The following is a 144,179-nucleotide window of genomic DNA, read 5'->3' as shown; positions in this document are numbered from 1 at the left end:
GAACAGACATATGATTTCTTTTTTGATAAATTATTTATTTCATTGCCACTTTTGGATGCACTAAAAGAAAAGGGCTGCACTGGAACAGGAGCAATTTGCTCAAACAGAACAGGGGGTGCTCCTGTGCAAACCCTTCATAAACTGAAAAAAGCTACAAGAGGAACATATAACCAAGTAACTGATAATGAATTTGGATTGACTCTGATTCGCTACCATGACAACAGCATTGTTACCATTGCCTCAAACAGAAGTGGAGGTCAACCGACTGGACAATCCAAACGATACAGTAGGGGTGAGAAAAAGTTTATTGATATAATTACTCCTGCTGCAGTTGTTAGCTACAACACTTGCATGGGGCGAGTGGACAGACATGATGAAAATATTGGAAAATACAGGTTTAATTGCAGAATGAGGAAATGGTACCACCAACGTCTTGTATCAATAAAGAATGCTTGGTTGCTGTATAGGCAGACAATACAGTATAAGGGCAATCCACTCGATCTTCTTGGCTTCACAAGGTATTAGGTCAGCTGATACTTCCAAAAGTACAGCTCACGACAGTCACCTGCCCATCCAGTGAGAAAGCCAAATTCTTAAATAAAAGGGTGCTCAATGATGTGCTCTCCGGTCGACAAGATCATCTGATTGTACCATTAGGCAAACAACTAAGATGTGGCCAGTGCAAGATGAGCAGAACAAAACAATGCAAGAAATGTAAAATTCTTTTGCATGCAAATTGTTTTGAGCAGTTCCATACAAACTAAAGTTGAAACAGAACTCACTAAAACGCAGTGTAATCTTGTTTATTTCTTATTTGGTTATATATTCCCTTTTGTATAATCTGTAAATGAGCTGTATAAAATATGTAGTGAGAAAAATAAACATAAACATGAAAAATTTACATTAATTTCTCACAGTATTTCGCACGGCACCTGTAGCCTCCCGTTCCCACTGTTCCGTTTTTGGGGCGTCCATTTTCTGTACTAAATATGTTGTTACAATACACTCCACACATTAGATTTAAACAGGAATTCGTAAAAGATTTGAGTGGCAAATATCCTTGGGATAAAACGGATTAAAAGTATCAACAGTCATAGTGTGTAACGTACTATGTTGGTGCGCGGAAACAGCGTGCTGCAGTCCAAATCTGGAACAGCCCACCCTTCATAATGACGGTGGCAGACCACACTGGAGGGCTGCGACAAGTACAACAACCCGACACCACGCTTGGAGTGCAATTGATCATCCCCCGTACCCGACCTGGCCCCATCCGATTTTCATATGTTTCCGCAACGTAAAGAAAGTCAGAGAGAAGTTTACTTTGATAGTGAAGCGGTTTCGCAGGTAGAGGGGAGATTGTGGCTCTGTCAGTAAAGGCAAACATGTCACAGTGATGGTATCAAGAAACTGGTCTCTCGTTGGGAGGAATGTGTTCATCGCCAGGGTGAGTATGTCGAGAAAAAAATGTGTAGACATGAAGAATAAAGATGTGTAATATTAATAAAGTTTGTTTCATCTAAAGAGTTTTAGGAGTTTTCAAATAAAATATTCGGAGGCACTGCTTTTCAACATGGCCTCGTAGACAGTTGATCTATAGAGTTTGATGAATGAGTCTGCGAGTATAAAAGTAATTGACACAAATGGTATACATTTTGATTGAACTGATTTGGAAGCTTAATTTTTTATATCACCAGGAGACCTTAGACTTTCGTATATGTCATAAGTTTTAACTTTATACTTCTATCTGTTTATGAGAAGAAGAGGTCTTAACAGTCAGACTGACAGACTGACAAGAAAGTGATTCTATAACGGCTCCGTTTCTGACGACTAAGACACAGTACCCTAAGAGATTATACACTGAAGAGTCAAAAAAATGGTACATCTAACATGGTGTAGGGCTCCCGCAAGCATGCAGGAGCACAGCAATAAGACATGGCATGGATTCGACTAATGTCTGATGTGCTTGCCATTGTGGCAAGGAAAGCGTTTCTGAAGAAGAGAAATTTGTTGACATAAAGTATAGATTTATGTGCCGCGAAGTCTTTTCTGAAAAATTTGTGCGGAGTGTAGCTATGTATGGGAGTGACATATGAACGATTAATAGTTTAGACAAGAAGAGAATAGAAGGTTTCGAAATGTCGTGCTAGAGAAGGGCCATGAAGATTAGATGGTTAGATCACATAACTAATGAGCAGGTACTCAACAGAATTGGAGAGGAGAGGAAATTGTGGCAGATCCTGGCTAAAAGGAGGGACCAGTCGGTAGGACACGTTCTCAGGCATCAAGGGATTACCATTTTAGTACTGGAGGGAATCATGGAGTGTAAAAATCGTAGAGGTAGACCAAGAGGTGAATAAGCTAAGCAGATGCAGAAGGATGTAGGTTGCAGTAGTTACTTGGAGATGAAGAAGCTTGCACAGGATAGAGTAGCATGGAGAGCAGCGACAAGCCAGTGTCTGGACTGAAGACCACGACAACAACAACAACATACATCCACATCTACATCATAGTTCACAAGCCACCTATTGGTGCGTGACTGAAGGCATTTCTGGTACAACTAAAATATACCCCCTACCTTCTTCCATTCGCGAATGGATTTGTTTCGTCATGGTCATTACGCGAGGTATAAGTAGGAGAAAGCTGTATGTTGTCCGACTTTTCTTGGAAAGTACTCTCTCAAAATTAAAAACAACAAACATTCCAGTGATGCACAACGTCTATTTTGTAATGTCTGCACCTGTTGGACCTTAACTTATCCGGCGAATCGAATGCTCAAATAACTTACCCGGGTTTGCTGCCGGGTGACGTCGTCAAACACCGACAGGAGCACACCCTGCTATTCTCAAGGCACAGATGCAAGGAAGAAGAAATGTGCAAGGAAATTTAATACCTAGGTTCACAGAGGGGAAACAAGGAAGACACCACACACAGAACAAGTGTCAACACAAACAAAGGTGGAAAAGGATGGATGCCTTCCTTTCTAATCTCTCTTCTCTCTGTTCTCTCTGTGTTGCTGCAGCCTTCTCTCGTTCCGGCCTGTGCCGGTGACCGTACTAACCATCGCTTCGTGTCCCACTGTGTATTTTAGCAGCCTGTCAATTCCACTACTTACCACTCCCAGCAAATACCTTTAGAGGAAGCTATGGCTTTTAATTTGTCACACACAACATAGTTCTCTTGTTCAGAAAACCTTATCTTGTTCTTGCCTGTCAGAATGTCTATCCTCTGAACTTCGCCTATGATTAGTCATTTTGTTGACCAAATAGCAAAACGCGTCTAATATTTTTAGTGTCCCACAGCATTGCCTGTTTAAGTCGACAGTACTCCATTATACTTGTCTTATTCGCATTCATCTTACAACCTCTTTTCAGGGTACACCAATTTCGTTAAACTGATCCTCTAAGTTCTTTTCCGGCTGTGACAAAATGAAAAATATCATTGGCATACGTTACAGTTCTTATCCTTTCTCTCTGAACGTTAATTTCATTTCCAAGTTACTCCGTACTTTCGTTAACTGTTGCTCAGTCTATACTTGAATTACCATAGGTTATCGGCTGCAACACTGTCTCCTCTCTTTTCTCACAGAACTTCATTGTGAGTTCTTTTTAATATGTAGATAACCTTTCAATTAATTTATTTTATTGCGTATGACTTCAGAATTACGGAACGTGTACTACGGTCAACATTGTCCAAACCTCTCTCCTAATTTAGAAGTGCTGTAAACATAGGTTTGCCTTTTTTTTCAACCTACGTCGCTATAGGCCGTAGGGTCAGTACGCTCCCGTGTTCCACTTCTCCTGTGCCAAAATTGGTCTTTTCCAAGGCCGGTTCCTGCGGCTACGCTTTACAGCAGTAAAAAGCGAAAAATTTAACATGTAGATAGCGGTTTTTCCTTGCAGACATGTGTTTTACCTTTTCCCATGGTTGTTGTAAAAGTTAGACTTGTGAATAGAAGTGTAAAAATGATTTTTCGTTTTAAACAATTTCGTGTTCTATTAAACTATTGACACATCCTGTATCCTATTGTAACATCTGCGAAAAATTGCAGTCACGTGGAACGGAGTGCGTATCCTCCAAAGTCATTCAATACTAGAATGTTGTTGTGAATGGAAAATCATAAGGAAAGAACTAATAACGAAGACAATAGTCGCAATAAATATCAAACTGTTCTAGGGACCAGAGATGCCATGTAATAGTTTCCTACAACCGTAAGCATAGGAGAAGCCATAATAAAGATTCCTTTTCCTTAATCGTACGTTGATGGTTTCTATTTCCATGGATACACTGGTTGTCCTTGACTGAAACTGTGTATTCTGCTCTGGAGTGGAGTGAGAACGCTGGAGTCATCATTTGCCCTCGCGTGAACAAGGTTAAGGTTTAATGTCCCGTCCACAACGGAGGCCTTAGAGCCAGCTCTCTAGAAAAAAGTTAAGCTTCTGACAAGATAGCTCTCAAAGACGGACGTACACCCACGTACTTGCCAGCATGATTTCTGACGCAATGTGAACTGTGTATTTCAAGTATTCGCCCTGGTTGTCTGATGTAACAAAACTTAGCCGCTTCCGAGTAAACCCGTCACCAAATGCTTCCTTGTAACTACAAAACACGGTGACGATATGACGTTATGACTTGTCAGCACACCTGCTGTGACAGTACTCTAAATAGACACTGTTGGATGACGATTTTTCAGATGACGATATCTTTGGCTTTCGGAAAGGGAAAGGAACCAGAGAGTTTTGTGACTGACAATAGTAGCAAAACATAAGAGGAATCGAGACACCATCATATGATTTGTCTCTTGAAAAAGACGTTTGACAGTGTCAAATGGTGCAAGATGTTCGAAATTCTGAGACAAATTTGAGTAAGCTACAGGGAAAGACGAATAATAAACAATTTGTACTAGGCTGAAGAGCGAATAATATGGATGAAGGACCAAACCCAAGTACTCGCATTAAAAAGGATATAAGACTGGGCTGTAGTCTTTCAATTTCCACCGTTAGATCTAACCTTCGAAGAAGCAAGAATGGGATCAAAACTCAGGCAGAAGGGATACCGACGATAATATTCCCTGATGGCATTACTAACGAGGGGAGGCAACGAATTGGGACGATAGATTTGTTTCTGACTGTGTACACTTTTAGTAGGCCATTGAAACAAGATAGTGTGTAAGCAGTAAGGTGCTGATAATTCTGAGAACATCTGATGTGTCTGTGTGTCCGTGCCAGGCGTTGAGTTCGTGGTGGTCAGGTCGTTGGCGTCCGAGCTGCGTAAGACGGACTTTTATGAGGCAATGCTTTGACTCCCGCTTAAACTTAATTATTTAGTCTATACTTTTTTCATTACTGGTCATGTTATTTAATTTATATGACATTTGAGAGGAAATAAAATTTAAAAAGACACGTGTATTTGCGTGAAATTTTGTGAGAACCTTGTTATTTGATTACTTACAATTTTAATTAAACTTAATTATTGGAACATGCAGTCTGGTAAGGTACCCGGAACTACTTTGCACCTCGACACTTCCAGCTGCAAACACAGAGGCAGACTACATTTGGCAGTTAAGCTGCGTAACGGTGAGACGTTGATAACGTGGCAAGAACGAATAATGTAGGCGCAAATTGTTTAAATATCGCAAAATTTACACTCGTACTACAAAAATAATGTTTGAGGGGAGTCGAACCGTCGCCTCGTACACGTTCGTCATTCTGTGTTCGAACATTGACCCTTTTATTGTACGTGTATTATTGTATATGTATATATTAAACGATTGACTCATCCTGCTGTGCGGCTCCTCCCGCCGGAGGTTCGAGTCCTCCCTCGGGCATGGTGTCTCATGCCAGACAAGTAGACATTGCTCTCAATGAAACCTGCAGGTTGATCAAAGGTTGCTTAAATCCTACCCCAACTGATAAGCTCTGCTGCCTGGCTGGAATAGCGCCACCATGGTTACGCAGAACAGTGGCTGTCAACGAGGAGAGACTCAAAGTGGAACAGGACAGTGCCCATCCACTGCACGGACATAATCCACCACAGCAACGGCTGAGATCGCGAATGAGCTCCCTGAGAACATCCGAGAAGCTCACCATTTCACCAGAGAAGGCAAGGCTGGAGTTATGGAAGAACCGGGGCCTCACCTGCAGACGCCAGAAGCTGAAGAACTACCACCTGGACACAACGAGAGCTGGGTGGTGTGGAAATCTTTAAACAGATTACGATCAGGAGTTGGACGATCCAGAGACAACCTGAAGAGATGGGGCTTCATAACAGAAGATGCGTCCTGTGGTTGTGGACAAGAACAAACCACAAGCCACGTGCTTCCGTGCCTTTTGTGCCCTACATCCTGCACGAAGATTGATCTCCTGCAAGCCACTCCAAGCGCCTTCGAGGTGGCAAACTACTGGGCACATATAATATAAATACAGTTTGTGTATATATTTATTGATGTGTATGGCTACTGTAAATTTGTATGTTTCTGATTCGAGAAAAATAATAATTGAAGTACATATAAAGAATTCTAGCGACCTGCCTAGCTTCACATGGATACCAGTAAGTATCTACAGCCGTAAGAATTGTTTATAATATGCAGTGATATGTTGTTGTTGTTGTTGTTGTTTTGGTCTTCAGCACAGAGACTGGTTTGATGCAGCTCTCCATGCTACTCTATCCTGTGCAAGCTTTTTCATCTCCCAGTATGTACTGCAACCTACATCCTTCTGAATCTGTTTGGTGTATTCATCTCTTTGTCTCCCTCTACGATTTTTACTCTCCACGCTGCCCTCCAATACTAAATTGGTGATCCCTTGATGCCTCAGAATATGCCCTACCAACTGATCACTTCTTCTAGTCTAGCTGTGCCACAAACTTCTATTCTCTCCAATTCTATTCAGTACCTCCTCATTAGTTACGTGATCTACGCATCTAATCTTCAGCATTCTTCTGTAGCACCACATTTCAAAATCTTCTATTCTCTTCTTGTTTAAACTATTTATCGTCCACGTTTCACTTCCATCCATGGCTACAGTCTGTACAAATACTTTCAGAAAAGACTTCCTGACACTTAAATCTGTACTCGATGTTAACAAATTTCTCTTCTTGGGAAAGGTTTTCCTTGTCATTGCCAGTCTACATTATATATACTCGCTACTTCGACCATCATCTGTTATTTCGCTCCCCAGATAGCAAAACTCATCTACTACATTAAGCGTCTAATTTCTTAATTCGACTACATTCCATTATACTTGTTTTGCTTTAGTTGATGTTCATCTTGAATCCTCCTTTCAAGAAACTGTCCATTCCGTTCAGCTGCTCTTCCAGGCCCTCTGCTGTCTCTGACAGTATTACAATGTCATCGGCGTACCTCAAACTTTATATTTCTTCTCCATGGATTTTAATTCCTATTCCGAATTTTTATTTTGTTTCCCTTAGTGCTTGCTCAATATACAGATTGAATAACATCGGGGATAGGCTACAACCCTGTCTCACTCCCTTCCGAACCACTGCTTCCCTCTCATGCCCTCGACTCTTATGACTGCCATCTGGTTTCTGTACAAATTGTAAATAGCCTTTCACTCCCTCTATTTTACCCCTGCCACCTTCAGAATTTGAAAGAGAGTATTCCAGTCAACACTGTCGAAAGCTTTCTCTAAGTCTACAAATGCTAGAAACGTAGGTGTGCCTTTTCTTAGTCTATTTTCTAAGATAAGTGATAAACACAAACCTAATCCGCGAATCAGTCTATTAGTGAAAACTGCATAAAAAGATTAGCCTAGCTAAACAGACAGAAAAACGTAGTGGGGTCTTTAATTTATAACATGTATAGATATGTATAGCTTCTAGTCAAGCTTCACTGCTGTTGATTTACAGAATGTCTTACTTCAGTGTTTTTCCAACCAGATATTCCCATCACTGACGCGATACATCGCTCTAAACGACAGCTATATATGGAGCAGACCGCAATGCATACAGGGTGAGTCCACTGCTCCTCCCTTTGGGTCTTACGCTACCTGCAAGGCCTTCAAAAACCATGCACGAGATTTTCATTTTCTGTTGCTCACTACATGCAAGCTATTGCTCTCACGGAAGAAATGAACAGTACTTTTCTGTAGTAAATGTAATGTAGTTAAATTCTGCCACGGTTTTCTAGTTATTAAAAAAACGCATTTTTGAAAATCACCTTTGCGCCTTTTGCTTGATTAATTCCACGGGCTCTAGCGAAAATGACTCTCAATAGAAAATTTAGCTACATTATATTTCCTAAAAAAGGGTCTTGCTTTTCTAGGTTTTTTTTGTGACCAATTGTTTGCGCATAGATAACAAGAGAATATGAAAATTTGGGCATGTTATTTGAAGGAGTTGCGGGTTGCATAAAACCCATTTGTAGGGCCATCTGAATCACCGTATATGTTGCACGTAAATCATTACTTATAGGTAATAAAATAGACTGGTTGTCCCAGGAAGAATGTTCAGTATTCAAGGATATGACAGGAACGCTCATTTGAAGTAAAAAATCTGTCAAACATGGGCTCCAAAACTTACAGTTACATATTCGTACTTGTGTCCGTTCAAGAACTATTATTTTGCTGCTGTACGCAATTTTAATAATAATAAATAAAAAGTTTGTGCTTCTTCACAGCGTTCTCACCTAATGGAAGCATATTATACATTTATTATCTTTCTCAGTACCCAAGTGGATCTTTGGGTACTTCGGCGATTGTCTATCTGTAACATTACTTTTCCTTTGGAATTTATGCTATGTGTGCATTGGATGTCACTAGCGCAAATGACATCCATCTGATGACAGAAACATTGTATTCCCCTAGTCTACTTCACGGCCAAAGCAACAAGAGTATTCAAATTGTTTAAATTGAATGTTGGATGGGGCAAAAAGCGATGGACAGGGATGGAACTAATGATGTCAGGTACATCAGGACTTCATGAGGAATCAGCGGCGACGAGAGAAAATGTGTGCCAAATCAGGACTCATACCTGGGATCTGCTGCGTTCTTGGCAGTTGCATTGACAGCGGCGCCGCTCAGATACAGCGTTCGTCGTAAATGCGTGGAGTGCGTGGGTACGCTCCCAAGCCGACCCACCACCGCCTACCTACCTGCAAACCCGCCCATGTCCTCCTTGCTTGCTAATTTTAGACTCCCGCTGGACGTCGAACGTAAACGTGCATCTGCACTGAATATTCATTGCCTATCGAGGTGAACTGATTTTACGAATGTGTGGTGTCTGTTCTTTTGGATATGTCTGAAAGGACAGAAACCTCATGTAAATTGAAGGTGGAAGGGGAAGAAAGGAGAAAGGAACTAATGATATCAGCTTCATCCATACTTTGTACGGAACCAGAGGCGACGAGCGAAAACATGTTTCAGGCTGGAAGTCGAACCCGGGCTCACCTACTTGCTACGACGTTACATTAACCAGTGCGTCACCTGGACAAAGTGTTTATCACCAATGCGCAGACTATCTGTGCATGCTTCCCAGATGACTCAGGTTCCCACCTAGCACCACCTACCCACAGTCCCAATCATGTCCTCCATATTCACTAATTTTAGATCTGCCCAGGAGTTCCAACGTAAACTGCATGTGCATTGAACCCACAACCTTCAGTGCAGACGCACGTCTACATTCCGCTTCCGCCAGGAATGTCCGAAAGAACGGACACCATGCATTCATAAAATTGAGACTCCTCAATGAGCGATGCATCCACAACTTTCAGTGTGGACGCAAATTTTTGTTCGACCTCCAGCGTGAATCTAAAATTAGCGAGCGTGGAAGAGACGGCCAGGGACTGCAGGTGGCTGGCCTGGGAGCGTGCCGAGGCAGTCCTCGCGCCTGCGGTGAACACTGAGTCCGGGAGGCTGGGTTCGAGGACTAGTCCCACACACATTTCCTCTCCTCGCTGCTGACACCACTAGTTCCTTCCCTTTCCTTTCCTTTCTCTCCCTCCACCTTCAGTTTGCATACTACGTGTCAGAGTTGCGGACTTCGCGTGGTATCTGCTCCAGCAGACATGTCCGAAAGTAAAGACACCGAGCGTTCATATAAGTGTACACAAGGCAGCAAACGAAATCTTTTTGTACAAGTGTCGACGTGTAAAATGTGGCAACTTCCTTTCATACTTCCCTGACAACCAGACAACCAACAGAACACTAGCCAACATTAGTCAACGCGAACCGACCACGACGGAATGGTGTTTGTTCGTGCTCCCCTGGGGCTTACACCAGAGAAAGTTTCTCATTCACAAATGGTCCTCCGGTATAAACGAGGCTTCATTTGTCTCGCACGACGCGCATCGCCAGAATCTGGTCAGGGCCGCAATGATTCATGGTGCGACGCCAAGGATGCTGCGAGGCAGGGACGCAAGGAACGCTCCCCGACTAACGTGGAACACTGCAACATGACGGTAGGCTTAGGTCGCGCAAGGTACGGTGGCCGATGTGCAGTGGCCAGATATTGTCAGTTATTGTCCAGCTTGAGTGAGTTCATTCGTTTGTTCAGAAGGAAAGACCAACAAGCGTTTGCACCCTTTCGGCCGATCGGCGATGAAAGAATCGACGCGCACGCCCTACAGTATTTCTCAAACGATTTTACACAAACTATTCGATAAAAAATTTCAATTATGCTTTAGTTGTAGCTTTATATGTCAGGCTCGTTAAGATGTGCCCATAATTTCGTTAACGCTCATAGTTATTGGGATATTTACATGGAAGTAAGACACTCCCCGAGATTCGGAAAAGTATGCAATGAAAATAACTGGTCGCTATGATTTTGCATCTAGTGCCTATTTCATTATATGTTACTGCATATGAAATTTAGTTAACATATTGAATTTTAAAATCAGAAGGAAGGTCATCATTGGCCGTAATTTTGATGATTTATTAACAGCAAAATAGATTTTCGATCAAATAATGGTCATCTTCAGTGCTAGAAGTTAAACATTCCACATAGCGATCAGTGAAATAGAAACAAAAGACCACAAGTACACCTGAGCATAAACCAACTGCTGATAAGAATATACCTTTAGCATACAAATTAAAGCTCGTAGGCACTGGTTTCCAGTTATTAGCAGTCACAGAACGTTTGAAACGATCACAATAACTGAAGCCGCTGTTCACATTCACCTATACAGCAGATCTTGGTATGACAGGGACTTGGATCAACCTCTATGTGACATATGTCACGTGAAGACTTAACATTACTTTATTTGGCAAGAGATTACCATAAAATACAAAATGCACACTTGCAAATCATTAACTGAATATTTTAGATTTGAAATTCCACATTAAAAACGCACAGGAAAAAAGGAAGGGAATGCACATCCCGCCAACATAAAATGGCGTGTTATTTTCAAAAAAACTTAAAGAAACTTTTAAAAAAACATGCAAGAATAAAAATCAAAAGGTAAGTTACAAGATGTCGGATTACAGGGCTAGCAAAAAAGAAAAAGAAAAAAATTGCGTATAATCTGGTTCTAAATTGTCTGCAGTACGATGTACATTTTGGGAATATTTGTACTGTTACCTTTCCTAAGTTATGACTTTTTTTCTGTACGTACGATGTATATTACTACTTACCCACACCTTGCATTTTAGATTAATTTTTATGGCCTACTTTGGATATATGGGTATTTTCGTATTGAAAACCGTCTGCTTGACAGTTTTCATTTCTGTTGTATCAACTGTAAATTTATGTATCATGTGTTCTGACCCAGTGCTTCTGCAAAAGTGTATAACCAGAGTGCGATGTATTTTTTGGGGCAAAGCTTTTAATTTTTAAAGAGAACACTGTTACCTTATACCCAAGTTCTGTCTGTATCATATGAAGAAATTTGTTCTATAAATAATAGGTGTGATAGTGGACGTTTCTACTAGGCTAGCGTATTTCGTACACTTGTGTCTCTATCCAACATATCACTAATTCTTTGTAATTTGTAACCGTAGTGCTTACTGATGAGTGCGCTAATCGATCTCTAGATCCACAATGTGCTTTTATATCGTTCTTCTTTTCGTAATTACTACGATTTTTTGTAATTAAGCCTCAGGAACAGTTATAATGAGTTAACATGTCGAAACTGGGCAAATGAGATGTGTGTATCGTCATGTCGTTAAATACGATAAAAAATTGCTAGTCTGCACCCTAAATTTTTTTTTTATAGAGAATATTGTGTTTTATGACATTTTGACCTGTTAAGTCGTGGCATTTATTGTACAATCACTACTATTTATGCATTTGACTTCTTGCTTTCAACGTAATATTTTACGTAAATTAAGAACTTTACACCTCTGACTTCCCACGCCAGATGGCAATTACTTTGCTATACTAACTTCTGTTACATTCGATGTCATGTTATTTCTATAGTTATCTTTTTTACAAGTCGTGTAATCGGACACCTTATAATTTATCTGTTGATTTTTATTCTTGCATGTTGTATTAAGTTTTTTTAAATTGTTTTGAAAATAACACGCCAGTGTATGTTAGCAAGATGTGCATTACCCCCTTTCCTTATGCTATGCGTTTTTAATGTAGAATTTTAAATCTGGAATATTCAATTAATGATTTGCAAGTGTACATTTGGTATTTTATGGTAATCTCTTGCTAAATAAAGTAATGTTAAGTCTTCACGTGACACATGTCAGACAGAGGGCGATCCAAGCCCCTGTCACACCAAGATCTGCTGTATAGGTGAATGTGAACAGCGGCTTCAGTTGTTGTGATCGTTTCATAAGGTCAGTGACTGCTAATAACTAGACCGCTATAAAGCCAGAGTGAAATATCCACAACATTCCTAAAATTATACAAACAATTTGAGAAATCGGAATGGAATTTTCTCAAATGATATTTTTCCGTATTGTTATCATGCAAAATCTCATTATCTACCGTGTTATTCCAATAACTAAAGACTTTTCCCATGCAGAATGTAATTTTTAATTATTTTGTACCAAGATATGTCTTTCCACAAGGTATTGGCCTTACTTTTCCTCAATTCCTCACTTAATAAAATTAATAAACCATCTTTTTAGAATTTTTTCGCAACTGCATCTGCACAGCATGTTAGTGAGGTGAGACTGTGTAAACTCCACCAAGTTTTGGCAGAATAAGGAAATTTTAGCAACAAGAGAAGTGTGTAGGTTTTACTCAAAATTTCCCATTCATTACGTTCTCTAAAAAAAATGCAAATCACGTAAAGAGTGCTGGAAGCGAAAACCAGAAAGTTTGTGTTTTAAGAGGTCAAGCAGAGAAGCGTGGAACATCTTGAGAAAACTGGGAGGAAGTCGACCACCCACCCTAAAAGATTCTGAAGTAACACGACACCACATTGCGAACAGAAAAGTTCTCTCTCCAAAGTACACTCACATAAGCCACACACAAGAATAGCTAAGAAAAAGCTTAGAAACCTGAAGCAGAAGGCACCCAACAAATCAGAGTACTCCAGAGACTTCACTGTAGATGAGATCGCTGTAACAATCAAAGAAATGAAAAAAGGCAAAGCTCTAGGATTTCATGGGATACACACTGAATTCCTCATCAATTGTGGAACCAGGACTCGTAGATGGCTTGCCAGTTTCTTATGCTATCAGGGAACATTCCAAAAGCCGTCGAAAAAACAAAAATCATAGCAATACTGAATCCGGGTAAACCAGCGAACAAAACTGCTAGCTATCTCCCAATCGCCCTCCTGGCTGCTGCTACAAGTTTTTGGAAAGAGTCATCCTAAGCCGAATAGGTCCAAAGACCCATGAAGTTATTCCCATCGAACAGGCAGGATTCAGACCAAACAAAAGCTGCACAGACCAAGTGCTCAGCTTAACTACACAAATAGAAGCTGGATTCCAACGTTGCATTAAAACATCAGTGGCTTTTATTGATCTTACAGACGCCTATGGTACAGTATGGAGATAAGGACTCTTGTACAAGCTTGCTGGTGTAATACACTGCCAAAACAAAATCAGGCTATCTGAGAGATACTACCAAGTAGTCCTTGGCAACCAACTAAACAGACAGAAGAAACTTAATAATGGTCTTCCTCAAGGCTCAGTTTTGGCGCCAATCTTGTTCAACTTGTATACATCTGACCTCCCTGAAACAGTGTCAAGGAAGTCCATTTATGCAGACGATCGGGCTTTGGCAATCCAGCAGAGAACTCTTGAAGCTCGTGACGAGATCCTATCTGCAGATCTAAGCACAATAGTTTAATACTTCAAAAAGTGGAGACTGATACCAAATCCAACGAAAACTGAAGTCAGCTGCTTTCACCTTAACAACAGAATGGCCAATGCGAAGTTGAATGTCACCTTTAATGGTCAGGTCCTTCACCACCAAGGTTCTCCAAAATATCTCTTTCATAGAAAACACAGCAGCAAAGCTGAGATCACGCAATAACATCATACAGAAGGTGAGTGATACCCCATGGAGCGCAAGAGGTACGACACTGCGATATGCTGCCTTATGGCTGGTCTATTCTTTTGCTGAATACTGTGCCTTAGTGTGGCTCGATAGTACACATGTGAGAAAAATTGACGTGGAGGTAAATTCAGCAATGAGGACAATAACAAGCTACATCAAATCTACCTTTCTATACTGGTTACAACCTCTAAGCAACATTGCGCCACCAGACCTCCGAAGACAGAATGTCGTCCTCAAGGAATACCAAAAATTACTTAAAATCCCCACCCTTCCAATGCACTCTGACGTTCCTGCACTCCAAATGAACCGATTAAAATCTAGGCAGCCATCTGTCCTACTGGAAGAATCGTTACAGGCAGCTACTTTCAGTATCAACAAAAAGTGGACGTAAATGTGGAACACTATTGCCCATGAGGAGCATCAGACCCTCCAAAGACCTGACACAAGACTAGCCGGTATGGAACTAACGCGACGTGCCTGGGAAACAATTAATCCGATCTGCACAGGCCATGGCATCTGTGCTGAAAACGTCTACCGATGGGGAAGGGCTTCATTTTCTCAGTGGAGACTGTGGAAATGAACACCATACAATCCATCACAGTGTAACAAGCTGTTGCAGGAGAGCCTACAATGGGAACTTGGAAGATTTCTTTGAAGTGACAGAGGCAAATTAGGATGGATTGACAAATTAGATATTAATTTATAGACTTATTTTTTAAATTATAAATTATGAAATTAATCTATTTTGTAAAATATTGTAAAACTATTTAGTTCACAATTACTAGTCGCTGTTCATATGTAATGCCATACGCTAAATAAATAAATAATTACTCTTCTCTGAAAGTTACAAACGGTTAATAAATCAGACGAAAATAAATCGCTATGGAATTATTTTTATACACTAACCAAAAAAGAGATGACAGATCTTTTTAAATGGTCACAATGCAAAAGTGCATGTCGAGGGACCCCACTTAATATTTACCAAAAATGTGAGTGTAGGCTTCAGTTTAGAGCGGCACTTCCCCTCCAGCACTCAGCATCTCCCATACAGCGCTCTGAGCGACCCCGCACCACTATCACTTCATCATGCTACTCCAGGCTACTGGCCATGGCATTTTCCATGCACTGTAACTGGGATTCTGTCAGTGGATCTTATACACTTCCAGACCACAAGCTGCATGTATATCTTTGCTGCTGTCGTGAGTCACATGGGGCGTATGTTCTTTGCTTACTCAAAATGATAGTTACAGCAGTTGAAAAACATTCTCACAGTCGGATTAGTTGTGATTTGTATTCAACACGATCTGTAGGAGGATCGTCACTGTACCACTGGCCTACTTACAAGAACCTGCTCTACGTTCTTACACGAGATGCAACTTGTGAAATCGAGAAATAAACTCTACAACGACAGCTATAATCTGTAAATTAGTCTGAAGTCCGTGGTAGAGAGTGCTTCTCATTGTGGCAGTTATTAGGGCTCCTTCCTGCTCCCTTTGTGTATGTCAAAGAGGCGATTGATTGTTATATTGCATCTGTGCAAACTGTAACTAATTTGGTCTTGTCTTCGTGATCGTTACAGGAGTCATATGGAAGGGTTAGTAGTATACACCTATATTCATAATTTTATCCTAGTAATACCAATGCAATGCCATAATGTATACTTCTAAGGGGGAGGGGTAATTATGACCACAACAAAAAAATTAAAAAGTCATTACTTTTTGTTGAGTTATATTAATAACATAACTTTTAAGTACGCACAGTTGTGTAAGAAGGGTCCAGAATACCAATGCATTTTCCATAATGTTTATTACCGAGAGGGGAGGTGGTGAGTGAATTACTACCACCACAAAAAGTTAAATAATATATATTTCGTAAACTGAGACTGACTTTTATCGAGAATATACTTTTTAATGATAAACTAATGTGTATGCAGTGTTCTGTATCTGAAAATATGAATGTGACTTTTGTTGTGGAGAGTCACATCTACAAACAAGATACAAATTTCTAAGCTAAATTTCACAGAAAATTTTGAAACAACTATGGAATGTGGTAGGAGAATTCAGAAAAGAACCTTTTTTCAAAATTTTGGGATAGAGCACATAATGAGATCACAAACGAGGAGGTGACATGCAAAGACCAAATATCCACTGAATGCAGTATTTCATCATTAAAATAAAACTTTTTTTCAGGTATCAATATGATTGAAAACAACACAGCAATGCAAGCGTCTTTCGTTTTGCCCCCAAAACAGTTAATATCTATAAACCAAGTCTAAAATGACTATATTTGTTTAGAGTTTAGATTTAAATAGGGACATGTTTTCATTTTTATGAACCATTTGAATGATTTTCGAAAGCAAATATCTTGTTTTTCGAAACTAACGTACATCTTATTATACAATGTTTGCTATACCATATATAACGTATTTGTTGCAATTCAGTATGTAATATCATGTGAAAAAAATTGCTTCAGAATTGTTTAAAATACTTCAAGTCACCATAACAGATTACAATGATGTAACAATGGCATTACATATTATTAGAACGGTTCATGTAAGTTAACTGTTGCACTTAGTCATATAAACCAGTAGCATCTTCTAAACAATCAAAAGCATTTCCTCTATCTCTGTGTTGAACAATATGGGTTTATCGTCAGTGATGGATGTACATCGACGAAAATACTTTATATTCTTGACAGTTTTCTGAAAAAAATTTTATAGTAAACCATCAATATCTTTCTTCTTATCATCTGAGATTGGACAGGTGACAAGTACTTAAGATCGTGGTTAAGAAAAGAATTTCGTAATGGTCCATCCAAGTTTCTGAAGAAGCTTCCGCTCTCGTACATCTTACTTGGACATCTAGAATGCAGTTGCTGCCGTATTAGTATGAGTGTTTCCCATAGCTTCGTACTTGCATATGAAAATTCGTTTCTTTTCACCGACGTGATCTAAATTTTGTAGGTCTTTAGATAGACGGTTCGTCTCTATTACTCTCTAGTATTCACCAATATTCACTCACTGACTGGTAGACCTCACTATATCCCTCTTCGGTTAAAACTTCTGGCCTTCTTCGAACAAGTTTCTATATTCTATCGAAAATGTGGTCAGAAGGTAAGTAACTGTGACCTCGTAATAATTCTAATTAATACTGGTTTTATGCGATATTGTGAGGGAACACAAATGAACAAAACTAATGCTAACAGCCGGTCTGTGCGGGAACACCTGACCGTGACTAGAATAGAAATCGTATTACTTGAATTAGCACCTCCAGTTGGCCGTAATGGACCACTTCTTCCATGCACAAAGTGTATATGCGGACAGGTTCGTGTTTGCTCTGAACCATGAATTTTTAAAGGCTTGTCTCATGGAACGTGTTCAGTTTCATTTAAATTGTGTGATATATTTAGATTCTACATATCCTAGATCCACCACTCCACTCCGTATCTTTTTTTTAAATCTCTGCTTGCCACTTCCGGAAATATTTTGAGAAGTTCACTAAAAAGTATCCCACCTCTCCTCCCGTCCCGGCCCCCTTGTTATTGCGAAGGTTCAAACTCGTTCTTGCAGATTTGTAAGTAGGCTTTCGCAAGACAGTTTGCGTCTATCTTCAAACGTCAGCCAGTTCACGTTTTTGAACAACACTGTGGCACTTCGCCTCGGGTCCAAAAACCTGTCACAATTCATGCTGACTCTTTCTGTATACATTCAATAGCCCTTGTTAGTTCTATGTAGTATGGGTCATACATACTTGAGCAATAGACTAACATGTGATCGTTTCATCCCATATCATTAGAAAATGTTACACGCGAGTATTAGTATGACTGACAAATTTCAGTGGTAACCCATTCTTATTGTTGTCGTAGGATAACATACATTTACCGTTTGTGAAGTGCACAGTTTTACATCTCTGAAAATTTAAGATAAATTGCCAACACTGCATCGCTTTGACATCTAATAAGATCTAACTGAATAATTATGCAGCTTCTTTCAGATTACTGCAACATCTGCAAAAATTCTGAGCTTATTATAAATATTGTCACTATTTATGTTCATATACAACGTCCAGAGCAACGATTCCGACACACATCCCTGGGGCACACTTGAATCTGCATATTTCATGACCGAGCGAGGTGGCGCAGTGGTTAGACACTGGACTCGCATTCGGCAGGACGACGGTTCAATCCCGCGTCCGGCCATCCTGATTTAGGTTTTCAGTGATTTCCCTAAATCGTTCCAGGCAAATGCCGGAATGGTTCCTTTGAAAGGGCACGGCCGACTTCCTTCCTCGTCCTTCCCTAATCCAATGAGAACGATGACCTCGCTGTCTGGTCTCCTTCCCAAAACAACCCAACCCCATCTTTCATGGCTGTCCATCAGTATAAGACGCTGCATCCTCCATACCAAGAAATCCTTGAAAGTCACTAATTGAGATTGATTTTCCGTATTGAAAGCTTCCTCTTCTTTGCCAGCTTCATTTTACCCAATATACTCTTGCTTTTCATAAATCGTGACATAATATTTACAATGTTTTGTGTGGTTCTGCCGTGCTCAGTACAAATATTCAGTTAGTTCTTCATTACTTTTCAAAATGATGGTAGGATTGGCAGTTTATCTTAAATTTTCCGAAATGTAAAACAATGCGCTTCACAAAAGAAAAAGTATGTTATCATACGACTACAATGTTGTCCTTGATGGTGAGTGTTCATCAGAAACAAGTGTATCGTCACGAGTGCCCCAGGTAAGTGTGGTATCACCATTATTGTTTACTACACTACTGACCGTTAAAATTGCTACACCACGAAGATGGCGTGCTACAGACGCGAAATTTAACCGACGGGAAGAAGATGCTGTGATATGCAAATGATTAGCTTTTCAGAGCATTCACACTAGGTTGGCGCTGGTGCCGACACCTACAACGTGCTGACATGAGCAAAGTTTCCAACCAATTTCTCATACGCAAACATCAGTTGACCGGCGTTGCCTGGTGAAATGCTGTTTTGATGCCTCATGTAAAGAGGAGAAATGCGTAACATCACGTTTCCGACTTTGATAAAAGTCGGACTGTAGCCTATCGCGATTGCGGTTTATCGTATCGCATCACTGCTGCTCGCGTTGGTCGAGATCCAATGACTGTTAGCAGAATATGGAATCGGTGGGATCAGGAAGGTAATACGGAACGCTGGATCCCACCGGCCTCGTATCACTAGCAGTTGAGATGACAGGCATCTTATCCGTATGGCTGTAACGGATCGTGCAGCCACGTCTCGATCCCTGAGTCAACAGATGGGGACGTGTGCAAGACAACAACCATCTGCACCAACAGTTCGATGTCGTTTGCAGCAGTGTGGACTATCAGTTCGGAGAACGTGGCTGTGGGTACACTTGATGCTGCATCACAGGCAGGAGCGCCTGCGATGGTGTACTCGTCGATGAACCTGGGTGCACGAATGGCAAAACGTCATTTTTTCGGATGAATCCAGGTTCTGTTTACAGCGTCACATTCGTTTTTGGCGACATCGCGGTGAACATTGGAAGCGTGTATTCTTCATCGCCATACTGGCGTATCTCCCGGCGTGAGGTATGGGGCACTTTGAACATTTCAGATGTGTTACGACCCGTGGCTCTACCCTTTATTCGATCCCTACAAAACCTTACATTTGAGCAGGATAATGCACGACCACATGTTGCAGGTCCTGTATGGGCCTTTCTGGGTACAGAAAGTGTTCCACTACTGCCCTGGTCAGCACATTCTCCAGATCTCTCAAGAATTGAAAACGTCTGGTCAATGGTGACCGAGCAACTGGCTCGACACAATACGCCATTCACTACTCTTGATGAACTGTGGTATCGTGTTGAAGCTGTATTAGCAGCTGTACCTGTACACGCCATCCAAGCTCTGTTTGACTCAATGCCCAGGCGTATCAGGGCCGTTATTACGGCCAAAGGTGGTTGTTCTGGGTACTGATTTCTCAGGATCTATGCACCCAAATTGCGTGAAAATGTAATCACATGTCAGTTCTAGTATAATATATTTGTCCAATGAATACCCGTTGACCATCTGCTTTTCTTCTTGGTGTAGCAATTTTAATGGCCAGTAGTGTACGTACGTAAATGTCAAGGCGGACAGGGTGGGCAGCAATCTGCGGTTGTTTGCTGATGACGCTGTGGTGTGCCGGAAAGTTGAGTAACTGTTCGAGGATACAAAACAGTCAAAATTCCTAGTTGGTGTCATGAATGGCAGAATGTAGAAAAGTGTAAGTTAATGCGAATGAATAGGAAAAACGAACCCAGAATGTTCGGATACAGCAATAGTAGTGTCCTATTTGACTCATTCACGTAGATTAAATATCTGGGCGTAACGTTGCAAAGCGATATGAAATGGAACGAGCATGTGAGGATTGTGGTATGGAAGGCGAATGGGCTACTCCAGTTAATTGGGAGAACTTTGTGAAAGCATGGTTTATCTGTAAAGGAGACCGCATGTAGGACGCTAGTGCGACCCATTCTTGAGTACTATTCGAATGTTTGGGCTCCGTACCGGGTGGGATTAAAGGAAGACATCAAAACAAATCAGTTTGGAGATGCTAGATTTATAACCGAAAGGTTCGAACAACACGCAAGTGTTATGGAGATGCTTCGGGAACTCAAATGGGGATCCCTGGAGGGAAGACGCAGTTCTTTTCGAGGAAATTTGTCGAGGAAATTTAGAGAGCCAGCTTTTGTAGGCGACTGCAGAACGTACAACGTACATTTCCGGTAAGGACCACGACGACGAGGACGAATCAGGGCTCATACCGAGGCATACAGGCAGTCGTTCTCCTCCCGTTCTGTTTGCGACCGGAAGAGGAGGCGCAATGAGTAGTAGCAATAACAGTACCCTCCACCACGCACTGTACTGCTGCTTGCAGAGTATGTATGTAGATGTAGATGTAGATGTAGGCTGACCAAACAGAAGCTCTTGAGCGACCTCTGTGTCTGGCTGCGGAGATATCTTGGCATCGTCGCTATCCGCCAATGAGAAGCTTTCGTGGCTTACCCATGTGAGCTTCAGCATTCTTCTGCAGTATCGCAGTTCAAAAGAATCTATTCTTCCAGTCTGAACTGTTTATCGTTCAAGTTCCGCTTCTGTATAAGCACCTTATCAACACAAGGCTAATACTGTCAAAAGTAAAAATGTTACAGATTTAAATCTGCGAGGTATCTTTAATAAGTAATGCAAAACATTTTTCTCTCGGGAAATTTTGGTTGGAAGAAACGTGGTGTTTGTTGTGGCACATCGTGAAATGTTCTCACTTCAACTTCTATAATTTCATGGAGCTCCGATACGTGTTGGCGCGATACGTAGCCTTCATAATGGCAGCTCTAACGTAGGTGTGTTTCAAGTAGAGAGCTGTCACTGAGTTTCTTTCGGCGGAGAACGAGAGCATAACAGATATTAATAGGTGCCTGCAGAATGTTTTCAGAGATCTGGCAGCGAACAAAGGAACGGTGAGCCGTTGAGCGAGACGTCTGTCATAGGGACAAATTGGCTCACAAATCCATCTCCCGCGGCCGGCCGGCCGCACGCAGCTGTGCCTTGTGCTCTGCTGAAACGTGTGTGCGGACACCCGTTTGAGGTGACTGACTGAACGAAATCAATCACCTCGCTGTACCGCTGGGCAGCTCTGTTGGTGGCGCTAACACACTCCTCCACCGTTGGCGTACTTAGAGGTATTCCTCGCCGCCTAACAGAAGACCATAAGGAGCGACCATCTGTGCGGAACTGCTTGTACGCTAAGAGGCCGATCGTGACAACTTTTTGTAGGACGTTGTCGCAGGCGATAAAAAATGAGTCCATCACTTCGAACAGAAAACAAAACGGCAATGCATGGAGTGGCGTTACACGACGTCTCCTACGAAGAAGTTCAGAGGCACACCCTCAGCCGCACTTTACACACACGGCTTCCTGGGACTCTGAAGAGATTATTCTTTTTGATGTCCTCCTTCATGGTGGAACGATCAAGTGTATTAAGCTATCCTCAGCGAACTGAAGAAACAACTTGAGAGTGTATGACGTCACACAAATGTAAACGAATTTCTCCTTCTTTTCGATAACGTAACGTTTCACGCAAGTACATCCGACCAACAGCGCAGATCTCGCATCGTCCGACTGCTATCTGTTCGACCCAGTGGAGGATGCACTCTGCACGAAGCAGTACGTGGATAGCGGAATGGTTACTGATGCAGCCAGATGTTGACTCCGCCGCTGAGCAAGAATGATACCATACGAGCATAGATGCCTTGCAAGGTGGAATGAGATCGTAGAAATGAACAGTGATTACGTTGAAAAATAGGGTCCGTAGCCAGATGTGACGGTGATCATATGGAGTATTGGGGGTTAACATGGAGTACTGGAACCCAGGATAAAACCAACTTCATTTTAGAAAAAAAAAAAAAATCTGTCGCGTTACTATTAAACGTCCCTCGTGTATTTAGCGCTAACAAATGCTTTACTTTCTATTGCCACTGTGCATTTTATATCCTCACCATTGCGGTCATCGAAACTAAGGAAATAATTAAGAATAAATAATTAACAAAATAAAACCCATTTATTAATCCTACTACTCGTGTGTTTGCCAATAACGAATCTTTTCTGAAAGTGATGAAATAGTGCATCTTATCGCAGACAGTCCTAGGGAAACACCATGCCTGCACATAGCGTCCGCGGAATCACCTTTGGAGCTGGAGCATAGACACATGCCGCAGCTCCGGACTCCGGTACGGAGAAACTGCCGCTCGTAAGATGCAACTGCGTCAACCCTTTCACGAGGTTAACCCCCTAGCGCACCTCGTGCTGACGATTCCGCTCGTCGTGCACGCAGTTCTCTCCCAGGAATCGCGAGTCTAGTAGCCTTAAATGTTGCTACGGTTCGCCGAGATCGCGTGCAGGCAGTCCCAGCGTTTTTCCACTGCCGCTGTGACGTCACGAGCCCGGCCGTGATTGGCTAAGCGAGCACGCGCGCTGGGGGCAAGGCGGCCAGCGTCTGACGCGAGTGGGCGCAGACGGCCTTGGCTAGCGAGGAGAGGGGCAGAGCGGGCACTGTGACCTCACTACGACGTCATCGTCTCGCGTCCGAGGAAACGGCAGCAGTGCGACCGGTTTTTGGGCTCGCGCGAGGCCTCCCAGCGCCGACGAAATTGCGGATCCCTTAACGATACGTGAAGGGAGAACGTAGGTTTTCGAGGCGGTCTTGCAGAATAAATGCTTCACGGATTTCCAGCCACATCAGATTTGTGAGTGAGCACAAACTTTCGACGACTTTCTCTGTCATTATCGTCAGGAGTCGTCTGTAGATCGAGTGGTACTTCATTTATTTGGCCGAATTATGTCACAGAGACTTCACTCACAGCACATTTTAACACACAGATTCATTCAATAAAATTCTTGTAGGTATGTGACCGCATTGTCAGTGGGTGAAATTCTCCGTTTCGATCACTGTCGCAAATCTCCTTACCAGGATGTTTCTGGTAACTGCTCAATGACAGAAGTTTTCGTTCTCATATACTGGTGGAAGAGGCTGTTATCGTAACCTGACAGGGTACTGAGCATGAAGTTATTAATGTTTGTATTATTTCCTTTCATCGATGGAAACAGACGTTCTCGTTTGCAGTTCGCTTGGTTACTTGCCACTGGTGGAAACAGCCGAATGACAAACGTGCGGCAGTGGTGAGGTGGCTGTCTACTGCCGGCTGAAGCGTGCCAATACTCTGCGTACCTGTGGCTGCTGTGTGTGTGTGTGTGTGTTGCTTCTCCTGAGCTGTCGTTCCGTAGCGCTGTTACCGTACTGCTAGCAGACAAGGCGTTGGAAGTCTGTACCCGTTCTCTATACTCATGCTGGCAGGTCGCTTGGCTATTTCTACCACCTCTCTTATCTTTATCCTGAAGGTACGAGGCTGCGCCGTCAATGCGTACACTTCTCGAAATCCTGTTTGTCGCACTTATCCTGGTGTTCTGCCACCGCTGAATTGGTGTGTTTTCTTAGTCGGATATATCTTTCATGTTCCGATATCCGTGTACTGTTCGGTCGTCCCGTTTCGCCTACAGACACTACTTCACACTCACACTAGATTTCGTAAACTCCAGCACTATGTCCCTTGTCAAACGCGTTTCGTTGGGCCAAGAACATCTTTTATTCTGTTGCTGCTTCGAAACACCGGATTGTGACTTGCTGGGCGGATAATTTTACCCATACTTTCAGTGACCTCGGGAACATAAGCTAGTAGGGCGATGTTTTGTGCTTCTTCATCGTTTCTCGCCATAGTGCTACCTTCTATCTTCGGCCCATAGCAGTCAATTCCAAAAATGAACCTGAGGTTTCGTAGTTCATCCTTCACATGTTCTTCATCGGTAAACTTGTGGGCCTTCTTCGTTAAAGTGCGCAGGGCGAATTTGTTCCGTGTATGGCGATAGTGGAAGGAAGCTTGACCATGTTGGTGGGCTTTCTATACACCCTTTGGCGAAGTTTACCATCAGTCTTTGAGGAAACTTCCACGCCTAGGAAAGACAGCACCCTATTCTTTTCTGTGTCCATAGTGAGTTTGATTTTGGTGACTGAGGTGTTGGTGGAAGTTCTATTGCTATTCTATAAAGAAGGTTTTAGCGACATGGACCGTGGACCATGCCTTAGGTGGGGCCTGCGTGCCTCAGGCAAACAGACGGCCGTACCTTAGGTGCAACCACAGAGGAGGGGTATCTGTTGAGAGGCCAGACAAACGTGTGGTTCCTGAAGAGGGGCAGCAGCCTTTTCAGTGCTTGCAGGGCCAGCAGTCTGGATGATTGACTGATCTGGCCTTGTAACACTAACCAAAAGAGCCTTGATGTACTGAAAGCAAGGGGAAACTAAAGCCGTAATTTTCCCCGAGGGCATGCAGCTTTACTGTATGGTTAAATGATGATGACTTCATCTTGGGTAAAATACTCCGTAGGTAATATAGTCCCCCATTCGGATCTCTAGGCAGGGACTGCTCAGGAGGACTTCGTTATCAGGAGAAAGAAAACTGGCGTTCTACGGATCGGAGCGTGGAATGTCAGATCCCTTAATGTGGCAGGTAGGTTAGAAAATTTAAAAAGGGAAATGTATATGTTAAACTTAGATATAGTGGGAACTAATGAAGTTCTGTGGCAGGAGGAACAAGACTTCTGGTTAGGTGAATACAGGGTTATAAATACAAATTCAAATAGGGATAATGCAAGAGTAGGTTCCATGATGAATAAAAAAATAGAAGCGCCGGTAAGCTACTACAGACAGCATGGGAACGCTTTGTTGTAGCCAAGATAGACACGAAGCCCACGCCTACCACGGTAGTACAAGTTTATATGACAATTACCTCGCCAGATGTTGAAGAGACTGAAGAAATGTATGATGCGATAAGAGAAGTTATTCAGATAGTGAAGGGAGACGAAAATTTAGTAGTCATGGGGGACTGGAATTCGATAGGAGGAAAAGGAAGAGAAGAAAAAATAGTAGGTAAATACGGAATGGGAGTAAGGAATGAAAGGAGAAGCAGCCTGATAGAATTTTACACAGAGTATAACTTAATCCTAGCTAACACTTGGTTTAAATACATGAAAGACGGCTGTATACGAGGAAGAGGTCTGGCGACAGAAGGTTCATATGGCTCTGAGCACTATGGGACTTAACATCTGAGGTCATCAGTCCCCTAGACTTAGAACTACTTAAACCTAACTAACCTAAGGACATCACACACTTTCATGCCCGAGGCAGGATTTGAACCTGCGATTGCATCAGCAGCGCGGTCCCCGACTGAAGCGCTTAGAACCGCTCGGACACAGCTGCCGGCGCCTGGGTACACTGGAAGGTTTCAGATAGATTATATGACGATAAGACAGAAATTTAGGAACCAGGTTTTAAATTTAAGACATTTCTAGGTGCAAATGTGGACTCTGACCACAATTTATGAATATTTACTTATTTAATTATACGAATATATATATATATATATATATATATATATCGCCAGATCGTCCGCGAAACAGGTTCTGATAGTTCCCTGCAATCGAGTGGCTGCTGGTGGTCTTCGGGTTAACCGCACTCACACAGTTCGTCTCCTGTGATGTATCCCGATTTCTTCATGTTCATCTCACACCAAAGTATTCCGAGCGTCTCTGTTCCGTAAGTGGAATGTACATACTTGTGTTTTTGAAGGGTTTGGCCTCAGGTAGTTGCTATCATAATAGTCAGACAGTGCGGTAAGACCTGTTGTGAGTTTTCCTTCCACCTCGTCAAAAGTTCTACATTGCGCAGCAAGTTCTGTGTCATTTGCGTAAATGAACGCTCTTGTGACAGGACTAGCTGGCTGGTCATTAGTGTAAACATTATACAACAGTGAGGCTACCACACTTCCTTGGAGTATACCATTTCTCTGTGTCCTCCATCGGCTTCTCTTGTTTTGTAGAGTAACAAAGAAACGTCTGTTTTGTAGCAGTCATCTCATAAACTGTATGAAGTGGAAGTCTTTGGTGGTGGCGTAGATCTTTACTAGCCGTTTCCTGTGACTGATGGTGTCATATGCGGCAGTAAGATCAACAAAAGTGACACCGGTAATCTGCCCACGTTCGTACCCATCTTCTCTGTCTTGTGTCAGGTTCAAGATCTGTCCACAACACGACCTCCCGGCGCGGAAACCGATTGTTCACTGATCAGTGTTTGGAAACCTGGTGCGAGATTCGAATGAGGGTCATTCTCTCTAAGACTTTATATCGACGACATACAAGTGATATCGGTCGGAAATTTTTTCCCATGTTTCAGTAGGGTCACAACTTTGGTTTTTCTCATGATCTTTGGTATTTGCAGTATTGAGACATAATGTTCATCATATTTAAGATCCACTTCTTGCTGGTCCCGACATTTTCTATTTGTTCCGTCCTCAAGTCATCTAATCCAGCAGCCTTATTGTTTGTCACTGAGCATATTGCGGGTTTCTAGTTCGTCCGGTGAGAAAGGCGTGCCAATTTAGCTCTTCTCTTCAGAAGTCCACTGGATCTTTGAAATCACAGATTTCTGATTAATTTTGTTATTCAGTTGTAACTGCTGCACTATCTGGTTAGGTGTTATATCAGGAAAGGCCGAGGGTTATTTGTTATGAACTGCAGATAAAAACTGAAGAAACTATAAACACCTGAAAATTTAAGGAAATGGCACCTAGATAAACCGAAATAACCAGTGACTGTAGAGAGTTTCAGAGAGAGCTTAAGGAACGATCGACAAGAACGGGGGAAAGAAATACAGCATAAGAAGAATGAATAGCTTTGAGAGATCAAATAGTGAAGGCAGCAGAGGATCGAGTAGGTGAAAAGAAATCCTTGGGTAACAGAAGAGGTACTGAATTTAATTGATGAAAGGAAAAAAATATAAAAATGCAGCAAATGAAGCAACCGAAAAGAAATACAAAAGTCTTAAAAATGAGATCGTCAGATGTGCAAAATGGCTTAGTACGGATGGTTAGATGACAAATGAAAGGATGTAGAGGCATGTATCACTAGGGGTAAGATTGATACTGCTTACAGGAAAATTAAAGAGACGTTTGGAGAAAAGAGAACCACATTTATGATCATCAAGAGCGCAGACAGAAAATCAGCGCTAAGCAAAGAAGGGGAAGCAGAATGTGGAAGGAGTATAAGCACGGTCTTTACAAGGATGACGTACTTGAGGGCAGCTTTGTGGAAATGAAAGAGGACGTAAATGTAGATGAAATGGGAGATATAATACTGCGTGAAGAATCTGGCAGAGCACTGAAAGATTTAAGTCGAAGCAAGGCTCCTAGAGTAGACAACATTCCATAAGAACTACTGACAGCCTTCGGAGAGCCAGCCACGACATAATTCTACAATCTGGTGAGCAAGATGTATGAGAAAGGCAAAATACCCTCAGACTTCAAGAATACAATAATTCCAATCCCGAAAAAATCAGGTGTTGACAGGTGTGAAAATTACCGAACTTTCAGTCTAATAAGCAATGGCTTCTAAATACTAACACGATTTCTTTACAGACGAAGGGAAAAACTGATAGAGGCCGACCTCAGGGAAGATCAGTTTGGATTCCGTAGAAACGTTGGAACTCGCTACGACATATCTTAGAAGATGGTTTAAGGAAAGCCAAATCTACGTTTCTTTCATTACAGACTTAGAGGTAGCTTTTGACAACGCTGACTGGAGTGCTCTCTTTCAAATTCTGAGGGTGGCAGGGGTAAAATACAGGGAGTGAAAGGCTATTTACAATTTGTACAGAATCCAGCTGGCAGTTATAAGAGTGTAGGGGCCTGAAAGAGAAGCAGTAGTTAGGGAGGGAGGGAGACTGGTTTTTAGCCTTCCACAGATGTTATTCAATCCGTATATTGATCAATCAGCAAAGGAAACAAAAGAATAATTTGCAGTAGGAATTAAAATCCATGGAGAAGAAATAAAAACTGTGAGGTCTGCCGATGACATGGTGATTCTGTCAGAGGAACTAGAAGAGCAGTTGAATGGAATGGACAGTGTCTTGCACAAGGACATCAGGTGAACATCAACAAAAACAAAACGAGGATAATGGAATGTAGCTGAATTAATTCAGTTGATGCTGAGAGAACTAGATTAGGAAATGAGACACTTAAAGCATTAAATGAGTTTTGCTACTTGGGGAGTAAAATAACTGATAATACTCGAAGTAGAGAGGATATAAAATGTAGACTGGCAATGGCAAGGAAAGCGTTTCTCAAGAAGAGAAATTTGTTAACATCGAGTATAGATTTAAGTCTTAGGAGGTCGTTTCTGAAAGTACTTGTATGTACTGTACCCACATATGGGAGTGAAACATGGATGATAAATAGTTTGGACAAGAAAAGAATAGAAGCTTTTGAAATGTGGTGCTACAGAAGAATGAGGAAGATGAGACGTGTAGAGCACATAACTAATCAGGAGGTACTAAACAGAATTGGGGAGAAGAAGAGTTTGTGGCACCACTTGATTAGCAGAAGGGATTGGTTGGTAGGAGACATTCCGAGCCATCAAGGAGTCACCAATTTAGTATTGAAGTGAAGCGCAGAGGGTATAAATCCTACTGGGAGACCAAGGGATGAACACACGAAGCAGATTCAGAAAGATGTAGGTTGCAGTAGTTACTCGGAGATGAAAAGGCTTGCTCAGAATACAGAAGCATAGAGAGCTGCAACAGACCAGTCTGGACTGAAGACCAGAACATCAGCATATTGGAGCCAGCATTCTTGGCACGAAGGTGCGATCTGGAAAGTTGTTTCTTCAGATGCTCAACTGAAGCTGTCTGGTGTGACAGACAGTGGAACCCATACTTGATGTCGTCTGTCTGAGAGTGTCCTCCTTTCCACTGTGTATAGGTTGTTGTCAGACAGTGGAGCACTAGCTCACAGACATCAGTAGTGGAGCTAGGCCAACTTCAGTGCATTTCGTTAGTGCAGGTTGCCTACATCAGGGGACATATGCACTCAGGGGCAAATCTTTGGTTCCCCTTTGATTAACAGATACTTAACCTATTGTTCTCATTTGATTGACAGGTACTTAACCTGTGGTTCTGTTAAATGGTTTTGCATGTCACATCAATTTCCTTTTGATTGACAGGTACTTATAATATTATACCCCCCCCCCCCACCAAGCCCTCCCCTGCCACCAACCCCCTCCCACCGACGCTGGTACAGCTACACATTCAGGTCTGAGTTATTGGAAAAGCTCCTCTCACTCCTATCAGTTTGATTGCATACTTAATTAAACTGATCAATTAATTAACCTCTATGGTGGGAAAGTGCTATTCTCCCTACCATACCCTCCTGTTGGGAACTTCAAATTCCATCAGGACGATCCAACCTCTACTAACCTAAGAAAATGGTGGGAAGTCACTTTGGTTACATCCACTAACGCAAGTCATTTGACCACAATCTCCTCCTGGGGATTGGAGGAAAATTTGAATTTTGGTGGTAAAGAAAGGCCACTTGGGCTATCTCTATTAACCTAAGAAAATGGCATGAAAGAAAGGGCACTTGGGCTATCTCCACTAACCTAAGTCATCTGACTACCACCTCTTCATAGGAAATGGCTGGAAAAGGACTCAGCCTGTGCTTGTTAGGATGGACACAAGTCTTACTTAACCTATTATTCTGTTAACTGGTTTTCCATGTTAGTGGAGATAGCCCAAGTGCCCTTTCTTTCATGCCATTTTCTTAGGTTAATAGAGATAGCCCAAGTGGCCTTTCTTTACCACCAAAATTCAAATTTTCCTCCAATCCCCAGGAGGAGATTGTGGTCAAATGACTTGCGTTAGTGGATGTAACCAAAGTGACTTCCCACCATTTTCTTAGGTTAGTAGAGGTTGGATCGTCCTGATGGAATTTGAAGTTCCCAACAGGAGGGCATGGTAGGGAGAATGGCACTTTCCCACCATAGAGGTTAATTAATTGATCAGTTTAATTAAGTATGCAATCAAACTGATAGGAGTGAGAGGAGCTTTTCCAATAACTCAGACCTGAATGTGTAGCTGTACCACCGTCGGTGGGAGGGGGTTGGTGGCAGGGGAGGGCTTGGTGGGGGGGGGGGTATAATATTATAAGTACCTGTCAATAGGCTTAAAAAAGATGGTTATATTCTATCTAATTGTAGCGAGCTGTATGTTGTCCACCTAGCAAAAGAACAGCCATTTGCCAATTTTAAAACTGATGGAATAAGTACATTTAATGACAAATAGTTTGCAAAGGTTGTAAACTTAAAGTTCTATACAGAAATCCCATAAGAATGTGGAGCAGAAAAGTTGCCGACATACACACAGGAAGACGTGGAACGCTTTAACAATAGCGTCATGAAGGAGATACGAGGAAACATTAAAATCTCGGAATTCTCTCGCCTATAATAACTGCAGAAGAGATCATAGCTAATAGTTAAAGCCATAAAACATGTATTTTACAGGGAGAAAATTAGATATGAGTTAGAATTCGACAATATACCTTCCCTGTATTTGTCATATTACTGGTTGGAGAATGAAATAGATAATTCAGATGTGGATTTAAGTTATAAGTTAAAAGTTAGATTGGACATTATTAAAACTAAACCTAACAAAAATAAGGAAAGAGTTGTTTTCTGTGTGTAAATCTATATGCAAGAGTTAATCAATATTTTGTACAAGAATATTTACCTGTCTTATTCGCTAACCTACCAAAAATCCTAAGAACGTCTCCTACATTCATCGATCTATGTGCCTGTACTTCGGATGTTGGTAGCGAGGGGTTGGAAGACCTTGAAAAGTAGTTGGAACTAGGTAGTTGAAAGTATAGTGAACCCGTTTTTTACTTATATGAGACTAACAACAAACTGCATCTGGATATTAATGGTGAAAAAGATATTGTGGAAATAGAACCGCGTTCACATGATATGGGTGATTTAAATAAAGTCTTAAAATAGTCTGGAAAAGGTATTGAAGTACGTACAAACATCAATACACTTAAATCTCAAATAAGGACTGTAAATGCAACGATTAACTTTAACCAGAAATGTTCAATAGGGCACCTGCGGGGTTTCACAGAAGGGCAGGTTTCGAAGAAGGATCCAAGTAAATTTTACAAGTCAGATCAGGGTGTGGACATACTTCCCATCAGCACAATCCGAGTCGTGTGTAACACTGCAACGAACTTCTATATCAACGATAGTCTGATTCAAACTATTCTTCCCCCCAGTTGCAATAGCGTATAAGATTGTTGAGACCCCCGCTAATAAAATATACCTTCCAGTGACAGCTCAGACATTGGATTATTTGGAGCTGCGTATTGTGGACCAGAGAAACCAAATTGTTGATTTTAGTTGTGAGGAGATCATTGTAAGGTTACATCTAAGGCGGAGTGGGCGTAAGATATAAAACACGTGCACCCAATCCATAACACATCACTTCACTACCGAACAGCGATAACACATGCGAACTACGAGCTACTTAAATCAGTTGGCTTGAAACCGCGCAACGACTTCCTCATCCAATGTAAGTGGTCCGATAGAGTATGATGAGAGACGTATACATCAGGAATACTTCTCTCATAAACCTCACACGTCAACCACATTTAACAAGAACGATGAAATTAGAATTGTCGTCCAGCATCAAGATACACTCATGCTTCCATGCAAGAGTTTCATATATCTAGAGGGGTCAATCAAGAAAACCGACGGCAGCAGTACAGTTAGATCCAAGCCTACACATAATGCTTTGACATTCCTGTTCCAAGAGATACACTGTGAAGTCAATGGGTCTGAGTTCGACCGTACACACAATGTCGGCATAACATCAACCCTTAAAACATACAACTCTGCATCATCTGCAGATTTGCATAGTTTTTGAAAATGCGGGATGGTTCATAGACGATACAGAGGATAGAACAGTTTCAGAGCAGAATCGATTTACTGCATGCAAACCTCTAAACAGCTCATTCTAGTGCGGAGTGCAACAGACAATATAGCTCATACATTCAAGGAGCTCAAGAGGAGAATATGATCACAATCAGCAAAATAATATGGAAAATTCCTCACATCGGTGTATCCGACAAGGAGCGTTTGAAGCTTTAAAAGTCCTGAATTCCAGTACACTTCTGGCACTGACATTTAGCCCGTGGGACGTTTTCTAGTACCCAGTGTTACTGGCTGCGAGCAGACAAACATGGGCTATTAAAACCTCTTCACAGATGGAGACACCTAGATTCATCATACGTGCGTTTCAGACTGATAGAAGAGGTAATATAGCAAATGATTCCACCGTGTTTGACAACTGAAAGTTAACTAATGCCACAGCCTACCTCAGTTCAAAATTATACCTATATGACAATTTACATCTGCAGTGCAATCAAAATATATACAGTCTAGCTTATGCAATGAATGCAAGGTTTCGTGCTCCTTACTATGAAATTGCTGAACGAGAGGGAGGAGGGTGTCTACACAGTCCATGTAAGTTCAAGGAGCTTTCACCAATCATTGTAATAGACTGCTAGAAACAGAAAGAGATAATTAAGTCTGGGTCTATAGATGTGGGAATTGCATTTGAATCTTTGACAAATTTCGCAGAACACACCTGCCGCGTATGCTCTAGTTCCACATGATCATGTGATCAACTACTGCCCGGTCACAGGTGTTGTGCCATGACCCGTATAAATGAATGTGTGTTGGTGCGTCCGCTTATGAAAATGTAAAATTACATTTTAGTTGGATCAGTAATAAATGAACTTTTACCTCACAACCTTTGTTTTTTTTTCTAAATCCTGTTGTCACTATGACAGTGTACAGTTTTTTAACCACATGCCATGTCTGTGGTTTTGATAAAGTACAGCAGATGTAATTTTAGACATGTCTACTATATATCTTTGGAAATGGACACGGTCAAATGCCTCCTGCTCCCATAACCCAATTCATGCTGTATGACAGGCATAATTCCACTTCGACAGGAATTTCTTGGGGGTCAACTATGAAAATAATGCTGCCAGCTCATTCTTGCAGATCTTGAACAGACACCTGTGCATGGCAGGGCAGCTAACGGTCCAATCACCACTTTGCGGGGTGTGCCGATACACCCAGACTCTGGCATCAGCGTCGGGCGTTGTGTGGCCGGATGCGTTTTTTATTAGTGTTCTTTTGTTTAAACCATATTCCTTCGATTTCACTGACCAATAAGATGCTGTGAATTAAAAGAAACTAACACATACATGTGAAGAATATCGATCTAATTAATTTGGATAAATGTTATATATCAACGTCCTGTTGGCGATAGAATAGTTAATGGGAAGGTGTGTATGAGAGAGTGATATGGAGCAGAACAGCAGGTTAAGTGCAGAACACTAGACTAATTTGCATAATTTTTATGTGAAAAACAGTACAATAATTTAAGGGGGTCAGTGACAAAGAAGAATGCGCCAGAAATGGCCTTCAGATGCATGGAAATTTGAAAATTGTACCAGAGAATAGTGGGAGGACATAACTAATTTCTTAATTTGGTATCAAAGGCAGTGCAATAGTTTAGGGAAATGGGGGTGACATGGAAAACCAGTTAACAGAACAATAGGTTAAGCAAGACTTATGTCCATGCTGTTCAGCACAGGCTGAGTCATTTTCCAGCCATTTCCTAGGAATAGTTGGTCCCCCGATGACATAGGTTAGTGGAGATAGGCCAAGTGCCCTTTCTTTCCCGCCTTTTTCTTAGGTTAGTAGAGATAGCCCAAGTGGCCTGTCTTTACCACCAAAATTCAAATTTCCCTCCAATCCGCAGGAAGAGGTGGCGGTCAGATGACTTATGTTAGTGGAGGTAGCCAAAGTGACCTATCTTTCCTCTATTTTCTTAGGTTAGTAGAGGTTGCATTGTCCTGATGGAATCACAACTTCCCACCAGGGGGGTGTGGCAGGGGACATGGCACTTTCTGACCAGAGAGGATAATCAATTGATCAGTTTAATGAAGTAGTCAATCAAATTGATAAGAATGAGAGGAGCTATGCCAGTAACTCAGATCTGAAAGTGTAGCTGTAGCAGAGAGGGGTGGAGGGGGTTTGTGGGGGGGGGGGGGGGACGTGAGGGGTCGGTGGGGGGGGGGACAATAGGATAAATGCCAGTCAATCAAAAGAAACTGGATGTGAAAGGAAAAGTACTTAACAGAACAATAGGTTAAGTACCTGTCAGTCAAAGGAGATGGTTCAAATGGCTCTGAGCACTATGGGACTCAACATCTTAGGTCATCAGTCCCCTAGAAATTAGAACTACTTAAACCTAACTAACCTAAGGACATCACACAACACCCAGCCATCACGAGGCAGAGAAAATCCCTGACCCCGCCGGGAATCGAACCCGAGAACCCAGGCGTGGGAAGCGAGAACGCTACCGCACAACCACGAGATGCGGGCAGTCTAAGGAGAAAAAAATGTTCAAATGTGTGTGAAATCTTATGGGACTTAAGTGCTAAGGTCATCAATCCCTAAGCTCACACACTATTTAACCTAAACTATCCTAAGGACAAAGACACACACCCATGTCCAAGGGAGGACTCGAACCTCCGCCGGGACCAGCTCAAAGGAGAATAATAGGTTTGCCCCTGAGTGCATACTTGCCCCTGATGTAAGCAACATGTACTAAGAAAATGCGTTGACGTCGGCCTAGCTCCACTTCTGACATCAGGTGTCCAGCGTTTCTCTAAGATGTTCATAGTCTCTGAAATTCAACAATAGCCCAAACGTAGAACAATTTTACACCTCGACCCTGTCGTCACATACTGAGAAGAATTTTATTGAATGTTACAACAGATTCGGCTGCCTCCACTTACTACAGACTCGTGATGGAAATAAAAGAAAGATTCAGGAATGGAATTAAAATTCAGTATGAAAAAATCATCTTGCACAGACACAAAGAATAAAGACGCACAATGTTAACAGAATTCGTTTTATTTAAAAAAGTTAGAGCTTTCACGTAAAACATTCACAAGCATTCCTTTTGAGTACGCCCTCGTAAATGGACTGATAATACAAAGAGCGACGATATAAAAAACACCGACAAGGAGAAGGGAGGAGATGATACGTGTTAAGATATTCGGAAATAACTGCTACGGCGCAAGAAGGGGCTGCAGGTGACGAAAACTATAGGCGAAGACAGAGTTTGAAATAGATGGAAGAAAGAATTGAAGAGGTCTGGTTGAGGTGGCAGTCTGGGATGACGATGCTGGTGGAAGAGAGGAATTCGTAGTGGGCCGCATTGGAAACAGTCAGAAGGCTGATGACTGAATAAATAAATAAAAGTAATATGTAGAGGTGAAACTGTTACTGACAAGGACCACCTGGACTCCGATATCAGAAGACGTTTCGGAAGATATCTAAGAAATGGAAACACGGAGAATCTCAGTCATCACAAGATGATCCTCCTATACCACTCTGTCCTTTCTTCAGGGCTACATCAAATTAAAGACGTAGAGTCCGGAGCAGGCAAGGTACTTAACACATGCTCCGCACGACCCAAGAATATCAGAGAGATGCTGCGCCCAGAAGAGACAGCCTCAGTCTCAGTGTTCCTTCAGTTTCTTGCAACGGAAATGGTCGTCGTCCGTGAAACTTTCCCTTTCCTCTCAACTTACAAGTTTCATAAATCACTGCCACACAACCCGGAAGATTCACCAGCAGCTAAAACACATGTTATTGGTAGAAAAACTGGCGAAACAGTCGAATGTTCAACTAGAGACCTGAGACTGAAGATAAACGCATTAGATGCTTACTTCAATGGGAAAGAGAAGATAAAACTCAAGCTTTGTAGTTCTTTTTACGAAAAAGAAAAAGAAGAGTCAGCCCACTTCCTTAAAAGCAAGAAAAAAGTGCGAATGTATATTTATTACGCCACTTACAATGAAAAATATAGGGAAGACCTGAACATTCTCGTTACTTACGTTCATGGTAGTTGTTCTTACATGGCTGATGTATTACTTTACTGCAAATATATTTGATGTAATAACTGAATAAATAAAAGTAGTTTTCTTGCACTGACGCTATCTTCCTGTAACAACTTTTGTTAACTACCCTACGTACACTAAATAACAGGTCATTAACATATTTGGTGTATCATTAGTCACGGAAGGTTTTCTGTATCATTTTTAAATGGAAAAAACTGTTGTATCTGAGTGTTAAGCTGGAATGATCTGCTGTAAGTCGGTACCAGTGGAGACGAGGTACAAGCTCTTCTATCTGCTTATATTTCGATTATAACCGCAAACACTATCCCTACCAGGTCTTTGAAATAACCGAACCTAAAGACTGGAACACTGATCAAGTCACACCAGTACCCAATAAGGTAAATTGAGCAATTCGCTGAATTACAGGCCCATATCACTAACATCGATTTGCAGTAGCGTTTTGGAACATATACTGTGATCGAACATTAAGAATTACCTAGAAGAAAACGATTTATTGCCACATCGTAAGCACGGATTCAGAAAACATCGTTCTTGTGAAACACAACTCGTGAAGTAATGAGTACTATCGACAGGAGATGTCAAATTGATTCCATATTTTTAGATTTCCAGAAGGCTTTCAACACCGTTCCTCACAATCGTGTTCCACCCAAACTGCGTACCTGTGGAATATCGCCTCAATTGTGCGAATGAATTCGTGATTTCCTGTCAGAAAGGTCAGATTTCGTAATAGTAGACGGAAAGTCATCGACTAAAACAGAAGTAATATCCGGCGTTTTCCAAGGAAGTATTATAGGCCTTCTATTGTTCCTGATCTATATTAACGACGTAGGAGACAATCTGAGTAGCCCTGTTAGATTGTTTGTAGATGATGCTGTCATTTACCGTCTTGTCAAGTCATCAGATGACCAAAACGAATTGCAAATTGATTTAGATAAGATATCCGTATGGTGCGCAAAGTGGCAATTGACACTGAATAAAGGAAAGTGTGAAGCCATTAACATGATTACTAAAGGAAATCCGCTAAATTTCGATTACGCGATAAATCACACAAATCTTAAGGCTGTAAATTCAACTGAATGCTTAAGGGAAACAATTAGAGATAACCTAAATTGGAGCACACACATATATAATGTTGTGGGTGCAGCAAACCAAAGACTGTGATTCATTGGCAGAACACTTAGAAGGTGCAACAGGTCTACTAAAGAGACTGCTTACACCACGCTTGTCCGCCCTGTTGTGGAGTATTTCTGTGTAGTGTGGGCTCCGCATCAGCTGGGACTGACGAATGACGTCGAAGGAGAGCAAGGAAGGAAGGCTGGTTTTGTACTGTCGCGAAATAGGAGAAATAGTGCCACAGACATGATACGTGAATTGGGGTGACAGTCATTGAAATAAAGGCATTTTCAGTTGCGACGGGATCTTCTCATGAAATTTCAATCAACAGTTTTGTCCTCCGACTGCGAAAATATTCTGTTCGCACTCACCTACACAGGGAGAAATGATCATCACAATAAAATAAGAGAAATCACGGCTAGCACAGAAAAATTTGAGTCCTTATTTTTCCCGGTACGTGGAATGCGAGAGAGACAGCTTGAATGTGATTCATTGAACCCTCTGCCAGACAGAAATGACAGAGAGGCTTCATCCTGCCATTGCCCTCACTGGTTCACAACCCCGCAACAGGCCACAGCAGTCCACCCATCCTACCGCCGCCCCACGCCGAACCCAAGTTTACCGGGCGGTTCGGCCCCCAGTGGACCCCCCCCCCCCCCCTCCCCCAGGAATGTCTCATATGAGACGAGTGTAGCGCCGATTCTTTTCATGGTAGAGTAGTTATGGTGCACACGTACATGGAGACGGTGGCAGTGCGCTAGTGTTCGTCTTAGTCGCAGAAAAGGGGAATTTTGTTAAACTTCACTAAAGGCGCGGTTGGGCGATGAAGTCTGGGGCCGCTGGCAGTATGTAGCAATAGTCGGCAGCCAGTAGGCCAGGCAGAGTGAACAGGGCGCGGAGCTGCGACGGCGTTACTGCAGTCACGACGTGTTTGGTGTGAGGCAACAGCGAGGCAGGGAACTGCAGCGTTGCTTGAAGTCATTGTGGTGTATGAGGCGGGGGCACGGGTTCGAGTCCAGTCCTGTCCTGGGAGCAGCAGCGGTCTGAGGGCCATGTGTGAGCAGTACATCTACCTTCGTCCCACGGTCGGACAGAGCAGGCCAAACAGGGTGGAGGGCGGTTGGGGCCAGAGACTGTGACAGTCGCAGCAGTAGAGCGGTGCCTTGTGCTACGCCTCGACGAGCAGCGACTGGGCGAGCACGGCTGGGCGGCCTTGATGACCGCAGCAGCAGTCAGCAGTCCAGGAGTGCTGAGACGGCCGGACTCGCAGAACAGCGCGCGGGTGGCGCGCTGACATTACACTTCTGTAAACTAGCTGAGTAAATAAACACTTCCAAATATCGCTGTGCCACTCTGCACTGGCCCTTGACGCTATTGAACTTGCCTCCTGACGAAAAGCAGTGTGGTGGGTGCCGGCTTCAGCTCGACCATCTGCAGTCCCGAGTTCGACCATCGACCCCCCCACAACAGTGCTTGTGAGCAATCATCGACATAGTGTAACTGAGGAAGAATAAGGGGAACCAGCCCGCATTTGCCGATGCAGATGGTAAACAGCCTTCAAAACCATCCAACGGCTGGCTGTCACACCAGACCTCGACACTAATCCGCTGGGCGGATTTGTGCTGGGGAGCAGCAAGCTTTCCATGCTGGACGCAGTACGTTAAACCACTCGGCTAGCCGGGTTCGCTAAAGATTAAATAACTGCACTCTGTTTATTGCCTCGTGATTTGCAGAACGGACGTACGAGTAAATGATGAATGTTGAAACCACTGAAGAAAAACCTGAAATGATCCTAACTCGTGGAGAATGTAGGAGAAATGGTGAGGCTGGTATTGGCTTGCATCCTGAGTGTTTCCCAGAAAAAGCTTGCTGTCGTTCCTTCTTTTACAATGTTTTCAATGCCGGTATGTCTGATGGCTGCATACAGATCGGCAAAAGGAAACAAAGCAACCGTGTTACGTGAGAAGCTAATGATACAGCTGTACTACCGATAGTGCAGCATAACTCATGGATATGCGCCGTGAAATTACACCACGATTCCTGTATGTCCGTATGTAATATTGTCAGAATACTGCATCATCACAACTTTAATTGATACCACATGTCACTGTATTGAGAACTTCATGGCACCAATTTCCATAACTGGATAGTATTTTGTGACTGGGCATGTCAACAAATGCAAATGACCGACACATTCTTTGCCAAGGTACTATTTTCCACTGAGTCTACTTTCACTAAACATGGTAGTGTTATTAGTAGGGCGACGGCGGCATCGGCGCAATTTTGATTGATAAGCAAATAAATTAAATTGATCGATTAATTACCCCTATGATCCCACTGCCAGCACCACCCCCATATGACGTCATGTGTTTTCCCCGCCAGCACGTGGTTTCTTGTCCCCTTTCCAATCCCAACCCCTCCGCACCCACCCTTTTGGTGGGAATTCCGAATTTTGGCGAGAATTTCAAATTTTGGCTGGAAATCCAAAGAAATAGTCGGAATTACAAAAATGGTGGTACTTTTCTGCCCCCTCACTCGGGAACTGGAGCGAAATTCATAAACGGCGGTGTCATTTTCTTGGACTCGAATCCTGATCCTTCTGGGCGGAATGCTCAAGTGACGCCCGCCCCCCTCCCACAACACAGAGAGGCTGTCCAGATGCACGCGATGAAGGTTAGGTTAGTGTACTTTATTTATTTTGGTTGACAAACTGAAGTAAAGTTTGGTCCTAATTATGTAATTAATCACAAAGATTGGTCCTAATTACATGCCAATATGCATAGCGCTACACAAGAAGCACCTAAAATTGATGATGTCATTGAACTGGTGTTATCCTGCTGGGAACAAAGTTGACAATACCAACTGAACCTACTGACAAGCATATTCAACCACACCCCCACTCCTCCACCTTGCTGCCCCCAAAAACACCTGCCGTTATGAAGAAAAATACACTTGACTTTAACAACTGTATGTAACATCACTGTAGCTCTTATAAGCGTGCATCTGTTAGGACACAAAACACAATAGTGACAATAATAAATGTACTGTTTTCAAAAAAAATACGTACTGTCCATTTTCTTTTTGTTTTATAAGCAAAATCGCTACAGTTTAAGAGTACATGTCATGTACAAATTATTAACTATCATGCACGAGAGCATTACATTCATTTCAGCTGACTGAATGATAAATGTAGAACAGCAGCTACACTCATGTTCTTTTATGTTTGACTGCAGGATTCAATTCGCATCTCTCTCTCTCTCTCTCTCTCTCTCTCTCTCTCTCTCTCTCTCTCTCTCTCTCTCTCCCCCTCTCCCCCCCCCTCTCTCTCCCTGTCTACCATTATTTTGTGACATATAAAGAAGTAAAAAAAAGCCCTACAACACTGCCACAGATTACAGACGACCAAACTGCAACGGTCGATGCTATACATGTGACAGATGTATTAACTTATCGCACATCTGCTATCATGTCCACCCTGTTTAAAATCAAAAAAGGTCCTACTGTTTTGCTGCAAAGACTATCAAAAAAAGGTCCTACTGTTTTGCTGCAAAGACTATCAATCACTGCAGAATGTCCACATTAATCGAAACTGTCATCTGAGAAAAGAAGAAAGCCAGAATTTATACTCCAAAGAAAAAAAACATCTGTCTTAAGCGATTTCTTTCAGCTTGATGAATAAAATTACATGCTGTGACAGTGTCCCCCATTCTCAAACCAGTGTCTGTAAATAAATTGTCATGCACGTGTGTATTACAAAAAGTTCAGACACATGAAACAAAAGTTACAGTATACAGCCTTTCATGCTATTTGTTCACATGTCGGAAAACACACAATCATTTTACGTTTGACAAGAACAAGCTATATTTCAAGAGGACATTGTTGTTTTGTATACTATGGCAGGTCCTGTTTTACCAGTGTGTTGCTATACCACACTGGCATGAAAAACAAATCGTGAGAGCATGTCTTCTAACAGACGTCACCTAACAGAGCACTCAGTAAGATTCCAGTGATACATCGAAGAAAAAAATGCCATATGTACGCTGACAACTGACTTTTTTTGCTCCATAGCTCGCCTCTAGCGAACTGTATAACAATAAATATGGTGATGATTCCATGATAATATATACAGTCTATTTCTTTTAGTTTAATGAGAATACCGATCAGTGTCTATACAGTCATTTATTGCGTTCGAGAGCACTCCGTATCATTATTTTGTAAGATCCAGAAAAGGTAAAAAAAAAAACTATGAACTACTTGCATCGAACTTTAACCAGTCATACCACTCCTTGCAAAGAATCTCTTACTAGATTTCATCACGTCCGTCTCTTACAAGATTTGGAAAAACAAATACCATTTGCGTTGACATCGAGCATATTACATGCACACTTTTTGGTCAATTGGAGGAGGTGGTCAGTGATCACAGTCTTTTGCACAGCTTGGTAACACTTGCTTTGTACCTAGATGAGGCTCAACGAGTGTTACAGATTGGAAACTTGAAGTCTCGAAACAATTCCATGACCCACTATGATACATTTCTTATCTGATCAATTTAATTAATTTGCAACTGTTCCAATCCATCTGTGGCATGAATCAGCAAACCAGTGTTTAGTAGTATTAATTCAAAACAGTCTTGGTTGCAGTTTTAGATTTTTTATTTATCAACTACGCGTTTTACCTTATTTAGGCATCTTCAGGGTGATCTTAATTTGGTATTTCTTACGACGATCCTTTAGACAGTGTAGCTAAAGTATTTACATAGGTTAACGAAGCGATGTGATGTAATCGACGATGCCCTTTATCTACACTTTAGCTACACTTCAGCTACACTGTCTAAAGGATCGTTTTAAGAAATACCAAATTAAGTTAGGACTGAAGATACCTAAATATGGTGAAAGGCGTAGATGATAAATAAAAAAACTAAAATTGCAACCAAGACTGTTTTCAATTGTTGTTATCGTTGTGGTCTTCAGTCCTGAGACTGGTTTGATGTAGCTCTACATGCTACTCTATCCTGTGCAAGCTTCTTCGTCTCCCAGTACCTACTGCAGCCTACATCCTTCTGAATCTGCTTAGTGTATTCATCTCTTGGTCTCCCTCTACGATTTTTACCCTCCACGCTGCCCTCCAAAACTAAATTGGTGATCTCTTGATGCCTCAGAACATGTCCTACCAACCGATCCCTTGTTCTGGTCAAGTTGTGCCACAAACTTGCATTCTCCCTAATCCTATTCAACACTTCCTCATTAGTTATGTGATCTATCCATCTAATCTTCAGCATTCTTCTGTAGCACCACATTTCGAAAGCTTCTATTCTCTTCTTGTCCAAACTATTTATCGTCCATGTTTCACTTCTATACATGGCTACACTCCATACAAATACTTTCAGAAATGGCTTCCTGACACTTAAATCTATACTCGATGGTAACAAATTTCTCTTCTTCAGAAACGCTTTCCTTGCCATTGCCAGTCTACATTTTATATCATTTTATATCCTTTCTACTTCGACCATCATCAGTTAATTTGCTTCCCAAATAGCAAAACTCCTTTACTACTTTAAGTGTCTCATTTCCTAATCTAATTCTCTCAGCATCACTCGACTTAATTCGACTACATTCCATTATTGTCGTTTTACTTTTGTTGATGTTCATCTTGCATCCTCCTTTCAAGACGCTATCCAATCCGTTCAACTGCTCTTCCAAGTCCTTTGCTGTCTCTGACAGAATTACAATGTCATCGGCGAACCTCAAAGTTTTTATTTCTTCTCCATGGATTTTAATACATACTCCAAATTTTTCTTTTGTTTCCTTCACTGCTTGCTCAATATACAGATTGAATAACATCGGGGAGAGACTACAACCCTGTCTCACTCCCTTCCCAACCACTGCTTCCCTTTCATGCCCCTCGACTCTTATAACTGCCATCTGGTTTCTGTACAAATTGTAAATAGCCTTTCGCTCGTTGTATTTTACCCCTGCCACCTTCAGAATTTGAAAGAGAGTATTCCAGTCAACATTGTCAAAAGCTTTCTCTAAGTCTACAAATGCTAAAAACGTAGGTTTCCCCTTCCTTAATCTAGTTTCTAAGATAAGTCGTAGAGTCAGTATTGCCTCACGTGTTTCAGTATTTCTACGGAATCCAAACTGATCTTCCCTGAGGTCGGCTTCTACTAGTTTTACGATTCGTCTGTAAAGAATTCGCGTTAGTATTTGGCAGCTGTGACTTATTAAACTGATAGTTCGTTAATTTTCACATCTGTCAACACCTGCTTTCTTTGGGATTGGAATTATTATATTATTCTTGAAGTCTGAGGGTATTTCGCCTGTTTCATACATCTTGCACACCAGATGGTAGAGTTTTACCAGGACTGGCTCTCCCAAGGCCGTCTGTAGTTCCAATGGAATGTTGTCTACTCCCGGGGCCTTGTTTCGACTCAGGTCTTTCAGTGCTCTATCAAACTTTTCATCTTCATCTACATCCTCTTCCATTTCCATAATTAATTTTCAATTAACACTAATAAATAATTAGCATATGAATCTGATATCAAAATTGCGCCAATGCCGCCATTACCGCTCTACTAGCGTTAATCAGAATAACATGCATTACTAGAGTGTAAACAATCCCCAGTAGTTACGGCAAGTTGACCATCAACATCCTTAGTCGTTTTACCTATGGTGTGGAAACACGGGGAATGAACTCACTGGAGCGTATTTGATCGATGGCAGGTTGAATGGAAGCAAATATTGAACGTTTGTGGGACGGTCACTACCGGCACTGCCGCTGGACGTTGCTCTGGACCTTCGACTACGTGTGCGATTTCAGCACGACAATTGCCCAGCGCACTACACAATTGAAGCACTGCAGTATTATACTGTGTTTACACTGGTCGGTGGAACGGCAAAGGTGGCCCTGTTAAGTGGCCCGATTTGACGTCACCTGATTTCTTTCTGTGGGGGAATTTAAAAGAAAAGATGTAGCAGCAAGTGCCAACAGGCTGTGAACACATGGTTGATCGTATCAGAAGCGTCTGCGCTGACACTCCCGAAAATATGTTTCTTTCCTGTATAAAGCCATTTGAAAAGTTGATCGTTAAAAATAAGTGCGGTGAAGTTGGCGGTACTGCGTTTGAACTCTTACTCTAATCGGAGGTGTGGAGTAGCGCTCGTCTCGGGGCACAGCCACGGTGGCGCGTCGGTAGTCACCTGTTCGGTATGCCGGAGGAGTACAGCGTTGCGAATCGGGTTTCCAATTAGAAGTTAAGAAATACTGGACCATCCTACCCTCGCAACATAGAGATGGGATCCCACGTCCCATTGGATATCCGAGGGTCATTGAGTAGCATGTCTTAAATTGTGATTGTGTACCCATCTCTAGTCCTCCGATTACAGCGCCATCCGTGGTGAAATGAAGAAAATGCTTCAGTCAGAACTTTTGTGGATTTTGTCGAAGAATTTTAATCTGCAATACGAGATGTGAGTTCCCATCGAAGATTTCAAAGTTGCCCCCTGCCACCCAAGCACGGGGAGGATGGCGTGTTGTGTATGGTACCATTTGATGTCCCCCTCAGAGGCAGACAAATCTGAATTACAACCTTGTTGATCCTATGTGTAGTTTTCGAAATATTGAAATGTGTTAAGTTAAAATGAGCAGCCTTTGTACACCAATCACAAGTAACGGTTCGGTGGAAAAATTTCGGCCCAGTATTCGTGTTAAACTAACAGCACACCACACTCCTGTTTTGACCTTATACAGAGGCTCTTTACGTTTCAGGAATCCGTCGTCGATTGTTCTGTGACTTACAGAATCTTATAAATCTAGCCATTATTCATCAGAAAAAAGGTATTAAAGTATCAACCTCTTCATCATGCACACCTACAACAGCGAGTTGTAGTACTGATGGTGAGAAACAGCACAGCGGAGGGTGTGCTGCTCTGAAACATCCTGGCCAATTAAATGGCAGAGCGGGACTGGAGCCGGGAATCTTGCTTTCGCGGGCGATGCTGTTATCGACTGGGCTGTACACTGTAGACAGTAGGCTATGATCACGAACCCCCTCCGGCCCCCTTCACTCCCATACCACCCTTTCACAAGTACCTCATCTCTTACCTTCCAAATTTCGCAGAAGTTCTGATACACTTCTCACAACACTATCAGCCAACGAAGAAAAGCGAAATTACTCTGCAATGGTAAGTGCTGAAGCTCGGAAATAGAAACCCGTCACCACAATAAACTACTTTGCAGATTTTCCAACATTCCACTAGTAATTTGGCCACTACGCGCAATGGAAACACCGTCACACTGAAACAGCACCTTATTGTATTCCTTATTGCATTTGTTTAAAAACGGTCGCCCAGTCATGGGATACTTTTTAGGAAGTAGGTTCATAAATGCAAGTCGATATCATAATACCAAATATTTATTCAAATTAAAAATCAACATGGAATTTTATTGCCTAGTGACATCTGAAAAATAAAAACATAGATATTGAAATGAAATACTGGTTAATTATATGCGCCTGTCATTGACATCGTTAGGAAAACTGAAAGAAGAACAGATTCAGAGCTCCTCATATGCACAACTTACATATCCAAATTAACAGAGGAATAACCCAATGGATTCTGCATCGAAGATGCGCAAACAGTCAGATAAATGCGAGCTGCATGGAGTACGGACTCTGCAACATGAAACTAAAACGTTGTGTACAGCAAAACAACGAGACTTACGTCTTCAGACTGCACCGTCAGCGTGAGGTGACAGCCGGAAGCTAACGATCAGAGTTCAAAGTACTCCGTACTTAATCCAAACTCTTTCCTCAGGAGTGGCAGCAAGCTTGAGCCAATGTGATCAACGAGAAAGCGTTTCAAAGCATGAAAACAGAGGGGAACGCTGCAAAAGTTTCCTAACATGGCGTACAAATATACAAAAACGATTTACTAGGTTGGCATCGAGTTTGCACAGCGTTTTTCTATCGGTTGACGAAGCACACACAGTGTCTAGAAAAAGAGGCAAAACACAGCATTGGACGAACAGAAATGCGGTCAGAAGAAGAGACTTTATCACATTTCATGAGAGTGGAAAGGCAGCACGGTTACACCAAAACAAGTACCGCCACAGACCCCAAACACATCACACAACATTTGAAGCTCTTTTTGGGCATTTGCGTGATCATGGGTCTTTTCAGGCAGGGAGGCGGCGTACTGTGCGAACACAAGACATAGAGGACGGCGTTTGCCTCCTTGCCGTTTCCCTGCACTTGGCTGTACACAGACACCATCTCGGCGTTTCCCGTCGTGAACACCGGACCACTGCGCTGCTTACAATACACTGCGTCAATCGCGGAGCCTGCGACACACAAGGAACACACGGCACGGGGTCAGAGGAACTGTCGTTCGTCGGTGCTATCTACCGTGGCGATGATGTGTTTCCGAACACATGTTCACACCACCTTTTTACCTCCATTTCCAGTCAGGAATTCGTCCCAGCAGTTCATCAGTTTTATCAATGTTCATCCTGTTGTAAGACACTTAAGCAACACCACAGCTGGGAAGATGCAATTCTACAAGGAGTAAATATGAAGACACGCCGAGGATGTTGAGATAAATTTATTTATAATGTAGAAGATGATGTTCACGGGAGACATAAAATAACCAGTACGGTTTTAAAAACCTTTTAACACAACACAAAAAGCGAAGATACAAATGTTATGGTATGATGATAAAGCACAAGAAACTGAAATTGTAACGACAGATGATAAAGAATTAAATGAAATACAGACTGACGAAGTAGAACCTGCCTTATCATCACTTACAAACAGAAAAACGACAGGAAGAGATGACATTAACGCTGAGTAGTTCAACTAAAAAGGAATGATGCTACGATTGCTACATATCTTAAACGAATGATGGGAGAGCAAGAGTATTCCAAAAGACTGGAAGATTGCTAGAGAAATATCAGTTTCTAAGGAGGAGGCAAAAGCCTATGCAGTAACTACAGAGGTATAATGTAATAGTTTCAGCATACAAAATATACGCTAAGATTTTAAACACAAGACTTAAAGGAAGTGGTACTGCACGGGGAACAAACAACAGATAATGCAAACGCGGAGAGCATATAATAAACACATACTGCTTTTATCGTTCTTAAAAGAAAGAAAGGCTTTTGACGATGTCAACAGACAGAAACTTTGGAAGATAATGATATAATAATAATGGCGTGTGACGAGGGCCTCCCATCGGGTAGACCGCTCGCCTGCTGCAAGTCTTACGATCTGACGCCACTTCGGCGACTTGGGCGTCGATGGGGATGAAATGATGATGATTAGGAGAACACGACACCCAGTCCCTGAGCGGAGAAAATCTCCAATCCAGCCTGGAATCGAACTCAGACCGTTAGGTATGACATTCCGTAGCGCTGACCACTCAGCTACCAGGGCCCGTCATTTACATAATCATTCGTTGTTACAGAGACTGGGAATGGTTGGGAACTTGTACGGGCGCTGATAACCGCGCAATTGAGGGCCCCAAAAATCCTTATCATCATCTAGGACAGAAACCATGACTTTCCTGACATAAATTCATTAGATCATTTTTCTTCCGTATCCCCTCATCAATCAGTCCCTAGAGTTTGTAAACAATGAAAAAAAATCACACTGTATATTATTTTATTATTTAATCTTACATGTGGAATAAATAAATTAGTATCCGAATTCTCTGTTCATGAGCAGCATCTGTTTTTCACTGCTGCGTCCACTAAAGAACCACACAGCGAGGAAGATAGTCATAACATATGGCTACAGCAAAGAGAGAAAAATTAAGCTTAGAAAATTCAACTGGGTATGTGGAACAATTAAAAGAAAGTTTAAAAAGGAAACCAGGAAAGATGCACAAATCAAATTCTACAGAGCAGCTGCAGGGCTCGCAAGTGCTCTGTGAGAGCGAGACCTGGGTGACTAGCAAAAAGCAAGCATTCAGCTACAAGAAATGACATTTCTGAGATGAGTTACAGGTTGGATAGTAGAAGACAAACTAAGAAACCAGTATGTAGAGAAGAACTAATTATTTTAGCCTAAACGATAAAATTCTAGATTATAGGGTAAAATGAAATGAAAACCTACAAACAGTGGAAGGCAATAGACCCTCCTTAAAGAGTAGAAGTTACTAGAGCCAAGAAAGAAGACACAGAGGAAGACCCTCGCAATGATTAACACTGTAACGGCCAATTTTGTCTAATACCTGAAGTGACGAAGAAGGAGTGGAAGCCACAATTTGAAAATATGTCGAGCTTGCCCCTGGGAGCCTTCCCAGACCTACTTGCCAATTCGAATCAGAGTTCTATAAGGCAGCTTTGCAGCAGCGCTTAAGGGAATAGCTTCCAGAAGATGAAAAATCAGACTATGTCGAACAGACTTACCCTCCAATTTCAGTCAAACTTTTGTAAGGCACATTTACAAGTGGGCATGAGTGATTAATTTCCTGAACGCGCCACTTCAGAATATGCCCTGCAGGCCCCTGGTAAGCTTCCCACACCTACCGCCCAATTTAAACTTTTACAAGGCACTTTTATGGAATGAGGTATTAATTTCTGGAATCAGTCACTTCAGAACATGCCCTGCAGGTCTCTGATAACCTTCCCTGACCTACCTCTCATCGTGAGCCACGTTTGTATGCTGCAACACCACAGCAGATACAAGATGTTCCATAATCCGTAAATTCACGAGGGATTTTTTTCAGCCACCACCAAAATGAAGTAAATGTAACCGACCTGATACAGGATCAGGGAGCTATCTGTACCAATCATGATACACAGTATGTTGTGGGGAAACGTAGCAGTCATATTCTAGGTGACCTGTTACGCACAAACGTTTCTTCCATCTTTCACACACATGTGGAGAGGCCTTAGTGAGCGCTGTGTCCAACTCTTGCAGAGAAAGAATACCGCGTGGCAATTAATATAAGATCCAATCACAGCTTTGTACAAGAGAGGAAATAGCAAATCCAATGACTGCAGTCACAAGTCGACTGCGTACGTGCTTAATAAGTCGAGAATTTAATATGGAAATTTCTGTCAGAATACCAAATGTGTTATATGTATGGCTAACGCAATGTAGCTGTAATATCGATCGATCCTGTCGTTTAAGAAAGTCAAAAATTACGTGAATCATTTAGATCAAATTGGCTTTGCAGTTATGATGCAGTGGGGGAACACCATTATTTCCTTTTCCATTTTTTTCTTTTTGGGTGGGAGGAGGGGAGGGGAGGTGTCGAAGTGCCACAACTTCAGAATAGCCCACGTAACGGCCAGGAAGTCCCCACCGCACATCGCCTGATAAGCTAATGAAGACACGCTCTCGAGCCCTACTCTATGCAGATTGTCGTCAGTGCTGTTCGAGTTTTAGATCATTCATTAGAAATATGCAGAAGTAGCGTCCATCGTTGCTTAAGATGTAGTGGCTTCCATTACTCTGAAGGCATTTGTATTTGGGATGTTCTCGATAAGTATCCCATCGTGCCACGGATGGACGCATGCAACCACCAGGATCACAGAAATCTCGAGTGCACGCACCCTGCTATGCGATCAGACCGTGCACCACGGGCCACTGATGCTTGGGTGGGTAAGAGCTGTAGTGCAGGCCACCCTTGACATACTCAACACTGTCTTCAGTATTCCACTGAATGTTGTTTCCCACGCTCGTACTATTTAGGACTCCCTAGGGGCTGGACGAACATTTTACTCATCTTTGATAAATTTATCTCACATATTTTGATTCCTGAGGAGGACTAGTGATAGGAGAAAAAATCCGGAAATTTTGCAGCAGCGTCGTCCCTTTCTACAGAGACTGCCTCACACATTGTTAAATGGCTCAATTTGCAGGGTCTCCGACCTAAGAGACTCAGGCGCTTTTTCTTTGGTATTTAGGCAGGTGTTAGCAATTTCGTTTTTGCCTTGTGTAGCTCGAGACAGGCCAGACAGTTAGCGCCCAGTGCCGACGGAAAGCGGCGGTTTGTTTCCAGGTACAAACAAAATGTCTTTACAGCAATAAGACGGGTGCCATTTCGATACAGCCGTTGCAGTTTGGTCTAGTGCCATTCCTGTGTTGCTGGTGTGTGCTAACAGGGGCACTAAAGGAAGAACAATAACAGGTACTCCAGCAGCAAGTGAGTAGCGTTGCTGCTTGGTGGTAACCGTCAGCGCGGGTAAGCGCGGTTACTCCACGGATTAATCGACCTAGTAGGGAAAGGCCATTTGTTCATCTTCACGATCAAAAGGTCTATGAAACCTCTATAAATGTAGTATTGCTCTTCGCTGCTTGTGAATAGCTGTTTATAGTTCCTTCCATGGTTCAAGTTTCTTTCTTGCACCATTCCATGCAGTGCGCCATGTTTCTAAGTCTTCCTGAATTCTCGTTAATGAATGACCATGTGGGTATATGTGATAGGCTGTTGGTGACGTTCTGTAATTATCCATCATTAAATGGTCTCTACAACTGGCCGAGAACCTCCTTCCTACTTCTCAGATCTAACTCGTATCGCACGATACATCGTACTTTAAGTTTTAGGCTGTAGTCAATGGAATGTTCGACTGAAACGCTATCTTAATATGTTGTTGGCAAAAACATACCTTATATTTGACCATATTTCGGTTACGTGATCACTTCTATTTTTTCTGATTTCGTTAACTTTTTTCGTTTTCCCTGTTCTAATGTATTAGTTTACACTGCTACATTTTTAATAAATCCACTCCTGTGTGTTTACCTATAACGTCGGTTGGTACGTGAGCTGGCACAGCACCGAATCCGAAAAACAGTTTCTTCACGAGGTTGTGGCGGGAGCATTTCGGGATCGCACTAGCAGTCTAGCAAGAGCCTTGAAGTCGTGAATACGCCACCGTACACTCACTTTATAGTCAAGCAACTAAACGCTGCCGTTATTTCCATGCTCTGCAGTACGTGCAGTTCTCACACGTAAGAAGAAAATGAGTGACGTTAACCTCCTCCTCTTTGGATGGAAAATTTCCTTTAAATTTACAGTCGCAGCTTACGGAGACTAACTGGTTACCTATGTCTGTATAAATTGCAAATAATAATCTCTTCGCTTTCCCAGTTTGAGCTAGCGCAGAGGTATACATTATATTGCTACATTCCTTGTAGGAAACCTTCTTAACTTTTTCATATTTTCAGAAAAATTTCCAACCAAAGTTTCCGTTACTTCTGCGGTAATACCTCTCATATGATAGGTACCTGTGATCCACTGTGTCTCTTTTCTTTGCGTTTATTCGATCCCACACGCTCCAGCACCATTCCTGATAGATTGTATGTGATAATAATTAGAGAACTTTTTTTATCTGTAGACAAATTTACACATCCCAATAATCTAAGAATGAAAAACAGACAGTTGCTTTCCTTACACATAAATGAATTTAAATGCCCATTCGATTAAGTTGGTCAGCCATTGTTTGTGACTGGAATGGCTTCAGTGGTAATTACATCTAGAGCACTGCTCTCCAGACTGTCTCCCTGTATTATGCAGTATAGCTATACATTCTCTACTTTGTGAACCTGGTGTAAAGAACGTTCATAATGGTGGATTGCCATTTAAAGCGATGAAGAAAAGGTGGAGAACTTCCTCAGATGTCAAGATAGCAGATGACAATGTAGAAAGTATTGTATAGTTTTCGATATATGTTGTACACCCAGATATTCCGTAAGAGGTGTATTAGAATTCACCTCCGTCAACTTTCGATCTACGCTACACTGAGGTGACAAAAGTCATGGGATACCACCTCACATCGTGTCGAATCTACTATTTTCGCGGCAGCAACACGACGTGGCACGGACTCAACACGTCGTTAGAAGTCTCCTGCAGAAATGTTGAGCCTTGCTACCTCTAAAGCCGTCCATAATAACAAAAGTATTGCCCGTGCAGAATTTTGTGCACGAAGTGACCTCTCGATTAGACCCCTAAATGTTCGATGGGCATGATGTTGAGCGATCTGGATGACCAAACAATTCGCTCGTATTGCCCAGAACGTTCTTCAAACCAACCCCAGTCAATTGTGGCCCGGTGACATTGAGTATTGTTATGCATAAAATTTGTTTGGGAACGTGACGTCTGTGAATGGCTGTAAATGATCAAGTAACAGAACATCCAGAGGACCCAGTCCACAGCTCACACCATTATGGAGTCACCATTAGCCTGCACAGTGCCTTGTTGACAACTTGGGTCCATGGCTTGGTGGAGTCTGCACCACACTCGAACCCTAGCGTCAGCTCTTACCAACTGGGATCGTGACTCATGTGACCATGCCATGATTTTTCAGTCATCTAGGGTCCAACCGATAAGATCACGAGCCCAAGAAAGGGACAGACGGCGACGTCGTGCTGTTAGCAAAGGCACTCACGTCGGTCGTCTTCTGCCATAGCCCATTAACGCCAAATTTCGCCGCGCTGTCCTAACGGATACGTTCGTTGTACGTCACGCATTTACCTATGCTTTTATTACACGAAGTTTTGCTCATCTGTTAGCGCTGACAACTCTACCAAACGCCGCTGCTCTCGGTCGTTAAGTGAAAGCCGTCGGTCACTGTGTTGTCCGCGATGAGAGGTAATGCCTAACACCGTGTACTGCGAAATGTTAAGTTCTCTAACGATTTCCGAAGGAGTGTCCTGTACGTCTAGCTCCAACTACCATTCCGCTTCGAGTCTGTTAATTTCCCTCCTGCACCCATAACTATGATTGAAACCTTTTCATACGAATCTCTTGAGTACGAATGACAACTCCAGCAATGAAGTGCCCTTTTATACCTTGTGTATCCTACCTCGGCCATGGATGTGTGTGATGTTTAGGTTAATTCGGTTTAAGTAGTTCTGAGTTCTAGTGCTTAGAGCCATTTGAACCATTTGGCAGGGGCGACAAATTGACTCCGTAATTTTAGATTCCAAAACGCTTTTGACACTGCTCCCCACAAATGACTTAGAATCAAATTGCGTCCCCATCGACTATCATATCAGTTGTGTCACTGGAATTTCTGTCGCAAAGGTCACATGTTGCAATAACAGATGCAAAGACATTGGGCAAAACAGAAGCAATATCTGGCGTTCCCCAAGTAAGTGTTATATAGGCCCTCTGCTCCTGATCCACATAAACGATTTAGGAGGCAATCTGAGCAACCTCTTAGAGCGTTCACAGATGATGCTGTCATTTACTGTCTTTTAAAATCATCAGGTGATCAATACAAGTTGCAGAACGATTTGGGCAAGACGTCTGAGTGTGCAAAATGAGACAGTATAATAAATAATGAAAAGTGTGATGTCATCCCCGTAAGTACTAAAAGCAGTCCGCTAAATTTTGGTTACACAATAAATCACACAAATCTCAAGACTGTAAACCCAGTTAAATGTTTAGGAATTACAGTAACGAATAACTTACACTGTAGAGCAAAAGAAAGTGGTACACCGGCCTACTATCGTGTAGGGATAGAAGTGCCGCAATACGATGTGGCATGGACTCAACTATTGTCTGAAGTAGGCCGCCAGCCCCCAGCACGAATCCGCCCGGAGGATTAGTGTCGAGGTCCGGAGTGCCGGCCAGCCTGTGGATGGTTTTTAACGTGGGTTTCCATCTACCGAGGCGGATGCGGGCTGGTTCCCCCTATCCCGCCTCAGTTATACTGTGTTGGCCATTGCTGCACAAACACCGTTTCCGCGTACGTGTACACTATCATTATTCTAACACACAAACATTTGGGGTTTCACTCGTGTGGTTTGAGACGTTCCCGAAGAGGGGCCGAACGGCATACTAATCCTGGGTTCGGCGTGGGGCGGCGGTGGGGTGGGTGGACTGGTGTGGGCTGTTGTCGGGTTGTGAACGGCTGACGGCTATGGCGAGACGAAGCCTCAATAATGTTCAATGATGTTCATGTCTGGGGAGTTTTGTGGCCAGCGGAAGTCTTTAAATCCAGAAGAGTGTTCCTGGAGCCACTCCGTAGCTGTTCTGGACGTGTGAAGTGTCGCTGGACTAGCGCAAGTCCGTCGGATTGCACAGTGGACATGAATGGACGCAGATGATCAGACAGATGATTGTGTACGCGTCACCTGTCAGAGTCGTATGTACACATATCAGGGATCCCATGTCACACCAACTGCTCACCCCTCTTCCATTACAGAGCCTCCAGAAGTTTGAATAGTCCCCTGGTGAGATGCAGGTTCATAAGGTTGTCTCCGCACATGTACACGTACATCCGTTCGATAGAATTTGAAACGAGACTCGTCCAACCAGGCAACACGATCCCAGTCATCAGCAGCCCAATGTCGATGTTGATAGGCCCAGGAGATGCATAAAGCTTTGTATCGTGGAGTCATCAAGGGTACACGAGTAGGCCTTCGGCTCCGAAATCGGATATCGATGCTGTTTCGTTGAATAGTTCTCACGCCGACACTTGTTGGAGGTCCACCATTGAAATGTGTAGCAACTGAGCGAAGGGTTGCACTTCTTGCACTTTGAACAATTCCCTTCAGTTCTCTCTTCCCGTTCTTGCAAGATCTTTTTCCGGACACAGCGATGTCAGAGATGTCATGTTTCAGTGCATTCCTGATGTCTGCGGTACACTCGCGCAACAGTTGTACGGGAAAATCCCCACTACATTGTTACCTCGGAGATGCTGTGCCCCATTGCTCGTGTGCCGTTTATAACACCACGTTCCAACTCCCTTAAATCTTGATAAACCCTCCGTTGTTGTAGCATTAACCGATTTTACAACTTCACCACACACTTATTGTCTTGCATAGACGTCGCCGACCGTAGCGCCGTATTCTGCCTCTTTACACACCAGTTTCTTTGCGCTTCAGTGTAAACTGGAATCATCACATAGACAATGTTGTGGGGAAAGCAATCCAAAGACTGCAGTTTATTGGCAGAACACTTACAAAATGTAACTGGTGTTCTAAGGAGACTGCTCGCACTACGTTCTTCTGTAGTACTGCTGCACCCTCTGGGTACGGGTACAGACAGGACTCACAGAGGACATGGAAAAAGTTCAAAGAAGGGCATCTATCTTTCTGTTATCGCGGGTTACGGCAGACAATGTCACGTATGAGACACGCGAATCGGGAGGGGGGGGGGGGGGGGGCGTTCAAGTTCAGTTACTAAATACAGTCATCAACTTTTTCTTTCCTCAAAGTAAACATTTTGTTGGCCACCTCATCAGTCCCCTAGAACCTAGAACTGCTTAAACCTAACTAACCTAAGGACATCATATACATGAATGCCCGAGGCAGGATTCGAACCTGCGACCGTAGCGGTCAGGAGGTTCCAGACTGCAGCGCCTAGAACCGTTCGGCCACCAAAGCCGGCTGTAAGGTAAAGAGGTAGATTGATGATCCCTCTGCCAAGACCTTAGCTTTGAATTGCAGAGTATATGTAAATGTAGGTATAGACTTGCACAGACGATATTGTTGCGAGGCGACGCAGATACTTAGGGCAGAGCCGTATTATGGGTACTGACATAGTGGTATGGCTTGATGAATCGTTGATTATTTCAGTAGACAGAAAATATGGGAATACTATCAGTAGTACTTGATCTCTCTCTCTCCATAGACCAAAGTTCTCCAGATACGAAATCGACGATCTGGGATGAAATGTACATATAGACCTAAAGGGGCTACCTTATCTCTGCCATTCCTACACAAAAGATATAGGCCAAAATTCAATATTACGTTGCCAGGAATAACAGTACAGTAGTTACTGTGCAGTCGAGGCATTCGCCAACAAGGCTGTTAGGAACCTATGAAAGCAGAAAGAAATCCATCGATCACACGCTGCTCATTGTGGAACAAGCTTGGTGGAATCAAGCCATTTAGCGAACATGAAAGTAGGTAATCATTTCATCAAATACCGACAGGGGTACTTGAGAAATCGGTAACACCAGTGACAGAAGTGTCACCGGAGCTGTGTGGAGTCAGCACAGAAGCAATGCACAGACTGTTATAGCCAAATGTTTGGTGCGCGTGTATTGCAGCTGTACGTAGCTGCGTTGAAATGTTTTTTATTTACTTATTTACGACATTTTAATAAGAAGGCAGTTATCAGCAATCGCTCTCTCGAGGAAAGATGCGTACCTGGATATGTTATATGACATAAGTTTCAACTTGGTACCTCTACGTGCCCCTGAGAAAAAGCGATCTTAAGAGTCGGACAGACAGACGGACAAGAAAGCTTCCGTCTTTGCCGACTGAGGTCCGGAACCCCAAGAATTAAAAATAATGTTTATTATTGCGAAGGTAATCAGCATAACTGTTAAGACATTCATCCCACTGTGAGACAAGACGGTCTGTGCCGTCACAGACAAAACATTTGCGGCTGCTTATGGAACCACGATTGTATCACTTCGCCTGAAGCAATTCGAAAGCCACAAATGTCTTTCTTCGGGGCTCCAAAAATGTGGGAGAGATCGGGACTGTATGGGGATTGTGTCAGGACTTCCTAGCGAAACTTACGCAGCGTGGTCGAAACAATCTGCACAACGTGGGGACGGGCCGACATCTTCCGTTCACTTCCGATCTCTCCCCATGAGGTTTCCATATTTTTAGGGCCCTGACGAATGGTATTCGTCGACGTGTTGCTGACGAAGAGCTTCACGCTCGGGTACAATCGTAGTTTAGTAGGCAACAGCAAACAATTTTCCATGGAGGCACTGACAATCGTATCTCCCACTCGGATAAACGTATTGATAGTTATGGCGATCACTTTCGAAATCAAAAATATGTTACTTTGCTCCTTATATGTATTCCTAAAATTCTTCCTGAAATCAAGATTAATATTTGGCACTAGTAGATTTCTTTTCGCCAAACACGTCCTCTTTGCCTGTGTTAGTCTGCTTTTTATGTCAACTTTGTTTCGTGAATCTTGTGTTATTTTGTTTCCAAAGTAGTAGAATTCCTAAACTTAATCGATTTCGTCGTCTCCAGTCACGATGGTAAGCTTCTAAATAATCTATGATACTCCTCATTATTTTTGTCTTTCTTCGGTTTACTTCTACTTGATGTTCTTAACTCATTAGACTATTCATTCCATTCAGTACTTCCTGTAATTCTTCAGTTTCACTGAAGACAGAAATTTCACCGGCGAATCTTATCGCTGATATTGTTTCTCCATAAATTTGAAACGCAACCGTGAACCTTTCTTTTATTTGCGTCATTACTTCTTTGGTGAACAGATTGAACATTTGTAGAACAAGACTGCATCACTGTCTTACAAGCTTCTTAATGCGAGGACATCTTTCTCGTTCTTCCATTCTAATTGTTTCCTCTTGGTTCTTATACGTATTGTATATTACCTTTCTTTTCTGGTAACTAACTTGAATTTTTTTGACAATGTGAACATATTGAGCCATTTCTAGGTTGACAAATCCTATGAACGTGTCTATTTTTTCTTACACATCCTCAGTTTTCGTTTCCAGTTTCCTCTATATTACTGTCAGCAATTTGTATGCATGAGATGTTAAGATTATTGTGCTGTCGTACCCGCATTTATCTGCCGTCACTGTCTTCGAAACTGAATGGATGACACCTCTGCGATAGTCTGAGTACGTCTCGAGACTCACACGTTCTACAAACCAACTTATCCGTCTGGATGTCACTTTCGCCAGTTTCCGAAGGACTGTGATGAGTGTTATTTGATCGCTGGTTTTTCAGAGGTTTATTATACTCTGACAGACGACGATATACTCTCGCTCACGACAGACCAAGCGTGTTATTAACGCGTACACCCGTACACACGCGCTCAGAATGATATGCTGTGGGATCAAGATAAATGGTCGTAACTAAATACCTGGTCCGCGTCATGTAAACGTAATTTGTTTTTAAAATCAAACTTCACATTTCAATTCCCGACAGAGCTGTTATTTAACTGCTTCTTTCTCGAAGCTAAATAACTGCTGGGGTGCAAGTGTAGCTTCGCATTAGATGGAAATCATCGAGAACAGTAACGATTCCTATACCAGTCATGGAACATCAACTGTGACATATCTCGGAATGCCTTGCATATAATACGAACTGCACTAACTGTACAATCGCTGTTTGTTAGAAGTGGTTCAAAAATGGTTCAAATGGCTCTGAGCACTATGCGACTTAACTTCTGAATGCGTCAGTCACCTAGAACTTAGAACTAATTAAGCCTAACTAACCTAAGGACATCAAATACATCCATGCCCGAGGCAGGATTCGAACTTGCGACCGTAGCGGTCACGCGGTTCCAGGCTGAAGCGCCTAGAACCCCACGGCCACACCGCCCGACGTTAGAAGTGGAAGAAGCTCGTGATGATGTCTGGAAGGACGCACTGATGGCAAAATTGCACATGGTACAACTATCTCCGAAGTATTCTAACATTGTAGGCAGCTTCCTATATAGAAGAAGAATTTTTTGAGAAGTCCAACGTTCGAACAAAAATCAGTTAGGTGAAGGGATACCTCAAGGATGATTTTCATCGCCAACATTGTTCATATTATACGCCTGGAGTAGTTTGCCGACGATGCGGTCCTTTCAACCAGTAGCAGACGAGTCAACGCAACAGCTCATGGATTTCAGCGACAACTAACAGAGACGGAATGGTGGACAAACGAAAACCTGGTTAAACTAAACGCTGACAAATCCAAAGCAATATTATTCGCAAGGCGCAGACCAGACACAAGAGATATACTAACAATTAATACTGTGAAATTAACTGGAGAGAGCAGCTGCAATACCTGGGAATGATTCTAGACAGGATATTAGTGTTTAAACAATAGGAAGGATTACAAGACTTATGCATAAGCTGCACGCACTACTCTCCAGCGTACGAATGACTTTTTGCGTTAGATTACGAGAATATAAAGCAACAATATTACCAGCAATACGATATGATAATTCAACTTGGGGAACCACGAGAATCAATAACGCCAAACTACATCAATTATTACAAAACATCTGTTTTAGAACAGTCGAGCTAGAGGTATAAGAACTCGTGATGAAAGCGCTACCAATCAAGTAAAAAGACATACCGAAACTCTGTTATAAAAAACAGAAATTTGAAGACTTACCGTAAGACACTTGGAGCATACTGGTGCAGTAAACCTGGGGCGCTGGCATTAAATCAAAGTTCTTTGAGCGAAATTTGAAGATCTGATATAACTTAACAACAAGAAATGAAAAAAATTGATTATAGTTATCCAAAAGGACAGGAATTCAAAAGCCCTATTATTGAAATAAATATTGAATTAAAACTATCAATCTACGATCGAAACAGAAAGTTAAACCATCGAAGATGTTAGTACTTCAGAAAACTTAACAAAAAAGGAACGTAACAAAGGAAACTGATATTCCCTCAGTACCGATTTGCATCTTATTGCAATGATCTGGTTAATGGCATCCGATAATAGAATAAGATTAGCAGAACTTCATTCTTCGTTTCAGCTAGATTCAGTTGTACTATCTTTTTCAGTTCGTGAAAGTAGAAAATTTTCACATTGCATATCAGTATGTTGCAGTTATATTTCATCTTAGTCGTAGTTTATTTGTTTTCCGTTATTCGCATACAGAATTGGCTACTTGCCTCTGCAATATACGGTGTGCTTAAAAATTACTGTGACAGACTTCAAGGGGATGCAGGAAATCTCTTGAGGGACAAATTGAGGGTGGTAGCCAGTGTTTGGAAAGTTCATCCAGGCACCGGAGCCTATACAAGTATGTACAGTATATATGAGTACAGTGTGGTTCAGTGGTTAGTTTGAGACTTTCAGGGATTATGGACAAGGATAAACGTATCAATCTCAAGTGAGCGACCCTGATCGAAAGTCATAAGCGGAAATCGTTCTGATAACTCTGCCAATGGAGTACACGTACCGGTATCGTTGCTGCTAAGATCCTTGTGTCCAGAAAACATTGACTCTAAAATCCATACCTGAGCAGCTATGAGCACTCGTTCGGCTTCGCTACTGTGAAACAATCTCCTCTGCTGAAAAAGTGTTCATAGCTCATAGCGTAAACTTATACAGCTCAGAGTAAACGATACCAAAAGCAAAAAGGTATCGATAAATATGGTCTCTAAAGCGCGCACCTTAGAAGCTACGACTACTTCCTCATCTTCGGTACTGTGAAACAAATCGCTTCCACTGAAAGCACTTCTATCCCATATTTTGAGAAGTGGTAGTATTGACGAAAACAAAGACGAAATTTCCAGTTAACATCTCCCATAAAGTGCGTGCCCTAGGAGATATGAGCACTTCTTCTCCCTCGCTACTGCGAAACCCATCTCTTCTACTGGGCAAGTGCTTATAGCCCTAAAGGTATGCACTTAAAAGCCTATGTTTATTGGACATCTTCTTCCTCTTTTGGTCCATAAAACCTCCTCCCAAAAACGGAAAGCAAATAGCCTGCAGTAGAAGAGACGTGTTTCACAATATCGAAGATGAACAAGTGCACGTAGCTCTTAAGGTATGCGTTTCGGAGCCAGTGTTTATTGAGAGCCTTTTCCTTGTGGGATCGTATACTTTCAATTGTCCGCGTTTACTCTATTAGTCATAATACATACTGTAAATTTGACTAAATTTTCTTCACAGATTATATTTTTGGCCATTATCTTCCTTTTCTGATGACTTTGGCAGCCACTATTTTGAATGTTCATAAATTACTTTTAGCGCCGTATTTCTGAACGTAACCTGCATATATTTATCAATTTTGTGTGAATTTTTAGCTTCCTAGCACTTTGGTGTATATTTAAATGAATATTGGTGCTCGTAAATATAATGAAAGGAAATCGGAAATTATTGTTCTGGGTTTGGGGGAGGAAAGGTGCAGGGGGGGGGGGATGAAGAACAAGGTAAACAAGGGAGAGTTAAGATTTCTTCATGGAAGTCAATATACTGTGTACGTCGTTCCTTCAGTTCAAAATTTTATTGTTTGATTATTTAACAATTAGCTAATTTCATCCACAAGGGGAATCAACACAGGAAGATTTGTTTTGCATAGAGCATGCTATGTACCGATATTTGGCATATCTGTTTTGCGGAAGCACCATGTAATGCTGTGCCCTAATAAGGGTTTCACCCAGCTAAAGAACTAACGGGCGAAACTATTCAAGATATGAAGTTCATAAGTAAAAATGAAAAAATGGGTCCCATTTGCGGGTTTTATCACTGGTGCGTCATTACAGCATACCGATATACTTTTGTAAACTAAATTGGAAACAAACAAAGCGTGGTCGGTGTTTAATACCTTTCTCCTCTCCCTGGTTCGATCTTTTAATCCAGTCTGGTCTCTATTTAATAATTAAGAGAGAGAGCTTGTGATTACAGCGATTGTATATTAGACAATAGTTTAACCCTAATAAATTTCTGTTCGCACGACACTACTTTAAAATACACTTTTCACTCCGTTATTGCCACCTAGAATATTCCCCATAAAAATTACTAAAACTTAAATCAAACGTGACTGAACAATTCCACCTGGTGAGCAAGATATATATGACAGGGGACATATTCTCAGACTGCAAGAACAATGTAGTATCTCCAGCCCCGAAAAAAGCAGCTGCTGAAAGGTGTGAATACTACCGTAGTATCTCTTTATTGAGCCATACTTGCACAATATTGACACGGATTGATTGCAGGATAGTGGAGAAACTGGTAGTAGCCGACTTCTGGAAGAATCTGTTGAGATTCCGGATAAATGTAGGAACACGTGAGAGGGTTTAGGTTCCGGATAAATGTAGGAACACGTGAGAGGGTTTAGGTTCCGGATAAATGTAGGAACACGTGAGAGGGTTTAGGTTCCGGATAAATGTAGGAACACGTGAGAGGGTTTAGGTTCCGGATAAATGTAGGAACACGTGAGAGGGTTTAGGTTCCGGATAAATGTAGGAACACGTGAGAGGGTTTAGGTTCCGGATAAATGTAGGAACACGGGAGAGGGTTTACGTTCCGGATAAATGTAGGAACACGTGAGAGGGTTTAGGTTCCGGGTAAAGGGAGGAACGCGTGAGAAGGGAGTGTGAGAGGGCAGTAATCCATCCGCATTGTTATTCAATCTGTACATTGAACAAGCAGGAAAGAAAACCAAATAAAAATTTGGTGAAAGAAGTTCACAGATAAGAAATAAAAACGTTGAGATTTGCCGATGACATTATTATTCTGCCAGAGACAGCAAAAGTCTTCGAAGTGCAGTTCAATATAGTGGACAGTGTCTTGAATGGAGGATATAAGATCAGAGGAAAGCACGTGAAGAAGACGTTAGAGAAGAAGTTTCTTTCGAAATTTCGTGGATAAAGTCTTAAATGTTAAGAACCGTACATCAAATTAAGAAACAGTAAGTGTGGTGAAATTACCGTTCGGCGTTACCTACGATTTCTAGCGCTATTAGCCCACATGTGTGGTCCTGAGGACATGTTGTCTTCACGCTCTAGCTGGCCGATTTCCGATGTTCGTTGACCCACATTTCTTATAACATATCACTAACACCACTTGCACTTTACATTTTGTTATCGACATGTGTGTGTTTACGGATTGTAGTGTTTCCAACTGTTGCTGTGTGTTTCTCTTTCGTTTTTGTGTTTGTGATGTGTGTGTGTAGTTCGGTATTTTTCATTTGTTATGTGTGTGTGTATGTGTGTGTGTGTGTGTGTGTTTGTCGCTCTGTGAGACGTTCTAGGGGCTTTCATGTTTACATGGTCCATTTGTTGTAAAACATGCATACTGGGCGTCTTTATTTCTTTTACTTTTCTGTAAGAGTAGCAGTGTGGTCAGTTGCTACCATTACTAGAAAATTTTCGCTATGGTAGAAACGACACACGAAAGTAACGACTACTCGTGAAGTGGCATTATAGGGACGGTCATGTGGAAATGTTGTAGTAAAACACGTGCACCGGACAGCTACAATCCCGTAGCTCCTACGTCGTTGATGTTCTCAACAGCGGAAAACGAAACGTAGTCGTTGGGGACAACAAACGTTCTTCATTAGCGTCGTTTTTTCACTCACTTTGGTCCAAGAGTAAACGGAACTAACTGTAGTGTTCGTTTGCCGCAGTCACCATAAAATTTAGAGTGTTCCTTATTTTCAATATCTTTGTTTTGAGCAACCACGACTTCCCTTATTATAAGAAAACTACATTTGTTTTAGGCTATGCCTCAAAGAAGAATATCAACTAAAGGGTCGGACAGAAAGACAAATAGTTAGAGACATACAGTTTTTGCGTAGAGAAAGTAATAGGAACAATGTAGATGTCGATGACGAAAATTCTATTGTCATTGTGAAAGATAGATTTAAATGTGCAGTGGACACTGTGGGGCGGCGGGTGGAAATTATGTGTTAATAATAAATGTGGAATGTTATGTAGGAAGGATGCATTTCCCGGCCAACTAGCAGCATATATGGGGCGGCGGGTGGAATTTATTTGTTATTTTAAAGAATGTGGAATGTCTTTTCCGACGATGCATCATATGTGGGGCGGCGGGTGGAATTTAGTTGTTATTAAAATGTTCCTACTATTTATTTAATGCTGTTGTTCGCTGTTCTCAACACTGGCTCTTTAACTACAATATTGGCAACCAGAAAGTGATTAGCAAAACATGAAGCCTGTAATTAGAATTCCTAGTGCCCATTTCATCTGGGAAATACATTTTTAGCTACAGCTTATAGCTCTGAGGAATTAGTAGATAGCCTGAGATTCACAATCAAAAACGATTCACTCTAAAATGTTCACTATATTCAGAAAGTCACAGACCAAAAGGAATCCACACAATCCAACTACCAGAGCAATTCAGAGTCTAATGCGGTGATGCAACTGTAACTGTTCAAATTAAATGTTTAAGTGAATGCCGGCCGCTGTGGTCTAGCGGTTCTAGGCGCGCAGTCCGGAACCGCGCGACTGCTACGGTCGAAGGTTCGAATCCTGCCTCGGGTATGGATATGTGTGTGATGTCCTTAGGTTAGTTAGGTTTAAGTAGTTCTAAGTTCTAGGGGACTGATGACCACAGATGTTAAGTACCATAGCGCTCAGAGCCATTTGAACCACATTTTGTTTAAGTGAATGCTCGCCATAATTTGATGATAATGTTCATCAAACGCCACGCTAAATAATGGTAGAATGTCTGTCCCGCTGCGGCACGTGAAAATACGACATACGCAAACTGAAGATAGGTCATTAAAGTCATCCCAGAATTAACACTTCACTCGAAAATGATTTCATGGTTACGCGTATCCCGAGTAACGTATTACGGCATCCGAGGCTTTTTATAGCAATGATACCGACGCGATGCGACTCCCGGCACAGATGGTGCGCTAATCAGCGTCTGGAGAGAACTGGGGCCTTTCTTTCTCATCAGTGCAATGTCGTGGGATGCAGTGATCTGCGTCTCCATTCTGTTGGAGAAGTCTGTAGCACCATTGGCGCTGTTCCTTCTAACGTTTATATCTTACATCTAGCTAAAGTCTTTACTTTTTGTCTATATCCTGTTCTGCACTTTGAACAATGTTTAGAGGATGTCTTTACTTCGGCTCAATCTTGCTGATGGCGAAGTAAGTCTGGCCAGCGCAGTGTTGCGCGCCAGTGTGGTCTTCTTCCGAGTTCTCGCACTAATGGGTTGCGCGAGTTCGCGGTATTCTCATAAAAAGTTAGCGCGGCTCTCTGGAACCGCTGTCTGAGTGTAGGGACGTCCGCGAGGACGTGGAGTTCCTCCGTGTTGAAGTCCGGCGGGAGGTGTAGTACCGCCCTCAAGGCTCTATTTTGCACTCTTTGAAGGCGGCGGATGTTAGTCTCAGCTGCGTTGCCCCACACGACCGCTGCATAGTCAAACAGCAGCCTGATGGTTGTCTTATAGAGCGTGAGACCTAGCTCTTCTGGTAAGGATGAGGTGGGGTTGATGACTGGGTATAGGAGGCGTAGCCGTCCCAATGCCTTTCTCCTCACCTCTTCTATGTTGGCGCCACGTGAGACGACTGTCGAACGTGGCGCCAAGATATTTGGCGCTGTTGCTCCATGGTACTGCCCGTCCACGGACTGTCAGCCTTGAGGAACTGGGTGCAGCGCGACGATTAGTGCCTGGCTCTTTTCAGGGTTGTAGGCTAGGCGCCATGTTGTGGCCCATTCCTCGAGGGCCGTTGTTGCCGTCTGTAGACGCCGCTCCAGGGTGTGGAGTTGGTTGCTGCGGCTGTATACAGCGCTATCGTCTGCGTAGAGAGCCAGTTTTCAGGCTCTACTCGCGGAAGGTCCGACGTGTACAGCGAATAGAGGTTCTGGCCGAAGACCGAGCCTTGTGGTACACCCGCGAGTATCCGGCGCTCCGTGGAAATTCCACTGTCTGCTCGAACGTGAAACGTCCTGTCCTGTAGATAGCTCTGCAGGAGACTCACGTGTGACACGGGAAGCCCCAGTGTAAGTAACTTATACAGGAGGCCATCGTGCCACACTGAGTCAAAGGCGCGTGACACGTCGAGCATAAGAGCGCCGAAGTACTCGCGTCGGTCGACGGCTCCGACTGCCTCTTCCGCAAGTCGTAGCACTTGGTGAGTCGTCGAGTGCTCACCTATGAACCCAAATTGTTCGTCTGGTAGGAGCCCCTCAGCGTTGACGTGGCGTAACAGCCGTGTCAGATACAATTTTTCGAAGAGTTTTGAGAGCGTCGTCAGGAGGCTTATGGGTCTGTAGTTTTTCGCCAGCCGGATGTCCTTGCCGGGCTTGGGCAGCGCGACCACTTCTGCATGCTTCCAGGCGCTCGGGAACTCTTCAGCGCCTCGTTGAAGATTTCAGTCATTTTCTCGACAGCCATGTCCGGGAGCTGCTTCAGGAGGGCGTTGGTGATGCGGTCGTGTCCGGCGGCTTTGCGGCCCTGAAGTTGGCGTAGCACTACTTTCACCTCGTTGGGAGCGATGGGAGTGGTGATGTCCTCAGGGTTCCTTACTCTAAGGAAACGTGGTAGGCGTTCCCTGACGAGTTGCACGTCTGCTGCGTCGATGGGGTCGTTGACTTCTTTCTGGCGCAGCGTTCTTATGTATAAAGCCGCAGTGCGGACGGCAAAGGGAACGCCTGATTAAATCCGCTCTCCCGACTAGCCGCTGGGCTAGTAATGCACCACTTTAAGTTATCAAATAAATCATTGCTTCCTTTGCTGATGGCCGATGAAGCTCTCAATTTGAATGTGCAATCAGACCACAGATAAGTAATCATAATAAAATTCTGACGTGGCTAAGTCAAATATTTTGGGCGAGAGAATTAATTTAATTTACTTGCAGTAGACGAGCTCTGCACTTGCCCTTTGGAGACACGCTATCGCTATAGTTTTATAGTTATTCAGTTGAAACTTCTCACATCTTTATGTCTATAGCTAATCTCCCTTCTACTTAAATTTAAACATCCTAGCTTTATTTATTCACCTACTTAACCTATCTTGCTTCCTTAATTTCTAAGACAAAAACCAGAAAATCATGAATTTCAACTAAAATTTTAATTTCTGAGATCCAGAATACTGTTTCTACTAAATTATTATGCAAAAGGAATCTAAATATATATTTTTAAGTTTCTAGTTCTTTTCTGTTGCGCCAATGATTTTTACAGAAAAACGTCCAAATTTCGAAAATGGTTAAAGTTATTGAACTGGTATTCAACACCTACTGATTTAGTATTACTCCTGACATGCTAGAAACGTTTCAGGTTATTTACTTGATTTTTAAAGTATTGTGCAACATTTATGACATCAGAGCTAGTTACAGAGGACTGGCTGGCACACAATGGAAAGACTGATGTAAATTTTATACGGCGTGAGTAGGCTGCTTCCCTACAACATAATTTCAAAATAATTTTGAAAACTATGGACGATAAATAGAAGAGAATAGAAGCTTTCGAAATGTGGTGCTACAGAAGAATGCTGAGGATTGGATGGGTAGGTCACATAACTAATGAGGAGGTATTGAATAGAATTGGGGAGAAGAGGAGTTTATGGCACAACTTGACAAGAAGAAGGGACCGGTTGGTAGGGTATATTCTGAGGCATCAAGGGATCACCAATTTAGTATTGGATGGCAGCGTGGAGGGTAAAAATCGTAGAGGGAGACCAAGAGATGAATACACTAAGGATGTAGGTTGCAGTAGGTACTGGGAGATGAAGAAGCTTGCACAGGATTGAGTAGCATTGAGAGCTGCATCAAACCAGTCTCAAGACTGAAGACCACAACAACAAATAATTTCGGCTTGATGAATTTACCGCGCAGATTTTGTAATGCTAATCATTTCGCATCGGAGGTGACTTTACGTGATACAACGGCATTGACATTGTTCGTCATAAGGGAAAACTTAATTTGTCGCCATTAACACAAAATTTATTTTCCAATGCAGGGTGTCAAAGACTCACTTCAAATGATCGTACAATTAAATAGAAATCAAAGAATTTTTTCTGGAACACATGTAGCTACAATCCGGCATTTACCAAGGATCTGTCCTGTGGCTAAAATCTTAGGTACATTAAAATATATGACATTTGCTGCCACAAATGAGGTCCACTGACGCACTTGGTCAAAGTTCGACTACAGGACATACAATTCATTTTACTCCTCATGTACTATAAGTCTAGCATGTTTCTGTCAACCACCAGGACAGGGTTCACAACCTCGCTACGAGTACGGGGAATGTATTTGAGCTGATGTTTGTGAAAATATGTTGCAGAGGTGTTTTTACTGTAGCGCCATCCTGTATCACGAGCGAGCTGGAGGAGACTACAAAGGCTATCCAGCCAAGGCTGCAAGAGAGGAGACAGCTGACATGCAATACTTCAGCGTCATACAGTGTATGGAGCCCTTGAAATGGTGATCAGACAATTTCTGTCTCTTGGTTTTATTGTTTACCGAACAGCGTATGCGCCAGGTCAAGGCTCACATACATTTTTGTTTGTTGGTCTGCAGTGAAGATTTAAGCTAGTTAGTGAATTTTATGTCATATTGATGGTGCTGGGAGCATGTAGTGGATCTTAAAAAATGGTTCAAATGGCTCTAACAAGGGAACCTCCTCATCGCACCTCCCTGAGAGTTAGTTATAAGTTGGCACAGTGGATAGGCCTTGAAAAACTGAACGCAGATCAATCGAGGAAACAGGAAGAAGTTGTGTGGAACTATGAAAAAAATAAGCAAAATATACAAACTGCGTAGTCCATGCGTAAGATAGGGAACATCAAGGATAGCGCCACCTTAAGAGCGCCGTGGTCCCGTGGTTAGCGTGAGCAGCTGCTAAACGGAAGGTCCTTGGTTCAAGTCTTCTCTCGAGTGAAAAGTTTATTTTCATTATTTTCGCATAGTTATGAACTGTCCGTTTGTTCATTGATGTCTCTGTTCACAGTAATAAGTCTAGTGTCTGTGTTTTGCGACCGCACCGCAAAACCGTGCGACTGGTAGATGAAAGGACGTGCTTCTCCTATGGGAACGGAAAACATTTGATCGCAAGGTCATAGGTCAAACGATTCCTCCACAGGAAAACACATATATTCTATACGACACTGGTGACGGCATGTGCGTCACATAGACAGGAATATGTTGTCGACCCACCTAACTTGTACACTTGGTGAATGAGTAGAAATATTCTCCTACCTTGCCCGATTTAGGTTTTCTTGTGTATGTGATAATCACTCCCAAAAAAGTGATGAAAATAAAAAAATATACTTTTCACCCGAGGTAAGACTTGAACCAAGGACTTCTCATTCCGCAACTGCTCACGCTAACCACGAGACAAAAGCACTACCGAGCTCACAGTATCCTTGATGTTCCCTATCTTGCTGATGGACTACTCAGTTTGTAAATTTGCTTAGTTTTTTTCATAGTTCCACACAACTTCTTCCTGTTTTCTCGACTAATCTGTGTTCAGTCTTTCAAGGCTTATCCACTGTGCCAGCTTATAACTAAATCTGAGGGGGGTGCGATGGGGAGGTTCCCTTGTAAGTACTATAGAACTTGAAAGATGAGGCCATCAGTCCCCTAGACTTAGAACTACTTAAGCCTAACTGACCTAAGGACATCACACACATCCATGCCCGAGACAGGATTCGAATCTGCGACCGTAGCAGCCGCGTGGTTCCAGACTGTAGCGCCTAGAACAGCTCGGCCACAGCAGCCGGCTGTTGATCTTACAGCAGACATTCTTGACTTCTGATATGTAACGTGGTGATGCGTTAATGTGAAAGAGTATATTTGTGTTAATCACCCACATCTGCATCTACATCATACAGAGCAAGCCACTTAACGGTGTGTGGCTGAGGGTACGTCTGCTACCGTAAAGTGATCCCCTCTTTCCTGTTGCACTCGCGAATGCCGCTTGGGAAAAATGATTTCGATAAGCATCTGTGTTAGCTCGAATTTTCTCGTCGTGGTAATTTCGCCAGATATTCGTGCGAGGAAGTTATATGTTGTCCGACTCTCCCCGGAAAGTGTTCTCTCGGAATGTGAATAGTAGACCTTTCCGTGAAGCACAACGCCTTAGTCCGCCACTGGAGTTTCTTGAGCATCTCTAGCGCTCTCATGCCGACTAAACGATCCCGTGACGAAACGCGCAAGATCTTCCCTATCTCGTCTATCTGTCCTGCATGGTAAGAGTCCCAAATTGATTAACAATACTGAAGAATTGGTCGAACAATGGCCTTATATGCCACTTCCTTCGCGGATGAGTTACATTTTCTTAAGATTCTCCCCATGAATCTCAGTCTGGCTTCCGCCTTTCCTACTATTTGTTCCATGTGGTCATCCCACTTAAAGTGGAGCTGTTTAGTTACTACTAGATATTGTACGGTAGATACCGCTTCCAGCAGTTTCTCGTCAATAGCATAGTTGTGCAATTGTGGATTTCTTTTCCTGTGTATGCGCAATGTGTTACGTTTATTTCCATTCAGTGTCAAGTGCGAGAGCGCGCGCCATTCACCAGTCCCTTGTAGGTCATTCTGCAAAACAATACTGTGTCTCGGCTTTGGAACTTTGTTGTAGACTACTGCATCACATACAAATAGCTTCCGACGATTTCTGCCATATCATTTTGAAGTTAAAGGCTGAACCTTTTATCTTGAGGTGGGAAGATTTCCTAAGGTGGTAAATGATTATCCTTAGGGAAAGCTAGAAGTTCTGTGGGTATTAAATGTTGTAGGTTGTAAGCAGACACGAACACTGGAAACCTCCACGTGCTCAACCATCTAGAAACTGAGTGAGAATCTTTAAAGGAACACAAAACTTGTGGAATATTTTTGATCTACGTAGTTATCCTCCCGTCTGTTGTGTAACAATGATCAACATTTATGGAAACATTGATATTCTCAATGTTTAATTCAGGTCGAAGTAGAGAGGATATAAAATGTAGACTGGCAATGGCAAGGAAAGTGTTTCTGAAGAAGAGAAAACTGTTAACATAGAGCAGGGCCTCCCAACCTTTTCAGCTGGCGGACCCCTTCTTCAGTCGAAAGTCTATGGCGGACCCCTAGCACAGTAACTTTAAATTTCAGAGCGAAACCCATGGGAACTGAAAGCTTTTTAGTGCAAGTGCCATGTTCCCAATGACCCCCCCCCCCCCCCCTACCCCCCCTCGAAGTATCAATAGTCGTTGGTTTAGAGATGAATGAAAACAACTTGAAATTAATGATTCAATTTGAATTCCCACTGTATCCAGACACTTACTAGTGGATTCACTCCCTTTGTTCAACACACTATAGCCTGATTAAAATTACTTGGTAATTGAAATTTCACACGATGGAGCTGTCTTCCTTCAAGAACAATCAACGTTACGTCAAAACTGTTCGCTGTTGACAAGCTGCCGCTTATGGTCTGTTCACTTCCACTATTTGGCTACTGCTGTGTAAGGAGCATGCATAATTCGTAACAGTCGTGTGTGTGTGTGTGTGTGTGTGTGTGTGTGTGTGTGTGGTTTTTCGCGATATTCCGAATAAAAATGTTCAAATGTATGTAAAGTATTCCTTTGGTCGTCCTCCCTCCTCATTCATTTCAACTGGCGAAGGAGAAACTGCACCCTTCTTCAATGATCCTGACTTCAGCCACCGTTCCATGTTAGAAGTGATAAACTGGTCAAAAATTGACTTATGAAATAGGTAGTGTACTGACAAAGCAAGTTTAACATTTAATTATGCCTGGGGCCTAATACGTGCCAGCGAGCGCTGTGATTGGTCGACGAAGCTCGCTCCGCGCATGGGTAAAAGGTTTCAGCGCATCTAGCGCCGTGAGCCGGGGCACAAACGACCCCCGTATTGTTGCGAAACAGTCGATCAGAGAAGCCGCATTCTCCGGCACTAAACAGTGTATACATTCTCAGTTAGGAACCGCAAAGGCTGCTTGGGGATACGACCTGAAGTGAAAGCACACTTTTTTCACACGAAAAAAATAGTGATGAATTTGATTTTCACATTTTATTCAATAATTTTACTCATTATTTTACACGATTTTGTGAAAGGTGTCCGCGGACCCCCTAGAAAGAGCCGGCGGACCACTAAGGGGTCCGTGGACCACAGGTTGGGAAGCCCTGCAGCATAGAGTACAGATTTAATTGTCAAGAAGTCGTTTCTGAGAGTATTTGTATGGAGTGTAGCCATGTATGGAAGTGAAACATGGACGACAAATATTTTAGACAAAAAGAGAATAGAAGCTTTCGAAATGTGATGCTACAGAAGAATGCTGAAGATCAGATGGGTAGATCACATAGCTAATGAGGAGGTATTGAAGAGAATTGGGGAGAGGAGAAATTTGAGGCACAACTTGACAAGAAGAAGGGATCGGTTGGCAGGGTATATTCTGAGGCATCACGGGATCACCAATTTAGTATTGGCGGGCAGCGTGGAGGGTAAAATCGTAGAGGGAGACCAAGAGATGAATACACTGAGCAAATTCAGAAGGATGTAGGCTGCAGTACGTACTGGGAGATGAAGCAGCTTGCACAGGTTAGAGTAGCATTGAGAGGTGCATCAAACCAGTCTCAGGACTGAAGACCAAAACAACAACAACAACAACAACAACAATTCCTCAACAAAGAAAAGTAAAGTAAAAGAAAACCGCGAAACATATATAACCGTTTCAGTATTTTACCGAACTCATTTTTCTATTATTCAGAAGCAACTTTTGTATTTATGAAAAGTAAAACGAAACTCTTGTGTTTGATCATGCTGAAGAGCGTTCTATTGCGTACAAAATAACAATGATAATGATGCATTTTTTTATGTTTGTACATGTTGTTTTGGTTGCATAGATTCTTGTTGCGATCAACTAATTTTTTATCACTAATGAAATGTAGCTTATATTCCGTGAAGATATAAAATACAGAGTGAACTAACACTCGATGATGTACGGTTCTAATTATGTGCAAAACAAACAAGAACACAAAGAAGTGTCGGCAGTTCTCATTTTCTCTCACACATTTTGATTTATGTTTATTTCCCTACCAATACTGCAGGCAAACCTATGATTTACTACGTCGTTTATCTCGAGTAGAACGGAAGTGATATCTGGCGTTCCGCAAGGTAGTGTCATAGGCCCTTTGCTGTTCCTGATTTACATAAATGATGTAGGTGATAATCTGAGCAGCCCCCTTAGACTGTTTGCAGATGACGTTGTAATGTACCGTCTAGTAAAATCATCAAATGGTTCCAATGGCTCTGAGCACTATGGGACTTAACACCTGAGGTCATCAGTCCGCTAGAACTTAGAACTACTTAAACCTAACTAACCTAAGGACATCACACACCTCCATGCCCGAGGCAGGATTCGAACCTGCGACCGTAGCGGTCGCGCGGTTCCAGGCTGAAGCGCCTAGAACCGCTCGGCCACATCTGCCGGCAGTAAAATCATCAGACGATCAATTCCAATCACAAAATGATCTTGAGAGAATTTCTGTATGGTGCGAAAAGTGGCAATTGGCACTAAACAAAGGAAAGTGAGAGGTCATCCACATGGATATATTTTGGGTACACGATAAATCGCACAAATCTAAGGGCTGTCAATTCGATTAAATACCTAGGAATTAGCAACTTAAATTGGAGAGATCACATAGGTAATATTGTGGGGAAAGCGAAACAAAGACTGCGCTTTGTTCGCAGAACACTTAGAAGATGCGACAAACCCACTAAAGAGACGGCCTATATTACACTTGTCCGTTCTCTGCTGGAATATTGCTGCACGGTATGGGATCCTTGGCAGGTAGGATTGACGGAAGACAACGGAAAAGTGCAAAGAAGGGCAGCTCGTTTCGTGTTATCGAGCAATAGGGGTGAGAGTGTCAACTCTCTCTTACGAACGCGAAAATATTTTGTTGACACCCCCCTACGTAGGGAGAAATGATCATCATAATAAAATAAGAGAAATCAGAGCTCTAACGGAAAAATTTAGGTGTTCCTTCATCCCAAGCGTTATTCAAGAGCGGAATGGTAGAGAAGTAGTATGTAAATGGTTCGATGAACCATCTGCCAGGCACTTAAGTTTGAATTGCAGAATAACCATGTAGATTTAGATTTAGATGCAGTACCAAAACTACCGAATCCTAGCTTTCGTTGTGCACACCTCTATTTACTAGTAACCATAAATTATAAACATTTTACTTCATATGTCACATCTTCATTCTGCTTGGCTTGTAGACGTGATAACCGCACGCCAGTCTAAAACGCATTCAGTTCTTGGAGAATAGTAGGCTACGTTGTGCTTTACGAAACGTCTCTAAATCAACTTTATAGTTTTCGCTTTGGTGGAACTTTTACTGAGTCTCGAATACACAGTAACCAACATATCGATTCTTTCCAGTGTAGTTTCGCCACGGAACAAGCAGAAAATAAGAAGCAGAAGAAGCAGAAATGATCCCATTTCTTGTTGCCTGCTAATATGCCACGCATTATAACGGGCCATGCCGCTGAAGCACGTGGTTGCGCCACAGCTGGCTGGGGAACGAACCGTTACTCGGATACGCTGATCAAGGCTGTGCCCTCCTACATATATTAGTGAAGCAGCTTTCGCTAAACGTCGCCTGGCCCGTTGGGATCCGTGAAGCAAGGTTAAAAAGCCACAGTTCTGGCTAAACTATTCACTGCCGTGTCGCAATCCATCTACACTCATAAATTCAAAGGTCGGTCATATTTTCTGCACACGTACAAATGTAACTGTACGAGAATTTGTTTTTCTCCCTGTCATTATTTATATTACATTAGTCCTATCCGACGTACGTAAATTTTAAATGTATGGAATTGTAGTGTGTGTATATTTCATATGACTTGACTGTTACTCCGAGAGAAAATAATGTAAAATCAGAAGAACAACACAGTTGAAGAGTAGTACAGTTGGGGAGAGGAGTAGTACAGTTTGTTGGCTTAACAAGAGTGCAGGCAGTCGGAGTTCAAGTGTTAATGTTTAAAAGTACCTGCTACACATAGTGTTATGGTTTGCTACACTCGGAAAACGACAGCGTGCGGTAGCTGTGCGGTCTTAGGCGCCTTGCCACGGTTCGCCGCCAGAGGCTCAGCAGTTTGGTCCCATAGGAAAAAATACTGTACTCAATTGTCTTTCGTACAAATAGTGCTGTGGAAGAGAAAGCATAATGCACAACTGAATTTAAAGGATCGTCTTTCCAGTGCCCGTAATTGTCTTCCTTTCGGCCGCAAAAGCTCCAAATTTGGCTCAGAGATGCCTACAACCTTCCTCTGTAATGCTGCAAAAGCGCGGCGCCCTGTGATGTCTCCCTCTGTATCGACGACGCTTCGAAAGGCAAGGTGTCGACTCGGGCGAAAAGAAGGTCAGAGACCAGAAGTCGGTGGGCGTACCACGTAACAGGGAGGTCTTCACAGCCCCTCATACCCACATTTTATACCTTTTTTTGACGCCTGTGCGATGAAGGTCACAACAGCGACGTCTAGTATTGAAATCAATCTGTTTTCTTACGAGTGGCCGGGGAAAACGTATCAGACATACGGCCACTCAGAACCGAAACGAAATTGCCTCAGGAGCCGGCAATTATTTCTCTGGAGTGCGGGACGGAACCACTATGTATCATACAAAACTATTAGACTAAATTTGAATGTGATCCTAAGCATCAAAAGATCCTTTTTCAGTGCTTCTGTTGCACTCCCTCCAGTGGCATGGTCACGGAGGTTTGCAACGTTGACACTTGCGTGAATAAAATGGCAAAGGGTCCCTCTAACACCCCCGTTCCAGAAAAACCGTCGCTGACATCGGCACCTGTCCACATTTACTGAGTATTTTAAATCGTACAATGCCTGCAAAATCCTCCCAGGCATCTGCAGGCACACAGCTGGCCTCGGAGGTGTGTCAAATGGTTGCCTACCTGCATGTGACTCTGGCTTCTTCGCAGCTTTTCTTTGTAAAAACATATTTTTAAATTGGGACACGCTTACGAGGTTTCAAAAAAAGTGATTATTTAAATCCATAGCACAGTATCTACACAAGAAGACGCCTCTTTTCTCGTCGCTCTTAATCAGCAGTTCGTCATCCACCAGTTCGAAACAAACTTAATGCCCAATCTTATACGAATTAAACTGAAGCGTCGTCCATCATCCATCCTCAAGCCCGACTGAACATTCTGCCACAACCTGTCTTATAGTGATGAAACACTAGTTCTAACGTCGATTTTTGTGATATTCACAAAAAGTCGCCATACTGAATACGGGGTCTCAGAGGCACAGACAGCCGGAACAGAGATCGCATTATCCGTCGCAACCTACATACCTCATCAGATGGGAGAATCTTCCTTCCGTACTTTTATTTCGTGGAAAATATTGGAAGTAACAAAGGTGAGCGAAGTAAATTGTCTCATAAGCCCATTCATAGTGCAGTAAGCAGTAAGCACTTCCATTTCTGTCTTGTAAAATATGTTATGTATCCGTGTTCAGAAGGAGTCTCACAGATGAAATTACACTGACATTTGTTATAACTACTGAGTCGTTCCAGAGTATGAATAGACCACTCGCACAAGTTAAGGCCAATTCGTATTGGGATAGCATCATTAGCTGGGACACCCCAAAAGGTAGTTCAGCCGCCTCTTTGCAAGTTCTTTCACTTGCACATCACTTCCGCTTCCAGCACGCCCTTAATCTTCCCCAGTAGTCGCGATGGCCGAAGGGGATCTATATTTTGACGTGGAATCCGAACCATGTTAGATCCTTGCACATCTTCACATCAGTGATAGGTGAGGGCTATCGTAAACGTAGACTGAAAAATTGATAAGTCTGAAGGGATAACATCCCGCGACGTTACGGTCTTCAAGATCGCACTTCTCCGCTAGACCATCAGTCACAAACTTATGTTGTTATGATTGGAACAATGGTCAGAACTGATCTAAAAATAAATTTATCTAGTTCCAGTTTCCCAGTTTCGATCGAGGTTTTCGGGAGGTCCCCTTCATTATCAGACGAATGCCGAAGTTAGATATCCTGTCCCAAAAATTCGCATTTGAGTGCCCTTCTGCCTCACTGACAGCACTTTCGTTGAACAGGAGGAAGTTAGTTCCAAGACAGCTCGTCCATCTCCCAGGAGCAGGAAATGAAAAATATCAACAACAACGAAAAAGTTGGATAACTTCGATTTACCTGACGAGAAATTTGCTAGTTTTCGTAGCTGGCTGTAAGCTAATGATAAACTTTTAATAACCAGCCCATTAAAACTGCATACCAGTGAAACTTGACCTGAGCTGAATAAACTTCATAACTGTGCAGCTAAAAGACAAACAGAACATACAATTCAACAATATTCTTCTGTTACCTCACTATAGAAGTGGTTGACCTACTCACTTTTTCATGTTAGGCAAGTTTTTCACGCCACACTAGTGTATTTTTATCGGTGTACACTGACTGACCAGCCACAACCTTACGACCTCTGCGCACCGCGCGGTTGGTTGCCGCCTGGCGACGGTGCGGGCACGTGACGCGGTAGCAAAACTATGGAAGCGCAGCAGAGGCGAATGGAGAGCACCGTAGCGGAAATATGGGTTGCATATGGCGAAATCCATAGAGATAAGAGACTTTGTCAAAGGAAAGATTGCACTGAACAACAAATTTGAAGTGTGAGTGTGTAAATTGGATGATTTTAAGTTAGTTAAGTTTATTTCGGTATAAAATGATACAAAATCATCACCGTCATAAATATTTAGCTCTAGGCTTTTTTTACATAACCTACATTTTTGTATAAATAACTCTCTAACTAAATATGCATTCATGCTCCAAGATACAGCATAACAAATTTTAAGTGAATAATTACGTGACTTGTGTTATGTGCATTGATAAATTTCAGTGCTGTTCTGGAGGTACAAAGGTAAAATATTAAGAAAAAATGAACATAGTATTACACGAATGAAAATACTTTCTATGTCTACTTTGTACCAGAACTAGCCGTCCGGTGTGGCCGAGAGGTTCTAGACACTTCAGTCTGGAACCGCACGACCGCTACGGTCGCAGGTTCGAATCCTATCTCGGGCATGGATTTGTGTGATGTCCTTAGGTTAGTTACGTGTAAGTAGTTCTAAGTTCTAGGGGACTAATGACCTCAGATGTTAAGTCCCATAGTGCTCAGAACAATTTGTACCAGAAGTATGTAAGGTAAAAAAGAAAATACATAAATTAACTGGTGACAAATTTATATAAAGGATTACCAATGTTAAATGATATGCACGAGCTCGGTTATCCCATTCACAGAGAAAGCAGCAGTATTTAGTATACCCTAATTGCATACCTAATAGCAGTGCAACCACCTTCAAGTCACCACAAATATGCCGTTGCGAGTCATTATACTTGATGGCTTCTAGTAAAATTTTCGTGCTTTGGTATGCCTCTTTCATATGCCCAACTGAAATAGAAAGAAGCTCACTACCAATACGTAAAAGCACTGATTTTAAACTCAGCTTTGACGAATCACTAAAGAGTCTCCACTCATCAGAGTTGTAATTAATTCTGAGAGCCTTCATTAGAACATTTATGCCTACACATGCCACAAAACTATCTTGCATGTTAAAAAAAGGAGTGAATTGTTGCTCTCTTCTCCTGTAGAATGAAACATTTACATTGCTTTCCTGAAAATTGGACTACTGCAGTCTTGATGCTAAAATCTCAGCCCTAGCTTTAGAGAGCTCCAAATCTCTAATGAGACTACTTAACTCATTTTGAGGCAATTTTTGTTGCTCATCAGTTGATCATATATTTGGAAGAAACTCTAGATCTTGTGATGTATATGGTTCAGGACATTCAGAATCCCCATCAAAGGTAATCTCTTACCCTTTGGCAATACTTATCCATGTAGAACTGGAATATTAGGATAGATCACTGTCCGATCCTTCTTCTTAGATATTCCCTTGTTGATAGGAGGACCCATACAAAAGTAGCAGTCACTGACATGGTTATTTGGCTCACGCCAGATCATGGGCACTGCAAAGGATATTGAACGCCTTTCTCATGCATCCTATTCTTGCGGTTGCTGGAACAAGTGTTGCAAATCACAAGTGGATATCATGGTTTATCCTGACACTTATTTTGCACACAAAATAACAAAGGTAATCTTTCTTAATCAATGGAGTTATTCGCTGTTATTGTGAAGCAAATGTCACTTCTCCACACACATATCAAAATGTGTCAGCACTGTTAACGCAAACTCGTGGCATTTCTGTTCACTTCAGTAGTGGTCAATTTGAACAACTGGTAGTTAATCTGGTAACAAATGTGCAAAAATTATTACATGGATTACTAAAGTCACTGAAGTTGAAGAGGAGGGAGCCAAAAAGATCACTAAAATTGGTATCAAAATCTTTATATATAAAATGTTGCACGGAAGGAAGATCAGGGACAATAATATTATCCACTGTTACTAGTTACCATGACTTTGACAGACCATTACAATATCTGCTTTTAAACTTAAAATAAAAATCCGTATATAATTATCTCATCGTAATAAAACAGTGTAAAATGAAAACTAGAGTTAATTTTGAATTGTCTTTGTGATATTCGCGATCAGCAAATTAGAATTGTTAGGGATTGGATATTTTCATTCGATTTACATTTTCATTGTTATACAGTGTTATTACTACGCGAAGCCTGTAAACGAGTATCTCGAAAAGCTGGCGGGATGTTCACGTGCTACTGTTGTGAGCATCTACGGAAAGAGGTAGAAGGACAGTGAAACTACCATTAGGTGGACGTCCACGACATAACAGAGCGTGGGCTTCGGAAGCTCGTCTGCTCTGAAAAACCAGGATAGATGGTGATTTGTGGCATCGCTGCCGAGAGAGCACAGTGCTGGTACAAGCTCAAGTGTTTTGCAGCAGTCCATTCATCATACACTATTGAACGTGGAGTTCCGCAGCAGACCACCCCTACTTGTCCACATACTGATCTAATGACATCGCCAGTTACGTTTTCAGTGGGCACGGGACTATCGGCATTCGACAGTCGATCAATAGAAACGATTCGGCTCCTCGTTTGAATCATATTTTTGCTACACTAGGTCTGTGGTCGTTTCCACAAATGCCGTGATCGAGGTAAACGGCGGTTCGAAACGTGCAGCGGGCCACGGGGACAGGCTGTGGGAACAGTATGATGCTGTGGAAGACATTCTCCTGCGCTTGCATGGGACCTGCGGTAGTAATGGAAGAAACTCTGACAGCTGAAAACCATCTGCATCCCTTTACGCGACGGCGGTGTCATCTTTCACCAGTGTAATAGTTCGCGCCCGGAGCCACAACCGTGCTACAGTCGTTTGAGAAGCATTGTAGTAAACTCACGTTGATGTCTCGGCGACCAAATTCGCGTGCTGTAAGTCCAATGCAACTCATCTTGTTCGCTATAGGATGCCGCCACCATCAGCGCAATTCAGGGGCCCGTTATTTACGCAGAGTACGTCAGCTGTGCGCAGAGATAATAATGCCACATACCTCAGCAAACCTACCAACAAACTGTTGGATCCGCGATTCACAGGATCAGTGACGTATTTATTTCGAAGGACGGAGAAACAAGCTATTAAGAGCTGGTCATAATTTTTGGCTCAGCAGTGTAAGTGTGCGGTGAATTTACATTCCCAACCGGTGGAATTCAAGACAGGCATTACAAGGACGACAGTTACAGAGGCGTAAAGTGGCAGCTGTGTGCCCAACCACCGACTGCCTCTTTGCAGTGTCCTGGGCAATTTGATCAAAGAACCTCGGCACGGGCTGACACAGACAGAAAAGTCAGAGAGTCACGTCGAGTCCAAACACAACAGCTGATCTGGATTCGCGGGCTCCTCCGGTACGTGTCCGATATTCAGCTGTGGCTGTTTTTCCTCCCAAAAAATATTCAATTTCCTTGATACTGGAACACGGCATAAGCTGATTGCTTCAAAGACTTTTCAGAGTTACTACATTCGAATTTAGTTCACTTCTGCACAGACAAACCGAAACTAAATGGATACTTGTATTTCTTGCCGTACTTACGATGTAATCTAATACTTCACCGGACACAAAAAGAGCCTGTTCTCCTTTCCAGAGTATTCATACCTTGGAGGCCATCAGAAACTGCCAAAATCTCTTTCAATAATTGCTCAAGACTCTCCAACTCTAGAAGCGCCATGAAACCAGTATGTAGCAGCTCGTGGAGCAAGAGAAAAGTTAAACTACTCCTTGCATAACCGTTACACCTATTATGAACGGGTAGTGCGAAAAAAGAAATGGTGTAAAAGCAAACTCTGCTACTGAAGCTAATGAATCATCTTATGCAGTCGTAAGGACGAAGTACTGCTGAACACTAAATCGCTAAGAATGCTACTCCCAAAGAATTAATAGTGAATATTGAACTCACTTCTACAGAATTGAACCTCTTCATTAGGCGTGAGGGCCGTCTATGAATGGTAAGAAGGTTGCATCCTCACAGTTGGTTCCAATAGATGGCACCACAGAGAAATCTAGCCCACAGTACCACAAAGCCGAGGTTCGCTACCACTGACGAGACTGCTGCCCGACTTCAGGAAGCACCGCCTAGTCTTGCCTGTCTACGGAGATTCCCCTGGCGTGGTTGCACCTGCGGCATGGCTGTGTATATACACTATGTAGTCAAGAGTATCCGACCCCCAAGAAATATGCGTTTTTCATATCAGGTGCAGTGTGTTGTCACCTACTGCCAGGTACTCCATATCAGCGACCTCCGTAGTCGTTAGACATCGTGAGAGCAGAATGCTGCGCTCCGCGGAACTCACCGACTTCGTACGTGGTCAGGTGATTGGGTGTTACTTGTGTCATACGTATGTAAGTGACATTTCCCCAGGTCCACTGTTTCCTTTGTGATAGTGAAGTGGAAACGTGAAGGGACACGTACAACACAAAAGCGTAAAGGCCGACCTCGTCTGTTGAGTGACAGAGACCGCCGAAAGTTGAGAAGGATCGTAATATGTAATAGGCTGACATCTATTCAGACCATCACACGGGAATTCCAAACTGTATGCAGATCCACTGCAAGTACTATGAGACTTAGGCAGGAGGTGAGAGATCTTGGATTTCAGCTCGAGCGTCTGCTCATAAGCCACACAACACGCCCGTAAATGCCAAACGTCATCCGCCAGTGTGTGTAGTGTCAAAAAAGTAAAATTCGGAGGCGGTGGTGTTATGGTGTGGTCATATTTTTCACCCCTTGATGTTTTGTGTGGCACTATCACAGCACAGGCCTTCATTGATGTTTTAAGCACCTTCTTGCTTCCCACTGTTGAAGAGCAATACGGGGATGGTGATTACACCTTTCAACACGAACGAGCACCTGTTCGCAATGCGCGGCCTGTGGCGTAGTGGTTACACGACAACAACATCCCTGTAATGGACTGCCCTGCACAGAGTTCTGACCTGAATCCTATGGAACACCTTTGGGATGTTTCGGAACGGCGACTTCGTGCCAAGCCTCACCGACCGACATCAATTCCTCTTCTCAGTGCAGCACTCGGTGAAGAATAGGTGCCATTCCCCAAGAAACCTTCCAGTGCCTGATTGAATGCGTTCCTGCGAGAGTGGAAGCTGTCATCAAGGCTAAGGGTGGGACAACACCATACTGAATTCCAGCATTACCGATGGAGGGTGCAACGAACTTGTAAATCATTTTGAGACAGGTGTTCGGATACTTTTGATCACATTGTGTAGCAGAGCCACGCAATCCGCACCGTCGCTGCAAGGTCAATGGACAGTGGCAGACTTGCGTTGTCGAAACAACTCCTTCGTTGTTTCGACAGTTCTTACAAGACTTCTCTACTCAATGGATTTGCTTTCTGTTCTGGCGATACGCGATAGCCTTCTCAAAAGCTACATCTCTGTCTGTCCTTAATGGGGTCGAGCTGTCACAGTCAGATTTAAGTGCACCCCAGCAAACGTCCTGACAGCCTGTATTTCCTTTACTGTACTGGCTTACTAATCACTGTCTTTTTTCACTGAATGCACGAAGTACTTCTACAAGCCATTTTTCTAACTACAGTGCTACATTTATCGTCTTCTTCAGTTAAGACACTTACTCATTACAGAAAAACGAGCTGTGAGAATAATGTATGGTGCGATCTTGTATGTACCTCCAATAAGTTTTGATCATTTTGCCAATAACCTAAAACGATTATGGGTAGTAATGTTCTGAGTTAAAATCATTTCTTCACCACAGCTACTTCTTTTCCACAGACCAATTTTTGTTTAAAAATTGACAGCTCGGAAGAAACTAGTTTTAAGTCTGGTTGCGTTATTAATGTTGAATTTAGGGCAGTGTGTCATTCAGGAACTTATGAATGGCCTGAATGTATGCTTCGACTAAAACTAATCATGAATACCTGCCCTGTAAAGTGACTCGTTTCACGTCATTTGAATTAAAAATAAACAAAAAAAGGAAAGGAACATTAACTAACTGATCAACAAACTAACGAAGTAGCTAAGTTTACCAACTTACATATCTGATGCCAAATAATTTTGTCATATTTGTTTTGTTTGCGACAATACTTTCGCTTCTATGGCTTTTCATTTGCATATTTAGAAACTATTTTCTGCATAAGCTTTTTACTATCAATTTATACAGCAATATCGCCCGCTGATGTTATTGGCGACAGGAAATGCCGTTCTGATTAAACCCTGTTATTATTATTGTGAATACTTACGTAACTCTTTCGACAGAAAGTTGAAACATATATGTTCATGATGGGCATATAGTCTTAACTATTTATTCACATTTTAACTATACACTGCTCTTCATTTTTCTCTATATTCACACTTTGGTTTTGGTATATGTTTAATAGTGTTGTCCTATTCATGCATGATCAATACGTTTCTTTAAAGAATATGAAAAGTTTCTTCCAGCTAATGCTGTCAAATGCCTTTTCTAGATCGATGAATGCTGTGTAAAGCAGCTCTGTTCAATTTCAGCCATCTCTACAGCAGGCGTTTGGGTGATATGTTGGCTTCATTTAGCTTTTTTATTTAATATTAAAGTGATCCTCTTCAAGTTCTAGTTCTACTTTAAGTTTTATTCTGTTTTTCTTTCCTGTGCAAGTGATTTGTTCTTCTGTATGCGATATTAGGCTTATTTCTCTGTAGTTGGAACAGTTTTCTGTATTTCCCTTGTTGTGAGTATTGTCTTACTTTCTCGACAATCATCAGGAAGACAACCTTCATAATAACAGTTTATCATTTTAAAAAGTTTATGTTTGACACATAGATGGCAGCTCATTTACAGTTTGAGCTTTCTTTGGTCTGAGTTGTTTCAACGCACTTGAAATTCCATTTTCAAACGGAGAAGCTGCGTCATATGTTTCTACTGATTCAGTTTCTTCGGTATATTCTCTCATGACAACGCCTTTTCCTTGATGATCTTATTCGTAGCATTCACTGCTCTACATTCGTCATCAGTTTTCATAGATGCTTGCATCCTTATACTCAACTGAAATTGCAAAGTATTTCTATACTCTTTATCAGTCATTTAATTTTTCATATCAGTTCCTATATCCCTACATACGTCGTTTACCCAGTGTTCCTTCATGTCTCTGCATATTTTTGTGATGGTGTGTAACACTAAGTAGTGCAATAAATCATACTGAAATAGGCGTACACTTCCTGATCAAACGTATCGGCTTACCAATATGTAATGCGGAATTGACCACTAGATGTCACACCAGATGGACCCACCAGTATAAAGGGAGGCGGGGAGTTACTGTACTGTACTGTCAGCACAGAAGCAACATGAGCGTGACGGGGCGGTCGGGAGAGCTAAGTGACATCGCACGTGAAGCAGTCATTGGGGGCCGTCTGAGTGATGAACGTGTTAGGAATATTTGACGAACGACCATGTGGGAAATAAGACCACGCAGACCTTACGTGCTGACATACAGGGACCATCGAACATTGAGGAGGGCGGATGTGAAAAACCACTCGTGAGTTTCTTGTGCGACGTCAGTGGTGCCAGCACAGTGAGTGAGCGTAGGGAGTTATAGTGGACGGGGTGCAGTGGCCGAGCAGCTGCTCATAAGCCAAACATTCCTGTAATTAATGCTAAACCATACTTGAGGTAGTGTAAAGAGAGAGGGGTAACAGGAATCCAGTGATGTGGAGTGATGAATCACACTATACTCTGTGGTAATCCGAGGGGGGCTTCGGGTTTTTCGATTGCCTGGAAAACCTCACCTGACGTCACGTGTAGTGAAGTATGGAGGAGGTGATGTTGCGATACAGCGGTTGTTTTCTGTGGGTCAGTTTAAGAAGAAGGTGAATGTGGAAGGTCATGAACACATTTCAGACCATTATGTAATGCGTACAGTAGAAGAACAGTTCGGAGACGATGACCGTATCATCATGACAAGGCATCTCGTCGTAAATCAGCATCTGCGAGGCATCTGTTTGTGGACAGCAACGTTCGTAAAATGGACTGTCTTGCCCACACCCCCAACATGAACCCAATGAAACACCTGTGGGACGAGATACAAGGGCGACCTCGCTCCAGGCCCCGGCGTACAACATTGGTAGCCTCTCCGGTTTCTACTCATCGGCTGTCATTCTTCCACATGCATTCAGAAGCGAAACTAGTAGTGTCTCCAGCAGAGTTAAACCATCAATACGACAAGCGACGCACACATCTCACATTAATGTCCCTCAATAAAGTGTCTGAATACTCCGATCGGACTGTGTATGTTAATCCACAAGGAGAGTAATGCCGTCAACACTACCAGTTACTGAAATGCGTGACTTTATTTTTCTGCTAGTTACGCCATGAAAGATCGTCGTCAGTAACGGGAACCACCGTCTCAGCATCCCTATGTGCAAACAACACTGACGCCGGAAATGCAGCGCATCAGGATGATAATCTAAACTGGGTGCAAAATAAAGTGATATGGTCTTAGTAGCTTCCGTTGCTTTCTTCGTGATTTTCTTTCAGTGGTGCGCCACTTATCGAAAATATTGCAAATGTTAATACTCCTGATGATTTTACAGGGACAACATAGAGTTCTGCTTCTCTTACTTACTGGCGTATGTGTCCTCCATCAATCTTTTACAGGCACTATTTTTTTACTTCAGTTTTTCATTAGCTTCTTCTTCACCAAACGTATAGCCAACAGAATGCTGAACCATACGAGGAACTGAAGAGGTGTATACAGGGTGACCCAGGAGGCATATGACAGGAGCGATCATTGTAAGCCAAAAAGTGTTATTAACATAGGCTCCAAAATGCATACCTTAAGAGCTTTGGGCATTTATTCATCTCTTACACTGTGAAACAAATCTTTTCTGGTGCAGACTAGGAGGAGCTGCTATGGCCAAAAACAAGAATTAATAATGCATTACAAATTGGCTCTAAATGCATGCGTTAAGAATTATGAGTACTTATTCAGCTGAAGATGTGTGTTTCACAGCAGCGACCAGGAAACAGTGCTCATAATGTCTGCAAGTATGCCTTTTAGTCTAGCAGACCTTTTTGCTCCGAACGATCATATTCCTGAATACTTAACTTTCCTCCTGGGGCATCTTGCATGTATAACGCCTTTTCATCTTATAGCGGATAACAAGAAGTCGTTATAGGGATCGGCAACCATCATGAAGCACTTATACGAAAATAGTTTATAATACTATCATTCAATCATCTAAATTTATAAAAAGTTTTTTGCATTTAAAATTTGTCGTAAAATAAATGTGATATGCAAAGACTATTTGAAAAGGACGTTCGGATAAAAGTGAGGATACTCCTGTAAACAGTCATAATGAGCAGGACACAGAGGAAATAGTTTTGCTATTAGAAAATCAGCTAGAGGATGTGGATCTTGGGGATGAAACTTTTATGCTCTTTAAATCAATCTCAAATTGAAAAGGAAAAGGTAGGTTCAGAGAAGGAGGACAAAGGAGTACAAACTAACTCTGAGAAAAATAGGCAATTATCGATAGATTTGTATGCATTGCTACACAGTATGAATACACTGGTATTAGCACAAAACAAAGATACTAAAAGTATGAACTCGAAGACCAAACGAAAATTAGTCAGGAACAGGCTAAAGTTATTAAAAACTTAGTGAACAAATAGAAAACAATAATCACAAGTTAGAAAAAGTAAACGAGAAAATAGGTTTCCTAGATTGAGGAACTCACTGATATAAAGAAAGATGTAAAAAATTTTAGTGAAACTATTGTTACAATTCAAAGCAGAAAGTATTGACTCTAATGATATGTTCGAAACTGAAACAGAGAAAATACAAGAACAGGTCGAACCGGAATCAAAGATACAGGAAAATGTTTCCCAGGTAAAGAAAGTAATGATTAAAGTAAACGATGTCTCAAATGAGAATAACTGTTCAAGAGGCTGAGAAAATTCTGTATGAGGTAGTAGAACATTGCGAAGAGAAGAGGTTAGTAATACTTCTAGTATTGTTGTTGTTGTCTTCAGTCCTGAGACTGGTTTGATGCAGCTCTCCATGCTACTCTATCCTGTGCAAGCTGCTTCATCTCCCAGTACCTACTGCAACCTACATCCTTTTGAATCTGCTTAGTGTATTCATCTCTTGGTCTCCCTCTACGATTTTTACCCTCCACGCTGCCCTCCAATGCTAAATTTGTGATCCCTTGATGCCTCAAAACATGTCCTACCAACCGATCCCTTCTTCTAGTCAAGTTGTGCCACAAACTTCTCTTCTCCCCAATCCTGTTCAATACCTCCTCATTAGTTACGTGATCTACCCATCTAATCTTCACCATTCTTCTGTAGCACCACATTTCGAAAGCTTCTATTTTCTTCTTGTCCAAACTAGTTATCGTCCATGTTTCACTTCCATACATGGCTACACTCCAAACAAATACTTTCATAAACGACTTCCTGATACATAAATCTATATTCGATGTTAACAAATTTCTCTTCTTGAGAAACGCTTTCCTTGCCATTGCCAGTCTACATTTTATATCCTCCCTACTTCGACCATCATCAGTTATTTTACTTCCTAAATAGCAAAACTCCTTTACTACTTTAAGTGTCTCATTTCCTAATCTAATTCCCTCAGCATCACCCGATTTAATTTGACTACATTCCATTATCCTCGTTTTGCTTTTGTTGATGTTCATCTTATATCCTCTTTTCAAGACACTGTCCATTCCGTTCAACTGCTCTTCCAAGTCCTTTGCCGTCTCTGACACAATTACAATGTCATCGGCGAACCTCAAAGTTTTTATTTCTTCTCCATGAATTTTAATACCTACTCCAAATTTTTCTTTTGTTTCCTTTACTGCTTGCTCAATATACAGATTGAATAACATCAGGGAGAGGCTACAACTCTGTCTCACTCCTTTCCCAACCACTGCTTCCCTTTCATGCCCCTCGACTCTTATGACTGCCATCTGGTTTCTGTACAAATTGTAAATAGCCTTTCGCTCCCTGTATTTTACCCCTGCCACCTTCAGAATTTGAAAGAGAGTATTCCAGTCAACATTGTCAAAAGCTTTCTCTAAGTCTACAAATGCTAGAAACGTAGGTTTGCCTTTTCTTAATCTTTCTTCTAAGATAAGTCGTAAGGTCAGTATTGCCTCACGTGTTCCAACATTCCTACGGAATCCAAACTGATCCTCCCCGAGGTCCGCATCTACCAGTTTTTCCATTCGTCTGCAAAGAATTCGCGTTAGTATTTTGCAGCTGTGACTTATTAAACTGATAGTTCGATAATTTTCACATCTGTCAGCACCTGCTTTCTTTGGGATTGGAATTATTATATTCTTCTTGAAGTGTGAAGGTATTTCACCTGTCTCATACATCTTGCTCACTAGCTGGTAGAGTTTTGTCATGACTGGCTCTCCCAAGGCCGTCAGTAGTTCTAATGGAATGTTGTCTACTCCGGGGGCCTTGTTTCGACTCAGGTCTTTCAGTGCTCTGTCAAACTCTTCACGCAGTATCGTATCTCCCATTTCGTCTTCATCTACATCCTCTTCTATTTCCATAACATTGTCCTCAAGTACATCGCCCTTGTATAAACCTTCTATATACTCCTTCCACCTTTCTGGCTTCCCTTCTTTGCTTAGAACTGGGCTGCCATCTGAGCTCTTGATATACATACACGTGGTTCTCTTCTCTCCAAAGGTCTCTTTAATTTTCCTGTAGGCAGTATCTATCTTACCCCTAGTGAGATAAGCTTCTACATCCTTACATTTGTCCTCTAGCCATCCCTGGTTAGCCATTTTGCACTTCCTGTCGATCTCATTTTTCAGACGTTTGTATTCCTTTTTGCCTGTTTCATTTACTGCATTTTTATATTTTCTCCTTTCATCAATTAAATTCAATATTTCTTTTTTTACCCACGGATTTCTAGCAGCCCTCGTCTTTTTACCTACTTTATCCTCTGCTGCCTTCACTACTTCATCCCTCAGAGCTACCCATTCTTCTTCAACTGTGTTTCTTTCCCTCATTGCTGCCAATTGTTCCCTTATGCTCTCCTTGAAACTCTGTACAACCTCTGGTTCTTTCAGCTTATCCAGATCCCATGTCCTTAAATTCCCACCTTTTTGCAGTTTCTTCAGTTTTAACCTACAGGTCATAACCAATAGATTGTGGTCAGAGTCCACATCTGCCCCTGGGAATGTCCTACAATTTAAAACCTGATTCCTAAATCTCTGTCTTACCATTATATAATCTATCTGATACCTTTTAGTATCTCCAGGATTCTTCCATGTATACAACCTTCTTTTATGATTCTTGAACCAAGTGTTAGCTATGATACTTCTAGTATACAGAAGTAAATTAGTGACAGAAAGAAATGTCAAGTGTAACAGTACTTATGTTGTTGACAGAACAGCATACAACAAGGTACTTGAGGGCGATAAAAAATTCGACCTTTGTCGAACACACAGTGCATTATCCCCTATGGACTTCATAAAGAATTGCGAAAGGTTATTTCCTGAAACCTTACAGATCAGGAAAAAGTAAACATTATGATTAGTGGTTTAGCAGCAGATGCTAAACGATGGGGGTTGAACCTAAATAAACCTAAACACTGAAGCAATGACGTTCGGTGAATTTAGGAAAAAGTTTTTGAACTAATGTTGGTTCGAGCAAATACAAAACAGTCTTTGGCGCGAATTTATAATGGTTAGAATGTTCGAAGGTAAAGGCCGAATGACTGTGAAAGAATTTTGCGAGTCATGGTATAGGAAGCTGGTTCACTACAAATACCGTAGGAGTCTTTCCGAAATTACATGGGAAATCTGGAAGAAAATACCAGAAGATTCCAAGAGCTATGTGGGTAGTAACCATCGAAATTTTTCTCGTTTTAGAAAAAGTGATTTGCGAAGATCATTAGTGAGAGAATCACAATTCCGTCAGAATAACATCAGTAGGACCAGTCGAAATAACGGCAACAGCAAGTAGAATGATAACCAATTTCGGGTTAATACTGGTCAGAAGGGAAGAGGTAGAGGAAGATTTTCCTCTAACAATCGCCAAATAATTCCAATAGGGAGGAGGAAAACTAGTGACCGTGAACATTGAGGGTCAGATGGGTGCATGAACAAGATGCAGTAAGACCAAATTCAGGAAAAATTAAAACAACACAGACATAGAAGCTTTGATACAACGCTGTGCTGTAAGGATGCGACACTGGACAGTAGGCCCGCCGCGACAGACAGTACAGAGCGTGAATCACAGTCGCCCCGGAACAAGGCCACTTCGTGCGCTGAGGAGCAGCTGAGGCGAGCAGCCGTAAGAAGGGAGACCGAGAGTGACGCCACAGAGCCGGCCACTGAAGTGGGACCGCAGTCAGCTGTTACAGTAAGTGAGCGAGTAGACGGTGATTCACTCGCTAGAACAGCTTAAGAGACAATGGACAGACAACTTGCAATAAATAAAGGGAAGACGGCGTTACTACGATGGAAAATGTGGCTGGAAACAGCAACGAAGTGGAGGAGAAAGATTTATTTAATGGAGCAGCGCAGAATTCGCGAACTGCCGACGCAAACGAATCCAAAAGCATCGCGTGAAGGACGCTTGTAGCTGACGTTAGGATAAATGAAGAGTGCGTTAGTGAACGCAAAATGGAAGATAAAAATTTACACGTTACGGAAGAGTCATTCGGTGGTAACGAATCTGTGAAAAATGTTTCTGTCATTCACAAGCCTGACTTAAAAGAAAATGAATTCGTGCGATTGTTAGAAATCCACAAAGGTTACAACGTATATGAAGGCAACCTGACAATTTCAGGGAAGATGAGGAAGACAGTTCGTATGAAGACGAACTAAAACTTATGGACAATCATCTGACTACTAATGAAATAAGCAAGAGGAACTCGTTACTATCGAACGAATTCAAAAGTGCGTGAACTATGAGACTAACATTAACCTAAAATTTTAGTGAAATTTAGAAGGGCTTTCATGTAGGAGCCGGACAGCGACAGTTAAGATGCCGGTTTAAAGTGAAAACAAAGATATCATTCGATCAAGTGATTCACAAACAGAAGAAAAGAAGCTTACTGCATATCTCTGTCTTATAGAAACAATGATGTCACAAAATGAGAATGTTCCTGCGAAAAGTTGCCAAAACGAGGTATCAAACATGAAGAAGAAGTTGTTCAAGAAGAAAGAAAAACACAAGAAGACTAACCATGTGAAGAAAGAATAATTTCAATGCGGGATCCAGACGACATAATGGAGCCAAAGAAAAAGAAACCACCGGAAGAAATGATTAGTAATAACAACAACTGAAGATCATGAAAGAATTTGCAATCAAAAAGAAGAAAGAACCACCTGAGATGGAATTTAAAGTAATGAACGCCATTTCATGGGAAGATGCGATGGTAGATCAAAACTTACTGAGGGGAGAACACTAGGATACGGAGCTGAAAGTAAATAATTCCGATAGAGGTTATTGCCTACAAAATTGGAGCGTTACTGGACACTGGCCCCCGGATTACTGCTTTATCGCAATCCTTTACGACAACAGAAAAAACAACCCAGGTATAGTCGTAATGTCTGCGCAAGGAACCAGAACTGTAGGCGCGAATGGGAGAAAGAGCAAACCAACAAAGACGCAAGTTTTAACAGAATTTGTAATAAAACTTAGTGTTTTTACACACTATTTCCTGGTTATCTCGGAACTTAGCGCCGAAATAATTATAGGCATAAACTGTCTGCAAAAGCAACAAATAGTAATAAATCGTGAAAATTAAGTGTGGAAATCAGTGAAGGTCAAATCTGATGATGATTGCCCACGGATACCAAGATTTTACAAAATCTTTAATGGTATACTATATATCAGAAAAGGAGATATTAGTGAAGAATAGCAAGTTTGTTCGCCATCAGAATTTGAAGTAGAACTAATTGATTACTTCCATTTAACACATGGACACTTTTGAGCGAAAAAGTGCCTTAAGAAATTAGCAAGTGTAGTCGAAATTGGGAGTAATGCATTGAAGAAGGTTACAGAAAGATTAAGACCTTATGACGTTCATCAGAAGGCCAAAGTGACAAACAATATCAACAGAAAAGCTATGCTGAGCCTCAAACCCGAAGATAATTTAGAGTTATTTACTGTAGACCTGTACGGACCCTCACCAAAAACTGCTGAAAATATCACATACATTTAATAATTTTATACATTTTATCGAAACTTATTACGCTTTATCCCCTAAGAAAAGCTACAGCTAAAGCAGTATTCAATAAAATACTAGAATCCTTTAATGAAATGGGAATACCAGAAAGATTACTAGCTGAGAAGGATCCATAGTTTATTGCTGAACCATTGTTAGAAGGTATGGAACAAAGGGGAGTACAAGTAGCACACATTTTAGCCTACCACCCATCTAGTAATTCCGTCTATGTCGTATGTGAGAGTTAGGAAGACTATGTAGGGCTGATTGTCACCAAAATTATAGAACTTATGGCAAATTTATTTCAAAATTTGAACTAAACACGAATCCATTTCAACATGAATCCACTGGATTCACTCCTGAAGAAATTATGCTACGTTACAAAAGTAAGTTTAACAGGAAATATTAGAATACATATCCAGATGAAGTAGATTTGGTCAGAAAAAAATGAATCAATAAGAGAATTAAGTAGAAGAAGAGCAGAAGTAAGAGCCAAAAGGCATGATGAAAAATCAAAATTCACAAAATTTGATATTGTTGAGGTAGTCCTCGTAAAAGCACACAAAAAACAGTGAGATAAACTATGAGATATCCAAATTTTGAAATTCAAGGAGTACCACAGCCAAATGCATGTTTCCTGGTATATCCTAAGTCCAGAAAGAAACTAGGAGTCAGAAACATAGTTGATCTACTGAAATATGTAGCTAGAAAAGTGTAAAACCTCCAACAACTTTTAATGATGACAAATCTGTTGTACGGTCCCAGTGGAGGTTCGAGTCCTCCCTCGGGCATGGGTGTGTGTGTTTGTCCTTACGATAATTTAGGTTAAGTAGTGCGTAAACTTAGAGGACTGATGACCTTAGCAGCTAAGTCCCATAAGATTTTACACACATTTCAACCTTTTTTTTAATCTGTTGTATACAGTATTGTTTTACCTATACTAATACTTGTCAAGTTTCAGGTTCTGAAGTACTTGTTTGTATATTGATAATGGAATAAATGAAACAAATTTGTCACTTAGAGGACTGTTAAGAGAAATAATGCAGTCTAAGGAGCATAGCAAACATATAATTTAGACACCAAACAAATGCCCAAATACACGAAGGCAAAAAGGCAGCCAACAGACAAAGTTATGCAGAGTATAATGAAGTAAACTAGGAAATGGGCTGCTTATAATCTTATTAAAAGGCAGCAAAAAAGTGAATATGTAATATGATTCAGAGAAACCAAAAGGACTGCCATAGAACCCATACAGTGGCAGCAAGCTTTTTCAGTAATATAAAAAATTTTCTGTAAGTTATGTAAACGTATTTTCTAGGTAAATTGTGATTCATTATAAGTTTTGTAATGGAATTTCAGTGTAAATTACCTATATAATTTGTATAAGAGTAAGAAAATGTTTTCATGATTACAATGCTTGAAGGAAGATGAACTGCTGAACAAAACTTTTTTTTTTTTTTTTACATTTCAATCATGCTTACCTGTTAGGAGATGTAATTTAAATAGGGGCATATATAACAGTGTTACGCAGTCAGGTGAGTTTATAACTTTTTTTTACATTTAAAATTTGTCGTAATACAACTGTGATATGCTAAGACGGTTTGAAAAGTTTGATGTATGTGATGTTAGAGAGCTTTGCTAATGAATGTTTCTATAATTTACTAAATAATATTTGGTCATAAAGTGATTAAATGAAAATTCGTGTGTGTGTAGTTTTATATATTTGTGCAAATTTTCATTTGTATAAAATTGTACAAGCTCAGGGACAATGCGAAGGATATGTATTATGTAAAAGATAGAGTGCTGTTGTACCGTTCGGAAATTACTGTGGGAAGCGTGAAAGGTGGCTTGGGATTTTAGCGCGCTACCTGTAGAGCAAGTTGGAACGAACAAACAGTCTGCAGGCAGCAGTGAAAGAGACAAAATCGGACAGAGTAGGTGATGCGTTGTCTGGAAATTGTTGCAGAATAGCGTCGGATGATAGCTGCTGAATTACTATATCTTTGGTACAAGTTGTTTGGCTATATTGTGGACGTTAAAAAGACGCCAAGAATAATTAATTAGTCCATACATCAAGAGACTTGTATGCCATACCATGGGTAGTGTAGCCGCCATTATTGTCAGCCACACCCAACGCCTGCAGCCAACAGTTTAGGAACTGTATAATTAAAATTGTGGAAACGTGAACCAGTAACAGAAATTAAGATTTTTTGAATAGATATTGTTTTAAACATAAAATTTGGTCCAACCCGTTATTTTATTCCCAATAATCACCTATACAGGGCCTTTTTCTGGTGTTTGATTATTCCGAGTAAACCTGTTATAAAAAAATTTGAAGTTGTTTGTTCAGTATCTACAAGCACTTCATCTTTGAATAAATGTCTCAAAATAATTGTTGTGACTAACTTTTAAAGTGAACTTAAAGGTACTGTGTGATTTACGTAATAAATGTGCTGAAGCGAAATTTTGCTTAAGTACTGAAGTAGATGTTTTTCAGACAAATTTAACGATTTTAATATTCTTACTCTCTTTGTGTCAATAAGTAAAATGAAAGTGAGTATGTAAGTTTGAGCAAAGTACAGGAAAATTTCTTTCAGTTATAAATGAAATTCAGTAAATTACAAAGAGTTATGAGAGGAAAACTGCTTATGTGGCTCAGTAGTACTGAAGTAGGGTTGCATAAAATAGTGAATGACAACATAGGGTGACCACACGCTCTCTATCTTTGGCTTTTGACAGACCTTTTGTTAACAGAAAGATTTAAACAAAGTATCGTCATAAATTTAAATCTGTGTATTATGCTACTAGAATATTTAAATATTTAATTTGTTGGTTGTACAAAATCAAAACATAGAGGTCTCCTCTTGCTAAATTTTTTGTAGCACACAGTAATGATTAAAAACTCGTGGTCTTTCTAGATAAAAAAGTATGCGGGTGTAGCAGCTAAAAGTTTCCTGTGCCTTTCTCAGAACCATATCCTTAAAGTTATATTTATTTGTGAAGTTATATAAGGGAAAAGTAGGAAAGTAGAACAAATTTACCTCTTCTGCTTTTCTGAAACTTAACCATTTCTTGGCCTAGGTAGGATGACTACCATAAATCAATTAGACAAACCACTCAATGAACTTCGTTCAGACAGGTTCTATACCCAGTTTTATTCCATGTTTGCTGCGTTTCTTTTTTACAGCGTGTAAACTTATAGGAAAAGACACTATTAGTCTGATTTCCATATACATGACGGTCAAATCCTGTAAAAGGTGTAATGTTACGCTACGTGCACAGTTCCCCGTGTAATAGTGTTATATGTGACCTTTCCATTAGATGGACTTTTTGCTCTGTTGATATGTTATAGATTGCGCGGATCATATTTCATTTATCCACATAGATTATACATCTCGATAGACTGCATTAGCACAATGTTCACAACAACAAATAGGAAGTAAACGTACTATTGCAGCCATGTCGCCATAGAAAACTTCCGACGTCACACAACCCCCTACAGTAGTGCGTGTATTATTCAACAATTATCAGTATCTAAGCACCAATAAGATTTCAGTGTACAAAAATGTGCTACTGAGACTGATCATATGTTGTACACTGAGGTGATAAGTCATGGGATAGTGATGTGCACATATACAGATGGCGGCAGTATGTGCGCACACAAGGCATAAAAAGGGCAGTGCATTGGCGGAAGTGTCATTTGTACTCGGGTGACATCCGCGAACAATTTCCAGCTTGATTATGGCTGCACGACGGGAATTAAAAGAATTTTAACGCGTTATGGTAGGTGGAGCTTGACTCGTGATACATTACATTTCGGAAATTGTTGGGAAATTCAGTGTCAAGAGCGTGACGAGAATACCAAATTTTAGGCACTACCTTTCATCAGGACAGCACAGTAGCCGGTGGCCTTCACATAACGACCGAGAGGAGCGGCGTTTGAGTTCAATTTTCATTGCTAACAGACAAGAAACCCTGCATGAAATAACCGCCGAAGTCAGTGTGGGACGTACGACGAACGTACACGTTAGGATAGTGTGACGAATTTTGGCGTCAATGGGCTATGGCAGCAGACGATGGACGCGAGTGCCTCTACTAACGCACGACATTGACTGCCCTGGGCTCGTGGTCATATCGGCTGGACCCTAGACGTCTAGAGAACAATGGCCTCGGCAGATGAGTCGATTTCAGTTGGTAAGAGCTGACAGTACAACTAGAGTGTGGCGCAGAAACCATGGAGCCAAGTGCACCAGGCACTGTGCAAGCTGGTGACGGCCACGTAATGATGTAGAACCGATCATTGACCTAAAACGGTTCGGCTAGTTGGAGAGCATTCTCAGCCACTCATGGACTTCATGTTACCAAACAACGATGAAATATTTACGTATGACAATTCCTTATGTCAGTGGCCCACAATATTGTTCGCAGTTGGTTTGAGGTGCATCCTGGACAGTTCGAGCAAATTACTGTATTTGGCCACCCATATCGCCCGAAATGAATCGCATTGAACATTGATGGGACATAACTGAGAGGTTATTTCGTGCATACGATACTGTACTAGCAGCACTTTCACGGCTACAGCGGCAGCGTGGCTCAATATTTCTGCGGGGTACTTCCACGGACTTTCTGACTCCTTCCCATATCGAACTGTTGCGCTACGCCGAGAAGATTCGAGACGATGTTGAGGGGTATGTCTTTTGTTACCTTGCAAGGAGGACTTTTGCACGTTATAGCTGTGCACGTCAGAGAGAGAGAGAGAGAGAGAGAGAGAGAGAGAGCAAGTTATATTATTGTAAACAATTTTTGCTTTGTGTGTACCTTCATATTTTCGCGACGCAAAGACTGATCCATAAAATTTCTGGCGTGCAGCCGCATATATTCGACTTCTTCTAATATTTCGTCTGAATACCGTCCAGTCTGCGCAGTCTGATACATTCTCAGTTGAAGTGTGGTAGGTGGTGGACGTATCCATTAGTGTTGTGTTGACTTGTGACTGTATGTGTTAGGTGAAGAAAGATTTCCGATGATTATGATGTGTTATTGGAAAGTGAAGGGAACATAAATTTTGGCTATATACTGAAGCTCCAAAGAAACTGGTATATGTAGGCTTATTCAAATACAGAGACATGTAAAGAGGCAGAATGCGCGCTCCGGTCGACAAAGCCTATATAAGATGACAAATGTCTGGCTCAGTTGTTAGATCGGTTACTGCTGCTACAATGGCAAGTTATCAAGATTTAAGTGAATCTGAACGTGGCGTCATAATCAGCGCAAGAGCGGTGGGACACAGAAACCGCGAGGTAGCGATGAATTGGGGATTTTCCCGTACAACCATTTCACGAGTGCACCGTGAATATCAGGAATCAAAAATGAGGTCTCCGACATCGCTGCGGCCGGTGAAAGATCCTGCAAGGACGGAACCAACGACGACGGAAGAGAATCGTTCAACGTGACGGAAGTGCAATCCCTTCTCAAATTGGTGCAGATTTCAATGCTGGGCCATCAACAAATATCAGCATGCGAACCATTCAACGAAATATCATCGATAGGGGCTCTCGGAGCCGATGGCCCACTCGTGTGCGACACAAAGCTTCACTCGTCGCCTGAGCCCGTCAACACCGACACTGGACTGTAGATGACTGGGAACATGGACGTGTACAGTTATGGAGACAGCCTCATGAACCCATGTCAGCAGAGGACTTTTCAACCTGGTGGAGGCTCTGTAATGGTGTGGGGCGTGTGTAGTTGCTATAATAAGGGACCCCTGATACGTCTAGATACGACTGTGACAGGTGACGCGTACGTAAGCATCCTGTCTGGTCACCTACATCCATTTATGTCGACTGTGCGTTCCGACGGACTTGGTCAATTCCAGCAGGACAATGCGACACCCCACATGCCCAGAATTGCTACAGAGTGGCTCCAGGAACATTGTTTTGAGTTTAAACACTTCCGTTGGCCACCAGTCTCTCCAGACATGAACATTATTGACCATATCTGGGATGCCTTGCAATGTCCTGTTTAGAAGAGAAGTACTCTTACGAATTTATGGACAGTCCTGCAGGATTCATGGGGTCAGTTCCCTCCAGCGCTACTTCAACATTAGTCGAGTGCATGCCACGGTGCGTTTCGGCAATTCTACTTGCTCGTGGGGGCCCTTCACGATATTAGGCAGATGAACCAGTTTCTTTGGCTCTTCTGTGAATATTATCGTAATTTATAGAAATGATCATTGGCTCTTAGGCTAGTTTACTTCGTTCACTTGCTCAGAGCTGAGAGAAAGAGCACCCCACTTGCCCGAGTCTTGCATTAACATAGTAACTGATCAATCTGTTTTGCTTTGTTATCTTTATACCCTTTTTAAATAATTGTCCATTTTTTAAGCATACTGTTGTTCAGACCGATGTTGTGAAGTTCTCGCGAAGTCTTACCCTGTCTTGTTCAATAAATACTTCATTGTAAAATCGTTGTCTTGCAATATCATTTCAGGAATAGTTATTCTCCGCGCCCCACTGTTTATAGTTTCTCATTTCGCTACGTGGTATGCAAAGATTTGAATAAAGTATTGAAATTTTATTTCGAAACAGAAATCCAGCTCAGCTGCTGCCTGCTTGCTGTCAGCTCCAACAATGTTGCCAAGACGCGAGGTAAGTGAAAATATTGATTAGGGCCAGATGGCATTGTCTTACTTCCGTTGTTAACGGAAGACATGTTGTATCCAGACATGAAGACATGTTGAAGACATGAAGACATGTTGTATCCAGACCAGTTACAGTTCAATTCAAACTAGATTTTGTTTAGTCAAAGATTAGCATATGAGCATAAATAAGATAACAGTTTGTGGGTATATAGTTTTGGTCATACGTTGACTTTCGTAGAGTGAGAGGTAAACTTGGGCTAAATTTCAGGCAGAAACAAATGTGATGGAGAGGCTATAACATCAGTGTGTTTGTTACATTTAAATAATAAAAGAATCATTTCAATCGGAAGTTGACACAGATATGTATAAAATGACGTATCTGCAGCAACATTGCTTTACAGTTTTGCTTTTGCGGAGGCGACCGCTCTGACGCTCACGGAACTGCGGCCGCTACAGTGATTCGTGCTGGGCTTTTCCGTACACGCTTACCCTCCGCCAGAAATAATGCCTTGTTTCATAGCAGGCTGACTTCATGTGGGCAGGGACGCGCCTCTGGCCACCGGTCACTCTCGCTGCCGCCGCCGCCGATGCTTCATCCGCCGCTTTGCATCCGCCTCCACAGTCCACTCTTCATACGCCCCCCCCCCCCCTCCCAGCCACCCCGCCCCCACCAATTGCCGTCTAGTTTTTGTATGTCCATTCTTGTAATTGGAGGTCTGAGGGACTTCGGCCGTTCACCTATGTAACAAAATAGAATACCTGCAGCCGTCGTTATGATGTCATTTATTTGTGTCTACCAGTTTCATGCTTCAGTGCACTATCTTCAGGTCTCACCTGATACTGAAGGGGTTAACACCATCCGTATACACGATGCATCAGTGACCAACATCTACGACTGGTTTTCGAGACTATCTGTAACAGCGACGCTGTCTCTCCAACCATCAGCCAGTTGATGGTTGATGGTTGGAGAGACACTGTGTATACAGATGGTGTTTACGCCCACAGTGTCAGCTAAGCCCAAAAGATGGTGCACTGAAGCACCGAAACTGGTAGCCATACAATAAATGCCATCAAGAGGACGGCTGTAGTTGTTCCATTTTATGACGTAATTACTGTAACAGATTTCTGACACGTGAGGAGTGAAACCGACCCACCAAGCGTCATTAGGGTTTGCCAGGGCTCCTACCTGCACAAGAATTGGAGACTCTGGTTCTTAAAACAAACGTTAATGTTATGTATGGTGTAGGGTTAAATTCGTAACTATCAAAAGAAGACTTTACGTTACGTCCGCAGCTCGTGGCCATGCGGTAGCGTTCTCGCTTCCCACGCCCGGGTTTCCGGGTTCGATTCCCGGCGGGGTCAGGGATTTTCTCTGCATCGTGATGACTGGGTGTTGTGTGCTGTCCTTAGTTGGGTAGGGATTAAGTAGTTCTAAGGGGACTGATGACTATATATGTTAAGTCCTATAGTGCTCAGAGACATTTTTTCAGAGTCTTTAAGTTATGTTTATTTACTGGTCGATACAATTAAATAGACGTACTATTTCACATCACCTGGCATAGTCAATATTGCCAACATATTTTAAATATCAATGAATGAAAATGTTCGTTTGTCCAAAATCGTAGATCTCTGAATCTTCGTCACCAATTGCTTTGAAACTTTGATACAACGTTGCGTTCGATTACGACCGTGTTTTTTATATACCTGCTCGGGCACCATATGCTGTATACATATATACATTACATAAATAATAAATAAAAGGTTTTTAGCGCCCCTGTAAGTATATGAAAACACGCATCTATCCGAAAGCAAAATTCTTAATTTCAAAGTAATCGGTAAATAACTTTCGGAGATATACGATTTTGTACAAAGGAACATTTGAATTTATATACATACTGGTAAAAATACAAACTGTTGTGCGCTCAAAATGTTATATCTTCGTAAGTTCTTCAGAGATTCAAAAAATGGTTCCAATGGCTCTGAGCACTATGGGACTTAACTTCTGAGGTCATCAGTCCCCTAGAACGTAGAACTAATTAAAACTAACTGACCCAAGGACATCACACACATCCATGCCCGAGACAGGATTCGAATCTGCCACCGTAGCGGTCGCGCGGATCCAGACTGAAGCGCCTAGAACCACTCGGCCACTCCGGCCGGCTTCAGAGATTCCTTTCAAATTTTCGTATAATGCTTAATTCGAATACGCTCATGTTTTTGTGTACCTACTAGAATGCCAGATATAGTACATAAACATATACGTAATAATTATAGGGCAAATCAATGAAATGTTAGTTTGTAGAAAATCGTAAATCTCCGAAAGTTCTTCACTGATTGCTTTTAAAATTTAGTCACATCGTTGAATTAGAGTACGTGCCTGATTTTATAAATCTATACTTAATATGAATAACATATAAGTGAACCATATAATAGTGACACATAAATAAACCATGGACCTTGGCGTTGGTTTGGAGGCTTGCGTGCCTTGGAGATACAGACAGCCGTACCGTAGGTGCAACTACAAAGGAGGAGTATCTATTGAGGGGCCAGACAAACGTGTGGTTCCTGAAGAGGGCCAACAGACTTTTCACTAGTTTCAGGGGAACAGTTTGGATGATTGACTGATCTGGCCTTTTAACATCATAAACCAAAACGGCCTTGCTATGCTCGTACTGCGAAAGGCTGAAAGCTAGGGGAAACTACAGTCGTAATTTTGCCCGAGGATTTGTAACCTTCCTGTATGGTTAAGTGATGGTGGTGTCCTCTTGTATAAAATATTCCGGTGGTAAAATAGTCCCCTATTCGAATCTCTGGGCGGGGATTATTCATAAGCGCGTCGTTCTATGGATTAGATAGTGAAATGTCAGATCCCTTAATCGGTCAGGGTAGGTTAGAAATTTATAAATGGGTATGTTAAAGTAGGAAAGGGGATACGCTACTGCGAACAGCCTAGTGAACGCTTTATTGTGCCAAGATAGACACAAAGCCTACGCCTACCACAGTAGGACAAGTTTATATGCCAGCTTGTTACGCAAGTGATGAAGAGATTGAAGATATTTATGATGCGATAAAAGAAATTTTTCGGAAAGTTAAGGGGGACGAAAATTGAATAGTCATAGGAGACGGAAATTCCATAGTAGCAAATGGAAGAGAAGGAAAAGTAGTAGCTGAATATCGACTTGGGGTACCGATTGAAATGAGAGGCCGCCTGATAGAATTTTGCACAGAGCATAGCTTAATCATAGCTATCATTTGCTTTAAGAATCATGAAAGGAGGTTGTATACGTGGAAGAGGCCTGGAGACACTGGAAGGTTTTGCGATAGATTATATGATGAGATTTAGAAAGCAGATTTTAAATTGTTAGGCTTTTCAGGGATAGATATGGACTCTGATTACAATTCATTGGTTATGAACTGTAGACTAAAAACTGCAAAAAGATACGAATTTAAGGAGATGGGACCTGGGTTAACTGAAAGGATGAGATGTTGTAGAGAGTTTCAGGGAGAGCATTAGAGAACGATTAACGAGAACAGGGAAAAACCATACAGTAGAAGAAGATTGGGTAGCTTTGAGAGCTGAAATAGTGAAAGCAGCAGAGGATCGAGTAGGTAAAAAGACGAGGGCTAATAGATATCCTTGGGTAACAGAAGAGATAATAATTTAATTGATGAAAAATATCAAAATGCAGTGAATGAAGCAGGAGAAATGGAATACAAACGTCTCAAAAACAAGACCGACAGGGAAAACGACATGGCTAAGTAAGGATGGCTAGAGGACAAACGTGAGGACGTAGAAGCATGTACCACTATGGGTATGATACATACTGCCTATAGGAAAATTAAAGAGACCTTTGGAGAAAAGAGAACCACCTGCATGAATATGAAGGGTTAGACTGAAAACCAGTCCTAAGCAAAGAAGGGTAAACAGAAAGGAGGAAGGAGTATATACACTCCTGGAAATGGAAAAAAGAACACATTGACACCGGTGTGTCAGACCCACCATACTTGCTCCGGACACTGCGAGAGGGCTGTACAAGCAATGATCACACGCACGGCACAGCGGACACACCAGGAACCGCGGTGTTGGCCGTCGAATGGCGCTAGCTGCGCAGCATTTGTGCACCGCCGCCGTCAGTGTCAGACAGTTTGCCGTGGCATAAGGAGCTCCATCGCAGTCTTTAACACTGGTAGCATGCCGCGACAGCGTGGACGAGAACCGTATGTACAGTTGACGGACATTGAGCGAGGGCATATAGTGGGCATGCGGGAGGACGGGTGGACGAACAGCCGAATTGCTCAACACGTGAGGCGTGAGGTCTCCACAGTACATCGATGTTGTCGCCAGTGGTCGGCGTAAGGTGCACGTGCCCATCGACCTGGGACCGGACCGCAGCGACGCACGGATGCACGCCAAGACCGTAGGATCCGACGCAGTGCCGTAGGGGACCGCACCGCCACTTCCCAATAAATTAGGGACACTGTTGCTCCTGGGGTATCGGCGAGGACCATTCGCAACCGTCTCCATGAAGCTGGGCTACGGTCCCGCACACCGTTAGGCCGTCTTCCGCTCACGCCCCAACATCGTGCAGCCCGCCTCCAGTGGTGTCGCGACAGGCGTGAATGGAGGGACGAATGGAGACGTGTCGTCTTCAGCGATGAGAGTCGCTTCTGCCTTGGTGCCAATGATGGTCGTATGCGTGTTTGGCGCCGTGCAGGTGAGCGCCACAATCAGGACTGCATACGACCGAGGCACACAGGGCCAACACCCGGCATCATGGTGTGGGGAGCGATCTCCTACACTGGCCGTACACCGCTGGTGATCGTCGAGGGGACACTGAATAGTGCACGGTACATCCAAACCGTCATCGAACCCATCGTTCTACCATTCCTAGACCGGCAAAGGAACTTGCTGTTCCAACAGGACAATGCACGTCCGCATGTATCCCGTGCCACCCAACGTGCTCTAGAAGGTGTAAGTCAACTACCCTGGCCAGCAAGATCTCCGGATCTGTCCCCCATTGAGCATGTTTTTGGACTGGATGAAGTGTCGTCTCACGCGGTCTGCACGTCCAGCACGAACGCTGGTCCAACTGAGGCGCCAGGTGGAAGTGGCATGGCAAGCCGTTCCAAAGGACTACATCCAGCATCTCTACGCTCGTCTCCATGGGAGAATAGCAGCCTGCATTGCTGCGAAAGGTGGATATACACTGTACTAGTGGCGACATTGTGCGTGCTCTGTTGCCTGTTTCTATGTGCCTGTGGTTTTGTCAGTGTGATCATGTGATGTATCTGACCCCAGGAATGTGTCAATAAAGTTACCCCTTCGTGGACAATGAATTCACGGTGTTCTTATTTCAATTTCCAGGGGTGTAGATGGTCTATACTAGGGCAATGTACCTGGACGCAGAATTACAGAAGTGGAAGAGGATGTAGATGAAGATGAAATGGGAGATATAACTGTGTGAGGAATCTGACAGAGCACTAAAAGACCCAGGTCGAAACAAGGCCCTGGGAGAACACAACATTCCATTAGAACTACTGATAGCCTTGGGTGAGCCAGCCATGACAAAGATACTCCATTTCGTAAACGAGATGTAAGAGGCCGGAGAAATGCCCACAGACTTCAAGAAGAATATAATAATTCAAAACCCAAAGAAACAGGTGTTGACAGGTGTGAAAATTACCGTACTATCAGTTTAACAAGTCATAGTTGCAAAATACTAACGCGAATCTCTTACAGACAAATGGAAAAACTGGTGGTAGCAGACCTAGTAGAGCATCAGTTTGGATTCCGTAGAAATGCGGGGACACGCTAGGAAATATCTGAAATGATAGGTTAAGAGAGGCAAACCTGAATTTCTATCATTTGAAAACATAGCTTTTGACAAGGTTGACTGAAATACTATCCAAATTCTGAAGGTGGCAAGGGTCAAATACGTGAGCGAAAGGCTATTTATAATTCGTACAGAAAACAGATGGTAGTTATAAGAGCCGAGGGGGAAGCAGTGTGTATATAGAGCGAGATGTAAAGGAAACAAAGGAAAAATTTTGGGTAGAAACTAAAATCCATGGTGAAGAAATAAAAACATTGATGTTTGCCGACGACATTGTAATTCTCCTAGAGAGAGCAAAGGACGTGGGAGAGCATTTGAACGGAATGGACACTGTCTTGAAAGGAGGATATAAGATGAACATCAACAAAAGCAAAACAAGGATAATGGAATGTAGTCGAATTAAATCAGGTAATGATGAGGGAATTCGATTATGAAATGAGACACTTAAAGTAGTAGATGAGTTTTGCTATTTTTGAGCAAATAACTGATGACGGTCGAAGTAGAGAAGATATAAAATTCAGACTGGCTATGGCAAGGAAAGCGTATCTAAAGAAGAGAAATTTGTTAACATCAACTATAGATTTATGTGTAAGGACGTCTCTTCCGAAAGAATTTGTGTTGAGTGTAGCCATGTATAGAAACGAAACATGGACGATAACTAGTTTAGACAGGAAGAGAATAGAAAGTTTCGAAATGTGGTGCTACAGAAGGATGCTGAATATTATATGTGTAGATCACGTAACTAATGAGGAGGTATTGAATAGAATTGACGAGAAGAGGAATTTGTGGCACAACTTGACTAGAAGAAGGGATCGGTTTGTCGGACACGTTCTGAGGTATCAAGGGAACACCAATTTAGTATTGGAGGGAAGCGTTGGCAGCTCGTTGACAGTTGTGCCTAGTGTGTCCGTGGCAATGTAAATTGTATATTACAGCACTGCGGATGGTCACTAAGTGACCGAAAATCGATTTTGCGGTTAATAAAACAACAAAATGCGACCAACGCTGTCTCTGCTTCCAAGTATATCCATTATCTGGTCGTGGTGCACAGGACACTCCATGGAGTCGCCAATCAGTGGACACCTTTAAAGTTCATCGTTTTCATGAGATGTGCAGACTAGACAGTCTAGCAATAGCTATTACAAATGTAGGCTGGGTATCTATTGCATATGTACGTCACAATATTAGAGATGCTGTGACATAAGGATCGTGTAAAAGGTGTTGCTTATAGAAAGCCAGGCTCTACACACGGCCTTTCTGGGTGTGTACATTTTGAAATGTCCGAGGTCCGATTGATTGCTGTTTAGAGGTCATCATAAGGTCTAACTAAGGTTCCTATAGAATGCATAAATACAGCCACATACGATAACAAAGGTAACGCTTAACTTTCACGTCTCATTGTTGTAGGAGATTTCAACATAAATTTTAAAAGTAAGCCACAAAATACAAGGCACGTTGCATTACCAAAGCAAGGCACTAGAAGAGTAACACTGTTGTCGGAAACGTTCCTTCGAACTTTCACTCACAGTGCTGTAGTATTCATTCTCTTGTCAAACATCAATTACAAATTTGGTTCAAATTTAATGCCTAAGTAATCATTTTAATATAATTTTCTAATTTCACCGCAATATCACCTCATTATCGTTAACATCGGTTTGCTGCAGAACTCTATAACACATTCTGAGTTCGAACAGAATGAATTTCCTAGAGACCAAAAAGCTTATGTCAGCGAATCAGCATGTTTTTAGAAAGCATCGCTCGTGCGAGACTCAGCTTATCCTTCTCTCACATGATGTACTGGTATCCATGGATGCAGGACAACATGCAGATTGCGTGTTTCTAGATTTCCGAAAACCATTTGACACGGTACCACACTGCAGAGTGTTAACGAAGGTAGGCACATAGGCAATAGGTTTCCAGGTATGTGGGTAGCTTGAAGAATTCTTAAGTAATAGAACGCAGTATGTTGTCCTCGACGGCGAGCGTTCGTCAGAGACAAGGATACCGTCAGCAGAGACCCAGGGAAGTGTGATAGGACCGTTGTTGTTCTCGACATACCATAAATGATTTGCCGGACAGAGTGTGAAACAATCTGCGGTTGTTTGCTGATGATGGCGTGGTGTACGGGAATGTGTCGGAGATGAGTCACTGAGGAGGACGCAACTTGAGTTGGATAACATTTCTAGTTGCTGTGATGAGTGGCAGCTTCCTTTGAATGTAGAGAAATGATAAGCTGATGCGGATGGCTGGGAAAAACAAACCGGTAACGTTCGGATATAGTATAGCTTCTTGATACATTCACGCTGCTTTGAAATCTGAGTGTAACACTGCAAACCCATACGAAATTGAAAGAGCACGTGAGGCTGTAGCAGGGAATGCGAATAGTCGACTTCGGTTTATTTGGAGGATTGTAGAAAAGTGTAGTTCATCTGTAAAGGACACCGCATAAAGTACTATCCTTGAGTACTGTTCGAGTGTTTGGAATTAGCACCAGGTCGGTTTAAAGGAATACGTAGAAACAGTTCAGAGGCGGGCTGCTGATAGGTTCGAATAATAGGCAAGGGTGACGGAGATGCTTCGAGAACTCAAATGCGAATCCCTGGAGAGAAGGCAATGTTGTTCTCGAGGAACCCTACTGAAAGAACCAGCATTTCAAGTTCACTGCCTTACGACTCTGCTGCCGGCGACGTTCATTCTGCGTAAGAACCACGAATATAAGGTAGGAGAAAGTGGGGAGACATAAAGATAGCCGCTCACTCTGCCTGCGACTGGAAGAGGAAACGAAACGACAATTACTGAACTGCAAGAAAAAAAAATGTAAAAACTACGGCGTGTATACTCTTTATTCGATATGTAAACGCCACAACAGATATTCGGATTTAGACTATGGCATGTCTGTCATCATTGGCGATGATGTGGCGGAGACGAACAGCGAAATTCTGCATGACCCGCTGAACTGTCGGAACATCGCTACTGTCGATGACCTCCTGAATAGCGGCTTTCAGCTCAGCAATGGTTTTGAGGTTATTGCCTTTAATACAGCCCCACAAAAAGGTGTCACATGTGTTCAGATCTGGATGAAACGGTGTCCAATGGAAGCCCATGCAAGTGGCCTCTGGGTACCCTTGAACCATAATGCGGTCCCCAAAGTGCTCCTTCAGGGCATCAAACACTCTGCTGCTTCGGTGGGTTTAAGCTCCGTCTTGCATAAGGGCACAGATAGGTAAAATAGAGCGAGTACATAAATTTAAATTTCTTGGAGAAACTACACAACAGAATGACCTAGAAAAATTGGCAACGGTTGTAAGAGTGAAGAAGATGGAGAGAGCATACCATTTGACAAAAATGTTTGGAGAAAGAAATGGATATCGATATAAACAAAACGAAAACAATATATCACTGTGGCACGACCAGAATGTTCATACGGATGTGGGAGCCTGCCAATGAAGTATAAAAAGACAACAAGAGAGGTACTTGAAAGACAGATTCTTAGAAAAATAATGGGTGCAATAGAAACTACATATGGCTGGAAAATGAGAAGTAATGAGAAGATGTCCAAAATATAGAAAAATTATGAGAAGTAATGGCTAAAGGAAGAGTAAACGTTTTTGGACACCTCTACTGAATGAAAGAAAACAGGCTTACGAAATAAATATTCCTGTACCTCTGGAAGAGGAAAGTGACTGCAACATGGGTTACAAATGGTTGGTTCAAATGGCTCTGAGCACTGTGGGACTTAACATCTATGGTCATCAGTCCCCTAGAACTTAGAACTACTTAAACCTAACTAACCTAAGGACATCACACAACACCCAGTCATAACGAGGCAGAGAAAATCCCTGACCCCGCCGGGAAAAGAAACCCGGGAACCCGGGCGTGGGAAGCGAGAACGCTATCGCACGACCACGAGCTGTGGACAACATGGATTACAGAAATAAGGAAATAACTAGAAGGAAACAACATCAAACAACAGGAAATGACATTCAGAAAAACTAAGAAATCGGGAAGAACATGGACAGAAGAAAGAAAAATACAGTATGACAGGCGCCGACTCCATGGGGCTTGAGGGACCGAAGACCCCTCAGAAATTCGTTTCGGGGGGGGGGGGGGGGGCTCAGCCCCCTTCCAACAATTTAATAAAATTATTAGTTATATTATGCTTTGCAAATCACAAAATTTTTCTTGTTTGGCGATAGTTGCCTTTTAAAATACATTCAGTAATGAGCTAAAACAAAGAATTATTACAGCAGTAGGCAGGTTAACTGGAAACGAGTAGTATGAATCATGATAGTGTTGTGGTGCCGCGGGAACAATTAGAATTTTTCCCGGTGCGCGAACCTTCGTGTAAAGTTTTCCGCTAGCGGGACAGCGCTGCGCCCGCGGCGATATCAAAAGGACTGGAGCAGAAGCACCTGGAACCCTCCGCCTCGCGCCGCATTGACACTTCGAGACATTACGACGCCACGGCTATACAAAGCCCACCCTGCTGTTGCAGTCATTCAGTGTAGATAGTTTGGTTCAGTTCATACTGCAGGCGTGTTAAGTGTTCCGACTTTAGTGTCTAGTGGACTATTTTATATGACTACATTTTATTCGTTTACTTTAGTCTCTTAGTGTATTGTGAATTAAGTTTGCAATGGATAAATTTGTTATCGAAAATGCGCACTTGGAAGTTGATGATACTGCAAGTGGACCTCGAACAACTATTGTGTCGTCAATTGCTTCGTCGTCAACAGGCGACAACCGTTCACAGCCGAAGCCTGGACAATTCGGTAAGGGAAGACCATTTCAGAAGTCTTGGTAGATCAAATATCATGGCTAGAATATGAAGCATCTACTGAAAAAGTTTTTTGCAAAACCTGCAAAGCGGCAGATGCTAGAAATCTATTACAATTTTCTTCAAAAAAAAGAAGATGCATTTACTTCCATAGGGTTTTCTAACTAGAAAAATTCTGTCTTCATGAAAATACGTTTACGAATAAAAAAGGTGTTCTGAATCTAAATTCTATCACTAACCGAAGTAGTAATTGAATGATCAGTTTGATAGTGATATGAAGAAAGGACGTTGAGCTCTTGCGACAGTTTTTACTACGGTGCAATTTTTATGCTGACAAGGACTAGCAATTAGAGGGCACGAAGATGTAAGCCCAATTTTTTTCAATTGTTGGAAATCCGAAAGAATGACATACCTGAGTTTAAAGATTGGTTATGGCGTTCGGGGTATAAGTGGACATCCGGCGACATTCAAAACGAGATCATTGATCTGCTAGGGAAGTCTGTGTTGACAAAGGTATTGGCTTCAGTCAAGAAGACTGAACATTTTTCTGTTATGGTTGAAGAAACAAGTGATTCTTCGATTCACAAACAAGTGTCATTTTGTGTTCACACTGTCGATGATTCCTTAATCATCAACGAAGACTTTATTGACATAAGAGACCCCCCACACTGGATAACAAACTCTGTTTCGTATTTTAAAAGATGTTCACAATACACTAAGAGACTAAAGTAAACGAATAAAATGTAGTCATATAAAATAGTCCACTAGACACTAAAGTCGGAACACTTAACACGCCTGCAGTATGAACTGAACCAAACTATCTACACTGAATGACTGCAACAGCAGGGTGGGCTTTGTATAGCCGTGGCGTCGTAATGTCTCGAAGTGTCAATGCGGCGCGAGGCGGAGGGTTCCAGGTGCTTCTGCTCCAGTCCTTTTGATATCGCCGCGGGCGCAGCGCTGTCCCGCTAGCGGAAAACTTTACACGAAGGTTCGCGCACCGGGAAAAATTCTAATTGTTCCCGCGGCACCACAACACTATCATGATTCATACTACTCGTTTTCAGTTAACCTGCCTACTTCTGTAATAAATCTTTGTTTTAGCTCATTACTGAATGTATTGTCAATGGATAACTTAAGAGAACAGTGCTCTGATGGTGCCTCGAATATTAGAGGTAAGTTCAGAGGACTAAAAACTGCGCACAGTTTAGACATGGCAGTTGCAGACAGTTTTCGCCCTCTTACGTCTATGAGGGATATTATGGCTTTAGCCAAGGAGTTAATAAACATCGCAAGGGATCCAACAAAAGGATGGGGCTTCAAGAAGCATACACTGTGAGAGCGCCAACTACCAACCTGGTCTACGACCCATTTGCCCGACTCTATGGACTATGGGAGCTTCTAGTATCTTGAGAATATTGAAAATATTTCAACAACTTCTCGAGTTTTTTTAACATTTTCTACAGAAGACAAAACACAGGCAGGTTACAAATGTGCAGACTACCTTGAGTCAATGTTGCAATTCAAGACTTATTTATTTTTATGTCTTTATTGTCAGTAAATGAACCCAGTAGAGGATGTCAATGAAAAAATTCAATGCCCTCATCTACGTGTTGCTGATCTGGAAAAAAGATATGAGGACTTGATTTGTATATTGAATGGAAGGCGTGAGAGTTTTGAACACTTTTGGGAATTGTGTTTAAAAGAAAAGCCTTCACAAGTTGATGATCTTTCGCTTCCTCAGAATCGACGTATACCAAAGAAGTATGAAAAGAACGAAGCCAGCTCACTGCGCACTTTCAAAACCCCAAAGGAGTACTGCAAAGCTATTTACATTGAAGTTTGTGAAACGTTGCAATCTTGCATTATTGAGCGGACTGCTTCAACTGGAGACTGCGAGACTGCGCTTACACTTGAATATGTTAGCCGATATCGCTAATAAATGACAACATGCGTGATGTACGAGGGTAGGTCAAAAAGTAATGCCTCCCATTTTTTTTCTACTTAAAAAAATTAAGTTAAGTGAAAAATTTGAATTTGGCGCCATTCCTCAAACCTTCTTCTGCAAACCACTGCAGTAGTAACTTTCTGTGTCAACAGGTGGCAGCACAGCAGAAGTTTGTAAGATGGCCGACATCGATGTTCGTTTGAGACAGCGTTGTGTGATTGAATTCTTGAATGCAGAAGGTGAAACGCCCATACGCATTCATGAAAGACTGAAGAAGGTGTATGGTGTTGTGACAGTGGATGTCAGCACTGTTAGACGATGGGTTCGTCGTTGTAAGGAAGCTGAAGGGCAAACACCGTTGACTGACGAAAAGCGGAGCGGCAGGCCGGTGAGTGCAGTGACTCCACACAACATTCAGCAAGTTGATGACATCATTCGTGGTGACCGTCGGGTGACTGCAGATGAAGTGTGTCGCATTATTTCTCTTAGTAAAGGCAGTGTGATCACGATTATTAAACAATTGGGGTACTCAAAAGTTTGTGCACGGTGGGTTCCAAGAATGTTAACCGATCAGAATAAAGAGGCAAGGAAAACAATAGCCTCCCAACACTTGCAGCACTTCCGTTTGGAGGGAGATGAGTTTCTGAAAAAAATTGTGACCGGGGACGAAACATGGGTGCATTTTTTTGAACCCGAATCAAAGAGGCAGTCAATGGAGTGGCGTCACACAAGCTCGCCGAGGAAGAAAAAATTCAAAACTGTGCGATCGGCAGGGAAAGTTATGGCAACAGTTTTCTGGGATACAGAGGGTGTGATTCTGGTTGATTTTTTGGAGCAGGGATGCACAATAAATTCTGTTCAATATGTCACAACCCTCAAAAAACTTAAAGCACGTCTTCAGCGAGTTCGCCCAACAAAATCAATGGCAGATGTTCTTCTTTTGCATGACAATGCAAGACCACACACCAGTCGTCACACCTCTGACGAGATTGTCAAAATTGGATGGGAAGTTTTGCCTCATCCCCCATACAGCCCTGACCTGGCACCATCAGACTTCCATCTGTTCGGGCCACTAAAAGAAGCTCATCGTGGGATTCATTTTGAAGATGAGGAGGCCGTCAAAACATCCGTGCGTCAATGGCTTAGGAAGCAGAGCTGTGACTTTTACCGTGCTGGGATACATGCCCTTGTTCAAAGATGGACCAAAACTGTAGAGATGGGCGGAGATTACACTGAAAAATGACAAAATGATCCTCAATGTTGTGGTTTTCAACCTATGTAATTGCATTTAAATTTCCTGACAAACGTAGAAAAAAAATAGGAGGCATTACTTTTTGACTGACCCTCGTAAGAAAGTACATTACATAAGAGCCTGCAGTTGGAGAAATGTAATGTGAAGTAATGAAGTGCATTAAGCTTCTCCAAGTAGTTCCAGTCACGGCAGCAACAGTCATTTAGCGATCTTAGACGTCTGAAGCCTTTTCTCCGTTCAACAATGGGACAGAAGCGATTGAACAACTTGGCTGTTCTTCATGCCCACCGAGATGTTTCGGATGAACTGAATATCTGATCAGTCATCAACGACTTCATATTCAGTAATCCAGTCAGACGGTCGATATTTGCACTTTTAGAAAGACACTCTAGCCCTAAGAATGGCATTTAGAGCAATATTAAAAAATCTTTATAAACTAGAGAATTAAGTACATACTTAACGTAATATTTTCAGTTTCGAAATATCAGTACTAGTTTATTACTGTGTTATGTTATTAGTATAATACTGTATTAGTTACTTTCAAATACTTAAATATTTTTAGGGTGTAAGACTGAATTAAAACCCGCTATTTACATATTTTTGACTGAAAGTATTAGGCATACTGTATCATCTTTATTAACTGTATTAAAGCATTATATTAAGCATACTGTATCACCTTTATTAACTGTATTACAGCATTAGCTATGAGATATTGTTTTAATTTAATGAACTCTGAACCTTATTCAGAGTAATCTTAAATTAGCTATTTGACTTACGAAAGTGCTATTGCTGTGCGACAGCAATATTTTATGTTTCATTCTTTTAATGATAGTTTAGGATTTATTTGAATATAATTTCAGTCTTTTCAGAGCTATATATTCGCTGCTCTGTAATAGCATGAGTATTACTGTAAATTAAAGTAGCTTTTTACGAAAATACCGTGAGTGTTTATGTTTTGTTTCTTTTTTCAAAGCCAAAAAATGTGTCAGGTACGTCGAGTTTCCCAGAGTGTCGAGTTATCGAGAGTCCAGTTTTCGGGGTTCTAATGTTGATCATATGACTCTAATACTCTTAAAAACTTAAAAACTCGCTATTTTTCATCTAAGACCCCCCCCCCCCCAAGTATGCCCACCCCCCTGGTATTTTTTATATGTCAGCGCCCCTGGACAACTTGGGGAGAAGATGCAGTCATGAAAAATAGAAAACGGCAACGAAAGAAGTGGAAATGAAGTTGTTACGCGATCCTAGTTGGCCATTACGAAAACTAAAAAAAGAACGCAGTGCCACACTGAATCCTTTAGAGACGAACCCAAAATTTAAGCACAGTGGCTATCCCGCCATAGGCCTATACGAACAGAATTGTTTTGTATGTATGAATATGTTCAGTAATTGTTCATAAGCGGCGTTTTTGGCGTATAAATTCTTAGGAATAGCGCACGTCATGTTTTGAGTTCAGTCCATCGTCTCTCTGCTCTCATGTGTTGAGGGCATGAGTTGAGGACATGTGACGCTGTTGATGGTGATCCGTCAGAATGATGGGGACGTCAGTATCGATGTGCCCTCAATGCTATTCGAGAGGAGTGAGATTTGTGCCCACGCTACGTATTTTCATCTCCCTCCTTCTCTTTCATACCTTGTCAATTCATTGTACGTCCTTGGCCGATAGAGCAATAAAATGTGTCAAGCGGCTGAAAAAATCGCAAATCATTTTCGTTTTGAAGTTGGATCGTGGGAGGATGTACACAGATATAGTCCTACATCGCTGGCGTTAATTTGCAGCAGAATTATGAAAGATTTTACGCTCACGTAGTGTGATGTTTTGGAGAACGAAAGTCCGGTATTAGCTAACTTGCGAAACAGCTCACTCTTTGCGTTCATGAAATCCAGAACGCCGCAGACAAAGTCGCCCACGTTTTACGCAGGCTTTCTTGACTTCTGGAAGGCACTGTAGTGTAGTGATCAAGATACTAGCGTACCAAGAATTTGTGATTGTATGCAGGACTTCTTTCCAGACAAAAGTCAATTCGTCATTCTTAGCGGAACGAAATCGAGAGATGTAAAGTTTCTTCATTTATATTGTCATTATGTTCTTAGTTGCTTTGTAATTACTGTAGGTGATTTAAATCCGACTGTTCAACTAGAGGAAAGTGGATACTTTTGTCACCAAACAGGGTGCATTTTATTGATATAAAACCTCATCAATGGTCTGTAATGAAACATCTTTCCAATCTGGATTGCTATGTACAGCTGAAAAAGTTCCTTATAACAAAAGACTTTGATTTTCTTACGGTATTTTATGTCCGATTATCACTCACATCAAGACATGTCGTCTGCCTATCCCTCGTGTCTAATCCGACATTCCCTTGAACACTACAAAGTTCTTGAAGTGAAACTACCGTCGGTTTGCATAGTTATGGCTAAACGTGCTACTGTGTGTTTTTGTTTGAGCAGTTTTGCCAACATAATCACTAGCTTTGCTTGTTGCTTGATCAGAAAATGTTCTCTTCAACTGGGGTTTGTGATATATGTGTTATACCGTTGAAGTATGTTACTATGTATTTATTTCAGGTACAATAATGATGGTGGTGAGGTTAAAGGGGAAAGAGACAGCGAAAAGTGAGCTAAAATAGGGGAAGAGAAAGTATTAGTTATGAGAAGATAGAGGGGGGAGGGGGCGGGGAATGGGTAGATAGGGGACGACGAGAACAGAGTACACCACCGATGATATCACCAATTGTCATCGATAACATCGTCGTACTTCTCCAACCCTTCCCACATCAGTCTTCTGAGAAATATCAGTTTCCCATTGGACAAAACATTGGGAAATTCAGATTTAGGCGTTTCTTTTCCTCCACTGCTATGATGTCATTGTGAAAGTAGGGCTGTTGTTCAGGTATAAATTTACGGGAAATTCAAAAATGCATAATGACGCACTCTGATTCTCGCTGAACTGGAATACGAGGATAGGCTCTGTCATGTCAGAATCCAAAATGGATAGCCTGGAATACTGGGTGAGGCTATATGGCTTCAGAATCGTGGGCCTGGAATACCAACACTATGCTTTTCTGAGACAAAGGATGCTTGTTTCCCCCTATTTCCCCCTACAGGTTCAATCTTGTGGTCCTCGAAGAAAGAGGAAGGTAATCATTTAACAGGTCTGTCTCTTAGACGAACGATGTCAGTCGGCTGACCCACTGAACATCTTTCCCCAACCTACCATTCACTCAGAGGTGTACGGTTACTTACAGAATTCCGGCTCTCTGCTTCTCCTAACTCCACTACCTGGAATCGCGCCACCATCCACTGATGACAGCTCCAAGCGGAGTCGTCACACGCATACTGTTGATTCAACTGCCTCATGGGAAGTGGAGGATAAAAGTTGCTGATCTCGGCCCAGTTGCTTGTCATAGCAGTTCAGCCACAGCCACTTCTCCTAAGTGTAAGTCCACATGTGCTATGTTTAAAACATACTGGGGATAGCAGCCTCCTAGGAGCTCCAACGTTTGGCGGCTGATGGAGCCCCTTAGGGAAAAAGCGGAAACGTCGGGGAAGAAGGCCAGTGTTCACCCTGTCTGCTTGCCGGCGGTATCATCCGAGATGTGGAGGAGGCCATGCCGGCGGCGATAGAGAGCACTGGGTGCAGCCGACTGCAAACTGTTGCTCATGCCGGCACCAGTGACTCCTGCCGTCTGGCTTCAGAGGTCATCCTCTGTTTGTACAGGCGGTTGGCGGAGTTGGTGAAGGCGGAAAGCCTCGCTCGCGGGGTGGAATCTCAGCTAACTATTTGTAGTATCGTGCCCAGAACCGATAGCGGTCCTCTGGTTTGGAGCCGAGTGGAAGGCTTAAACCAAAGGCTCAGACGATTCTGCGGAGATCTGGGGTGCAAATTTCTCGACCTCCGCTATCGGGTGGAGACATGTAGGGTCCCCCTGAGTAGGTCAGGCGTGCACTACATGCAGGAAGCGGCTATAAGGGTAGCGGAGCACGTGTGGAGTGCACATGTGGGTTTTTTAGGTTAGAGAATTCCCTCCATAGGCCCAAAAAGACGCCTCCCGAGACGCGACAAGGTAGTAGTAGGCAAAACGCAACGGGGAATGCCAATATTAATGTCGTAATAGTAAACTGCAGGAGCGTCTATAGAAAGGTACCAGGACTCCTCTAACTAATAAACGGTCACAATGCCCACATAGTACTAGGGACGGGAAGTTGGCTGAAACCAGATGTAAACAGTAATGAAATTCTAAACTGAGATTGGGATATATACCGCAGAGACAGGCTGAAAAATGAATGGGGAGGCGTTTTTATAGTGATAAAAAGTGCAACAGTATCGAAGGAAATTGACGCTGATCCAAAATGTGAATTAATTTGGGTGATGGCCACGGTTAAAGCACGCTCAAACATGGTAATTGGATGTCTCTATACGCCCCCTGGCTCAGCAGCTGTTGTGGCCGAACACCTGAAGGAAAATTTGGAAAATATTTCGAGTAGATGTCCCGACCATGTTATAGTTTTGGGTGGAAATTTTAATTTACCAGAAATAGACTGGGAGTCTCAAACGTTTATAATGGGTGGCAGGGACAAAGAATCCAGTGAAATTTTTTTAAGTGCATTATCTGAAAACTACCTTGAGCAGTTAAATACAGAACCGACTCGTGGCGATAACAGACCCGAACTATTAGAAACAGCTACCGCACAACAGGGAATAAGCTATCATAAAGCGGTTACAACATCGGTGATTTCAGCCGTAAATAGAAATATTTAAAAAAGGTAGGAAGATTTTTCTGTTCAGCAAAAGTGATAAAAAGCAGATTTCAGAGTACTTGATGGCTCAACACAAAAGTTTTATCTCAAGTACAGATAGTGTTGAGGATCAGTGGACAAAGTCCAGAACCATCGTACAATATGCATTGGATGAGTATGAGCCAAGCAAGATCGTAATAGATGGAAAGGAGCCACCTGGTACAACAACCGAGTTAGAAAACTGCTACGGAAGCAAAGGGACTTCACAGCAAACATAAACACAGCCAAAGCCATGCAGACAAACAAAAATTACACGAAGCGAAATGTAGTGTGACGAGGGCTATGCGAGAGGCGTTCAATGAATTCGAAAGTAAAGTTCTATGTACTGACTTGCCAGAAAATCCTAAGAAATTTTGGTCTTATGTCAAAGTGGTAGGTGGATCAAAACAAAATGTCCAGACACTCTGTGACCAAAAGGATACTGAAGCAGAAGATGACAGACTAAAGGCCGAAATACTAAATGTCTTTTTCCAAAGCTGTTTCACAGAGGAAGACTGCACTGTAGTTCCTTCTCTAGAAGAAAGTGGTTCAAATGGCTCAGAGCACTATGGGACTTAACTGCTGAGGTCATCAGTCCCCTAGAACATAGAACTACTTAAACCTAACCAACCTCAGGACATCACACACATCCATGCCCGAGGCAGGATTCGAACCTATGACGGTAGCAGCCTCGCGGTTCCAGACTGTAGCGCCTAGAACAGCTCGACCACACCAGCCGGCTCTTCTCTAGATTGTCGCACAGATGACAGAATTTTAGAAACCGAAACAGATGACAGAGGGATATAAAAACAATTAAAATCGCTCCAAAAAGGAAAGGCCGCTGGACCTGATGGGATGCCAGTTCGATTTTACACAGTACGTGAAACAACTTGCCCCCTTCTTGCAGCTGGGTACGGTAGCGCTCCAAAAGATTGTAAAAGGCCACAGGTCATCCCCATTTTCAAGAAGGTCCGTCGAACAGATGTGCAGAACTATAGACCTATATCTCTAACGTCAATCAGTTGTAGAATTTTGGAAAACGAATTATGTTCGAGTATAATGATTTTTCTGGAGACTAGATATCTACTCTGTAGGAATCAGCATGGGTTTCGAAAAAGACGATCATCTGAAACCGAGCTCGCGCTATTCGTCCGCGGGACTCAGAGGGCCATAGACAAGGGTTCCTAGGTAGATGCCGTGTTTCTTGACGTTTCAAGGCGTTTGATACAGTTTCCCACAGTCGTTTAATGAGCAAAGTAAGAGCATATAGACTATCAGACCAATTGTGTGATTGGATTGAAGAGTTCCTAGATAACAGAACGCAGCATGTCATTTTCAATGGAGAGAAGTCTTTCGAAGTAAGAGCGATTTCAGGTTGCTATTCACAATATATATAAATGACCTTGTGGATAACATCGGAAGTTCACTGAGGTTTTTTGCTCATGATGCTGCAGTATATCGAGAGGTAGTAACAATGGAAAATTAAACTGGAATGCAAAAGGATCTGCAACGAACTGAAGCATGGTGCAGCGAATGGTAGTTGAATCTCAATGTAGACAAGTGTGATGTCCTGCGAATACAGAGAAAGAAAGATTCTTTATCATTTAGCTACAATATAGCAGGTCAGCAACTGGTAGCAGTTAATTCCATAAGTAAGAGTGATTTAAAATGGAATAACCGTATAAAATTAATCGTCGGTAAAGCAGATGCCATACTGAGATTCATTGGAAGAATCCTAAGGAAATGCAGTCCGAAAACAGAGGAAGTAGGTTACAGTACATTTGTTTGCCCATTGCTTGAATACTGCTCAGCAGTGTGGGATCCGCACCAGATAGGGTTGATAGAAGAGATAGAGAAGATCCAACGGAGAGCAGCGCGCTTCGTTACAGGATCATTTAGTAATCGCGGAAGCGTTACGGAGGTGATAGATAAACTCCAGTGGAAGACTCTGCAGGAGAGACGCTCAGTAGCTCGGTACGGGCTTTTGTTAAAGTTTCGAGAACATACCTTCACCGAAGAGTCAAGCAGTATATTGTTCCCTCCTACGTATATCTCGCGAAGAGACCATGAGGATAAAATCAGAGAGATTAGAGCCCACACAGAAGCATACCGACAATCCTTCTTTCCACGTACAATACGAGACTGGAATAGAAGGGAGAACCTATAGAGGTACTCAAGGTACCCTCCGCCACACACCGCCAGGTGGCTTACGGAATATGGATGTAGATGTAGATGTCATCAAGGGATTTCAGATCGATTTCGTATTTCTGGATTTCCGGGAGGCTTTTGACACTGTACCACAGAAGTTGCTCGTAGTGAAATTGCATGCTTATGGAATATCGTCTCAGTTATGTGACTGGTTTTGTGATTTCCTGTAAGAGAAGTCACAGTTCGTAGTATTTGACGGAAAGTCATCGAGTAAAACAGAAGTGATTTCTGGCGTTCCCCAAGGTAGTGTTATAGGCTCTTTGCTGTTCCTGATCAATATAAACGATTTGGGAGACAATCTGAGCAGCCGTCCTCGGTTGTTTGCAGATGACGCTGTCGTTTATCGACTAATAAAGTCATCAGAAGATCAAAACAAACTGCAAAACGATTTAGAAAAAATATCTGAATGCTGCGAAAAGTGTGAGGTCATTCACATGAGTACTAAAAGGAACTCGTTAAACTTCGGTTACACGATAAATCAGTCTAATGTAAAAGCCGTAAATTCAACTAAATACCTAGGTATTACAATTATGAACAACTTAAATTGGAAGGAACAAATAGAAAATGTTGTGGGGAAGGCTATACAAAGACTGCGTTTTATTGGCAAGACGCTTAGAAAATGTAACAGACCTACTAAGGAGACTGCCTACACTACGCTTGTCCTTACTAGATAGGACTGACAGAGTACATCGAAAAAGTTCAAAGGAAGACAGCACGTTTTGTATTATCTCGAAATATGGGAGAGAGTGTCACAGAAATGATACAGGATTTGGGCTGGAAATCATTAAAGGAAAGACGTTTTTCGTTGCGACCGAATCATCTCACGAAATTCCAACCACCAACTTTCTCCTCCGAATGCAAAAATATTTGTTTACACCGACATGAATAGGGAGGAACTATCATAAAGTTAAAATAAGGGAAATCAGAGCTCGTACGGAAAGATTTAGGTATTCATTCTTTCAGCGCGCTATACGAGATTGGAATAATAGAGAATTGTGAAGGTGGTTCGATGAAGCCTCTGCCAGGCACTTAAATGCGAGTATCCTTGTAGATGTAGATGAAAATAGTTACGTACTTGCACCTGTTACCGTTCCTCATATTAGTCACCAGCTTTGTGTAGGGCCCGTTGCTAGCGATGTGCATTGTGTAGTATACCGTTAGCAGACCCTGTCCTGTTGATGGCGCGAATGGAGCGGTCTACTGCCTGTCGAATCTCTGGAACAGTTCTGAAGCGAATGCCACAAAGTGGTCCCTTCGTCTTCGGAATCAAATCAAAGTCACGCGGACGTAAGTCCGGGGAGTATGGTGGATGGTACAGTACTTCCCAGTCCCATCGACCGAACAGAGCAGCCACAGCTTGTGCTGTATGCGCTCGCTCATTGTCGTGCAAAATGATGGGTGGGTTTGCACAGAAAGTGTCGCCACTTCTTTCGCAAAGCTGGTCGCAGGTCATGCTACAAAAACGAACACTAATACTGTGCATTGGCGGTTTGCCGTAAAGGAACTAATGCGTTAGGATAACACCATCACAGTCGTACACGAGAATCACCATAACTTTAGACCGCTCCATTTGCGCGGTCAACAGAAGAGGCTCTGCTAATGGTATGCTACGCCTTCCACATCGCTGGCAACGGGTTCTACACAACGCTGGTGACTACTTTGAAGAACAGCAACAGGTGCAAACTTGTAACTCTTTTGTATCGGCTGTGATTAAATAGTGCCCTATTTAATTTCCAGCCCTCATACTTCGAAATTCATTGTGTGCCATCTTGCAGGTACATACGTACATAAGGTTTGAGACTTACCATCAACACACACCACGGACATCACACTTCATGACACTCACCACAAGCCACATACCACACACCACAGCCTAAGACAAATCACACCACACATGATACGACACCGCAGATAATACACAACAGAACACTGACCAAAAACTACAGCACATCACGCAACACACCACAGGCCACACCACAAACACATCATACGCAGCTAATCTCACACACTAGACACAACACTCACCAGAAACGACACATCATACAGTCAACACAACTAACGTAGCACACACAGCATGCTCCAAACATACTAATCATCACACACTATCCACACCACAAACGACATACACCACACAACACAACTCACACACCGTATGCAACACCTACCACACACTGCGCAATCACACCCACACCACACTATACCTCACCATACTCCTAAGAGCACTATACATGACACAGAAAACACCACATCAAGCCACACTGCATGCACACCACACAACACACCACATATTATGTACGACGAACACTACTCACAGCGTACCGTTTATTAGAAACCACATATCACATATCCACCACACATCACACAGCACACACAGCAGCTATCACATGCACATCACACACCACCTTCCTCAGGCGCACCACACATTACACATCACACCCTTGCATCTCTCATTTCTGATGACTTGTATGGATGCTTGTACCAAAAAATGTTCTGTAGCAGTTAATACAGATGTGTAAGGTCCTGTGACCCAGCTAGTGTAGTACTAGCGATCGTAGTAGCAGGAGTAGATCCAATAGTTTTAAATAATAGGCCTCATGGCGAATTCAGATTGCAATAGATTCCCGAAGAGCTGTGGTTGATTCATGGGCAAGTATTCTAAGCCAGCTGTACACACTCTTTTGCTAAGCAACAGTGCTATTTAAGTAACACCGATTTTCACTGTAGATACACCTTAGTGTGATGGAAATTCCACACACAAATTGTAAGTATTTTATGTTGTGCACAGGACTCATAACATTTCCAGCAGATTTTTATCCCCCATTCCGCCAAAGCATCGAGGCATTCTAGCCGTGAATAATACGTTGTAGCAGCTCACAGCACTGTTTCCATCCCTGTTCCAGGATGCTCAAAGTTATTTCCGGACATTAAGTTTCCACTGTCTCCAACGTTTACATACATGGGATAGCATAATACAGCAATGAATGTGTTGTTACACACTGCAGCAATAAATGTGTTGTTATGGGATTGTCATCGGGTCAAGAGTTTAGTCTGTGGGACCAATACTGTGATTCAGTACGGAATGGAACGACCATATGAGTTCTGAAGCAAGGGAAGATGGCTGGAGGACAGAATATCGTTATGGTTCCTGAGAAAGAGTGACGCATCTGAAAATAAAACCACACATCCGCCAATGCGATCAATTCTATAATCGTCCTGTCTTTGGAATCACTATAAACAGAGGAGGCAGTTACGTAAAAAGCCATCTTGAACTTATATCTCAGCCAGATAATTCCCGCCCGCACACGTGGAGAGTCTACTGCTCATCTTCGTGTTTGCCAGCCCCTTCGTTGACCACTAAAGTCGCCGGATCTCTCGTCAGCTGAGAACATTTGGAGTATAATGGGAATATATACACTCCTGGAAATTGAAATAAGAACACCGTGAATTCATTGTCCCAGGAAGGGGAAACTTTATTGACACATTCCTGGGGTCAGATACATCACATGATCACACTGACAGAACCACAGGCACATAGACACAGGCAACAGAGCACGCACAATGTCGGCACTAGTACAGTGTATATCCACCTTTCGCAGCAATGCAGGCTGCTATTCTCCCATGGAGACGATCGTAGAGATGCTGGATGTAGTCCTGTGGAACGGTTTGCCATGACATTTCCACCTGGCGCCTCAGTTGGACCAGCGTTCGTGCTGGACGTGCAGACCGCGTGAGACGACGCTTCATCCAGTCCAAAAACATGCTCAATGGGGGACAGATCCGGAGATCTTGCTGGCCAGGGTAGTTGACTTACACCTTCTAGAGCACGTTGGGTGGCACGGGATACATGCGGACGTGCATTGTCCTGTTGGAACAGCAAGTTCCCTTGCCGGTCTAGGAATGGTAGAACGATGGGTTCGATGACGGTTTGGATGTACCGTGCACTATTCAGTGTCCCCTCGACGATCACCAGAGGTGTACGGCCAGTGTAGGAGATCGCTCCCCACACCATGATGCCGGGTGTTGGCCCTGTGTGCCTCGGTCGTATGCAGTCCTGATTGTGGCGCTCACCTGTACGGCGCCAAACACGCATACGACCATCATTGGCACCAAGGCAGAAGCGACTCTCATCGCTGAAGACGACACGTCTCCATTCGTCCCTCCATTCACGCCTGTCGCGACACCACTGGAGGCGGGCTGCACGATGTTGGGGCGTGAGCGGAAGACGGCCTAACGGTGTGCGGGACCGTAGCCCAGCTTCATGCAGACGGTTGCGAATGGTCCTCGCTGATACCCCAGGAGCAACAGTGTCCCTAATTTGCTGGGAAGTGGCGGTGCGGTCCCCTACGGCACTGCGTAGGATCCTGCGGTCTTGGCGTGCATCCGTGCGTCGCTGCGGTCCGGTCCCAGGCCGATGGGCACGTGCACCTTACGCCGACCACTGGCGACAACATCGATGTACTGTGGAGACCTCACGCCCCACGTGTTGAGCAATTCTGCTGTACGTCCACCCGTCCTCCCGCATGCCCACTATACGCCCTCGCTCAAAGTCCGTCAACTTCACATACGGTTCACGTCCACGCTGTCGCGGCATGCTACCAGTGTTAAAGACTGCGATGGAGCTCCGTATGCCACGGCAAACTGTCTGACACTGACGGCGGCGGTGCACAAATGCTGCGCAGCTAGCGCCATTCGACGGCCAACACCGCGGTTCCTGGTGTGTCCGCTGTTCCGTGCGTGTGATCATTGCTTGTACAGCCCTCTCGCAGTGTCCGGAGCAAGTATGGTGGGTCTGACACAGCGGTGTCAATGTGTTCTTTTTTCCATTTCCAGCAGTGTATAAGGCGCGAATTGGATAAAATGTTGCACGATACGTCTCATGAGGACATCTAACAACTCTATCAGTCAATGCCAGGCCGAATAACTGTTTGCATAAGGGCTAGTAGTGGACCACCGCGTTGCTTACTTGCTCACGGAGTCATCCAATTTTTGCGAAATTGTAATCATTTGTTTGTCTACACATATACATCACATCTGTCAATTTCTATCCCACTCAGCTAATTCCTTCGTGGTGTGCCCTTTTTAAAAGATAGAAAGAAAAAAAAGGTGTAGCTTTTGACTCTAGTTCGACTGTAGAGAAAATAAAGGTTTTGTTAAAAGGAGACTTACGAGATTCTCAGTTTATACTATAGCTTTCCTGGCTAGGTAGTTATCGAAATGTACTGTGCCGTGCTGATGTCGTCCTTTGCATGCAGTAGCTGTGTTAGAAGATAAGACGTTGTAGTTTCACTTGGTGTGGTTGAAGCAGCTTCAGCACACACGCTCTGCCACATACTCAGAGATTTTGATCCTGGACGGCCTCACTTACCTACAAAACTCCGAGAAATACGGTGGGCGAAAAAGGCAGCCAAAGTACCACTTGTAGTTGCATGCGTTCAGCAGGCAGCTGCGTCGATCGTGCTTCGGGCCTCTGGCAGGAATCAGTGGTAAAATACTCTCCGAGAATAGTTTAAACATGTAGTATGTAGTGGCAGGGACCTTACTAAGATGCGGAAGGGACAGGCTTCAGCGCTACAGTGGAAGCAGTGGACAGGGTGGATCTGAGTGTGTGACCGTGGACAGGGTGGATCACCGTGGTACCCAGCGATGCTCAAGATTGGATTTGGATTTCACATATAGGCAGGGGTAAACGGAGAACAAGTCGGAATGGACTGCATTTCTTTTGGATTTTATTTTCCTTTTTTTCTTGCGTTTTCCCTGCAAAGTACTTTTTTTAAATTTCATAATGTTTATTATTTCATTCCCTACATCTCCGCAATGTAAGCCTGACGTATGTGACGCAAAATTATATTGGGTATTTTCCTTACTATAAAAAGAAACATACATGTGCTGGATGCCCTTCTTCAAAAATGGATGCATATCCTGGAACTGTATGTTTGATGCTTAGTGGTTTCTAATAGTTAAATCTGAACGGTGATAAAACGGCAGATATGAACAGAAATATGCGAATTGTAGTGTTACTGAAGAATACTGTGAACTAACGAGGGTAAAACTTGACACGTGATGAAATAAATGCATTGATGAAAGCAATGGATACGTTAGGAATTTCGGTATGGCGTGTACATTAATTAACCCGTCAAAGGACATATTTTTCGTTTGAGTTTCTATATACGTATGACTTACATACAGTGCTGTGTTTCAGAGGCACAAAAACAGATCCTTGCAATTATGTGCAAATAAAAGAATATGTCGACAAATTTGTTTTTTCTGTAAAAATGCATTTTACAGAAATGATGATTTTTCTGTCGTGGAAGAGTGAAACAGTGTGACTGCGGAATTTAACCGAATTAAATAAGCTACAATCCGTTATTGAAGACGAGACAAGGGAATTGGAAAGTGTCGTAATGGTACTCAACTCATAAATACGAATGTAAAAAGTACATATAACGACTGTTAGCGATTTACTTCAGTCAACCGTTTACACAGCTGGATGAACTAAGGAGCAACTTCTCTTTTTTTTTTCGAAGGTAATGAGGTGTTGACTTAGCTGTGAGGTCCCTTCTGTTGCGTTTAGCAGTCAGCGGTCACGATCTTCTTCATAGTAGAATCCACACCCTTTAAATTTGTTGAATAAAAATGAAATATTTCTACTTAGGCTGTAATACTTATTGAAGGCTCTTCTTAGCTACGCGTTTCTAAATTGCTAAAACCATTTTAAATGTCCATCGCAAGACCTGAAACTTTTTATGCAGATGGATTTCAATTTTCAAATGCAGTGGCGTTTGTGAAATTTGTTCTATTTAAATACTATTTAATGCTAAGTAGAAAACGAAACTTGTTCCCATAGCCGGCCGCGGTGGTCTCGCGGTTCTAGGCGCGCAGTCCAGAACCGTGCCACTGCTACGGTCGCAGGTTCGAATCCAGCCTCGGGCATGGATGTGTGTCATGTCGTTAGTTTTAAGTAGTTCTAAGTTCTAGGGGACTAATGACCACAGCAGTTGAGTCCCATAGTGCTCAGAGCCATTTTTTTTTGTTCCCATACACAAAAGGAACGCCGGTTGAGTAACAGTTTTCCATATAAGAGACAAGCCAATTGTTCCCCCATTGCCCTTTCAGACACTTATTGACTTTCCTTGAACTCTTTGTAAGGCCTTTAAAAGCAGATCTAAATTTGATGATCGTAAAGATACCTTGATTTTTCTTTTACAATGAATGCTACATACACAGTCCTCTATAGCGGAAATATGTTTCTAAATCTTTTGCATACACCGGCAAATATAAAATTTCTACGACTTTTTTAATGTCTTCTTATTTCTTTATACCCAGTTAATGAACGAATTTGAATGTATTAGCTTAGTCGCACACTGCTTCTTTTTCATATTGTTATCCCAAAATGTCGTCATGAATTCCATGAATTCGTTGTGTTGTTTTTTGCTTTTCTCTGTCCACTGTTTTTCAATTGTCTAGTTAGCTTTCTCTGTGAATGGGTAATTTCCATCTAGGATTCCAAAGGCTTTGCGATCTCTGGTGGCAATTTCTGTGGTGTTCATTTATCGTAAAACCACTTAAATTGTTCTACGTGATTTTTACCTTTTCCTATTCTATTATGTTAAATAAATTCTTAGTTTATCTGCTGTTGTCCAACTCTCAGAAGACACCACTTTAACGTAGCAGCAGTTTTGGCCTACAACCCATGTTGAAGCGTTTACGTCGAACGGTCGCCTTAAGAGAGCCAGTTGTAAATCGTCCCCAACCGTAGTATTTGTACTAGATTTTCTAAACCATCTATCTTTTTCATGTCTGCGCCTCTCCACTGCACGACCAGCCTCTTCGCAGACTTGGCTGCCACTGCAACATTCCTGCCTGTCTTCTTCCTCCACTGACGCCCTGTGCTTGTGGCTCACCTAGCAGAGCTACGCGCCAGCTACCAAGCGCAGGTGTCAGCGAAACTGCGGGTGCACCTGTGCAGCCACGTGGCCGGCCTCCAGCTGTCATTCTGCCAGCCGCCTCCCCTATTCGCTGGGGCCTGCCAAAGTCAATGTAGTGCTGATGTAGCACTGCAAAATAAAACATTAATTTTGACAGCCGCTTCTCTCTGGGCGTTCACTGGCCTAGTATCTAGCCTCAATCCTGGGCCGTCAGCGATTCTTACGTCGTAGGCACCACTCCAACTCTGAGTCAGCTGTTTATATTCACCCTGAATAAGTGCTGCCATTACTTTTACATCTTCGTATCGAATGTGCTTTGGACACTCCCATCTTCCGAGATGACAACAGCAAGGTTTCCCACATTTTGATGAACACTAAGGAACCATTTGGCATCTCGGCTTACCTTCCAAATCACATGTTGTTAACACCATAGAAAATGTCTTAGACTATTTTGAACAACTAGTGAACATAGTAATCAACATTCTCAAAATCTGATATCTAAACATGGAAAACTTTTACCACCAGGAAATATCGTATCTGCACAAACTCTTTTCCTTGCCTAAGTGACGTCATTATCAACGCTAAACTTCGGGTGCGTCCATATTAATAACACAGAGCAATACAACCGTGAATACGAGTCTTCTGTCTAACTATTGTACCATCTCACACGGTACTCACACTTCATCTGGTCCAGCTAGATTGTTGCAATCGGTATGTGTACCACAAGAGTGTACTACACATGAGCAGGAGTCATGATTGAAAACACCGACACACTACTAGGCTAAGAGGCCAAACGTCACAGCTACGGTTGCCCCATTTGAAAGTGAGCTGTAAAAGTCGCCCAAATGTTGCGCCTAGTTGTGGCATATGATACGGGTGGTCTGTTCGAGAGATGTGAGTAACAGGCATGGCAGGACGCCTCTCGTTAATCGACTTTGAACGTAGGATGACAATCGAAACAGTACACCTCTTTCATTTTTTCCTACATACATACCCGTGTAGCAAGTTCCCTTCTGCTGGATGGACGTGTGCACTAGCGGTCAGAAAGGCAACGTGCAGCCGAGGCCATTAGCGTATTCCGGACTCGCATCTCTGACCCAGTTATCGATATCATGTTCCAAAATGTTTCGTTCCTGGTATCCATACGCTTCACTTAGGTACTGATCGCCCAAAACCAGAACGGTAAAATTTACAAGCCCACTGGGTTTTCCGAAGACACGCATTCATTACGAGAGTTGAAATCGCGATAATGCCATTGGTATTTCTAAGGCTTGTACTCATGGCTTTTATCTGCATACAATCGACGTACGATGCACTCTGCTGGCGTGGCCATTCGATATCGCCCTCGTTACCGGACTGCACTAACTCAAACACTGACCAGTTGCCCTCTGAAAGTGAAGCGATGCAGCGGTCTTCAGTTCGAATCTGCCGCGTGCCTATGTCACTCTGAAAAAGCTTGTAATTCAAAACCATTTAAAGAACGAATTCATGTAGGGTATCTCCGCACCCCATCTCCTACAATTAATACACATTGTTCCCGAAAAGTCCTTTTAGGCCTATGTCAAAACGGTAAACTGTATATTGAAGTACTTACAAATAAAAATATGTCGGCCTGCCTAGTATACCTGTGTGGGAACTGATGTGTTTCACACAGAGTTACATACGTCTCGGTATCCTCCTCGACATCTTACGGAGCACGTTAGGAGATGTGCTTCTAAAGGCGTCCTTAACACTTCTGCACAATACTTTCTTAGTACCGTACCGAATTTGAGCCGCATGGCACTGGGTTAGTAGCCTGCACGAGTTGCCTTGTGCGGTGAGGTGCAACCTTTTGTGACTGTTCCAATGGGACTGTTGATAGAGGAACTCACGCGCCTGCTGGAGCTCCAGCCTGCTGTAACCTCACGTGATCCACTGAGGTATTAACCACGTTTACATGTTCAAATAACAATGTCCACACACGTAACCTCCCAAAAAATGTAGTTCGAAAAGGTATTCTGACGGCAGCCTGACTCGTCTCATAATATGAGATGGGTAGTTTCTCCACCTAATGAAGATTTCTCTTCAATCGGCAAACCACATTCTTCATGTGTGCGTTGCGATACTCCGCACATTCATCAGAAAATGATGCACTTGAGGGAGACACGGTATTTGGAATTTGTGCCAACAAAGAACGGCAGGATTTAATATCCTGTGCATGACAGAAAATTCATTCACAAACTTCCGCATAAGTCATTTTACTGTCAAATATTTTTTACCGAAGTCATGAATTGTCTACATCGACGAAGACGGATCTCATTTCCACTCTTCAATTGATCCGTATTTTAACTGAGTCCATTTTATATTGCGATCAGGCGGCAGAAACAAATTTCGCTGTAGAAGTTCATGCTACCTAACTTTATGACGACGCAAGTCTGGTAAGGGTATTAAAATTTTGTGTAGTGTGTGGAATCCAGCCTAAGCTTCTAGGCTGGAACTTCCGCTGTTGTTGAGTGGCTGGCTCACCTTTTTCATTCCAGCCAGGAGTCCACCACAGCTTCCCACTGTGCTATCTTAATTCTTTGTAGTGTTTTTAGGGTTCCGTGCCTTAGTCGGTAAAAACGGAGCTCTTACCTCAGGGTTCTTTGAATTCTTGATGTGTTTAGTCCTAGAGAGACGATGCCAAAGAATGGCTGTAATGTGTTGACGTTGCCTGCTGCATTGAAGATTGTCACTCAGTGACTGAACTCTAGATCTGCTACACTAAGCACAATTGTTGTGCCTTCCTTCACCAATTTCTTCTAGGATCACTTTGTTCTCTGTCTATCCGTCCGTCTGCCTGTTAAGACCCCTTTTTCTCAGGATCAAGCTGAAACTTATATCTAATACTAAGGTCTAAGGTCCCCTGGCGGTATAAAAACAGGTAAGCTTCTTCGTCAGTACAGTCAAAACATACGACTGTTTGTAAAGAATCGTTCATCTCCGGAACGGATAGAGGTATCGAGCTGAAATTTTTGTCGAGTATAAGGTATACGGTCCTTGGGTGGCGTAAAAAGTTTAAGGTTCTAACTCAGTGCAGTCAAATGATACGGCCATTTATGTCACATATTTTGATACATGCATACTCACTCATGAAACCTCAGTATATAACCAAATCTGTACAGAACACCAGACCGCGAGTCCTGCTCGCAGTGCAGTTGTCTGCTCTTTTTTTCTGTTAAGAGTTTCATGACTGACTGGGCGCAGGCTCGAACCTCCGCAATTTGGGTCCAGTGCCTTCACCGTTGTACCACATCCATCAGCAGACATGCAGGAAGAATGGAACAAAGGGGATTTTAAAACTTTTTCCAGTGCGGTTTACAATATCTCGTTAATACCCTAAACTTATGTCTTGTAATATGTTTGTTTCATCCTTGTGTTCATCAGATCAATGTTGAACATTTGTTTGATGCTGGAACTGTCATCTTTTAACATTCATTCCTCTGCTGGAAAGAAGTGCCTCAGCTGTTGAATGAATAGGAACACCCGAGTGTCCGCAGCTCGTGGCCGTGCGGTAGCGTTCTCGCTTCCTGAGCTCGGGGTTCTCGGCTTCCCGGGTTCGATTCCCGGCGAGGTCAGGGATTTTCTCTGCCTCCTGATGACTGGGTGCTGTCCTTAGGTTAGTAAGGTTTAATTAGTTCTAGGGGATTGATGACCATCGCTGTTAAGTCCCATAGTGCTCAGAACCATTTGAATCTTTTTTTTTTTTTTACACCCAAGATTGTTTGCCACTCCATGCCAGATTCTTTCCCTGCTGCTCGTATAACTAACAAAAATTTATTATATCTTATCTAGAAGCTCTACAATGGTCGATCTTCGTGCAGGCCATTAATGTGTTGATGGATTTAATACGCTGTCAATTTCGAAAACTAGTTTACGATAATGACATTTGCAACGGCAAATATCCAGTTCGAATGAGGTAGGCTCATTAAAGTAATACGATTACGTGCAAATTTTATCACAAGAAATGAAGGGATTATGTACACCCGCTGCAGGAATTTAAACATAATATCTAATTATCATTGCTTCATTGTTCTTAACTAATCGATTTAAGACGGTGGCTAATACGCCGAATTTACTCACTATACTGTACTACTCTGAATGCAGCTAAATTTCCTCTGCATTAGGTACCGCTGGAGCCGTGACACGTTTATATTCGTAAAATATGAAAGAAACGCTCAGTTACCAGATACAGAGGTGATATAACGAAAGCGCCTGTCTCCTTTGCTCTGTCGACTCGAAAGAGCATGAACGGGCGTTCTGGTATAATTTGCCAATCCACTAGTGATGCAAAGTCGCTGAACCTAACCAGAAAAACAATATCTTAGGAACTCAGTTTTTTTTTCTACGTAAGGTGTACTTATTTATTTAAGCTGATCTGACAACATAGGACCAGGGTTTCGCATATACTGAACAATTTTTACTTCAAAGTTTCCTAAAAATAACAGTTTCAATTTGACAAATAGCATTAAAATTATGTGAGTGTCTGAAGTGGCAATAACGAGTAAATAATATATGACCTAATGAAGTTAATGCTGGCAGTACTTATACTATTGCAGCTGATAACAGTACTAATAGAAATAATGACAATAATATCAATAATGATATAGGTGTACAAAACAGACGTTTTCTGAAATACAGAGTTCTAGGGAAAAGGAATTTTAAGGAGATTGCTTGGTCTAAGAATACTGGGAAATGGTGAGGGTCAGGTCGGAAAGGCGGGTGTACACTGGCAACGAGAGCGTACAGACACAACGATTAACCTTATTGTTGCGAGACGTTATTTAGTTGTCTAATATAATGCGGGAGACCATTTCGGAGTCGGGTGACTGTTACTGAGGAGGATACTGACAAAGTGACTGAACGATGGACTGGGACGGGGAATGTTCTTTGGTAAGGCAATAGAGAAGACAGAGGGTACGGAAATCTCTGCGCCTGTCTGCACGCAGTCGGGATAGCTGCGCATTTGATGGTGAAATGAGAGCAAACATCGAAGATATAACGAATACAGCTATCCGTAACAGTTCCAGGCGACATAAACTTTCCTGAGAAAGCCCCTCCAGGTTAACATCGTTGTAATCAATATCTGTATGTATTTTCTGGTGTTTGTATAAGTTTCTTTATCAGTTCAAGAGGGAAGAATCTTTTATATTTTTGTAGGACAGTAGAGAAACACCGGTACGTCTTTCACATTGCAGTCACGTGCTCAGTCCAATTTAGATTTCATCTATTTTTACTCCTAGACTCTTCGCTGAAGGAGAGAACTTGATATTTGTCCCATTTAGGATTAAAGATTGTAGGGACTCCCGATATTTCGGGCTAATGAACTTAGAATGACCAACCAGTGCCGCTCGGGTTTTGGATGAGCTGAGCATTAACGCCGTATCCTGCGGCCGTTTTGATAGTGAACCCAGGGCGGTGGTGAGATCCTCGATAGCTGTCTCAAGATTCACTGCTTTTACTCTTAAACACAACAGGGAGTCATCAGCCCGCATGTGGTATTTGCAGTAGGACAAAACCGATGACTCGTTGAATAAAAAGAATCGGACATGATGCATTTCTGGCGAGACGATAGACATGAGCGACACTATTGCACTGCACTTGGCGGAACATTTAGGGTGGTAAGTTATGCAAGTAAATTGTACTAGTCAGCAGTGTCAAAGGCTTTGCTGAAGTTCAAGAAGCAAATGATGGTCGCCTCCTGTGTATCCATGGTGAGCGGTGTTCTTTGGTTACCTTTACGAAGGAAGCACAAGATTTGGTGCGTAAGACATCCCCAATTGACAGCCAAGATAATTAATTTAGAGAGATCGACGTCAGTTATACGAATATTTATCCAAACCACGACCGGTTTCGAGATTTTAAAATCCCATCTTCAGGTCTACGACGTTATAGTATTTGGTGAGACGTAACACCGGGTCGTGCCAGTCAGTGCGGCTGCCCTGCCGGTGACACTTTCCCCCAACATGTAATGATTGGAACTCCTGCATTCGCTGGCACGACCGCATGTTATGCATTACCAAATATTACAATTTCATACGCCTGAACATGGGATTTTAAAACCAGTCGCGGTTTAAATAAATATTAGTACAACTGTAGCGGATCTCTCAAAATTGATTTATGAAGTAAGATGTTTTGCTCTGAAGTGTACCGGTACCTTATTGGTATTCGTCTAGTAGGTTCTTTGTAGCTAGGTAGCTCCTTAGCTGGTTGTTGACTACATATTCTAAGGCCTTCCACAGTGCAGGAAGAATGCAATTAGGTCGTATCAGAGGGTGCTGTGGCAATGTTCTTTTTAGGAAGTCCCTGGCAATGTTTCGAGTACAATATTACTGACTGCTTTTCGATTCCATCGATACACCATTATTTTTGTAAAACTTTTCTATATGATTCCTGTACGAAATCCATATTTCGAATTCTGGAACCAGTTAACTCATTACCTCAGATGTTATTACCGTGAACTGAGGATCGATGTCAACTAAAGACCGTAGGAAATAATAGGTTTCATGATGGACAAATTCATTTGGTTAATTCCAATATTGAGCCACATACAAAAAAGATCATGGACGTCAAATATAATTGTCTACTCATACGTCTTTAATCAGAGATCATCTCTTAAAGTAATATTACTAAAATGTAAATCATAATATGAAATTGTCCATAACTTCTAATGTCCAACAGACTCGAAGTATCGAAGAGCAGTTTTACAATCAGCATGAAAATTCCTTAAGCACGTTCGTGACTAGTTATTAACAAATACGTTGCCAATTGTGAGTAACTTTTATCAGATGTTCACAAAATAATTGCAGAGCAATGTAGTATCGTTTTATTTGTCAATATTTACATCGTACACAGTTGTAAAACCTGACAGCACAGTTTAACTTCGGTATCAGAAATTTGTCATTTTCAAAGGAACGTCTCGGCATTTTGCTGGAGCGATTTAGAGTAATCACATACAGCGTCAAGGTGGGTGGTTGGACGGGAATTTGAACCGTCGTCCTCCCGAATGCCAGTGGTATAACCACCGTCCCACATCGCCCGGTACGTTGCTGAAATCCTCACCTTCAAATTGTAGAGTGCCGGAGCTGTAGGAAATGGGGGCTCGGACACCTTAATCGATCCCAAGTGTACGTACCGCCGCAGCGTGATTGACTTTGGGCGTACCGGAGGCCGTCCCATGCAGGAAGTGGCGGGCCATCGTCGCTAAGTCACCCTCTGCAAGGAATCTGCGGCCAAAGGACGACCCTGTCCGTCGTTGTGTGTCCTGACTCGTACCTGAAAAGTAGTGCTCGGGAATTCCTGCCCTACGTCAGCGTCTTACGCTTTTCCGGATTCTGAATCCCTTTGTAAATGTCCTGGACTGCCTCTCATCCCAAATCTCAGGGACGCCAAGCCTATTACCTCGTCGACCTGCACGAGTTTTTGTGGTGAAGTAACGGCAGTGAACTGCTGCAAGGGAGGATAAGTGCGAGAATCATCGCACAATTAGCTTCACCAGTACGTATCCGTGTTGCCGACTAGAATTAAATATGGAAAATGTAAAAGACTGACCCACAAGCGGATAACATCAACAATCGGTGGGTTAATGTATAATTCGTATAATTTCTCTGCTGACATTTTATACTAGTTTATCCAAATAGTAAAGATCTTTGGTTGTACAAACATGTAATAATAAAAATTAATTATTTTCGCATATTAAGAAATTATATTGTAACTGTACCTCTGTTCTTATATTTAATACACCGTGAATGTAATAATTTGTAAAAACCTTTGTATATTTTATTGGTCCGTGAGTAGGGAAGCTTAGTGTAAAACCTGTAGTAAAGCCCCGCCGCTAGGGAAGTTGTTTGGCGGAACTATCAAAGATGGACCTGGCGAGCAAGGCGCTTGATTCCTTTGTGGCTACTGTTACAGTCCAGTTGTGCAGCCTTGGTCAATTGTCGTGGTACAAACTGAGGCGAGAAGAGCTTGCGAGCCTCGGATATAAGGTAAAGTGGCCAATCGACGATGGCATCGCTATTGGCCCCGTTTGGTTAAATTTACGACACAAAGAAGAGCTGTAACAAGACGTGGCTAACATCAACAACCATGGTTGTTTTACCGCCAGTTTTATAGCCACTGTAAACTGCCACAAACGCTACAGTCTTCAGCAGAATTGTTATCTAAATATGTACATCCAACGGAACAGGTATTATGTATTGAATAATAACTTTTTGTATAACCTCTAAATTATTTGTGCATACCCATGATTATCCTGTCACATTCCTAGACAGGGTCAGTTGCAAGTGAATTATTAAGTCCGAGCATCATGTTTGTATTAAAATGACAACTTTGGCAGTAAAATATTTTGCAGTTTTTACTAACTTTGCGAAGTATGAAGTTTGGGTAGTTTCCTGAACGGAAGGAAATGATTTACTCCACATAATTTTCCATCTTAAAGTTTTCTAAAGCGAGTCCACAAAATAAGATTTCATTAAATAAGAATCTGCTATTAAAATAATCAATGACGAAAATATAAAATATAGCTGTTTGTAAATGAAAGTTATAAAAGGACAGCAGTATTTAAGTGTTTTGAGGTCATTTACAAAGCCAGTTTGACTTGGCGACCAACGAGAGAGTAGGTGATAGGTCTCCTTGTTAACTGTTGAACTAAAAGTTGCGTTATTCATTATACTTAAAGTTATCGCTGATTGCATTTGCCACTTTCTTAATTTTTCCTGTCACCATTTACAATTTACAACTGATGATGGTTCTTCAAACCATGTCATAAATGAAAATAAAGGCTCTTTCTGAGTAAGTGTAGCAACCAGTACAATCATTTATTTTCTGCACCTAAACTTTTTTTATAAGTGACAACTCCACTGCCCATTTGTATAGAGCAACTTCATGAATAAATTTCTGAAGCCCAAAATAATCAGTACTGTTTCAAAATCATGATATTTGTTTGGTAACAATTACTTAAAAAACCAGTAGTTCGTTTTATTGCCAGTCAGACATCGTTAGTAGGTTCACATGTCCATTCTGCATTTGTTCATTATACTGCACAGTAGTTTTGGCCAATAGCAAGTGTTTTGTGAGACAGTGTGTATTGCTGGAATTAGTGGCCCTTTTATGTTCTGCTGTTGTACTGTTTGCTAAGGGCAAATTCCCACGCCCGGTTTCCCGGGTTCGATTCCCGGCGGGGTCAGGGATTTTGTCTGCCTCGTGACGTCTGGGTGTTGTGTGATGTCCTTAGGTCAGTTAGGTTTAAGTAGTTCTAAGTTCTAGGGGACTGATGACCACAGATGTTAAGTCCCATAGTGCTCAGAGCCATTTGTACAAACCAGGGCAAGTTACTGCATAATATGGAGAGTAGCTGTGTTGTAAGAGATTAGTTAGAGTATGAAATGAAGTGATTTTTATATATATTTTTTTGAGGGGGGGGGGGATGTTCATTTGCGCTTTGCAATAAAGCTTGATATTGCATTGCCTAATTAGGATGGCGTCTGCATGTATGTATAATTACAGTTTCCTTTAGTATTAGCAGAACGTCTGTTGAAAAGCCGTTTACTTTGCTGATGTTACTGTTTCACTAATTTCGCAATTACGAAATTATAGTCCGTTTTCTTGTCATTGGGTACAGTCACGGTCAGGCTAAAAAAAACCAAAGAACGTTAACATTGACACTTCCTGGGAGATTAAAACTGTGTGCCGGACCGAGACTCGAACTCGGGACCTATGCCTTTCCCTGGCAAGTGCTCTACCAACATATCGGTGCACGCTCCGCTGCAGAGTGAAAATCTCATTCTGGAAACACCCCCAGGCTGTGGCTAAGCCATGTCTCCGTAATATCCCTTCTTCAAGGAGTGCTAGTTCTGCAAAGATCGCAGAAGAGCTTCTTTGAAGTTTGGAAAGTAGGAGACGAGGTAATGGCGGAAGTAAATCTGTGAGGACGGGGCGTGAGCCGTGCTTGGGTAGCCCAGATGGTAAAGCACTTGCCCGCGAAAGGCAGAGGTCCCGAGTTCGAGTGTCGGTCCGGCACACAGCTTTAATCTGCCAGGAAGTTTCAGTTTGAGCAGCAGTTGTAACCACAGTGTCACAAAGAAAATCCCTGACGAACGGGTTAGTTCAGGGACAGCTCCGAGTCAGACGCCCTATAGCGGGTATTCAAGTGGCTCCAAACCACTGCCATTTGCTACTTCAGTAGTGTCAAGCGAGTGCTCGTTGGAGGGCAGGGTGGAGGTTTGCCGCGTTCTGCGTCGGTGTCAATGACGGCCGTGTGTTGGTTAGGAGGCCAGCTGGCGACGTCTAGGGAATCTTTCTGCTGGTTAGACAAACTGGACCCACATCGGTAGCTATGGTCTGAGGCGCGATACCGTATGACAGCGGGAGCACTCCCCTGGTTGTCCCATGCAACGCATGCCACCGCACTGAAAATTTGTACGTTAGTCCGGATTCGACCTGTTTTGCTGCCATTAATAAACTACGCATCAGGGAGTGTATTGGAACAGGATAGCGCTCGCTCACATATCGCTTTTGTAGTCCGACATGCCCTGCATAGTGTCGACATGCCGGCTTGCCCTACTCGGTCACCTGATCTGTCTCCAGTCGAGCACATATGGGACATCGACGAACGAGAACTACAGCGTCATCCACAAACAGCGTTAACCGTCCATTTAATGACCGATCAAGTGCAACAGGTACGGAACTCCGTCCCACAAACTGACATCCGGCACCTGTACGACACAATGCATGCACATCTGCGCGCTCGCATTCAGCATTCAGCCGGTTATAGTGGTTGTTAATGTACCAGCATTTCATATTCTCAATGGCTTCTCTGGCACTTGTCTTAACCGTACTACACTCCTGGAAATGGAAAAAAGAACACATTGACACCGGTGTGTCAGACCCACCATACTTGCTCCGGACACTGCGAGAGGGCTGTACAAGCAATGATCACACGCACGGCACAGCGGACACACCAGGAACCGCGGTGTTGGCCGTCGAATGGCGCTAGCTGCGCAGCATTTGTGCACCGCCGCCGTCAGTGTCAGACAGTTTGCCGTGGCATACGGAGCTCCATCGCAGTCTTTAACACTGGTAGCATGCCGCGACAGCGTGGACGTGAACCGTATGTGCCGTTGACGGACTTTGAGCGAGGGCGTATAGTGGGTATGCGGGAGGCCGGGTGGACGTACCGCCGAATTGCTCAACACGTGGGGCGTGAGGTCTCCACAGTACATCGATGTTGTCGCCAGTCGTCGGCGTAAGGTGCACGTGCCCGTCGACCTGGGACCGGACCGCAGCGACGCACGGATGCACGCCAAGATCGTAGGATCCTACGCAGTGGCGTAGGGGACCGCACCGCCACTTCCCAGTAAATTAGGGACACTGTTGCTCCTGGGGTATCGGCGAGGACCATTCGCAACCGTCTCCATGAAGCTGGGCTACGGTCCCGCACACCGTTAGGCCGTCTTCCGCTCACGCCCCAACATCGTGCAGCCCGCCTCCAGTGGTGTCGCGACAGGCGTGAATGGACGGACGAATGGAGACGTGTCGTCTTCAGCGATGAGAGTCGCTTCTGCCTTGGTGCCAATGATGGTCGTATGCGTGTTTGGCGCCGTGCAGGTGAGCGCCACAATCAGGACTGCATACGACCGAGGCACACAGGGCCAACACCCGGCATCATGGTGTGGGGAGCGATCTCCTACACTGGCCGTACACCTCTGGTGATCGTCGAGGGGACACTGAATACTGCACGGTACATCCAAACCGTATTCGAACCCATCGTTCTACCATTCCTAGACCGGCAAGGGAACTTGCTGTTCCAACAGGACAATGCACGTCCGCATGTATCCCGTGCCATCCAACGTGCTCTAGAAGGTGTAAGTCAACTACCCTGGCCAGCAAGATCTCCGGATCTGTCCCCCATTGAGCACGTTTGGGACTGGATGAAGCGTCGTCTGACGCGGTCTGCTCGTCCAGCACGAACGCTGGTCCAACTGAGGCGCCAGGTGGAAATGGCATGGCAAACCGTTCCACAGGACTACATCAAGCATCTCTACGATCGTCTCCATGGGAGAATAGCAGCCTGCATTGCTGCGAAAGGTGGATATACACTGTACTAGTGGCGACATTGTGCATGCTCTGTTGCCTGTGTCTATGTGCCTGTGGTTCTGTCAGTGTGATCACGTGGTGTATCGGACCCCAGGAATGTGTCAATAAAGTTTCCCCTTCCTGGGACAATGAGTTCACGGTGTTCTTATTTCAATTTCCAGGAGTGTATATTACAATGTAACTCACTTAAACGTATTACCTAGAAAAATGTATTCGCAAAATTTAATTACTCTTCGTTATAAACTTTTGCTGTCGTGATTTTTTCCGTCAGTGTATTACCGCTGCTAAATATCGCTTCCATATGTATCACGAAGATGATATTAGACTAATTACAACACGCACAGGAGTAAGTAAGCAATCGTTCTTCCCGCGTACCACACGTGTATGGAACGTTAAGAAAGATAAATAACTGGTATAGTGGCAATTACCATCTGTCAAGCAGCTTCACAGTGATATGCAGAGGAAAAATCTAGATGTGGATGTAGATGCAAAGAAACCTGCGGAACTGTTAGAAGACAATCAGTTTATCATTAGAAACAGTGAGTGAGACTTCTCAAAATTCGAGACATTTGCATATGATATGTTGAGCAACAGAAGTACAACTTGACCGCCAAACATTCATAACAAATCAAAGAACGGCTTTTCAAATGTTTTTATAGAATACTGAATGTTAGATGAGTGTATCATATAGCTAATGAGGAAGTGCTGAAACTAAATAAGTAGAAAATAAATTTATGGCACAGCTATACCAAAAGAATGGATCGCTTCATTGGATATATCCTGTTGACCAAGAAACTGTTAATTTGGTAAGGAAGAGAAGAGTGGAGGGTAAAATTTTAGAGAGAGACCAAGGACTGACTACAACAAGCAGGTTCAAACGCATATAGGCTACAGCAGTTACTTTTGCTGAGCACTGATAAGGACGGAGAGGTGCGCTGAACTAGTCTCCGTGCTGGAGACAGTAACAGCAGTAACAAACGAAAGACATTTTCTTTCATTCCTTTTGAATGACTCTATAGCAGGTCTTTGGAAAGCAGTGGACGTGAGAGGGTGAAGCTCATGGTGAGAATGAACTCGGCTGAAACAAAATGACATTCCAGTATATTTAATGCTGCCTACCTGATACGCCACAATACACCAACTACTGCGAATCCGAACAATACAGCGTACTTGTTTTCGTCTGAGGAAAGACGAGCGCGCCTGGACTAGCACTTCGCAGAAGTCGCCGAGGGAGCTGTAGAGACGAGTCCTCCGGGCTTAATTCATCTTCTCAGGTACAGCAGAAACGTTCCGAAGCGGCGGAGATAAGCGAACGCGAAAGCCTTGTTGATTCAATTCTGTGCGAAGCACTCATCGCGCTCAAGTGACTGAGTCGTCGTCGCAGGCTTAAAGAGCTCTCTCTCTCTCTCTCTCTCTCTCTCTCTCTCTCTCTCTCTCTCACACACACACACACAGCTGGTCGCTGTTCAGAGCCTCGCTACGTGCTGCGAGGATCGTGCTCACACTTTCGGGGAATTTCCTCTGTGTTTCTTGTTGTAAGACAGGAGGAACAGTCACAGGGCTCTAATTATCATCTCGGGAAAAGAGGATGAAGCTGCGACCGAGAAGGAGGAACGTTCTCACGCTCCTAGTCCTCCACCCTTTAATTCGACTCCTTCCTTCCCAACGACAGATGACTTGGCAGACACGTTAGCTGAGGAGGTTCACAGAAAACATGACAGTTCCGAAGTCACCTCAGCGTCCTCCTGGGAACACCTACAACACAATGATATCTACATCCAGTCAACCAAATGCTGCCAACATGAGTAACTTAGAAGTAGATGTCTTCCGTGTAGCAAAGCAGCTGAAATCGCTTAATAAAGGCAAGGCATCCCGTCCACATTATATACCAGTCAGGTTCCGTTCAGAGTATGCTGATACAACAGTTCCATACTTAACAATTATATACACCCGCTCGCTCACAGAAAGATTTGCACCTAAAGACCGTCCGGTACGTGGACAGTGGAAAGTTGCACAGGGCACATCAGTACTCAAGAAAGGATGTGTGAGTAATCAAATTACAGATACAGATCACTAACATAGATCTGCAGTTGGATTTTAGAACATTTACCGCAATCGAAAATTATGAATTACAACGAACAAAACGATTTATTGACTATTGACCAATGTCGTTCTTGTGAACCACAACCACCTCTTCATTCTGACAAAGTAATGAGTGCTGTCGACAGGAGATGTCCAACTGAGTCGATATTTTTAGATTTTCAGAAGGTCCCTGACACTGTTCCTCACAAGCGAATTCTAATCAAATTGCAGCCCTGTGGAGTATCATCTCAGTTGTGCTACTGGATGCGTAAGTTTCTGTCAGAAAGGTCACAGTTCACAGTAATTGGCGGAAACTGATAGGGGAAAACAGAACCAGTATCTCCACTTTCTCCAATAAAGTGTTATAGCCGCTCGGCTGTTCCTTATCTATATAAATGATTTAAGAGACAATCTGAGCAGCCCTCTTCGACTGTTTGCAGTAGATACTGTCAATTACCATCCTGTAAAGTCATTAGAAGATCGAAACTAATTGCAAAATAATTTAAACAAGATATATGCACAGTGCGAGAAGAACAATTTACTCTAAATAGCAAAAAGCCTGAAATCATCCACTTGAGTACCAAAAGAAATCCGTTAAATTTCGGTTACACGATGAATCACACAAATCTGAAGGCTGTGAATTCAACTACATACTTACGGATTTCAATTACGAATATTTTACACTTCAACGATCAGAAAGGTAAGCGAACCAAAGGCTGCGATTTGCTGGCAGAATAATTGGAAAATGCAACACGTCTAGCAAAGAGACTGCTTACACCACGCTTGGCGCCCTTTTCTGGAGGAGAAATATGGGATCCTTATCACATAGGACTGACGGAGCACATCGAAAAAGTCCAAAGAAGGGCACCTTCTTTTGTCATATCGTGAAACAGGTGAGAAAATGTCACTGTTATGATATGTGAATTGGGGTGGCAGGCATTATTCCTTGCGGCAATATTTTCTCAACAAATTTTAATAACCACCATTCTCCTCCAAATGCGAAGATATTTTGTTGGTGTCCACCTACACAGAGCGAAATGATCATCATAATCAAATAAGAAAAATCACAGCTTGAAAAAGAGAGATTTATGTGTTCGTTTTGCCCCGCTCGCTGATCGAGAGTTGGACGGTAGAGAAATAACTTGAAGTCGGTTATGTGAATCCTCTACCAAACTATTAGTAGTGGACCACAGAGTAATCATGTAGACATAGTTGTAGATCCGAGCGTCTTCTTCTTAGTGCCTTTCATCCCATATCTTCACTGGTTGCTGGGTGACCCCAACTGTCTTAGTGTTGTAGATGTGGAAGTATGATAACGTTTTCTAAACGTATGTGTAGTGTTTATATGAGGCGCGACGACATTAATTTGCTGGGCGGACATGATCCGCAGCCAGCACGCCTCCCCGAATCCCGGAAGCCACGTGCTAACGCGCACGACTTTGCAGAGGGTTTGCTCTACCTCTGAGGGTAGACGAAATGTGGCAAGCAGCTGAAGCAGCACGTGTGGCTCCATGCGGCGTAGAATCAGCTGGGCCGCTTTAGCCCTGGCAGCACCCAGCAACTTTGCCTGGAGATTCTGCCAGGATGCTTCTGCAG

Source organism: Schistocerca gregaria, chromosome 8, assembly GCF_023897955.1.
Source record: "Schistocerca gregaria isolate iqSchGreg1 chromosome 8, iqSchGreg1.2, whole genome shotgun sequence".
In the NCBI taxonomy this organism is placed as follows: Eukaryota; Metazoa; Arthropoda; class Insecta; order Orthoptera; family Acrididae; genus Schistocerca; species Schistocerca gregaria.
The sequence above is the reverse complement of the archived record's forward strand: the minus strand, read 5'-3'. Positions refer to the sequence as shown.